The following is a 114,007-nucleotide window of genomic DNA, read 5'->3' as shown; positions in this document are numbered from 1 at the left end:
AGGTGCAGGGTCTTTCTGATCAAGGCAGGAAACCAAGATAGAGACAGGCAACACAGAAGAACTTAGGACCTCAGCTATAACCAATACAGCATTGCAGGAGTTGCACTTCTATCAGGAGTGGCTTAAATTCATTCGTCCCTTGAATACCCACTGATTAACTGCCCACTATGTAGCTTTTCCCTTGCAGGCATTACAATATGGAAGGGGGAGACGGATATAAAACAATCTCTCTCTCTCTCTCTCTCTCTGTCTCTCTCTCTCACACACACACACACACACACACACACACACACACAGAGTGGTCAGGAAAGATCCCTTTGAGGCTGCATTTGAGACCTAAAAGAAGAGAAGAGTTCAGCCGTGCAACCATCTGGGGAGACCTATCTCAGGCAGAAGGTTCATGGCATCAGAGGATCCCAAGGTAGAAAAGAGCTCAGAGAGCTGAAGGCAGTATGGCTGGAGCCCAATGCAGGAGAGGACAGGGTGAGGCTGGGAGGTAGGCAGGGCTGCACCATGCAGGATGGATGGGTCATAATTAGGAGTTTGGATTGAATTGTAAGGGCAATGGGAAATCAGTGGAGGGTGTTAGGCAGAGAAGATGTTGTGACTGGATCTATGTTTTAAAAGATCATTCTAGAGGAGAGATCCAAGATGGCCGACTAGCAGCAGCTCAGGATTGCAGCTCCCAGTGAAGGCGCAGGGAGTGAGTGGATGCCTGACTTCCAGACGAATTTTTGTTGCCTATGGACCAGGAGATTCCCAGTGGAGGAGCTCCAAGGGTTGCCAGCATGACTCTTTTGGCCGTAGCGGCTGTTTTGCTGGCCTCCTGGTGCGGCGGTTCTCAGTGCGGAGTACATGGGACTGGGTGCCCTTTTAGTTGGCATTTGGAGCTCTGGGAAGGCAGAGTTGCCCATTCAGCTGATTGAAAAGGTGACTGAAGCTGGGAGCCAGACCAGGAGATTCCCAGGCAGAAAAGCCCAGGAATCTCAGCACTGCTGTTTCAGCCAGTGCAGTCACCGCATGGGAAATTGCATAGATCCTGGCACCTTTTTGGTGGGTGACTGGGGAAAAGAAAAAAAGGGGGCTCCAAGGCGGGGAGCCAGGTGATAGGGCTCAGCTGGTCCCACCCCCACAAAAAAAAAAAAAAACAGCAATTGGAAACGCTGACGGTTGAGAGTTTCACAGCAAGCACAGCTGAGGCCGGGAAGGTCCAGCTCTGTGGGGGAAGGGCATCCACCAAAGGAAAACAAAGAAACAGAAATAACATCACCACCAACAAGCTGGATGTCCACTCAGAGACCCAATCTGAAAGTCAGCAATTACAAAGACAACAGGTGGAAAAATCCACAAAGATGGGAAGAAACCAGCACAAAAAGGCCAAAAACATCTGAAATCAGAATGCCTGTCCTCCTTCAGGGGATCGCAGCTCCTCATCACCAAGGGAACATGGCCTGATGGAGAATGAGTGTGATGAATTGTCAGAATCAGGCTTCAGATGGAGAATGAACATGATGAATTGTCAGAATCAGGCTTCAGATGGAGAATGAGCATGATGAATTGTCAGAATCAGGCTTCAGAAGGTGGATAATAAGAAACTTCTGTGAGCTAAAAGAACATGTTCTAACTCAATGCAAAGAAACTAAGAACCTTGTAAAAAGGTTTGACAAAATCCTAATGAGAATAGACAATTTAGAGAGGAATATAAGTGAATTAATGGAGCTGAAAAACACAATACGAGAACTTTGCAAAGTATGCACAAGTTTTTTTTTTGTTTTTTGGTTTTTTTTTTGGAGATGGAGTTTTGCTCTTGTTACCCAGGCTGGAGTGCAATAGCACGATCTCAGCTCACTGCAACCTCCTCCTCCTGGGTTCAGGCAATTCTCCTGCCTCAGCCTCCTGAGTAGCTGGGACTACAGGCATGTGCCACCATGCCCAGCTAATGTTTTGTATTTTTAGTAGAGACAGGGTTTCACCATGTTGACCAGGATGGTCTCGATCTCTTGACCTCGTGATCCACCTGCCTCGGCCTCCCAAAGTGCTGGGATTACAGGCTTGAGCCACCGCGCCCAGCCAGTATGCACAAATTTTAACAGTTGAATTGATCAAGCAGAAGAAAGGATATCAGAGGTCGAAGACCAACTCAATGAAATAAAATGAGAAGACAAGATTAGAGAAAAAAGGGTAAAAAGGAATGAGCAAAGTCTCCAAGAAATATGGGACTATGTGAAAAGACCTAATCTACATTTGATAGGTGTACCCGAATGTGACGAAGAGAATGAATCCAAGCTGGAAAATATTCTTCAGGATATTACTCAGGAAAACTTTCCCAACCTAGCAATGCAGGACAATATTCAACTCCAGGTAATACAGAGAACACCACAAAGATATTTCTCAAGAAGAGCAACCCCAAGGCACATAATCATCAGATTCACCATGGTTGAAATGAAGAAGAAAATGCTAAGGGCAGCCAGGGAGAAAGGTCAGGTTACCCACAAAGGGAAGCCTATCAGACTCATAGCAGATCTCTCAGCAGAAACCTTACAAGCCAGAAGAGAGTTGTGGCCAATATTCAACATCCTTAAAGAAAAGGACTTTCAACCCAGAATTTCATATCCAGCCAAACTAAGCTTCATAAGTGAGGGAAAAATAAAATCTTTTGTGGACAAGCAAGCACTCAGAGATTTCATCACCACCAGACCTGCTTTACAAGAGCTTCTGAAAGAAGCACTACACATAGAAAGGAACAACCAGTATCAGTCATTCCAAAAATATGCCAAAAGGTAAAGAGCATCAACACAATGAAGAATCTACATCAACTAATGGGCAAAACAGCCAGCTAGCATCAAATGGCAGTATTAAACTCACATATATTATTATTAATCCTAAATTTAAATCGACTAAATGCCCCAATCAAAAGACACAGAGAGGCAAATTGGATAAAAAACCAAAACCCATCGGTATGCTGTATCCAGACCCATCTCACATGCAAGGATACACAAAGACTCAAAACAAAGGGATGGAGAAAGATTAACCAACCAAATGGAGAGCAAAAAATAAATAAATAAAAAGCAGGAGTTGCAATTCTTGCCTCTGACAAAACAGACTTTAAAGCAACAAAGATCAAAAGAGGCAAAGAAGGACATTACATAATGGTAAAAGGATCAATGCAACAAGAAGAGTTAACGATCCTAAATATATACGCACCCAATACAGGAGCACCCAGATACATAAGGCAAGTTCTTAATGACTTATAAAGAGACTTAGACTCCCACACAACAATAGTGGGAGACTTCAACATCACATTGTCAATATCAGACAGATCAACGAGACAGAAAATTCACAAGAATATCCAGGACTTGAACTCAGACCTGGAACAAGTAAACTTAATAAACATTTATAGAACTCTCCACCCCAAATCCACAAAACATACATTCTTCTCAGTACCACATCACACCTACTCTAAAAGTGACTACATAATTGGAAGTAAATCACTCCTCAGTACTTGCACAGCATTTCCCAGGTTTAAATGAAATATTTTTTGGCTGCTTGTTGGTTATTTTCCTCCCTTATTCCTTCCTGTCTCCATGGCTAAGCACAATTATTGGCATAAAAGAGGTTTTCGATACCCATTTTTAGACTGCATTCTAGCCTGGGCAATAAAGCAGGACTCCTGTTCTCGCTCTTTCTTTCTCTTCCTCTTTCTCTCTTTTATTCTTTTTTTTTTTTTTTTTTATCTTTTTCCTTTTTTCCAAAAAAAAAAAAAAGATCATTCTAGAAATTGTTGCATGGTAGCCTTTCAGGTCTTCAGGCAGCTGGTCATTCTCCTGAGTCCTCTCTTGGTTGAATTCAACTTGGCCTTGAATCCTGGGGAAGGAAGGACAGGAGAAGCTGGGGGGAGGAGGGAGGAAGGGAGGAAGGAATAGACTTCACCCTCTTATCACTTTCTCGAAGCCCCACTTTGGGAAGACCAACTTCAGGGTGAAGTGCAAATGGGGAATCTTTCCTCCCCTTGCTTCCTGGTGATAAAATCATGAATATACTCCAGATACTGCCGCAAAGGTGCATCAAATCTGTACAGCCCTGCATGGGGGTGGGGCTGAGCCTGGTTCACCTGCACTGGTTGGGTATGGACAATTGCGTCTCTCTGCTCCTTCTTTCCCTACACCTCATCTGCAAAGAAGAAAACTAGACCATTCCATGGGTTCTGTAGAGTGGCTTTCACAACAGGAAGCCTCTGAGTGATCAACCAGGGGAAGGAAGCCTTCAAGGGCTGGGAGGAAAATGGCAGAAGACAGAGGTTAGGAAAAAGGAACAAAGAAGGCCCCTGAAAGGAAGACAAACAGGCAGGGCAGGGAAACGAGGAATAGGAGGACTGAGCAGCTCAGGAGGAAAAAGTAAAAACACGTTATGCATCTTCACTGGATTTATGCTCATCTTTGTAAAACGACATGGGCAAAGCATCACTCATCGCCCCTACACCAGGGCCAATGACAAGCCATTGAGGAAAGACCCTTCTCCGAGGACTAGGTCTGCAGGTAGAGAAGCATGCCAGGCAGTTTGAGGCAGAAGGAGAACAACAGTTGATCTGCAACAGCCCTGTGTGCTGGCTCCAAGATTTTCCTGTGGGATGAATACATATGGGGGCAGAGAGATTTATTTTAAACGGTTTCGGTCACACCTCTTTTGGCCTGCCTGGTGGGCGAGGGACGTAGGTTACTTGCTGGAAGGAGACTCTAATGGGGGAATGAGGAGAGCAGCACGAAGGGGCTAGAGGCCTCTTCTAGTCCCTTCCAACCTGGCAGCAGGCAGGGTCCTATCCTGACACCCGAGCCCTTGCAATGGGGCCCATTATGTCAACCAGAGCACAGGCCGGGGATAGAGGCAAGAGGCAGCAATTCGACTGTGGTGAGTAAATTTAAATGCTTTTATTAACAATCTTCTTACATTACAAGGATAATATGACAAAAGGAAAGTTTCTGCGTACATATTATGATAAACCAACATAGCTCTATTTGTATCCAGTGTTCTAGGTCCCGTCACACAGGTACTATAAAGCGTAGTCTGCAAAATAATAACATCAAGAGGTTTTTTTTTTTTTTTTTTAAGAAAGAAAGTATTAACATATTAATACGTATGTGATAATAGACTCCTAGGTATTTCCCCCAACCCCCACTTATTTTTCCTTTGTGATTGACATGAAAATGGTTCAGCAGCGTGGGGGTGGAGAGGAGAGAGACGGGGGCTGAAACAGACGGAATCAGACTGCTGGTTCTTCCAGAGAGACAAAAGTGAAGACTGAGGGATGCCCGAGGGCAGCCTGGACTTTGTCTTTTGGTGAGCAGTATTGTGACCGCTGTCCCCCTCTGAACAGAGGGCTCGGTCCCTTGGTGCCCCTGGCCTGCTCTCTCTCTGAGGTACAGTGCATTGTGGGATTGCTACCTGGGGATGCCCATCCCCTGGCCGTGGGTCTGGTCCACTGCAGTGGGAAGAAGGCTCGGCCCGACCTGGTCTCTCTTGAGCCAGGTACTGGAGGGTGTCCCGAGACCCAGTTGGCGGCTAGCTGTGGTTCAAGGAGATGGGCATTGGCAGAACAGACCCACCCTGGGCTGTGGGTGGAAGGGTGGGCCTGTTGGAGACTGAGGTACTTGTAGGATGGTGGGGAAGAGCAAGAGAGGGGCAGAGGAGGCTCAGGATGGGAGCAAGTGCCCCTGTGGACCCCAAAAGTGGAAGGCTGGTCTGGAGAGAAGGAGCATGCAGCTGCCCTCAAGCTCCATCATCTGGTGCCTGGGCAGGCCCTCTCTCCTATCTCCAGGAGGAAAAAACACAAGAGAGAGGAGACTGGAAGCAAATGGGCTTCTGGGTCCCGTCAGGGCTGCACAAGAACTCCGTCACGCTGCCAGCTTGCACCAGTGCCCGCCCCTCGCCCTGTGACACCCAGACATCCCTGCCCAGCCTGGGCTGGGAGCTGGTAATAAACCCAGGGAGGCGCCCTCCCCAGTGAAAGTGGATGGGCTTAGGGCATCCCGGCTCAGCCTCTGCCTCAAGTCACAGAATGCGAACAGTGTATGTGAACTAAACCTGCCTGTTACGGCGTGAGTGGGGTGGAGGCCACGGGGCCTCTGTGAGGAGGGGGTGAACAGCGTTGTCCTGAGTACAGCCAGCAAGCTGCTGTGCGGAGTGGGCTGGGCCAGAGCCCTGCTTCTGGACTGGAGTTGCCATTTGAATTTATGAGTGTGCAGATATGTCTCTCCCACCGTTTCCTGCTAGCTGATGGCCCCTACCCTGGCCAGAAAGCCTCTGGATGGTGGACAGCAGTGCCCGCGTCCTCACCCACTGACAGTGGCTGAGCAGGGCAGGTGAGGGAGGCCAGGATGGCTGCACTTCAGGGGCTTGGCCACTAAGGGCAGCAGAAGCATCTAAGAGGGCAGGGGCGGTATCTTTCCTGGACCAGCTCTTGATCCAGTTCGCACCTTTCCTATTGTTACCGACGCTGCTCGTCGTTACCTGGTGTGGGAGGGTATTGGAGGAGTTTGTGCAGTGGTCCCTCCACCAGGGATCAGAGACCATGTCCTACTGCCAAGCAGCAGTGACCGCCCAAGCGCAGGCTGTGGGGGTGGGGAGAGGTAGGGGGCACCTCAGCTGGAGCTCAGCGGGTATCTCCTTCCAACCTCAGACCAAGCCGGCAGAAAAGGAGAGAAAGTGCATGGAGCCAGCCGGGACCCAGCCTCTCTCCTCTCCAACACTCCAGGTAGGAGGCCCCCCTTGCCAGCCAATCCTGCCTGCTGGCCTTCCCCGGCTCCCTCTCCGAAGGTCCCTGCTCCCCACTCCCTTGGCACAACACAGCGCCAGGCTTCCCACTGCTCTCCCAGCTCTATAGACTCTATTTTTATATCTATTTAAAACATAGAAATGTATAAATATATAGGATATTATTTATAGATATATAGACGTGATTTACTCTTCTTACTCTGTGTGTATACGTACTGTATATGTCCATATATACAACATATATGCTGTAGCATCTGTATTCTACACTGCACATACCCCCGCTTCCATGCACTCTCTCCTAGGGAGACTGGATTGCATAGGTATTTCCAGGGCGATACCACTTGAGGGGATGGGGGGAGTGCCAAATGGAAGTGGAGGGGCGTACCATTTTCCTCCCAAAAGGGCACTTTTTCTCCCTCTGGCTAACATGCCAAGATCGCCTCAAAGGGTCCTTAAAAATATCACAGCACCATCCACTCAGCTCAAGCACCCTGACCAACAGACAGCAAGAGAAGGGCCCCTGCCAAGTGGGAGACAGGCTTCCCTCCAAGCCGGAGAAGGGCTGTGCCAGTCTCTTGGGTCCTCCTGAGGACTGAGGAAGAGGCCAGACTAGAACCCATGACACAGCACCACCTCCCCAGGCGACTGGTGTCTGGAATGGGTGTTCCAAACTCCATCTGAAAACCCCTTTCTTGTCTGAGGAGGCCTGGCCTGCCTGTTTCAGCTGTTCCAGCCTGGCCTGGCTACATCTGCCTCTTGAAGCAGGAAGGGGGCACGAGTCCAGTGCCTTCTGCCAAAGTTGGTCGTACGGGCCAAGAAAAAGCACGAATTCTACTTGGAAATCGACCCAGACTGAAAACCAAAAGCAGACCTTGGTCTAGCACTCCCGTTCCTAGAGTGGGTAGAAGGAAAAACGAGGGGGGATCCAGAAGAGGGAAGTTATATATCAACCCCTCAGGCCGCCTCCTGGGTCCCATCAGGCTCCAGGTGGGCACGTGCATGGCACCAGCTCCTCAGCGCAGGCTGCGCCAGGGCTCTGGGCCCACGGCAGGCTCTCAGCCATCCTCTCCAGCCTTCTGCATGCTTTCCTATTTTCTCCCTTTTGGCACCACCTCCAAACGAATGGAAAATATTTAAACATTACCTTAAGTAATTACGAGGTGCTTTTCCCAAATTAAAGGGTTGGCATAAGCAACTCAAAGGGAGGGGATTCAGCAAAACAACTCAACTTGGAAACACGTGGCAGGGGCTAAGGTCGGAGACCCCCCCAAGTGCCATGGATTCTGGGGTCCAGTGCTGAACATGGCCATCCAGGGATCCTGGAGCTTGAGCCTGCTCTCAGTCCCAAGTGAGGATGGGGAAATGAGGATGTGCCCCGCATCACAAGGATTCATAGGCCAGTCATTTAAAAAATTAAATACGGCTGCTGTTTCTGATGCCTGGACTCATATTCAACCAGGCAGGGGATTCTGACATGGCAAGAGTCACAGACATGGCTGGGCTGTCCTCACATTTCACAGATACTAGATGGCAATGGATCTTTTCGTTTTGTCCTCCATGAAGGAAAAGCAGACCATGTTACTCGTCAGAGCCCCAGCTCCCAGGCTCCGCCAGGTGTCTCCTTGGCACAATTGGCCACAAAACTGGGGCTAGAGGGTGATCTCACTTCCCACCATCTCCATGAGCCAAAGAAAGTCACTAATCAGCCAGCCCAGTTATGCCAAATCTCGGCCCCAGAGACACATTTCATTCTAAGCCTGTAGTCATCACTCCTAAGCCTTAAAGGGCTCTGTCTTGTTTGAAGCAACCACATAGGAGATGCACCAACTTCCTCTCCATAGTTCTGTATATCCATCAAGGGAAGACTAGGTTAGCCAAGCATAGGGGTCCCTGGGCTAGACCCTGAGTGTCCTATCAATCTAAGTCCTTCTCAAGCAAGCAGGAGAGTGAGCAATGTCTACGGCAGAAATCACGGGTAATCACATGCAGAGTTCACAGGACAGATGCACTGGGCCTCCCAGGGAGCATCCAAGCTGAGAAGAGACCCCATGTAAATTGCAGTGGTGTATCACCCAAATTATTCCCTGTCCCATGGCCATGTGGCCTACAGAGCGTCTGCCATAGCCCTGGCATGGCTAAATTCAGCAGAAGCCACACGCACCCAGAGTTTTAGGGGTGTCCTAACCTAACTTTAAGACCATCTGAGAGCTTAGCTTTTCCAAGGTCTGGTGGCCAGCGCAGGAGGTGACCCCTGCAGCCACGTGCTGCGCATAGCAGCTCATTCTGCTAGGCCAGAGGTGGGTCACCTGTTCCTAGCTTTCTCAGGAGCTACAGGGTAGGCACTGGCACTGCCCCATAAGCTTTTCCCCATCTAGCTGAAGATTTTAGCTGATTTTGACCATGATCTCTTGAGAGGAAAAAGTCCAGCCCTGACTGACTAGGTGCTCAGGCAGACACTGGTTCTCTCTTCCTGGTTTCAAATGAATAGGGGTCTTAGTCTGCTCCTCCCTACCCATTACCCAAGGTAAGGTGTAAGGCAACTATTGGCTGGAAGAAAGGATCTCAACCTACTGTTTCTGTCCTCACCAAGCCCTGTCTTGCCAGCCATCTCTGCCCTCAACCCTTCTTAGTCTCTGCAATGTTCAGTGATGACACAGCAGTTTGCGGGTGCGAGGGGAGAGGAAGTCCCGAGGCTGGGGCTGGGCCAGGTGGGACCTGGGGCTTTGCAACAGCTCCCACTTGACCACAGTTAGTTTTAGACCCTGATGAGAGGAGCGGATGGGGGGAGATAGCAGTTTAAAGTGGGAAGTGGAACGGGGCTGGAAATCTCAAAGCTTCAGAAAGGGGCTTTCAGCCTTTCCTTGCTAGTTCCTGCTAACTGTCTTCTTGCTCGGAGGAGGGTGGGGAAGTATGTGTGCAACTGGGGTGGGAGGGGGGTTGGATGTCACCAGGCAGGGGTGCATTGATTTGTTGAAGAAGGCAGCATATGAGGCCTGGCAGTGGGACAGTCGGAGGAACCCAGTTTTTTTTTGTTTTTTAACATGCTACATCACTGTTAAAAACAAACAAAAATGTTTCAAAAATAATATATAATAATATATATATATAATATATTTATATAATGAAAAGCTATTGACTAGCAGCAATGATTCTAAAGTTATCTTAGCACCAAGACCATGGGGGTAAAGGGGACGGGAGTGATAGGGGAACGAAGGGACTGGCAGGACCAGGAAGGGGCTATAACATGTTCAGTGTTGATGACGTTTCCACTATGGTTCTCAACGGTGGCATGAGGCCTCAGAGACAAGATCAACCAAGAAGGAAGGAAGCCACCGCAGTTTTATAATGTCTGAACCAAGCAGGCTGGAGACACTGGGGTCCTGCCTGCGGCCAGATCATACCAACCAAGACGTGAAGCTCGCAGCAGAACTGACCACATGTATATAATTCAGATCTTCCTCCCTTCCCCCAAAATGACCTGCATCCACATGATAAGATCTCTGCATACAAACTATGCATAAATCAGATGTAGAAACATGAACAGAAGTTTTTAACAGCTCACGCACATTTTTTAAAACTCCCTTGCGAGGTATACTGGTAGTTAAATGAATGAAAGAGCATCGATCAGACTCCTCTAGCTTAAACCACTACTTGCCCCAGGGAGTAGGCAAGTGGCTATTTCTAAAGCTTATATTGTATATTGTGATTGTGTGTGTGTGTGTGTGTGTGTGTGTGTGTGTGTGTGTGTGTAGGCTGATGCCTTGAGAGTCCTCTCTTCTTTTCTCCTTTTCTTTAGGACATCTCTACCCTGGTCAAAAAAGGAAGAGTTTATAGGCAGAGACACATTCCCCAGCTTCCTGTGACCATGGAGCATGTTATGAGCCTTGTTGCAAAAGGAGGACCACATCTCTAGAGACTCTCATTTGAGTTATGCAGAACTCAGGGCACAATTTGCATTGACACCTCCTGCCACTGAACTTTAGCAGGCATTTCTTATTAAAGGAAAAAAAAAATTATTAAAGGAAAAAAAATACCCTCAACACATGATATGATTATAAAGACAGAGTATAAATAATTCATGTAAATTGAATAGATACTTTTCATTTTACTTTTTTTTTTTTTTTTTTTTTTTTTAGCCAAAAATCACTCCCTTATAGGGGCCTGGACTTCTTGGCTCTTCAACACCCCAAAAGCCCTGGATCAGAATGGAATTGTATTGTTTATTCTCTACCTCGTAAAAACAGGAATGCTAAAAGCTCACCCCTTCTCCCTTTCCCAGGATTTCAAGCTCGGCGGTGAGGCAATCTTGCCTTCAGTATAATGGGTAATATCGTAGTTTCCAGGGGGCTGGAAGGAAGGGACCCACAACCCAGGGATGGACGAGGCAACAGGGGTGAGGTGTGGCGGTGTCACAGTTTGACCGACACTTTTGTTTGCAGGACAGTGAAGGAACCCTCATTAGGAAATGAATAATAAAAAAAAAAGATCTCAAGCTGAAGTTAGACAAGGAGGGAGAAAGGTCAAACCCCCCAATCCAGACACACAACTCACCCCGGCTTAAGTCTGAGACCTTTGACCAGAATGTCAATGAGGAGGCCAAGGACCTCCCCCCCATCATAAAATCAAATGAAAAAAGAAAAGGCGAGAACGTAAACCCAAACCCAAAGCCCCGCCACCCGCGAACGAAAACAGAAACAAAATGAGCTACCTAAAGGTGATGACAGAGACCTGTCATTTTAGCTTATGCTGTTGGTGGACAGTAAGTTGGGAACACAGGTGGCCCCAGCACGTGCTTCTGTGAGTGAAAATGAGTTGCCACGTATGTTGCAGCTGCCAAATTTTGTAGACAAGAGTCAGTTTCCAACATTTTTCCTTTCTGAAAGCTCCCAGTGGCTTCTGGTGGACGCGTCACCTTGGTTTCTAAAAATTTTCAGTGTGGGTTTATATATATATATATATATATATAATATAATATAATATATATTTATATAATATATCAAAGCTTATGAGTATAGATTAAAAAAATATTCAATAGCTTCGTGAACTCTGCAGTGCCAGCTCCTCAAAGGTCGGGGTAAAACTCCGCCCCGTGGTCCACGGTCTGTAGCGCTGGCTTCTGCTCCAGCGCGGACATCCGGCTGAGGACCTCTGTGGACAGTGTGTAACTGTTCCCCGACTTCTCCTCAAACCAGCTGTCCAGGGCTCGCTTGGCATCAAAATTGGCAATGGGCGGTCCGTTTACAGCGATTGTCAACAGGTCGCTAAGCTGCTCCAGGGTCAGGCGGGAGCGGTGGTTTTTGCGAACTCGCTGGAGGGCGTTGCGGCCTTTCTCACAGCAAGCGGTGGAGGTGGGGAGGACTTTAAGAACCTGGATGATCTTGTTCAAGAGTGGAAACCTCTGTTTGTACTTGCAAATGTGGCTGATCAGGTCTTTGAAGCCATTTTTGGTGTAGTAATCTGCCTTGAGTTCTCGCCATTCCATCAGCAGACTGCCCCGGGGGTCCAGCCCTTCCCTACAGACATCCCGGGAAAAGGTCGGGATGGCCTCCAGGTGATCAAATATCTGCACCATATCCTCCTTGCCATAGCTCATCAGCTCCTCGCTGCTCCTGGGCCAGGCAGCCAGGTCGAACACCTGGCAGGCCTTCACAAAGATCCGGCTGCGGGAGTCGAACCTCTGAGCCAGGATGACCTGGGTCTTCTGGCAGATCTTCTCCCTGATGGACTGGAACTTGGCTTCGGCCACCCTGAGGTTCTTCATGGCGATCCCATTGAAGCTCTCTCGGAAGTTCTCCTCAAACTCCTGCAGGTATTCTCCCGGGGAGTCAGCCAGCCGGCTGATCTCCTGGATGGCCTCCTCAATCTTGTCATCCACCTGGGACACCAGCAGGTACTCGCCCTGGAAGACGTAGGCCAGGCGTGAGAGCACAGCGATCACATCCAGCAGGAAGTAGATGAGCTTGATGGACTGGTAGTCCATGAGGAACTGCAGCAGGGCCAGGGCGATGGCCGAGGCATCTGCCCGCTGGGTCTGGCTGCTGACCTCCTTGAGATGAGCCACCACGTCCAGGTAGTCCTTGATGAGGGCGTTGAGGACGTTCTGCTCGCCAATGATCCACCGCACCGCCCGGATGTCCCCCAGGAACTCTGTCTCCTCGCAGAGGGTGGCCGCCGTGGACCGCAGCTCGCACATGAGGCGCGGCGAGTAGCGGTAGAAGCTCAGCAGCTGCTTCAGGTTGTTCTCCAGCTCTTCCAGGCATGGGAGCTCCTTCCCGCTGATGGCATCCAGGATCTCCAGGTGGGGCCGGTGCACCATGAAGGGCAGGCACAGCAGCCAGGGCAGGGTCTTGCGGATCGTCATGAACATGCTGGCCCGGAGGCTGGCTGTGATGTTGGCCCCGTCTACGCCCAAGCCCACGGTTGGCTTTTCATCCTGTAACCGGATGCCCAAGGCCGAGAAGGCCCGGTCAAGCGCCTGGAGATAGCTTTCTGTGCTAGAGAACCCCAGCTCCTGCAGGGACAGGAACTCTGTGGCCGGGGGCCCATCGCTGCTGGTGTACTGAACGTAGACAGCCACCGTGTCGGCCAGCAGGTCATCGCTCTGCCCATCCAGGATGATGCTGAGGCAAGGCGACTGGCGGATGCGCTCCACCAGGTCTTCCCGCAGGGCCCGGGCGATGTGATGGATGAGGATCTGGCAGTCGCCCTCGTTCATGTACTGGTCCACCACCTTGAGCTCACACTTCCTCAGCAGCTCCGCCAGGGGCCGGAAGTCCAGGTAAGGCCTGCCCTCCAGGGCCAGGTGGTAGGCGGTGTTGAAGAGCAGGGTCATGTTACGACACATCTCCTCCGTCTTCTCCGGGTGCATGCGGAGCTTGTACAGCTGCAGGCACTTCTTGTGCAGGTTGCTCTGGCTGTGCAGTTTGATGGTGTGAATCTTAAACTGCTTGGAGCCGATGATGAAGGCCGAGGTGCGTGAGGACTGCACCGTGTACTGGCGGCAGACGTGGCACCACATCTCATTGAGGGTTGGGGAGTACCGCAGGAACCAGAACTTCTTCAGCCATTCCTGCTTGAAGCGCCGAATTCGGCGCCCGGTGGCAGATGACATCTTGGAGGGCTCATCCGTTGCAGTTATCATATCGTTGGAGACAGATTCATCTGCTGAATCGACTTCCTGGTCATCGTCCTCCATGATGGCAGGGCCAGAGACCATGCTCTCTGAGGCTGAAAAACAAATGGGAAAGAAACATTTACACCTGGTGGGAAAAACAGGCCATCCAAAATTCACGGGCAACACTCCTGGAAGGTAGGTGCCGCACTGTGGGAAATGGAAGTTCGTGGAAGCCTATGACAGATTGAATGCCAGCCCAGAATTAGTTTATGAGCACTCCTGCTCGCCCATGTGACTTTTACTCTCTGTGAATTGTCCACGGTGGCCTTCTGGCCCCTCCACCAGGCTCCAGGCTGCCTACCCTTGCCCTCCTTGTGTGGGTGCTTGAGAGATCTAAATGCCCCTGTCAACTGGATAGCACAAGTTAGGACAGTGGATCCGATGGAGGGGGAAGAGTACATCACACATTCTAAAGTTACATATCAAGGACTTGGGATTCATTTGTCCTCCACTAATGTGAAGGAAGACAGGCTGGATATGGCCTCAAGTGATTTCAGGATCAAAGTGCAGTTTAGTTTAGATGCATGCTTTGAATACAAGAAACACCTCATTCTCAACTAAGGGATGTAGTTAAAAGAGGAAGCGCTGTGTAAACAGTCTCCCTCAGCTGCAGGTGTGAACTAGACCATCTCCCTAGTTGTCGATCAACTCTAGAGATCCAGGCAGCCAACAGACTAGGGCAAAGCCGTGCAGGTGAATGGCCTGGATCCCCTCACTCTCCATCCTTCTAGAACTCCAGGCAGGGGAACAGGGAGCACGTGTGGCAGAACAGAGATTCAGGAAGAGAAGAACAAGGCTGTGTTCCTGGACTAATTTTGGGAAGCCATGAGATCTTCTCCAGTGGGACACCCTGGACTGAGGAGAGAGAGAGAGAGACTGGGTTTAGAAGTTGGGCTTTGGGGCAAGACACCAGTAGGACCACCAGAGAAAGGCAACAGGTCAAGAACACAGCACACACCCCTTCTGCAGCGGAACTTCCTTTATTGACAAGGAGGATACAAGGGCTACACACGGAGCCCCTGGCAGAGCTGCCGATGAGCCTGCCACAGGCACTGAGGGCCTGGGCTCCCACCCACAGAGGTGGCCGCCTCCGCGTTACACTCCTCAGGTCTCCCGGAAGGTGGTTTCCACAGAGAGCTTTAGGCTACCCTCCACACAGCCCACTGAGTGCTCTGCCCTCCGACAATAATCTCATCCAAGACAACTTACCTGCAGGGTCTGAGAACTCTGGGAGCTCCAGTACCTGTGGTGGCAATACAGGGGGCTCAGGAAGTTTCCCAGACTTAAGCATGTCTAATTCTGCCTGGAGCTCCCGGACCTTCTTCTTTAGGCGAATACAGTTAGGGCAAAAAGAGGTGGTGGGAAGTTCATGAGGGTCAGATGCAAGGGAGGCCTCGGCGGGACTGTCGGCCTTGAATGATGAAGGCTCCTCTTCTTCATCTTCCAGTGGGCCTGGCTCTTTGGAGATCCCCTGGGGGACCTTCCAGTCCCCCTCCCCCTGGGTCCGGCCTACATTCTGCACACCATGGGTTATGGTCGTTGCACGCCGACTGTAGGCATCATCTTGGTACTTGGGGACTTTCCTGATGACCAGTGAGGTGCTCAGGGCCAACTGGTGGGCTTCCACCTTTGCAGATTCCAGTGAGGCCTCCAGAACATCCTTGAAAATCAGGTCAATTTTCTTCTTCTTGGCTTGGGGTTGTACGTCCCCCTCATCAAAGCCACGCTTGTAGGGACTTTTGCCCTGTCTCAGCACAGGGAGATGAATGGGACCCCTCAGGTCTTCTGGGTTATCCAGAGCCTGCTCAGACTTCTCCCTCTGCAACCTCTTCTCTCCTAGGAAGGAAAACCAGGGTGTAAGGAAGTGGGGAAAACCCCCAAATTGGAGAAACCAACAGAAAACAAAGCAGGCCTCCTGTCAGGTCGCCTGACACATCCCTCTAGCTCTGGGCTGTGGGGCAGGTGTTGCAAAGGGGAGAGGTGAATCACTTGGTGGACCACAAGAGTTAGACTCGCAGGACCTGAACAGTGAAAAGGCCTTTTACAATGACAGTTTCAAAGAAACCTCACTTCTACAAGCTCTATGGTTATAAGTTAAGAGAAATCTGTAGGGGAGAGTAATTGAATGGTCTTTGCTATGACCCTAGAAGACAACATCCCACCCAATCACACTGGGTGGTGGGAACATACCTCAGAGCCAAGTGAGTTATCAATTCCCCCAACCTTTGTAGCTTCCCCCGAGCCCTAGCAATGACAGGATGGCTGCTTCGACTTGGTAAAAGGTACACGTGAAACACCATAGGCCTCACTCCTTCCTCCTCCCTTGTTGCTCTGGAGACAGCCCACTTAAGGCAAAGTCCATCCTATGGCAACTGTCCTTTCTAATTCTCCCGGTAATCAGCGGACTAGGAACATGTGAGAAAGTAGGATCTGAACTTCTTTGGTTAGACTAAGGATGGAAGAAAGGGGCTGACGAGGAGCCCTCTGGCTGAGGGCTCCAACGTGGCTGCCTCCCGCAAGATAAAGGACACGGTAGCCGCAGGGACCCAAAGCAGTCTGGAAATACAGCTGCATCTCCTTACCTGGCAATTCAAAGGACGTTTCCTTGTCTATTTCTTTTCCATAATGTGAATTACCTCAATTCACTTTGAATTACTTTCAATTGTTTCAAAGACTTTGGTGAGCTCCTCAACCATAAATTTGTTTTAGCCTGATTCCTTGCTTTTAATTTTTATTTTTTGAGACAGAGACTCACTCTGTTGTCCAGGCTGGAGGGCAGTGGTGCTCGTGCAGCCTCCACCTTCCAGGCTCAAGTGATCCTCCCACCTCAGTCTCCCAAGTAGCTGGGACTACGGACGCATGCCATCACACTCTACTTTTTGTACTTTTTGTGAAGATAGGATTTCACCATGTTGCCCAGGCTGGTCTCAAACTCCTAGGCTCAAGCAATATGCCCACCTTGGCCTCCTGTAGTGCTGGAATTACAGGTGTGAGCCATGGTGCCCAGCAGCCTGATTCTTTAAAATTACCAATATAGTTTCATAAACTGCTACAGAAGTGCTGATGCGTCCTGGTGAGAGATGCTAAAAAGACAGAGGAACCTCTTCAGTCCTCAAAGGGTCCTGAAAGCAGCCTATGGAACTCAGAAATCTCAAAGGTTTCCTAGACCAGGAGCAGGAGCCTTGGGTGATGTGTCCCTGAGCGATGACTTGAACTAAGTTGTACTTAGGCTTCTGATGGCTCCATTTGCCAAAGGCTTCTTTTCTGTGTGAAGACCAAGGGTTCACCATAAGCAATCCAGAGGTTCCATGCCTGGTTTCCCATAGCTGGCACAGGTGCTGTGCCTGCCCCATGTTTGACTCCAGGTTTCCTTTAGGTTACAGAACAAAAGGAAGTTATCTATTCAGGATCCCCCTTTTCTGTCCTCACACGAATGCTTAAGGAACAGCTTCACCTCCAAGGCTTCTGGAACCCAGGCAGCTCCCCACAGCCTGCAATTCTGTATCAGCTGAGCTGCAGAAAGGGGAGGGATGGAGATAACTTGAATATGCAACCTGTTTGTCTTACAGATCAGATATGTCACTTGCCCATTGAGAATCTCCAAAAATTAGGGCCACCTTTTCCTTTTCCCAGGGGACAATCAGGCAGCAAACAGCTGAGGACGTCGAGAGGTCAAGGCTACAAATCACCAGAGATTCCTCAAATTTCTTAGGATGAGCAGGAGCTCTTTGTAGCCCTTAGGCTTCCAGAAAAATCTCTGGGCCAAAACAAACCTTTAAGCTTCATGAAATTGCTTCCAAAGCCTCCGTACAATATGGAAAACAAAAACAAAGAAAACCTCAAAGTAAATTAATGACTCAAAGTAGTTCAAATAACGTAAATTGTTTGAATGTGAGCTTTAGATGCAATCTCTTCTTAAATGGTAACCACAGAGGGATAGTTTACACTCTCTTCAGGAAGGCTTCTGGCAACAACCAATATCTCTACTTAATAAGAACTAATAATTCATGCTCTGGCCTCCATCAGGGTGCCAACAACCAACTACAAAGAAACCTCCTTCTATGTAAGACCGTGAGTGATTAGGCGTAGGGGATCTCCCTTCCAGAGCAGCACAGGCACACCAATCTGGGACACCACTAAAAGTACCCAGAGTCTGCTGAAGCTACAGGCTACAGAGGCACATATTAAAAAGCCACTGAGCTCCATGACTGTTCCCAAGGGCTTCAGTACCAAGACCACCCACAGCTTTGGAACTGCCCCACTGTGGCTTTCAATTTCCTTCCTATTTCCTACTGCTCAGCCTGACCAGGATAGACACTCTTCCCTCCTGTGTCTTCATATGTCTGGATGTATCTCCTTTCGAGTCTGTCTGACACGCCTCCTCTGAACCACTCCGGAAAGCTCACGCCCTTCTCTGAGCAGTCCCCTGTGGTCTCAGGGCTCATAGAGGATGATGCAGCTTCAGGCTCTGGAGAAGACCACTGAGGGAAGAAAAGGACATCGCAAATCCAGAAGAATGCAAGAAGGTTATGACCAAGGGACAAATCTGTGTTCTCAGATATGATTTCTCTGGGTTTTCTTTTCTTCTACTGTTTTGATTCTTTGGGAAACTTCATGGCTGTCTTCATTCATTTCTTCTTTTATCCATTCAACGAAGACTTATTGAGCCCCTACTATGTATCAGACACTTTTACATGAGGTATCTCCAGAGGTCACATGAAAACCACTGTGGCCTCATCATGGAAGCACACCTTGCCAAGCGGAACCATGTGCCCAACCCTGAGACCCAAAGAACACAAGAGATGAGTATGTTTACGGGGTCTCCTTTGACTGCCCATCATCTCCAGATACCTTTTACCAAGTCAGGCAGCAGCTGTGCACTCAGTATCCACAATTTGCTTTGTTCTGTTTTTCTTTTAAAGATAGCTTAATTTGAATAGGTCACTCCCACCCCCTTTTCGTCTTCTCCCCTCATATTCCAAGTGAAGATTTATTTCCAGTAAGTAGACTGATCAGGAACACAATATGGCGGGGCTTGGGAACAGCCTTGATTCCTGGCACCAGATACACTCTGGGTATTTGGATGTGTGGTTTTAGTGCAAAAAAAACAACAAACAAACAAAAAACGAAAAACAAAACCCTTGAAAGAAGAGCCTAACCTGGGCAGGCTGAGAATGGAATAAAAAGGTCAAGGATTAGGGGCTGGAAGTAGTTAAAACTGCTTCTGAATGGACACCCAACCTACCCAGCTTCCCATACTTATGTCACCTTCCCACCTCCTTCCAACCTGCTTCTTTTGATAGAGATTGTTCTTTCACCTCGTCTCATTAGGACTGCAGCAGAGACACCAGGAAGAAGTAAGGAGAGGGCTGGTTTTGTCTGGAACACCAGATAACACTGTAGGTCAGAACTTAGATCTTTAAGTCAGACTCATGTGGATTAGAAACCTACTTCTATCCTTCCTAGCCAGGTGACCCTGGGTGAATCACTGTATTCATTTGATATTCGATTAGCACATCTGTAAGATGGGTAAAAGAATCCATGTTGGATTGTGAGTATTAAAAGTTCATAGCTCAGGGCTTCCAACAATGGAGCCGGATATTGTCCTAAATGCCATATGTCCATGACTCCATCTAATTCTCAAGGCATACTGACAGGGTAGGGAGAGGTGCTATGATGATTACATGGGAACATGCAGAAAATCTGCTCACAGGTTATGGGAAATATATCAACACTAGATACTGTAGGTGATTGAAACAGTGAAAGGTCATCTCTTCTACTCTTCACTAACTTTTAACCACAGGGGTTCCCAGATACCCACAGGCCTCTGATGGTGGTGAGAGTGGGGTCTTTGAACTGTTGCTGGTATTTCACATATTAAGTAAATGTTACCTATTATTGTGATCATTATTGAGATCATGGCAGTTTGTAACAACTTTTCATCAACTGGAGTTGGGAAAATAGGGTACATTTTGATTAAACATACTTGCTTGGCTTTGGGGGCTTGTCTCTGTCATGGATACTGTGAAATGGGGGTGTTAAGAGTTTCTGAGACTATTTCTAGGGGAAGAGAACAAGCTGGGGTGGCCCCTGCCTGGCCCAGAGCTGCTGCTCAGACCTCGACCGTCTGTTCCCTGGAATCACTTTGAGTCTTCCCATTGCTGGCAACTGTATTTCCCATTGGTTTTCTTAGGAAGCCCCAGAAGAAGCTCTCAAGGCCTCCCCTGGGGCTCAGTGGTGGGCTTGGCTGGCATGGAGCATGGCACTCACCTCTGGCCAGGTTGCGGTGGATGGTTTCCTGGGACATGCTGTGCAGGCGCTTCATGTAGTCCTCACTGTACCAGACCCGCAGCCACTCCCCAGGCCGGATGTCCCTGCACGCCCGGAAGTAGATGCACTCGCTGTGCTGGAAAGCCAGCAGGTTCTGCTCCCTTTCCTCCCGGGATATGACCACGTACCTGGGGACGAGGGGAGACGGGTGAGAACGCACAGGTCACCTGTTGTTGAGTGCCTGCTGGTGCTGGCACAGTGCTGGGCAAGTGTGGAGGGTTAGAAGGCCACAGGCCTCTGGGCCTGTGTGAGCCCTGGCAGAGCAGCTGCCCTGTCCAGAGCAGCAGCACCAGCCAGACCCCATCCCTGTCCCAACGTCACTGTGTTGTGGGACCTCAAGCACATCTCCAAACCTCTAAGAATCTGTTTTCTGAGACTGGATATGACTCCTGTTCTGCCTGCCTCATAGCATATGGAAAATATATCAACACTAGATATTATAAGTGATTGAAAAACTGACAAGTCATCTCGTCTACTCTTCCATAACTTTTAACACGGGGGTTCCCGGATACCCACAGGCCTCTGATGGTTGTCAGGCTGGGGTCCTTCAACTGTTTCCAGTATTTCACAAAGCCTAGCTGAAATAGCCCATGTGACAAGGTATCCAAGAGATCCATTCATAAATGCTAAAGATGAAAATCTTTTTAAAAATGGGGGGTCCAGGGGAGGAAGGTAAATAAGAGACCACAAAAGGTTGACAACCACTGGTTAATCTTACTGAATAATTTTAAGATAAGGAGACTGAGAGGCTCAGAGAGGCCAAGTGACTTGCCCAAAGTCACACAGCTAATAAATGGGAGATGCAGCTTTGAGTCCTATGCACGTTTCCCACTGTAACTAAAGGCTCCTACTGTGGGCATATAAAGCAGCGGCTCGTCAATGCCCAGATAACCTTCAAAGTTCTGTCAAACCCTCAGAATCTATGACCCTCTTGCATTCTCACCAAAACGACATTTGCAACATCCAGTCCCCCACCCTACCCACCTCCAAAAGGTGGAATGATGCAACAGCTGCCGAGGAGTGAAGGTGCACAGATCAGAGGGCAAGAGGAAATTAGTTGGTGTTTCACAGTTCTGTGCTACACAAGCATCTAGGAAATCTGTAGTCAAAAATAACTTCTTTCTTTACGTTATGGTTTGTCTCAAAAAGCAGGGACAAAATCAAAGTCTGCCTGATTGGTGTAGCTCAGTGAATTACATCTGGATAAGTCCAAGGAAAACAAAAATTCACAGAAGAATTCCAATGGATAGCAAAACAACGAAGAGTATTCAGCATCACTAATGAAAGAAACGCAACATAGTATATCGTCTCATTGGCACAGATTTCTAAAAGATGATAATATCTTTATTGGTAAAGGTGGTAAGAAAGGTGTCCCCTGTACTGATGATGCAGAATGAACACTGCAGCCCTTTAGAAAACAATTTGGCAGTATGGCTCCAGAAACATCAGATAGATGAAGTATGCAAACCCGGCATGCCAATATGCTGACTTGCATCACTGTGTATGGTAGTGCAAAGGCAAAACAGTTGAATGTCTAATACTATAGAAATGATTTTGTAAATGACGTTACATTGATGCAATGGAATGCTATCATCTATAGAAAAAGAAAAAGCTTTTCAAAGAATCTTTCATGACATGGAAAAATGGTGTTGAAATAATATAGTGTGAGAACAACAGGACTGGAAGTGTTTAGACTGTGGTTCCAATAACGCTTTAAAAACAAGCCCTGATAAACGACTTGAAGGAAATACACCATGTTTTAACAGTGACAACCCCTTATAGATGGATCGTCTTTGTAATTTTGCATACTTTCAAAGTTTCCCTCAATAAGTAACTATTACTGTCACCCACGTCACCCTCAACACACCCACAAAGAAAATAAATATATGAATGCCAATTCCAGTATGAGGTGACAGTGGTGGCAGCTAGCAGCATGGAAAATCTACATTCTAGAGGTCCCAGGGATGGCACCAGCTGCCCCTCATCTATATCCTGCCCTTCTCATCTGAAGAGCCTGGGAGGAGGCTGCTGCCCTCCAAGGATGACCACTGGATCCAGGGAACAATCCGTTCTGGCAACAGGATGTTGCAAGACCTCAGAAGGAGTGAGACCAAGCAGGATGGGTGAGCAAATGCTAGCTTTGGTTGCTTCAGCCTTCTGAGAGGAGTGAGCCACAGGCTCCACCATGGAGGTGTGGCTTGCAAGATTTATAGTGCTTAGGTCTCCCAGAATTTGCATCTTGTCCGAGATCTATGTTCTCTATTAGCCCCAACACATAGGCATTCTTACCAGCATTGGACATAAGCATTGCTCTCCCCGAGTGGTGAAGACCACACAGTGATTTCACGTACCCAGTCGCGATGTTATTAGCAAAGGACTTAAGAGAAAGGAAAAGAAACCCTCCTGGCTGAGAAAGGTTACTTAATTAATAATTCCCAATCTCAGTTCTACAACTGTGAGTCAGCCTTTTCTCTGAATAGCTGAGATTTCTTCTGAATATGCAAAATATTTCCAGTCCCCAATTTAATGAGAGTCTAGGATCTGACATCCAAAAATAATCTACCTTGCGGTTAGCACGGAACAAAACAGAAGTCGTTCCAAACTTTCCTGCTCCCAGATACGAAATGAAAACCATTCATTCATCTTTTTTCTCACAAGAATCACTTGAATCACAGAGCATCATGATTGGAGAATACTGTCTTCTCCTTTTTTCTTCCAGTTTCTAAATAGCCACCAAGCTCTAAAAGCTAGAATTATTTCTCTGACATTCAACATCAAGAGAAAAATCTAGACGAGAAATACATTCCTACCTGGGATTTATTTATTTAAAGAGCAACTTCTAGGGTGTATCAAAAGGTTTAGAAAGACTCAAGTCAATTTCTCTTTCCAACTTCTGGTCTTTTTCTATCCGGCAGGAATCAATATTTGGAAAGCTAACCTCGAGGCATATAGATCACAGAGTATTTTCAAAGGCAGAGCAACACTTATTCAGATTTTCGTTGTATTTGGTTATTCTGAAACTTAGCATTTGAAATACGATATATATGGCAACTCCTGGTGAATCACAACCATTCCCCTGACAAAAGTGTATGTTATATCATTTTAGAGGTAAAGCTAAATGGAACCAGCTAGGTCCCCAGACCTGTTACCTCTAATTAGATCTTCCCTTTTTAAGTGTTTTGCCTTAACACCTGCTGGCTTGAGCCACTCCCCAAAACCCCTCTGTCTCCATTCACAACAACCCCTTTATGAAGGACTGTGCCTGTCCCATTCACTACATGGTTGCAGTAAGCAGAAGCCCTGCCCAAGGAGTGGAAGGCTGCCAGGAGGTACAAAATCTAGCCATTGTGGCTGAGCAGCTCTTTCCAAGGAGGTTTGAGGTGTTATCAGGTCACTGCCTCTTGAGAGAAGGCACAGACGATGTCTAGTGAGGCTGTCTTGCAAATGCTAGTGCTTACTGAGGCATTTCAACTCCAACCCACAGAATTTGGGACCTTTGGAGCCATCAAAGGGTAGGCCGAGGTGCTGCTGATAGCAGCAGAGAACTCTGGACCAAACGTATCATGATGATGATACTGGATTGTTTTTATTCCAACCTCCCCGCTGACCTTAGGGAACCACCTAGACAAATACTAAGACAACAATTCTCAGATCTCACCCACTGTATCTTATCAAGTGTGCCATATTTTCTAGCTGGGTCAGGACATGACTATTGGCTCCAACTCAGAAGAGAACATAACTCATGGGGCAGCCATTTTGTCAGAGGGGCTCGACTAGCCCGGGTGCAGACATTGACTGCTTGGTGGGTATCTTTTCAATAGAAAGGAAGCTGCCCCAGAGAGGGAAGCAGAACTAGGAAATGACAGACCGAGAAGAGGCTGGGCTCTGTGTTCTCACACGCATAGGTCTCCGGCCTAGAAAGGGGCTTGAGGTCATACATCCACCGCCCAGGTGGTCACCTGGTCATGGCTAGAGGCCTCCCTCTCCCCATTCATTTCTGTCACTCACCCACGTTTCCTCTTCCTGTTTTAAGGTGCTAGCCCCACCATCCCCACCGAAGCCAAGGAACAGAAACTGAAATCTTTTCCATCCCAAGTAGACAAGTCCTTACTGGCCCTTTTGCTCTGACTTCTGTTTGAGTTTTCCAGCTTCCAATTTGGCCCCTTCACTCCCCAAAAACAGAGAGAGTGGCCAGCCAGTCACTGCTTCATACATTGACCCTAGGGAACAAGGCCCCGGGAAAGGTTTCATGGCATCTTCGCATCTCTTGGAAATTGGGCAGTCCTCCGTTTCTCTGGCTATGCTTTTTTTTTTGGCCAGGAACTGCAGAGGATGGCCTGGATTTCAAGAGGCTAAAAGTAGGTTAGAACCTTCTAGAAAGGGGATCTGTGTTCAAGACTTGGGGATTTCCTGCCTGGGAGAAGCTCTCTGGGACTGGCAGTTAGCCAGGGCAATGCACAGGTGAGGAGGCTTCCTCTTGGCGGAAGAGGCAGCTTCGGTTACTTGGAGAAGCCTCAGATCTAGGTGGGCAGAGCCTTGACAGTGCCAGACAGACAGACACCTGGACTGGTGGGAAGGGTCATGCCTCCAGGTGGCCCCTGAAGTACACTGGGACATGGCCAGCCCCTGACCCTTCTGGAGCCTCCTAACAGAAACGGCGATTGTTTTTTTTTTTTTTTTCAGAACTTCTCACTTACTTTTAGGGAACAAAAGGCAAAATTGACTTAGCAACACCTCACTTTTGAAGTGCAGAGACAGAAAATATAACTGAGTGGTGTCGTGCCCAGATGCTCCGTCCTCTAAGCCCATGCGTGCCCTGCCTTTCCTCCGAGGGCCTGGCATGGTGCTGGTCATAGGGAATCTGGGAGCTTTACGGAATCAGGAAAATCAAGGGGCGCTCGAGCCCGTCTCACCAACATGCTTTTCCTTAATCATCTAACCCCTGCTTTGGGGGCCTTGGGGTTTTCACAGGAAACGAAGAAAGAGAATACACACCAAAGAAAGATCCTGGACACTGGGTGTGTTCAAAGAGTGAGATCGATTTCTTTTTATTGCCATCTTAACAAAAATACTTCGGAAGGCAATCTTTGATTCCAGCATAGGAGGGCCAGGCAATTCCAGGCAATAATTAAGCCATTGGCTGTTGGACAGGAGAGGGTTCAGTCTGAGGGGAGCAGGAACCCCCAAAGAACCACAGAATAGGGAGACAGAGCCAAAGGCACAGGGACATTACAGTCACCCTCCAGTCTCCCTACGTGGGACAAAGCTTGGCTTGGCTTTACAAGCAGCACTCCAGGAATGGCCTTGGAAGGCACTGGGTGCCACAATCCTCCCAGCTCCTACTACAGGATGGGAGCGTGGGGGCTTGGGGCGGGGGGAGGTGGAGGGGTTGGCTGGAGGACTTCTGCTGGGGTCAGCTTCAGGCCAGGGAAAAAAGAGGACACAGGGCTGAGCTGCACCCAGGTCAGAGCTAAGCTTGCATCTGCCACCTGCCACTTCCCTCTCTAATGCTAAGAACCCAGTTCTCTCCCCACACTCCAACATGAGACATGAAGCTAGAGGTGTGTGTAGCTAGTGCGTAGGCAGCCCGAGCAAGCAGAGGCAAGGCATGCTGGAACCTGGAGGGGGGCATGAGCCGTACGGGACTCCGGATTCTTCTAGAAGCCAGGGAAGAGACTGCCTTCCGGCTCCTAAGACCTGGCCCTGCCTCTCCCAGACACTGGCTATGAGCCATAGGGCCAGGGCAGGGTGGGAGAAACACCTGTTACATGCTGAGTGCCTCCCGCTTCCACCCAGGACAGCTGAGGCAGGAGCATAGATACAGCGGGCAGAGGCCCAGCAAGGGCAAGACCTCCTTTTTCCACTACTCTAGACCTGGCCTCTGACAGGGGAGCTGGAAAAACCCATATCCTGGCTTCCAGTCCTGGCCCCCTCACTAACTGCCCGTGTCATTTGTCTTATACAGATGATGACAATAATAATGATCATAATAATACCTGACTTGGCTGGCTCGAGCTGACTGTCCTGAGACCCCACTGAGCCCACCCCTCTGCAAGGGCGAGGAAAAGCATAAAGTGCTCTCTACGAAGGCAAGACAGTCTTTTCCTTCCTCCCGCATCATCCCGTTCTTCTCCCCACTCCACACAAGGCAAGCACAGCAGCTGAGCACGCGCACAAGGGCAAGCGGAGGGCCAAGGCAGGCACCACCTCTGGGCAGGGGAGGGCAGACCCCTCCCGGAAGGACTGGCTCGACCTGCCCATCAGGCCTTGCCCCTTTGAGAAGCAGCAGCAGCGGGGCCTGCGAGGTCACGTGTGGGAGGCCGATGCAGCAGCCCCGAGGTTGGAAAGCGGGATTCCATTCGGATGCTCCCCACTGCTGTGGCCCCCTTCCCTGCAAGGCTTGCTGCCACGGGACACAGACCAAGAGGAAAAACGATCTCTGGCCCAAGCAAGCATGAGGCAGGTGGCTTTTCTTGCATCTTCAGCGTCCACGGAAGATGAGGGTGCAGGGCTGAATACATGCTCTGTTAAAGCACAGGGCAGTGACCTGCGCTCGGTGAGGAGGTGACAGCGCCCCCAATGTCCTACAAGGGTCATCGATCCTGACCCCTGTTGCAAGGCCAGGCATACCTCCTCCATGGCTCTTCCTCCTAGTGCAGACTAGCTGGGTTAGAAATTGTGCTTTCTCTTCCGAGACCTGGTAGTCCGTGTGGGGGCTGGTGCTGGGGGAGCTGGTGGGGGCTCTGGCAGGGGGGCTTGGGCTTGAGTGGCCTGGGGAGTGGAGCCCATGGGGGCTGCCCCATCTGGCCCCCGCTGAGAGGCCTGAACCCCATCCCGGATCTCTGTCAGCGTCTGGCACATCTGACCCACGCGGCCGGTCAGCTCGGCCATGGCCTGGCCGATGACGTGCATGCTGTTGGCCATGTCCTGGTGCACGGTCACCAGCTCCTGGCAGAACTGCCGGAACACCTCGGTCTGCTGGGCATGGACATGGAGGAGCTGCCAGTCAAGGCCCGTGGTGGGTGGGCTGGGGTGCGGCCGAGGGGTCCTGCAGGCAGCCTGGGCCTGGGGCGAGGGACGGGGCAGGGCCTCTGGCTTGGGGCCCACCGTCTCAGACTGGTCTGAGGAGGAGGATGAACGGAGCAGGGCGGGCCTGGCCAGGTGGGCCTCTTCCTCTGGAGACTGCTGCAGGGGGACCCGAAGAGGCTGCCTTGAGGGCCCGGGTGCCTCCTCATCTTCATCATCTTGGGGGACAGAAACAAAGGACACATAGTTACAAAAGGGAGAAGGAGGGAGGCCCTGGCTTTGGCCCTGCCCCTGAAAAGTATCCCCCTGCCCTGCCACTCCGCAGTCTACTTTGGCCCCTGCCCTGTTCCCCAAATCCCTGAGATGCGTGGGCCCAGCACCCCTGGGGGGAAGTTCCTCTTCCTCTCATGGGAACAGCTCCATTCTAGCGGGGAAGAGCCCAGGCCAGGGGACTTGGAGACTGCAGCCCGGTGACTCCGTGCCAACCCAGTGGCTCCTGACCTCGGCAGTCACTTTCTGCAACTCGCTTTCTGCAATAACCAACGCCCTGTCTACACATCAAACCACTCGGCCACCTAGCTGGGTTGTTAAGAAGAGGCATAAACAATATGACAAACACGAAGGCACTCTGCAAAGCTGAAGGAACCGGCCAAAGGTACTAAGACACTCTCCGCCCACGGACCGCCAGCCTCTCTGAAGCCACGTCCGCATTGCTTGGGGCCATCTTGTGGCCTTGCTGGAAGCTGCACCCTTTTTTTCCATAAGTTACTGGAGTACAGGTGGTATTTGGTTATGAGTAAGTTCTTTAGCGGAGATTTGTGAGATTTTGGTGCACCCATCACCTGAGTAGTGTATGACACAAAGCAGTGTATGACACACCATATGACACAAAGGCATAAGAATGACACAACGCACTCTGGGGACGTGGGAGGGGGCAGGGGATAAAAGGCTATAAATCTGGAATCTGCACCTTTAAATCACCACCATGGATGCTGGCAGGCTGGAGAACCCCGGCAGGACAGTGCAGAGCATGAGAGCCACCTCTGCCACCAGCCCTGCTGCCCCCTTGTCCCCCAAGGCAGGCTTCCAGGTCAGTCACATTGTGCTCCCACCCAGGAGCACCTAACTGCACAGGGGCCATCGGACAGACTGCTCCCTGCAGCTGGACATATGGAGGGGCCCAGCCCCTGCACATGTGGGTTGGCTTTCTGGTGATCGAGGGTATGGTCTGATCCCCGTGGCAGGAATAAATAAGGTATGGGCTGACCCTACTGACAGGCAAGCCCTCCCTGCCTGTACCTGAGGGCTTGAGTCAGAACCACCCCGCAGGAAGGTGATGGGGAGGACAGGTGGGTTTATCCTTCAGTTTCCTCATGCCTCCCAGGGGTCCTGGGGCCTCACTTGGGCTAGCTTGTTAGGAGCCCTGTGTCTCTTGGCAGTGCTTGGTGGGACAGCAGCCATCCCCTGAGATCCCAGAGACCTGTCTGGTATGGCCAGTGTCGGAAGGAACGAGGCCTGGCGAGGTGATGCTGCTCCTTCCCTCCCCGGGCCTGTTCTGCCGAGCCCCTGGCAGCTGACCACTGCCGGGAAAGGGAGGACTGTGAGCCTGGCATGGGAGCGAGCAGGCCCTGCCCGATAGTATACTCAGACTCTCTGCCAGCCCAGGTTACCTTTGGTGGCCTCGTGACATTCAGTCTCAGGGAGATGGAGGGGTGAGTGGAGCAGGATACAGGGAACAGGCTTTACTGGATGCTGATCCCTGATTTTTTCTTAACACAGGGCGGAATCCTCTTAGGACTTAGGAAAACGCTGATTCACAGGAAGCTGGCAGACCCAAGTTCAAATCCTGCTTCTGAACTGAGCTCTGGGCCACCTTGGTTTTTAGAGCTTACTTTCTACATTGCAAGGAAGTTGAACTAAATGGTCTCCACGTTCGTTTCCAGTCCTGAACATCTGCCTCTGTGAGCCACCACCTGTCAGGAGCCCCAGCCAAACAGAAAGCGAGCAGATCCCACTGGCAGGGTGCCTGGGAAGGGAAGGCGCAAAGGAGTCTTTGCAAAGCACCTTCCTGCAAAGCACCTTCCTATGGCTGAGCCACAGCCGCTTCCCCGGGGCCTCTTCTGCCTGGCTCCCACCACTCACGAGCTGGTCAGGCAGATGGCCTCTAGTGGGGACTGCAGCTGGCGGGGAGCAGGGGAGATGTGCAGAAGTGGAAAGGAAGGGGTGCAGCCTCTGCAGAGCTCTTGAGTGCTCCCCCTTCTGCTGAGCCCCAAGGGACACCCGCCTCAGCCACTGGGGCCCTGGCTTCAAAGTGCATGTGAGACGCAGGAAGTAGAGAGGAAAGGCAGGGACAAGTACAGAGGGACGAGAGGGGTGAGGAACGGGTGGGTGGGGGAGCAGCTGGAGGATGGAGAGGGAGCTGAGAGGCAGCCGTAGGGCAGGCAGAGTGAGGCAGCACAGTGAGAAGGGGGAGCAGGCTATGCAGCTCAGGCAGGGGAATGCGGAGAATAATAGAGGAACAAAGCCATCAGGACCAGACACAGAAAGAAACTGATCTTTCCACGGCCGGGGCCCTCGCAGCTTGGCCACCTCGCTTCCAGCCCACCCCACCACACCCCGCACCCCCCGCCCCACCGCCTCCAGCCCCCTCCCCGGCACCGCTACACTTGGGCCTTCCTGGCTTCTCACTGTTCCTGGAACGTGCCAAGCGCCTTCCTGATGCGGGGCCTCGTACATGCTGTTCTCTGCCTGCGCGCCTCCCCTCCCCTTCTCCGCGCCCCACGCTGCTGCTGCCTGGCCTGGTTAACTCTTACGCTTCACAGCCCATCTGCTGGACTTCTTCAGGGAGCCTTCCCCAGCCTTCCTTAACTCTCAGACAGAACTGCCACGTAACTCACAGGGTCAAATGCAAAATGAAAACGTGGGGCCCCCGGCTCAATAACTATGAAGAATGTCCAGATGGCGACAGCAGAGCCTGAAACCCAGCTCGGCCCTTGTGATTGTGCAGGTCGCATGCTCATGAGGTCAGCCCTGCTCTCGGGACCTCCTGGACTCCTGTGTCCTTCATCCGTTCATTACCAGTTTACTTGTGCAGCTATTTAAAGTTGGTTTATTCCTAGGAGTCCAGGGTCTCCCCAAGAGCAGGGCCTGTGTAGGGTTTACACACAGCTGTCTTTCCAGCTCCCAGCACGGCTCTGGCACAGAGATGCTCAGTAAATATTCTAGAATGAATGCACAAAAAGGGATGGAGAGGAGACAGAACTGGGAGAAGGAGGGGAGGAGGGAAAGAGTGGGCTGGACAGGGAGGGACAGGAGAGAACCAGAAGGAGAGTCCACGGGAGACTGCGGAGAGTAGGCTGGGGAGCAGGCGGGCCGGCGGGGCGGAGGGGACTGGTGATACTCACAGCTGGTCGAAGGGCTGTCGGTGCCATCCAGTTCCACCCTGGGGAAGCCGCACCCTGCACGGGCCGTGAGTAGCGCTGACTCGATGGCCCTCTCATGGGCCGTGAGCACGATGGTGGGGGCCCGGCCCCCAGCCCCAGGGCCCGACAGGGTCTGCTGCATGAAGGCCAGCTTGTCCTTGGTCCTGCGTTTCATGTCATCCCATCTGTGCTTAATGTCCTTGACGGAGCGGGGCACCTGGCTGACGGAGGTGATTTTTCGGGCTATGCCTTCCCAAATCTTGTCCCTGTCAGCATGGGACAGCCGCATGGTCTCCCTCCCAAAGAGCACAGCTTCGTGGTGGGTCACCTCTGTGACAAGAATGTCCAGCTCCTCCTTGGAGAACTTGGGCTTCCTCTTACGCTCGGCCAGGTGTGCCACATTCCTTGGGTTGAATATCCCACAAAGCACATGGGGTAAATGACCGGCAACGCGGGTGGTCCTCCTCCTTCCTAATTGCCGGCCCCCAGCTGGAGAGCCAGGAGGCACCTGGGGCAACCTGGCCCCCACCACACCCTCCTCCTAGCGAGAGGTCCCTTCCACTACTCCTCGGAGGGGAGGGTGGAAAGAAGAGGCGGCGTTACATGGGAGGGAGCACTGGACTCAGAGTCGAAGGCCTCGGGTGCAGGGCCTGCTTTAGCTCTTACTAGCGGTGAGAGCTAGGGCAGTTCAAGGTCAATCTTTCCTGCCTCACTCTCCCTGTCCAGAATAATAACCACAGGCCTTTGGGGTTATCACTGAGGAGGGAAAAACACCGTGATGTAAGGGGCTTAAAATCGCTTAAAGGTAGCAATAAAGGATCTTATCAAAATTAGGATTAGACCATTGCCTCTATAAAGCCACGTGTACCTACAGCCCTATAGCTGAATGAATGGCTCAGAAGAAGAATACGTGAGCAGGGAGACGATTTACCCTGGGCTGCCATGGGGTGTAGAGCGGCTATGCCATGACTAGCGTGTGGCCACGGAAAGCTTATTCTGCCCAGTGGCTACCTTCCCCTTCTCCTTCCCCTTCCCGGTCAGTTCTCCAAGCCTCCACCTTTGCAAAGGCGCAGGAAAACAGGTTTGCCTCCCATGGGAGTGCTTGTTTTGTGGGGTAGGCTGCTGTGGCTTTTTGGTAGAATCTGAGGAGCCCACGACTGTCCAGAGGGAGACACGTTCCACTTTGGTGGACACAAGGGGGAGCTGGGATTCCCTCTCTACTGAGCAGCCACAGGCCCTGGGCAAGGGGCACAGCATGGCCCTTCCATCCCACGTGGTCCCTGTTCTGGCTTTGGAATTCGATTTCTCCACATCACATCGTGACTCTGTCACCATTTAACTAGTGATAAAAGGTTAAAAAAAGTTCACCCAAGAGAGGACATGAGGGTGTGGAGGAAAGCTCAGAGCCCAGTTCGTTCCTTGGACTCTTCTGAAACCGGGAGGGGAAGGCCAGTGGCACCAGTATCCTGTAGCCCCATCTTCCTACTCACGCACCCAAATTACCAGGGCCCGGAAGATGGGAATAAGGCTGGGGCCTCATTGCCCAGTCCAAGATGGTGGCAGGGACACGGATTAGACCTGGGACTACAGAATGAGTCTCCTTGAGCCAAGACATGGGACTCGTGTGAAGCCCGTCTCCTTCTCCATAAAACTAGGGTGATAATTCTAGTGTCACTGCCCAGGGCTATCAGGAGGAGTTTCTCACTCTTGCCACTCTTACAGTTGGGGCTAGATAATTCTTTGTGGGGAAGGAAGGGAGGTCATGTGTGATGCAGGATTTTATCAGTATCCTTGGCTTCTACCTGAAAACATTCAACCACCAAACATGTCTCCAGGCCTTGCCAAATGCCCCCAGGAGCACAAAATAGTGCCCGGTTGAGAACCATCACAGGCAGATCACCTAGCACAGCGCTGTCAGAAAGGCCAGCTCAACACGACAATGCCCACTCCCCTCCTGACCCACCGTTAATTTTGTTAAGAAACTAACTGAGTCCATTCAATCATCCCCAAGCCACGCCATGACAGTGCAAGGGAGAGCATGTGCAGATCAGAAAGAGCTACACCAATGGAAAGTGCGCATGAAGGGGAAGGAGGGGTCCCAGGATGTGCTTTCTCTCACTCCGACTGCAGGAGGGGCATCTCCATGGCAACAAACTGCATCCCCAAACCTAACCTGCTCTTCGAGCAGTCATAACACGAGAGCCCACCAGCTGTGACTACCCAGATGCCATCTTGAATCAGGACAGGCTGGGAGCAGAACAGAACAGATCCCGTGCTAGTGAGGTGGCAGTAGCGGAACCCCCCCCCCCCCGCCAAATCCCTGCTCACCAGTGCCCATCCAGGCCCAGGAAGCCAGGCTTCACCTGGTCCTTTGTGCACAAGCAGGAAGAACACTGGCCTAGGATTCCAGAGCCAGGAGTTCAAATCCTCATTCTGCCACCCTGACTGCATGCTCTTGAGCAAGACCTCACCCTTCCCTGGATCTCAGTTTGACCACCGTGGCTTGAAGATCCACACGCAGCAGTGGTTCTCAATGCTAGCGGCACATTAGAATCACTAGCTTTAAAAATACCAAGGCCGAGGGCCCACCCCCAGCCCAATTAAGTCACAATCTGCGGTGCCAGAGGATAGCTAAGTTAGTTCAGATGATAACTCCCCTTCTTTGAGGTTGTGGGAAGGCCTTGTCCCCAAGGAGAAAGATCAGAGGTGGGTGAAAGAGTGGAAAAGATTCAGCTCTATGGGCAAAGCTCCCGATGCCTTAAAAGCAACAGCACAGAAAGCCTGATTCCCCAGTGGACACACGCACACTCTCCCCTGCTTGCCTGGAGCCAGGCTGCAGCCACAGGGCAGGCAGCACAGTGGCGCAGGCCGAGAGTCCAAACTGTGTCCACCCTATAGCCTGTGTAGACACCGTACCCCAGTGTCCCCAGACACAATCCTGGCCCCTTGGAAGGCCCACGTCAACAGACCCCTCCTCTTTCACCTGGGTCCTGCAGCACACAGTGCCTCAGAGCAAAAACTACACTAGAAATTCATCTCTGTGGTGGGAGGTGAGAGCCTGGGAAGGGCCAGCGGGGGTTGGGGCAGGGATGTGGTGGGGCAGGGCTGCGTGATCCACTCCAGGACCCAGTATGCAGTCTGACTTGAACTAGGTGCTCAGTACGCAGGTGGTGAACTGTGAGTGCTCAGCTGACCTGGACCCCATGGCAGTAAGAAGAGAAGGCAGTTGGGGGTATCGAGCCACCTCCCTGGGGTGTGTCTGATCAGCTGTGTGCAAGGAGGCTGGGGGCAGTGGGTGCTGTTCTCCATACTGCAAGGCAGCGGGCCTGCTCGTCTCTGGCACCTCTGTTCTGCACCCATCAAACGGCAATGAGAACACCTGACCCAACACATAAGAGGGTGAACGCTTAAAGTGCTCTGGGAGCTGTGAACTGCTGCTCAGCCACTCGGCACTGTCTGATAGGAGTACAGGTGGCCAGTGAGCCACTGGGAAGGGCACAGGAGCCCTCATCACACACTCCCTGCCTCAAACCTGTTTCTCCTCATTTGCTCAGAAAGTCTCAGAGTTGAAGACAGCACCCCCGACTAAGGAAGTCCCCATCTGCCCTCTTTCCAAGCACGATCCCATCTCCAGCCCAAGACCTCATGGCCATGGAACTGTACAAATGCCAGCAGAGGGCCCCAGGTCCACGGTGTGGCTGTGCCCCGCACTCCAGACATCTGAGGCTTCCTTCCCTCCCACCCAGATCCAGATCCCCAGTCAGTGCTCCTAGGTCCCGGAAAGAGGCCATCAAGCAAGCAACCAGGCATGTCGAGTCTCCCACGCCATCCACAAACCCCACTCGGCAAAGCCCCTCGCACATGGCACAGACCATCAGCATCATGCTGGGCCCGTGGTTCTGGGCTCAACTCAGCCATCCCCAGGGGACCCTGGGCCAGTCTCCTGCCTCCTCTGGCTGGCATTTAAGGAACCTTCTGGTGCAAACTTCTGTCCCAAACACTGGAACAGGGTAAAGTTCACTCTTCAAAGTACTCAAACTTAGGCAGCAAGCACTGTCAAAAACTGAGCTGGAAACTTTGTCAGAAGCCCTCTCTTCCACGGAGGCTGTTTGAACTGCTGGGGCTGCACTGGGGTGTTTCTCACACCACTCCTGCAGGCGCCTGCTCTGAGAAGGTGTCATGGTCCTAGGTGGGGGACATTCTCCCCCTCCTCCCCTGGAATGCTGCCAGGAGCCTGGGCCCAGGTCCTCCAGACACACTGCCAAGTGAGCAGCCCGAGGGGTCCCTGCATCCCAACAGCCTGACCACAGGCCATCCTCTAGAGCCTCCTGATGGAGGCCTAGGGGAAAAGGTGGGTCCTTCAGAGCTAGACGCGTCCCAAACCCTGCGAACGGCAGTCTCTGGGCCTCCAGGGGCCTCTACTACTGGAGATCCCATAGGACCAACACACTCCCTTGGCTCCTTTCCAGAGGCCAGGCAAGACCCCCGGGACATTAGCAGAGTGGGGCTCACCTCATCCAGTTGGCTTTGGTCTCGTCTGAGCCATCTATGGACTTATAGCGGTTGTTCTTGTCCACAATCTGGAAGAAAGAGAGAGAGTCTAGGATGGCCATTCTAGAGGAGCTCTCATGTCCCTGGGTTCCTTCCCGACCAGGGCCCAGGGCCTGGCCCTGCCTGCTGCCATCCCCTTCCCCTGAAATGTCACCACTGCTACAGAACTGAAACGCAGGCTGGGTTCAGAATCCCTGCTACCTATCCTCCACCCATTCCCATTCTCCTAGAGACACTGGGGAGCCCCTCCTCCTAGATACACAAAGCCCTTCACACGTGTTTTGAATTCCTGGGAGATGGGGAGCAGACAGATGGGACCATCTCCCTCCTCTGTCTTGATGGAATACTCAGCAACATGGCTGACAAGGGGCATTTCCACTGGCCTCCAGTTGCAACTACAAAGACTAAATCAATCCTTCTCTCTTTACAGTTTCTGTGGGAGACGGAAGCCACTGCTGGATGACTGAGCATATGTGATTTGAGAGGGTTCCTCCTCTCCCCAACCTCTAAATGTTCAAGAGCCTCAGGGTTTGAAGCTGGGCTGCTTTCTCTTTTATTTCATCATCACTCTTTAATCAGAGTTCAGCTGGGTATGAAATTCTAGGCTAAGTTTTATTTTCTTTCAGCACTCTGAAGATTACTAAAAAGACTGCCACTGGCACAAAAGCAACAGCTGTCAGTCTCCTGTTGTTCTTTTGTGGGTAATCCTGTCTGTGGTAAAATTTTAAGACTTTTATTTTACTCTTGATTTTCTGCAGTTTTGCTATGTGGTTTTGAAGTGGAGATTTACTTTCCTGAAATTCTCATTATTTGATGAACACCTTCCAACTCCAAGACTCGTATTTTTTTCAATTCTGGAAAATTCTGTCATTAGCCTTTTGAGTAACAGCTTCTCAGTCATTTTCTCCCCTCTCTTTCAGTAAAATTGCTGTTAAACAGGTATGAGAGTAGCTCAATCTCTCCTCCATGTCTTTTAACTACTCTTCCATATTTTTCTCTTTCTGGGCACTCTCTGGAAAAATTTCTGAGAACTCTCTTCCAGTCCACTAATTTTCTCTTCAGCTGTGTCTATTCCAGGGTTTCTCCCATCTACTGAGGTGTTTCCATCTTTCTTTGCTCTTTTTTAATGAGTATCTTTATTTTGATGAATATTTTTCATTCCCAGAATTTTTAGTTTTTTGCAGGTCCATCCTCTTACTCACCCTGCCTCTTTTTGTTTCATAATGATATGTTCCTTCTTTTTCCAACAGCTTTACTGAGGCATAATTGACATATAATGTACAACTTGATAAGTTTTGACACATGAGCTAGAGCAGGGTTGGTTCCCTGAGGACTCAGTGAAGCAGAGACTGGGAGCATTCCTGGGAAATGGGAAACAGATGGATAGTCACCATGCCTAGACTCCTACCTAACCTGGTGCCATTCATAAGCCTCTATCACTCTCTTCAAAGCAGCAGAGACGTATTTTATCAATGTAAATCAGATCATGTCCCGCACCAGCTCAAGATGGCATGCTGCACTTACAATAAAACTCATATTTATGGCCACAGCCTTCACAGCCCACAGGCCTGCTCCCCAACTTACCCTGGGCCTCTCACGCCCTTTTCACCTTTCTGCAGCCTTGATACCCTGAGAGTGAGCCTTAACATTGGCCGGTTCCACTGCCTAGAGCCTCTTTTATCTACCCTTAAAAATAACAACAATCATGAAATATTTCAAACATTCAGAAATTATAAAGAAGAATGCAGCTGACAACCCTGTGCCCACCAGCTACAGCAACAAAAATTAACACGAGTTATATTTGTCTCAGGCCTCTCTCTCCTCTTGCTTCAAGAAAATACTGAGATGCAGTGGAAGACCCTCTCTGCCTCCAACTTCTCTTTTCCTTCCTCCCTCCAAGAGTAACCACCATCCTGGAGACGATGGGAAGCCTTCCCATTTTTATGACACAAGGACTTTTCAAAGAACAACACACAGGACTGTTTGCATGTGTGTAAAGTTTACAGAAATGGCACCCAAGTAAACATATCCTTTTCCAACTTTTTTCCCACTAAGCTTTGAGTATGTGGTCCCTTCTGAGCTTTTGCGTCTCAGATTATGTCAGCTCCACAGAAAAAGCCTTTCCTAACCTTGAACCTGAAGGAAGTTCTTCCTTGCTACACCTCAACTTCCATATCCCCAGCCTATCATGGCATCATCTCTGTTAGATCATCCTATAACCTCCCTTAGGAGGCCTAATTACAGTGAGCATTTTGTTGATATCTATTTGCCAATTTGGTAACTGACTGGTTCCCTGGCTAGACCGTAAGCTAATGAGCACAAAGCTGCTCTGATCACGATGGTGGCCCTGGTTCCTAACACATGGAAGGCATGGCACATGGTGGAATACTGGTTGGATGAATGACTGAATGAAGAGCCTTTTAGTTAAAAAGCAAGTTAAAGGGAAAAAGTTGGCTGAGTGCAAAGCTCATACCTGTAATCCCAGCACTGTGGGAGGCTGAGGTCAGAGAACTGCTTGAGCCAAGGAGTTTGAGACTAGCCTGAGCAACACAGCAAGACCCTGTCTCCACAAAGAACTGGCCAAGTGTGATGGTACATGCCTGTGGTCCCAAATGCTCAGGAGGCTGAGGCAGGAGGATTGCTTAAGCCCAAGAGTTTGAAGCTGCACTGACCCATGATTGTGCCACTGAACTCAAGCCTGGGTGACAGAGCAAGGTCGTATTTCTAAAAGAAAAGAAAAGAAAGAAGCAAAGAAGGAAGGAAGGAAGGAAAAAAGACAGGAAAGAAGATAGGAAGGAAGAAAGAAGAAAAAATTACAAAATATTAAGGTTTTAGTAAAAATGAAATAAGTGCTATGCCAGAGCCAGCTTATACTGAGAACCAACTGTTAAATTTTCAGGAATTTTGTGAGCCAGTTGTTACACACAGTCATTAAAAATTAAATAATATAAGCTTACAATTCAGTAAATGATACAATTTTAAAAGGCAATGAATATTCAAAACTTAACTACTTCTCAATTATTTTACTACATTTGACTGACTATTCTCTATGCTCTGGAGGGTACTGGCCTCTATTGTAGCTGCATAGTAGAAATAATACACAATAGTTGTGATTACACATTTCTTCCCAACTGCACATTCAGTGATTTCATGTTAGTAGCTTGAAATCAGCCACGGGGGAGGCATTTGCACCATGGAAATTGGCACTTATCCTCACCATCACCATCACCATCAGTTGTTAAGCATCAACCAGCCTACCACTACACATGTTTATATGAACATAGAATGTCTAGGAGGTACATTTCAGACTCTCAACTCTCGTTACCCCTAGAGGGGAGGAAAGAAGGAGGCAGGGATGCTTTTGCTTTATTTGTCCATGGGACTATACTGACTCTGTGTTTTAAAAATCTCAGAAAAATAAAAAGAGAAAACATGTAACTCGGGCTTCTCCTCCCATGGCAGTCTCCTCAGGTGATGCCCCTGTCTGCAGGGACCCTCCCCTGGAGTCTCAGAGCACCCTGGACTTTATCATAACACTACTTCCACAACATTATCATTTCTGATTGCTCTCCTCTCTTCTGGGGAAAAGAGAAGCATCTCTAGGTCCCACAGCCAGTAGTAGGAGCATATAGACGGTAGTAAGAGCCATGGAGCCAGAGGAGTTGGCTAGAATTTCAGCTGCACTACATACAAGCTGAGTGGCCTTGGGCAGATGACTTTGCAGACCATGCCTCAGTTTCCTCATCTATAAAATGGGATAAAAGCCAGCCTTGCAGCACTGCTGTCATAATGAAAGTGGAAGACACTCAGTGAGTGGTTACTGTTAGCACTGTGATCATAATTGAGATTATTAAGAGTTCAAATATTAGTTACTACCAATTTAGGGTGGTGGGAGCCCTGTGGGTCCACACCAAGTGGTGATAAGTCTTGGTAGTTTCATCTGGACAGAGAGGCCTGGGTGAGGGCTGGGAAGGACAGAGGAACTGCCTGCGACCTCTGTCTGTTGGGTTCAAGTCTAGAGTTTTTCTGAGGGGTGGTTTTTGGCTTATCTTTCCCAGCAATCAGGATTTTTTCAAATCAAGTACTTATTCATTCAATCATTAAACCAGCAAACATCATGGAGGGAGTGGACACAGTGGCAGGCTCTGGGGATAGAATGGTGACACAGGCAGAGAATATCTTTGCTCTTAGAAAGCTCACAGCCTAGCGGGACACAGAAGAGAGGCCACTGTGATATGGCATGGCCAGTGCCATGGTGGGGAATTATGTGGGATTATTGGATCTCTGAGCTGGAGCCCTGGACCTGGGAATCTGTTGAGGACCTTTCTTGGGGACATGGAGTATAAGCTGAAATCTTAGAGAAGAGACAGATGGTGCCCTGGGCAGAGGGTGCAGGGCAGGCAGGTTCTCACAGGGCCTGTGGATCACGTTACATGCCACTGATGAACCCAGGCCACCCTGAGTAGAGAGCAGGCTGTGGGCCTCCAGTTCCGGCACTGAGATGGGTCCAGGAATGGCAACAGGGCCCGATGCTCAGGAGCAGCCCCAAGAAGGCTGGTCTCCCAGTGTCTTCCCTTGCCTTATCCCTCAAGGTCAACTCCTTGGTCCCTCTGAACTTAGTACTTTGGACCAGCCAGAAGCTCTGAGCACTGTGATGCAAGGCCTTTGATAACCTGGAACCAGGTTGATAACCTGGCGAACCCACATGGTAAGAAGCTCCCTTAGCCTGGAAGGAGAAGAGGCCTGGGAAAGCAGAGTCATCATCATCAGATGTGGGAAGGACAACCATGTCGTGGGGACAGGATGGTTAGAACCTGCTTGCATCTAGGGGGACGCAGGCCTGAACTCAGCACAAAGAGTGATGGCCTAACATGAACAAGAGTCCTAAGACAGGATAAGAACGCTGTGAGGTGGTGAGCTTCTTGTTACTGGGAGTATTCAAGCAGGGGATGGTTGTTAGCAGGGAGGCTGAAAAGAGGACTTGCTCATTCGGTGGATATCTGTCCTAAATGACTTCAAAGTTCTGTCTAAAATGAAGATTGTGTGATTCTATGTAGAGGGATGCTCCGAAAAAAAAAACATCAAAGCATGGAGTTTGGCCCCCTGGGCCAAATATGGTCTAGGTGGATCTACATTGTATTTCAGACCATGGTAATTATTAATAAAGATAATAAAAATAAAACCTCATTAACAGCTACACTCATGGAGTACCTTCACTATGTCAAGTTCTTTGATACACTATTAATTCTCACAGCTATTATGATTATCCTCCCCTTACAGATTAGAAAACTGAGGCTGAGGGCTGTTGGCAACTTGCCTGAGGTGGCAAAGGAATTTTCACATGGGAAGCTGGAGCTTAAACTCGGGTCTCTAGCAGTACAGTCCATGCTTTAACCACTTTGTAGAGCAATGGACGTTAGCACCAGCATTTCCCTAATGACTCCATCAACCACCGTCAACCATTCCTGAAAGCCAGCATCAAACAGGACTTTTCTGGGGCACCCCTCTGAACTTCCAGCTTTGCCTCTGAGCAAATCTGCTATCTGCAGGTTGGCATTTTAATAGGGAGGAATGCTCTGCTTTGCAACAGAACATCTGTCTGCCCTAATTGAGGATTCAATGTTGGGCTCCTCTAAATGGTATCATGACCAGATGCTGTAGAGATGGATTTTCAAAAACCCGATTTGTTTGCAACTTTCCAGGAATTCACTGAATCCATAAAGCATTCTTAGTTTTTAATCCTGCATTTCTTCATAGAGCAAAGCAGTTACAAAAATGACTGGTGAAGCCATTTGCCATTGATGAAGCGCTTTGGCATACCTCAGATGCTCCTGTCTCAAGCCCCAGGAGGCAGATGCATCACCTCTTTTCTCTAGCTACTCCCCAGCCCAACCGGCTTAAGACCTGAGAGATAAAGAGATAACCTGAACTTGAACTCCAGCCTCTGCAATGGCCAGAGACATGGAGAGAAGAATACTGAAGCCAGATAAGAGCATCTGAGATTATCCAGATAATCTAACCTGGTTCCTAACCTGGTGTCTGGGAAAGAGGGCACCCCTTAAAATGTGTGCAGCCCTTTGTGAACATTGGCACATGAGTATAATTTCCAAGGTGATTCAAAAAAGCTCAAGAACCATGATGTAACTCATCTGCCCTAATTTAACTGATCAGGAAATGAGAACTTCCTCTTATTATTCCAAAACTTCATTCGATCAAATGTCTTTTCTGTTTAGACCACTTTATTGAGGTATGACTGGCATACAAAAAGCAGCACAATTTAACGTATCCAACTTGACGAGTTTGGAAATAAGAGTACCCCTGTCAAAGCGTTGCCACAAACGATGACATAAACATATCCATTATCTCCAAAAGACTCCTCCTGCTCTTATTATTATTGTGATAACATAAGATCTACCTTTTTGGCAAATTTTTAAGTATGCAATACAGTATTGTTAACTACCCGCTCTATGCTGTATGGTAGATCTCTGGGACTTACTTATCTTGCACAACTGAAACTTTATACCCTTGAACTAATACCTATTTCCCTCTTTCCCAGCCACTGGTAACCACTATTCTACTCTGTCTCTATGAAATTGACTATTTCAGGTTCCTCCTATAAGTGATATCAGGTAGCATTTGTCCTGTGTCTGGCTTATTTCACTTAGCATAACGTCCTCCGGATTTACCCATGTTGTTGCAAATGCCAGAATTTCCTTCTTCTTCATGCTTGAAAAGACTCTGGAGACCTGGTTAATGAGGCATGTTGACAAACAATCCCAAATGCTACATCCAAGTTTTACATACTTCAATTTCACCTCCCACCCTCAACCATTCCTGAAACCCGCCTGACGATAACTGTAGATACTAAAGCTGGCTGTGATCTGCTCATCACATGCTAAGTACCAGGCATGCAACTAGCCTTACTATTTACAACAACTCATAGAGGTGTGTTCCATTATACTATGCACCCACATTTTATGGATAAACCCACTGGACCTGCGAGGGAGCAGGTGAGCAGCCCAAAGACACATTTCCGGCAAGTGGTAGAGCCAGGATCGGAACCCGGGAACAGAGCCTATAACCAACGCAGACACCTCTTCCCTTCGCAGCCCCTCTTTGCTGCCTGGAAAAGGTGTCAGGACAATAGACCAGCCTCAGGACCAACCACCTGCTACCCTGATCACACACAGCTTTGCTCTCCTTGGTAAGGAGGCAGCCTCCTGGTGAAAGGCAGCAGCATTCTGAGTCCTAGTTTGGGCCCCTGGGGAAGAACTAGAGAAGCAGTTGTCAAGAAGATTGGTCTGAATCCCGTCTCTTCGTTATGCTCTGTATGAATGGTCTTAAGCAAAGGTGAGAGAGAGAGATCTAGGAGTGTCTGCTTATCTAGGGGACAGCAAAAATGTAAACTGGAATGAGCCAGAGAGAAATCAGATAGAAACACACTTTAATGATCATGCTGCAGATTGGAACAGTCTTCCAAATTAACCTGGTAGAAGAACGTAGTTAACAGGGTTGGTATAAAAAGCACCCCATGGCGTCGTTGAGTACATAACCCGTGCATCCATCATGGGTGGCTCTCCCCCAATAACTACTGAAATGAATGAGAGATAGAAAAAAAGCAGAGCAAAGCCCTAATGCTTCACAATAAGGTATCACTTCACATTCACTAGGATAGCTAGAATCAAAAAGTCAGGAAAAACAAGGGTCGACAAGAATGTGGAGAAATCAGAGCCCTCATATATGATTGGTGAGAAAACAAAATGGGTCTCCTGCTTTGGAAAACGGCCTGGCAGATCCTCAAATGCTGAAACCTTGAGTTACCATTCCATTCCCAGGTATTATGCCCAAGAGAAATGAAAACATGTGTCCGCATGGAAACTTGTGCACAAATGCTTTCAGCAGCATTACTCATAGTAGCCAAAAGGCAGAGACTGTCCATCAACGAATGAAGAGGTAAACAAGATATGGAACACTATTTGGCCATATGGCTGGGTGTGGTGGCTCATGCCTGTAATCCCAGCACTTTGGGAGGCTGAGGCAGGTGGAGCACTTGAGGCTAGGATTTCAAGACCAGTCTGGCCAACATGCAAAACTTTGTCTCTACTAAATGCAAAAAAAAAAAAAAAAAAAAAAAAAAAAAAAAAAGCTGGGCATAGTGGTACACACCTATAATCATAGCTAATTGGGCTACTTGGGAGGCTGAGGCAGGAGGATCATTTGAAGCTGGGAGGTGCCAGGACTATATATCACTTGAAGCCCAGAAGTGTCCAGGAGGCTGTAGTGAGCCAAGATAGAGCCACTGCATTCCAGCCTGGGTGACAGAGTGAGACGCTGTCTCAAAAAAAGAAAAGAAAAAAGAAAAAAAAAAGAGTGGGGGGGAATGGTACATGCTGCCACACAGATGAACCTTGAAAACACGAAGCTAAGTGAAAGAAGCTCATCACAAAGATCATGTACTATATGATCTCATTTATATGAAAGGCCAGAATGGAAAAATTTATAGGGTCAGAAAGTAGATTCGTGGTTGCCTAGGGATGGGTGGGGGTGAGGAGTTGACGATGTGGATTGTGGGCCGTGGAAGGGGAGAATGACAGCCAAAGGATACAGGATTTGATGACATTTGACTGTAGTGATGGTTGCACATATCTGAATACAGTCAAAACCACTGAATCATACATTTTAAATGGGTGAATTGTACAGTATATGAATTACATCTCAATAAAGCTGTTAAAAAATAAAAATCTGGGGCTGGGCGTGGTGGCTCACACCTGTAATCCCAGCACTTTGGGAGGCCGAGGCGGGTGGATCACAAGGTCAAGAGATCGAGACCATCCCGGTCAACACGGTGAAACCCCATCTCTACTAAAAATACAAAAAATTAGCTGGGCATGGTGGCGCGTGCTTGTAATCCCAGCTACTCAGGAGGCTGAGGCAGGAGAATTGCCTGAACCCAGGAGGCGGAGGTTGCGTTGAGCGGAGATCGCGTCATTGCACTCCAGCCTGGGTAACAAGAGCGAAATTCCGTCTCAAATAAATAAATAAATAAATAAATAAATAAATAAAAAGAATCTGCCAAATGTCAGTTAGCAATCAAATGAGAAGAGAGAAACAGCCTTATATCCTACAAATCCTATGCTTGAACAGTAATCCCTAAAGAAACAGGTTTCCATGCAAGTGGGAGGACCATCAATGGGATGGCAGGAGGGCATTCTAGATATTCACATCTGAGACTGGAGATGATGAACTGGAGATCTAGTTCAAAATCCTGGCCCCATAAATGAGCTGTATAATCTTAATAAGTAACGTGGCCTTTTAAGCCCAGTTTCTCAATCTTTAAAAAGAAGATAATACCTGGCCCATAGTACTGTTGTGAGATATACAAATCATTTAGTACTCAGTGAACAGCAGCTATTATTGTTGCCATTATTATTGTCCATCTTCTGAGGACACACTGGGGTTTGGAGTGCTGAATTAGGTTCATTCAGAGAGCATAGTTCAACAAGACTTCTCCTTGGAGAATTTTCAAACACTAGGAAACCCCAAATCCTCTGCAGCAAAGCCAGGAAGTTTACTAAGAATGAATGTCTCTCGAGCTGGGGTCTTTGGATATATTCTCGGGATCTGAGTGTTCTAAGAATTTTTAATTCAAAGTTTTCATTAAAAAAATCAATATGCAGGAATCCCCCATGAGATTTCTGCACCCACAAGAGTACAATATTTATGGCTGAAATGGCATCGTGTCAGATTGAATCCCTGGCCCCAGCTCTTCGGCCGTCCCTAGCACCTTTTGCCACGTGACTCTGAACTAGACTGTTTAATGGGCAGCCTGTACTTCTTTGCTCCTTGACCTTACGTTCAACCATGAAATTCATGTGGCCAATGAGATGTTAGCAAACATGATGCAAGTAAAGTCTCGAAAGCTAGAAAAGCTTCCCCAGAGAGCCCCTGCTCCTTCAGCTGGGGCCCAGAACAGACATGCTCCAAGTGTCTGGAGAAGACCTGGCTCCAGAGAGAGAAGCCGAGCTCCCCCAATGGCTGGAGGCCAGGCAGCCCAGCAAGCCCCGCTAAGTCAGCCAAACTGCAGCCAACCAAAAGACACTCAAGTAGAAATGAGGAACTGCAGGTGACCAGCAGATATGTGAGCAAGAGCAAATGACTGCTGTTCAACGTCAGGGCTCAGCAAACTCTGGCCTGCGGGCTAATTCCAGCCCACCACCCATTTCTGCATGGCCCACCAGGCTAAGAATGATTTTCAAATGGTTGAAAATAAATCAAGAGAAAAACAATATTTGAAAATGATATGAAATTCAAACTTCAGTACATATAAATAAACTTTCATTGAAACATGCCACACCTATGGCTGCTTTTGCACTATGAGGGCAGAATTGAGCCATTGAGACAGACACTGTATAGTCTGCAAAACCTAAAATATTTACTACCTGACCCTTTACAGAAAAAGCTTGCCGACCCCTGTTCTATGCCACTGGATTTTGAGGTAGCTTGTTTCACAGCAACAGTTGATCATATAATCCCAATTATTACTACTTGCTATGAGCCAATGGAAAACGAACCGATATAAACTTAATATGTAAATGTTGCACTCTGGCAAAGAAAAGGCCAAGATACATCATGGCAGTTGCAATAACAAAAGATAGTTGGGCGTGATGGCACACGCCTGTGATCCCAGCTAATCGGAAGGCTCACGTGGGAGGATGGCTTGAGCCCAGGAGTTTGAGGTTACAGTGAGCTGTGATCGTGCCATTGCACTCCAGCCTGGGCCACAGAGCAAGTTTCCGTTTCTAAATAACTAAATACATAGATAAATAAAAGATTTCCCAGTGTTTCAAATACAGACAAATAGTAGGAAAATAAAGATATCACACGGCACACAAAAGTACAGGCATTTCAAACTCCAAAGACTCTGCTTGTGTCTCAGTAGTTACTAACATATTCACCTTATAAAAAGCAATTTTGTTTTAGTGAAACATCATCAACCATCTCATTAAAATGAGTTTGTTAACATGTTTATACATTATGTTGAAGTTTTTGTAGTTCTGTTCATTTTATAAATGTAAGCTTGTTTTGGCTTTACAGTTATTTAAAAGTTGTAAGTACAAGACAGTTTGTGTTTAGCAAGCTTTATGTTTATACCTTTTTAAGTAACATTAAAATAAAATTAATAGAACATTGAGACTCCAGGAACATTAAAAGTCACCTGAACCCAACACTGTTTAGGTGTGAGAAACACAGCTACGGTAGAATGGACTGCAGAGCCAAGAAAGAGGAGGAGGTCAGGTCAGGAGCTGGTCTGGACTGCGAATATGACATAGGCTCAGAATAATTTTTCGTGTTCTACTTTTGCTCTGATACATTTACAGACTTGGCTCTAGCCAGAACCGGTTCACTAGCATATTACATTTTCCAGGGAAAATCTTTGGTTTGGTTTGTGATTCAATAACTAAACTACCAGCATTTATAAAATAGCTACACAAGCTAAGTGCATTTAATGCTCCTGACATTCAGAATCTTTGGATTGAGGTATTCATTTTTACGCCCAGAAAAGCTGATCTTGAATCAATAGTGTTTTATGATCCATTGGATCTGAGAACACAAGAAAAGTGACTTTTACTCTAGCCTCACCTTCCACTCGGTACCTTCGTTATGCCCTAATATTAATACCTGCCTGTTACGTGTGTGTCCCAGGGCCTTTGTAAATTCTGTGACCCCTGCTATGCTGTGTTTCCTCAGTTTATGACATGGTAGGATGTTTGCATCAACTCATCACTCCCTCAAAACCTAGTGTGGCTAATGAGAACACATGGATAAAGGGAGGAGAACATCACACACCTAGGCCTGTCGGGTGGCAGCGGGTGCGGGGAGGGAGAGTATTAGGACAAATGCCTAATGCATGCCAGGCTTAAAACCCAGATGACAGGTTGATAGGTGCAGCAAACCACCATGGCACATGTACACCTATGTAACAGACCTGCACCTTCTGTACATGTATCCCAGAACTCAAAGTGAAATCACATAATAACAAACCTAGTTCGGTTTAAAAGCAAGGACACCCCAGCAGCAATTGCACACCTATCATCCCAAGATCTTGGCTTCTAAACACCGTTTCCCACTAAAAGGAATCATAGCTACTACAAGAGACAGTGGGACTCTTTCTGTGCCAGAAAGTAAGGAGACAGTGCTGAAATAATGATGGGGATGTGCTGAAAGAACAAGGTGCCAGTTTGAAAGCGTTCCCACTGGCCAAATCTAGGGCAATTTGAACATCAGAATGAAGAATGACAGGCATGGACTCCAACACACTGAATAAAAAAAGAATCCATGTTCATACAAATAAGAAAAATAGCTTTAAATGACGATTGAGTTGGGGTGAAGGTTGAGCGCTTTTTTCAACAGAAGAATGTCAAGTAATAAATGTAGAGGAGACAAAATAGAAAAATCATTTAAATCATGGCTGATAATTGATACAGGCAAGTATCATCAATAGTTGTTAAAACCATTGAGTAAAAGACAAGACAAATGCCTTGTCTCTTGATGGCACTCTGTGAGAAAGACCCAACATTGCCTGTGCCAAAGAGCTGTAATCTGAATCCACCATGAAGAAGCAATCAGACAAATCTAAACTGTGGAACATTATGCAAACAACTGGCCTGAACTCTTCTAAAGTATCGATATCATGAAAGAGAAAAAACAATCCACGGGAGACTTTTCTAGAATAAAGGAAACTAATGAGATGTGATACCTGCATGAGTCCTGGCTGGCAGAAAAAACTATAAAGAATGTTACTAATGGCAATTGGGGAAATCTGAATATGAACTATAGCGGAGACAGTATTGTATCCATGTTAAATTTCCTGGGTATAGTCATTACATGGTGGTTAAATTGCTCAGGCATTGGCCAACTATGGCTGCAGGTCAAATCCAGACCCTACCACTTGTTTTTATACAGCCTGCAAGCTAAGAATGGTTTTGTGTTTTTAAATGACCAAAATATGTTTTTTTTAACATAATCTCATTTCTATGACTTTCAAATTTCACTTAAAACAATATGAAATTCAAATTTCAGTGTTCATATAGCGTTTTATTGAAACAGAAACATTCATTCATGTATCGTCTGTGACTGCTTTTGCAGGGCAATGGCAGAGTGGAGCAGTTATGACAGACAGTACAGTCCACAAAGCCTTTAAAATTTACCAAGTGGCCTTTAAAAACAAACGTTTGCCCACCCTGGTATAGGAGAACACCTTGCTGTTAGGAATTCGGCTGAAATGTTTAGAGGTAAAGTGTCATGATGTCTCTGTAACTATATCTCAAACAGTTCAGAAAAAAGAAAAGAATGTGTGTGTGTTTGTGTGCCTGTGCCTGTGTGTGTGTGTGTGTGTGTGTGTGTAGAGGGAGACATAAAGCAATGGTTATAAAGTGTTAGCAATAGGTGAATCTAGAGGCAGGTATGAGGGTATTCATTATACTTTTCTTACAACTTTTCAACGAGTTTCCAACTTTCAAAATAAAGAGTAGAAATTAACAAGCAGGCATGAAAAGTACGTGTTCAGGCCGGATGCAGTGGCTCAAGCCTGTAATCCCAGCATTTTGGGAGGCCAAGGTGGGTGGATCACGAGGTCAAGAGATCGAGACCATCCTGGTCAACATGGTGAAACCCCGTCTCTACTAAAAATAAAAAAAATTAGCTGGGCATGGTGGTGCGTGCCTGTAATCCCAGCTACTCAGGAGGCTGAGGCAGGAGAATTGCCTGAACCCAGGAGGCGGAGGTTGCGGTGAGCTGAGATCGCACCATCGCACTCCAGCCTGGGTTACAAGAGCGAAACTCCATCTCAAAAAAAAAAAAAAAAAAGAAAAGAAAAGAAAAGCACGTGTTCATGCATGCACACACACTGTACACCTACCCTGTCTCAAATGCCCCTTTTCTTCTTCTTGGACAAATCTGTTCCTCCTCACTTCTCTGAGCATCCCCTGACTTGGTATAACCCGCCTGTCCCTACCACATGTCACGGCACTGCAACTGTCTACTTATTTCATCTAGCCAAGCACTCACTCAGGGTCTCTCAGATGCTATTCTGGAGCCATGAGCTCTGGCACATCCAATTTCAAGTTTTAAAAGAAATCATCAATTTATGATGGAAGCTGAAATGGGAAATGCTGAAACACCATTTCACATCCGCTTCTCCCCAGAACGGTAGCAGCCTGGCAGGTGGGGAGGCTGCCTGGCATGGAGTAGACAATTCTATCACACAGTGTCCCCTTTATAAAGGCCCCTGGGAAATGTGTCCAGTATCAGCATCCAGAAGGGTGGACCTCCTCAGGAGCTCCCTGGCCCTTTTCACATTATGGACAGAATGTACCAGCCACTCTCCCAGTGGCTGCCAGATCTGGAGCCCGTATAGCTAAAAGAGCAGATAGAGGTCATTATAGTACGCATTTTTAGCTTCATTCCTGGCTCCATTTAGGGTCTCCACCCTTGTTTTTCTTTCTTCTTTCTCTCTCCCAGTTTTAATATGAGATTGTGGTATATTTTATGTATACTGCTAGGCTACCCTAAATCCCTTCCGGAACAAGCCAGGGTCTGAATGAAAAACTTATATAGAAACTCTGTGTCGGCTTCCTCTGTCTTCCAGCTCTTTACCAGACCATATGGCTGCACAGCACCCCCTAACGCCTTGTGGCAGCCCTATTGTTCCTGGCCTGCAGGGTCTGAGGGTAGCCTGGGTCATGTTGGCAATGAATTACAGCATTTATAATTTCCAACAGGATGAAAGAGCAGAGGATGGGGCATTTCTTTCCTAGACAGGCAGAAGTGAGTGTCTGACTCCTGCCCAGGCAGCCAGGCTACAAAGGAGAGTTGTGGGGTGGAAACGGTCATTTGGTCCATCTTGACCCAGGCCCAGGCTTTTCACTACTCTGCCCACAGTCAGGCCAGCTTTCCTCCAGGTTAGGCGAAGACAGAGAGGAAACTTGTGCCGGGCAGGAAGAGTGAGTAGAATGGAGTCAGCCAAGGCAAGGAGGTAAGAAGAGGCGTGCTAAGTAAGGGAGGCTAGAGGGCCAACAGGTGGAATGAGAGGGTGGGTTCTGGAGTCAGACTGCACAGGTTTGAACCCCAGCTCAGCAACTCACCAGCTGTTTAGCTTTGTGCAGAATGACTCATCCTCTCCAGGCCTCAGTTTTCTCAGCTGTGCAATGGATGGAATAATACCTATGTCACAGGAGTGTTGTTAGGATCAGATGAGATTATGCTATACAGTACTGAGCACAGACCCAGACACATAGTAAGTGCTCAATAAACATTAACAGCTATGTTCATGGTGATCACCACTATCAATTCTACAGAGCAGAGTGCACATACTGAGGGAGTGTGGAAGGAAACGTATTGTGCTGAGTGGGGGCAGAGCTTTTGCAGGCAGGCAGAAGGTCCAAAGAAGACAATAGCCAGGACGGGCTTTGGGACAGGACTGGACAAACGAGGGCAGTTTATTTAGAACGTGGGGCTTCCAGATCCTGGTCCAAAAATCAGCACTACTGTTCAACCCACCTTTCCCATCCTCTCCCACCATTCAGCCCACTCATCACCTGAGCAGGCAGAACTATTCCTCATGCCTGCTCTTACCCAGTGGATGCCCAAACACCCATGCCCAACGCCACACACTTATACTTTTCTTGAGCCACTTTAAGTTTCTGGTGACTCTAGGCCTTTAATGTCTCTCACCTCTTGGGTTCCCGAAGGTCAAAGCCTCATACGGTCTTGCAGCCTCCAGCCACTCCCTGTACTCATCTGCTGGCTGCAGCTAAGGCCCTGGGAAGAACCTCCAGGCCACCAGTCCCACCGCCTGAACTGGGGCTTCATTGGTGGAGCTAGTCTTGAACCAGGTTGCAAATTCCAGGGCCTTCTATTCCTCCTTTCCTCTCACCATCGACCTGTGCCAGGCAGCCAACCTGGGCAAGCTCATCTGCTTTAAAGATTCTCAACTTTCCCCAGCTGGGCTGTCCCAGGTGCAGACTCTAGGGGCTGCAGAAGGGGATCCTAATAGCCCTTCCCTGGGCACGGCCCTAGATTTTGTTCTCCTGTAATTTTCCAATAGGCTGTGAAGCCATAGGCTTCCTCTGTTGAATTTCTATCTATCCTTCAAAATCCGTCTCCAATCTGCCTGTTGAAACCAATACCCCTCTCCCTGCTGCTGCAGCCCTCTGCAGCACGGGATCACCAAGCAACATGCTGCCTCTGTAGTACTTGGTTGGGAATAAGCTTCCTCCCCTCCTATCCACCATGCGCCTCATAAATGAACCACAGCCTCCATAAGAACAGAGAGCAAACCTCATGCATTTCTGTTATCCCTAGAGCTCCCTGCTCAGGACCTAGTGCTCTGGAGTTGCTCTGTGTATGTGAGGTTGGGTTGAATGTGGACACACAACCAAAACTGGCCCAGGGTAGTTATTAAATGCTCCACCCCGCTAGCCATGTCTCCAACAAGGGAAGTCCTCACATGGTGGCATGGTGACACTATCTTTGAAGGAACCCAAGGTGTACTGTGGACCAGCTACGGGAGTCCTGTGCTTCCTCTTCTGAACAAGAGGGGCAGCAACCCCGACCCTATGGACTGTTTGGAGAAGTAGGAGATGACACAGGTGTCTGGTATGCATCTGGCATATAATAATTGCTCAGTGGGCAACCGGACTTTTAAAAGAAGCCATGCGCCCTTGCCAGTTCCCTTTCCTCACCTCCCGGTCAACCTTAATCCGCAGTAATCTGGCTTCCACCCGTGAGACTGCTCCTGCCAAGAGAGCCTGTCTTCTTCCTGTCTCCTCCGAGCCCTCCACGCCTTCTCAACTCCTCTCCCTCCAAGGATTCCTTAAACTCATATGCCAAAGGAAAGGCCTCTTCTTTCCTCCTCAAGCATTTTCTGTAGGCAGTGCCGTCCCTCCCCTGAGCTTCAGCTGCATGAATTTATAGACTTCATTTTCCAGTCATCCCGGCAGCTCCTCTCTACTGCAGAGCCACACAGACCAGAGAGCTCCAGACAGCTCCCCGAGCCTATTGGGCCCCTGGAACTCTATCCACCCCCCACGCAGAACTTACCTTTTCCGATCTCCTCAATTTCAGGCCACTTCACTCCCCCTCCCTGCCCATCTTAGTAGATGCCTCCCCCGCAAACACAAAATCCTCCTGTGTGAGTTTTCTGTTGCTCCTGTAATAAACTGCCAAAATCACAGCGGCTTAAAATGACACACATGTATTACCTGACAGTTCTAGAGTTCAGAAGTCCTAAAAGCAAGGTGTTGGCAGGACCGCATTCTTCAGGGAAGCTCTAGGAATGAATGTGTGTCTTTGCCTTCTCTGGCTTCCAGAAGCTGCCTGCATCCCTTCACTACCAGCTTCTTTCTCTATGTTGAAGTTTAGCACAGCAGCATCTTCCAATTTCTTTCTCTCTGACTCTGAGCCTCCCACCTCCCTCTTATTAAGACACCTGTGATTACACTGGGCCCACCCAGATAATTCAAGATCTTCGCTTCCATCTCTGGATCCTTAATCACATCTGCAAGAAATCCCTTCTGCCATGAAGATAATATTCATAAATTCTTGGGATTAGGACAGGGACATTTTTGGGGGGCTACTACGTGGCCTGCTATACCTAACTACCTCCATCTATTCTAATCCTCTAGGCTAATCCTGCAGGGACAGAAGAGAGGCTGGTCCACCTCCTTTTTCATTCAGTGTCTCCATGTGAACCTTGTGAGGTGACGTAAGAGGTTAGGGAGCATGTCTTATCTCTACTCTACACTCAAGCACTTCAGCAGAAGCCTCCCACTGGCTTTCTGAGGGTGCTAAAGTCTTTCTAATGAACAGACTCCGTTGACCCCCCCACACCCCCAAATCCCCCCAACCTCCCCACCACCACCCACTTCACTCTTATCCTTCCCTCCACTTCTGATCTTATCTGTAACCAAACTTCAAGGAAATGACTATGCCTGGTCACCTCCATGCTAATCAGGTTCCACCCCCGCCACTCTCCAGCAGGGTTTCTGCAGATAACTCTTTGTTATGAGGGACTATTCTGTGCCTTGTAAAATGTTTACAGTAATCCTGGTTTCTGCCTCCTAGATGCTGGCAGCTCATCCCTACGCTGAGCTGCGACAGTGGGCAATGTCTGGAGGCAGGAGGCTGGGCTGCAAAATCACCTCAGGAGGAGACCCACTGACTTCTACAATAGTTCTTGCTAAAGTCACCAACGGCTTCCCTAGTAGTAATGCCAAGGGACGCTTTTCAGTCCCTTCTCCTGGTTGGTTTCTCAGCAGCATTTGGCACTGACAGCCATTGTGGCCTTTGAGAACCTCTCTTCTTCCTTGACTTCCAGGTCACCCACTCTCCTGGTTCCCCTCCGACCTCTCTGGCTGCAAACCTTCTCTGTCTCCTTGGCAGGATCAAGCCCCTCTTCTAGACCATGAACTGCCGACGTCCCTCCAAGCTTGGGCACAGGCCTCTCCACCTCTCACTCAGCACATTCTTCCCAGGTTCTGCGCTCCACAGCCCCACCCCACTGACCACCCATGCACAGGTGACTCACTAAGCAGCTTCTCTGAGCCTCCTCCCCAAGCTTCGGACCCATATATCCAACTGCCTACTTGACATCACCACTTGGATATCCTGGTGTTACTACAAACTCAACAAGTCCAAAACTCAAATCATGATCTTTCCCTCAACCCAGTCCCCTCCCAGCCTCCTCCATTTCTCAGAGAAAGGCACCGTTAACCACCTGTTGGGAGACTGCCGATGTCCTTGAGACCTCCTGCTCCCTACCTTAGGCCAGTTAGTCTATTTCTAAGTCAGAGCTCTCCTCTCTGACACAGTTCACAAAGCAGTTCACCTGCCTCCATGTCTCTGCACCTGCCCTAGCCCAGTCTTCCACCATTGCTGACTTGGAGAACTCTCACACGCTCTACCTGGGAAACGTATGTCGGTATCCATCCCTGAACGGCGCCCCTGAGCCCAGTCGGTTCTCCAGACTGCTGCCAAAGTCACCTTTTCAAAACATAAATGTGACCGAGCCACTCCCCAGTTTCCCACTACATTGTTAAAATAAAAGAACAAAAGTCCTGATTTGGTCCACTGGGTCCTACGTAATCATGCCTCCATCTTCTCCTCCAGCCCCCGTGTGTGCTGCCCCCCAGGCACGCTGACCTTCATCCAGTGGCTCAGATGTGCCATGCTCTCCTGCCACAGGGCCTTTGCCCTCGATATTCCAGGCTTCTGGAGGCCCCTCTCCAATCTTCACCCGGTAGCCATTCACTTCCTTCAATCACAGCTCACCTAGCAGGAAGCCTTCTCGGAACTCTGCCCATCTCACCTCCCCTGCTTGTTCACCTTCTCCCAGCCTCACTCACTGTTTCCATCACCCTCAGAGTTTTAATTTGACATGGGTTTGTCTTAGTCTTTGATTAAGTCTATCTTCCCCACAGAGAACATCATGAGGGCAGGATTTATCTGACTGTCTTATCTGGCCCACCACTGTATGTCCAGGGCCAGCACAGTGCCTGGCACAAAGGAGATGCCTTTTTAGAGAATGCTTTTCTCTATTGCCCCATGCTCCCCTATCTCTGTCCAGTAGCTGAAGCTTGACTCCTTAAAGCTGCTTAGGTAACCCTTCCTCCTCATACCTCTGAAAGCCTCTCTTCCTCATCGTTACACCCCATGTATCAATAGTACTCTGTGTTACAAACTGATATCGCATATGTACCTGCTTGTTCAGTGGCTGTCTTTCCACCAGACCATCTGCTCCCTGAGGGCAGGAACCACGTCTGCCTTGTTGAAGGGTTTACCCCCGGCACCTAGCCCAGAGCCTGGTATTACTACTTTGGAAGTGGGAAGTCATGTTCTGCATCCCCACAGGCCAGCTCCGAGTCACCCACTCTGGAAGACCAGTTGATTCAACGCCGCCCAATGGTCCATAGGACACATACATGAGGATTCATGGGGAAATTGTCCTGAGTTCTGCCTGGTGATTTCCTGATCTGCTGACTGCTGCCAGGTGGGTCGTGGTCTCAGCATTGCCCTTGGACACCAAGCATTATAGCCACTCAGCCCGGGCCACAGACAGCCAGATCCATCAACCGCAGGTCCAGAAGCGAAGACAGAAAAGCTCTGGGACTAGGCTGGGCCAGTATGGCTCCCCCTGCCGGTTTCCTTCCCTGTTTCTTGGCAACCTCTGCTATGGAACAGCCCAAGGCACACTCACCAGCCAGGAGAAGAAGCCAGCCGATTTGTCCTGGGTGGAGATCTGCCCTTCGTAGGGGCCAAAGATGTGGCCCTTGGGGATGACCTCATTCACACATCGCACGTCACTCTCTCCACTGGCGTCCTTGACCACCTCCATGCCCTGTGGGATGGTGAGTGCCGCCCGGTCTGGGATGCCCACGGGCACCGGCGTGTCAGACACAAACACCGGGGGGCCATGGTTCGGGCATTCATCCACGAAGTACTCCTGGCAGGACTCGCAGACTGGAGGGATGGAAGGAGAAGGGAGGGTCTCAATTGTTGCAGGGCGGTAGGACCCCCGTGGGGGAGGTAGATGGGGTGACAAGAGGCCCACCAGTGGACAGCCAGCAGCAGGCCCCAGGGTTATCAGCAGCAATAACCTATACTCTCCCGGGGGGCACTAAGAACAGGCCTGCCTATGTCAAAGAAGCCATCAGCTCCCTTTGTGTCAAGTTTAAAAAATTAGAAGGAAGAGCACGGGTTTGGAGTCCAAGTGCAACTATATTACCTTGGGCTGCGGGACCTGAGGTGGGATACCTAACCCTCACCAAGACTCAGTGTCTTATCTGGAAAATGGGGCCAACAATGGCCACCTGGATGGCTAATGATGATGACTACCCAAGGCCTGGACCTGGGTCGGGTACATCGCAGGTGAGGACCTGTCATAGTAGCATTTCTGTGAACTCCCTAGACAGGAACGGGGCAATGGGGGTGAAGGGAGGAACAGCCCAGAGCCCCGAGCTCCACTTACACCAGAAGTCCACTTGCTGAAAGCTTTTGGGCATGATGAGGTCACGCTTCCCCTTCAGTTTCTTGGGCTCAACTTCCATGGCAGAGGAGTCTGGTCTCCTAGAGCTGGCCAGGACAGAGGCCCGCAAAGAAAGCAAAGAAGCCATCAGAGAGTGAGACCCCAGTGGGGACAAAAGCTGGGGACCTGGCCAGGAGGCCAAGAAGATGTGGGGTGGGCCGAGGAGTACCGGCCAGCCTGCTGTTCAGTCCAGGAGGTGGTGGAAACATCGAAAGACTGAGATGGGCACACACACCTCCCTAGGCCACTGCTTGGGTTTTTCTAGACCCTGCGCCCAGGAGTTGCCGGGAGCAGGGTTAGGGAAGGTGGGCAGGGAGTGAGAACATTTCCCAGGGTTCCCAACACACCCAGCCCAGGCACCCCCCACTCCCTCTTCTCCCTCTCCGGTTCCCACACAGGGGCCTCACCAGGGCTGGCCATACTCCTGGTCACGGAGTGGTGAGCAGACCTCTGTCTTCACCACCGTCACCATATCCCCCACAGCTGCCTTGGTCTGGGCCAAGCACTCCTTCATGTTCTCGGTCATTCTGTCCTGGGTCGCAGGAGGTGGGACCAGCACAGGAAGAAGATCAAAGAAACAGGGGAAGAGGGATGAGTAGCGGAGAGGGCAAGTGGGGGTCTCGCGGAGTCTAGTTACCCTCCCTGCCATCCCCAGAGGAAGCGCTTGAGAACACAGACAACAAAAACAGCTGTAGCCGGGCCAAGAGGAAATGCCATTTCTATCCCGGGCTGGTCCTGGGGACGACTGGAGCCACCAGCCCCATGGGTCAGGGGCCTAGGGCAGCTCAGGCCAGGAGGCCGTGCTGGGAAGTACAGCCTGGACCCCCAGACCAAAGGGCAAGGAGCAGGAGGATCCCACAAGAGCCTGGTCGCAAACCTGCAAAGGGGAGGAGGGGGGAACAATTCAAGCCCAACTGGGGCCAAGGGGTAGTGGGTGGACCGATTGGGCCCTCTATGCCTGGCGGGGCAGCCCCTCACCCTGGGAATCCTGGGAGCACAGCCAGGCCCCTCTGCCAGCTCAGAGCAGGTACAGGCAGGGCCTGGGGGCCCTGGCGCGGGCCAGCCAGGGCTCCAAGCCCCACCCCACTCTCTCTAGGGGACACTCCCCAGCCCGCCGCTTACCGCCCTCCACCACCACGCTGGGCTTCAGCCCCTCCCTCGGCACCCCGGGGTCCTCATGCCAAGCCCGGGGACACTCTTCGGGGCCAGGGTGGCACGCAGCTGGGGCTGGGACCTTGCTGGGCCCCGGGACTGGGCGAGCGGCGTGTGTGACTCACTACCCGGGGCCCCGCTGGCCACACCCCTGCTCCTCGGCTAATCAGCCCCCTGCTCCCCACCGGGGCCCCAAAGCCGGCAGCGGCGACTGGGAGGGGTGTGGGGAAACGTGACGGCCTGCCCCCTCCTCCGAGCCGGCGAGGCCGGGGGCGCGCTTAGGGGAAACGGAGGCCGCCAGGTCCGGGCCGCGCTGCGCCGCCCCCTGCCCAGTGGCCGCCCCGTCGCGGGACGGTGTGCGCTGTGGCCAGGGCGGCGCGGGCTGGCTCTCCCCCTCTTGCCAGCCTTCCCGGCGGGCAGCTCCCTGCCCGGCCCGGCCCAGCCCTGCCCAGCGCCCGCCCCCCGCCCGCCCGGGCCCGGCATTCCTTGCGGGGGCATGTGGCTTCTTGCCGGCCCCGGGGGCACGCAGTTGGCTGGCGGCCGGGAGGGGGGCGCGCGGGGAGCGGGAGGAAGCGGGCGCCCGGGCGGGGCGGCGGGACGGGGCGCCACTGGGGGCCGCTCCTGGCTGGCCAGTGGACGCATTCCAGGGCCTCCCATGGGGCCCGACGCGCACTGGGCCCAGGGGACGCCTGAGCTGGGTGGCAGCACCGGGCCCCGCGGCCCGGCGGGTGTCGCAGCGGGCGGCCCACGGCGTTCCCAGCCTCCGAGCTGCCTCGGAGGGGCCTGCGCCGCCACTGGTGCAGACATCGGACACCCGCTTGCTCAGCCGCGGCCGCACCTGCACTGCCCAGGGCAAGACCAGGGCGCCTGTCACTCTCCTGCCTCCTGGATGCCTTATGCCAGGGGCTCCCCGCTGGGTGCTCGGTGGACCTCACAGCCTGTGGGATGGCCCCTGTGAGGGCGCAGGACTTGGGGCCTGGACGATGTCAAGCGACTTGCCCAAGGTCATGCAGACCGTTCCCAATGGCTGCTCAGTAAATCGGAAACTGGATGAACCCCCGGATTCAAGTGTTTCAGGTTGGCTTCGCCAGGCAGTATCCTCAGCCCAGTCCTCTTTTGGAACAATCGCTGGGATCACCCTTAAGTGGGTTCAGGCCTCAGCTCACAAGTCCAGCAGTCAGGTGGGAGCAACGCCCTATGGATTTGTGAAGGATCCCTGAACACCGCCCCCCTGAGGAGCTCTCATTGGGATGGGCAGTACCCCCCACCATACCTCCTGGGGCAGAGCCTCAGTGGTTAGGTGCCTGGGCACTGGACAGGCACTTCCTAAGTTCAAATCCCACTGATGGGTGGTATGACCCTGGGCAGGTGTTATGGGCCCTGCTCCCCTTCATTTGTTGAAGCCCTCAGCCCCAGTGCATTTGTATTTGCAGATGGGGCTGTGAGGAGGTGATCAAGATTAACTAAGGCCATAAGGGTTAGGTGCCCTTATAAGGAGAGGAAGAGCCACCAGGGCCCTCTCCACCATGAGGACATATCAGGAAGGCAGCCATCCACAAGGCGGAGCACCACCACCAGAAACCAATAGACTGGCATTCTGATCTTGGACTCCCCAGGCGCTAAAACCGTGAAAAATAGATGGCTGTTGTTTAAGCGCCCCCGTCTACGGTATTTTGTCATGGCAGCCTAAGATGACTAATACAGCAGGTTATCTAACTTCTCTGTGTTCTCATTTCTTCATCTAGAAAATGTGTCTAATAATAGATTCTATCACAGACATAGCTGTATTCCATGGACACAGACGAGTGTGGAGGGGCCAGGCACAGTCTCTGCACATCCCACTAAAGAATGCTGATCAGGAAGATGAGTGCTAGTGACATCATTAAGGGGTGCCTTTGAATTCTCCCCATTGGCTTGGATTTATTTTTTTTTAAGTCAGTCATTTGGAAACTCTGACGCTTTATTGGAATGGACTACTGAGGACTGCTTTGCATGGGGCTCCCTTACTCTGGCCCCTCTGCCCTCCAAAAGCCCCACCTGTATGCCATTCTCCATCCGGCCACAGGGCCTGTGAATGTGCTGTATCCTCGCCTATAGAACACCTGGGAACTCCTACCCAGCCTTCAGACCTCACTGCCCTCCCCCCCCAACTGCCACCAAAAACACCCTCTCCTAGCCCCATGTCACACTCCATATTAGTGGTCACAGGCATAACCATCTTTTGTTAGCAGGATTACTTGATTAAGATCTGTTTCCCTTAATAGACTGTAAGCTCCCCGAGGGCAGCGGGCAGGCCACCATTGAACTGTCAGTACCTGTAACAGTGCCTGGCACCAGGGCCAAGACTAGGGATCAGGCACCAGGGCCAAGACAGATCAGGCACCAGGAGGATTTCACTCTCAGAGTCATACGCTTGCAGGCCTGGCGCCTGAGAGTGAGGACCTCTTTCAATTTTGCACCCTGAGAACCTTGCTTGGCTGACTTTCTGCCTTGTCCAGCACACAGCATTTTCTCAGTAAATATTCGCCAAATGTCCCCCTTTATATCTCACTGGCCCCTCTGATACGTCCCACTGGCCCCACTGGGAATCTCAACTCTGAAAGAGAGCTCGGCAGGAAAAACAGGGTGGGGGTTTGATTCCCTATGGACCTCTCTTCCAGTAATCTCCATGGGGCAGAGCAGGTGGTGAGAGATGCTGGCAGGGTGGGCACCGAAGGGTGTGGAGGCGCACTGGGGAGTAGGATGGAATTAGACTCATGAGACTCAGAGCCTGATGCTGACAATCAGTTGAGGAGGATGAGCTGTGTGGCCATGGCACGTCACTTACACTCTCCAGGGCCTTCGTGTCTTCTTTGGCAAAATGGAAATACTCAAACTTGCCAGGTGGAGGCGGTCCCCATTAGGAACAAATGAGAAGGGGTTTGGAGGGAGAATAGGTAAGAGAATAAAGGATGGAGGGTAAGAGAGGGAGAGAAGAGAGAAGAGGAAGAAGAAAAGAGAAGATGGAGAGGAGAAGGGAGATTTAAAGAGCAGGACCAAGGCATAAAAACGTTTTCCTAAGTCTTAAATTATTCCCAGCAAATCACCCCCTATGGGCAGAGCATTACTTTGTATCTCAAAGTAGAGACATCTATGGGCCATTTGCTTTTATGTCCTATTTCTCACATCCCACCTTCACCGCACAAAAGATTTGCAATGCTTTATAAAACAAACACGTACTAAACAAGACAGTTAAGGTAACAACCAGAGATAGTGTCAGAGGCCTCATGGAGAAAGCAGGGTGAGGATTATGCCAGGAATCTGTTGTAAGAAGGTTAGTGATTGAGTTCTTCATTCAATTCTGAGCCTCCTGGCAACCAAAGCGTAAAGGGAAACATATCTGACACCTATTCGTTGACTATATGCACAAATAATTTCTCTCTACCCTTGAAGCTGGTTGCCTGGAGAACCAGGATCAAGCCTCAAAGGACTTGTGCATTCCAACTCTCGGGTGATCCATAGACATCTCTACTTTGAAACAGACAGACTTTCTGTGCTTGTAATAAAGGCCATAGGGGCAGGAGGGAGAAGATGGGATGCGGCGAGACCAAATGAACTTCCACTTGGGAGGCAGAGAGGGAGAACATGGGCCCGTGTCCTTCACTGAGTCCATCTCAGCATTCATTCTAAAGCCTAGGCCAGGTAAAGCCCCTGTAGCCTTTTCTGAAGACTGCCCTGGTCCTACCTGCTCAGCAAAGGGTTTGGGGGAAGAGTGGTCGGCAGGCCTCATGGAGGATTCCAAGCTGCTGGCAATGCTCCCTCTCAGCTGGCTCCTCTGAGTCTGCACATGCAGAGATTAGGCTTGTTGCAAACCCAGCAGTGAACTGCAAACCCAAAAGGAGGGGGCAGAATGCAGCCCAGGAGCCTGCAGCTCTGTTTTCGCCGTTGGCAGGGTGCCAGGATCCTGGAATGCCCGGCAGCCAGTGTAGCCAGGGGACTGGTTTCCCTAGAGGCTGGCACCATGAGAATCTACAAGATTTACTCTGGTACCTACCACAGCATCCTCTGCTGTCCCCATTGATACCAAAAGGACATGAGGTTAGGCCCAAGCCGCGTGCTGACCTGGGCTGGGAATCCCAGGCCCTGGGTCGCAGTTCTTGCTGTGCTGACAATTTTCTTAGGTGACCCTAATAAAGTTCCTGCCCTGCCCTCAGTTTCTCTTTCCCATAAAATAAAACATCCAACTAATAGTCCTTAACAGTAAGCCATGTGGGAGGTAGGCAACGGCTTGGAATTATTACAGGGAGTTATTGAATTTATATTCTTAGCAAGCATACCTATAGAGAACATAAATGATATGCCTCAAACTTAGATGTATAAGACAGATTTGCAAATGAATACTTTTGTGATGAATACAAAAGATAAATGTATTTAAAAGTGTTCTTGAATTCACGGAAGCCTGATGTCACCATGTCTTTTGTTAATCAATTGACACCAGCACAGCCACTCACACAGTTTAACTTTGAGAAAATACATTAACCGCTCCTACCTTGTTTCCCCATCTGTCCAGTGCGACTGATACCAGAACCTATCTCGTACGGCTGTTTCGCATAGCCTAATGCCTGACCTATCATAAGCACTCTATAGACATTATTATCCTTCATTTCATCAATATTTAAAAGTATAGCAGATATCAGAGGTGCACGTGGTGGCGAAAATTTTTTGACGTTAGAAGAGGGCCTTTACAAACAGTGAATACCCCTAATAAACACTGTTTATAACTATATGCTCTAAAGATGCTTACCCCAACAGAAAAAGAAAATGGATAAGAAGAAAACACGAACAAGCAATCTGCAAAGACCAATACATGGCTAATATGCTTTAAGGAAAACCATGAAGACATTAATACTCAAATAAATATAAATCAAAACAAAGAAATATCATTTCTCCTCTATTAAATTGGCAAAGATGAAAAATCTTGACGTTATTCAGTTGGCAAGAGTGTGGGGGAAATGGGTACTCTGTAGCCCACTGGTTGGAGTGTAAATTTGTGTAACCTTTTTGGAGGTACCATTTGGCACATGTATCAAAAGCCTCAAAGTGAGTAAACCCTTTGTGGGAGCAAGCCCACATCCAGGAATGTATCCTAAGGATGCATTTAAATTGTGTGCAAAGATTTACCTACAAAGCTGTCCTCTGCAATGTTATTTTCAATAGCAAAAAATAGGAAAGAATTTAAACCTCCAAAACAGTAGAAATTGCTATGCTATATCACAATGAAATACAATAAAATATTAGGCAGCAATTCACAGTGCTGTCGAGGAATATTCATTGACACGAAAATACACGTTCAACGTATGATTAAAGGAAAATGATTTAAATATTTAAATTTTAAAATGATTTAAATATCATGTGAAAGACACCAACCTGAAAAGGCCATATACTGTATGATTCCAACTATATGACATTCTAGAAAACGCAAAGTCATGAAAGCTGTAAAAAGATCAGTGGTTGACAGGGATTGAGGGGAGAGAGAAATAGGTAGAATACAGAGGATTTTTAGGCAGTAAAACTACTCTGTATGATACTACAATGAAATATACAATGTCACTGTACATTTGTCAAAACCCATAGAAGGTACAACACCATGAGGGAACCCTAATGTAAACTATGGACTTGGGTTGATAATGACAAGTCAATGGAGGTTGCTCAATTGTAATAAACGTTCCACTTTGGTGTGAGATGTTGACAATGGAGGAGGCTGGATGTGTGGGGGGTATATAGGGGGGCTGTGGGGTGTATAGGGGAGCTCTAGTTTCTGCTCAATTTTGCTGTGAACCTAAAACTGCTCTAAAAATCAAGTATTTTCTTAATGAAAACTATGAAAAGATAGATAGAAAATAATCCCACTAAAATGTGTTTTCAATTTCCCACACTACACAAGTGTACAGAATAATTCCACTTAAAGTCTAGACATAACGATGCGGATCTATAACATGTGGCTGGAAGAATATATTTTAAGGTTATCACTAGTGGTTAGTTTAGGAGGAGGGTTGTGGACTTCTGTTTTCTTCTTTTTGCTTCTGTAAAAATAGTCACTTAAATATTCTTTAGCGGACCTCTTCAAAATCATTTAGTTTAGAAATTGCTGAAGAAGATAATTCCAAAGGTCCTTCTACCTTTACCCCCTTGTCATTAGATGCTGAGATCCTGCTAATTGATTAGGAGGAAAGAGAAATCCAGATTAGAGACTATCAGGCATGTAAGTGGCACTTGATGCATATTTGATGAATGAATGAATCCATGAAAGAATGAGTCAATCAGTAAGGACCCCCATATCTCTACCTTGAAGCATACCTGTTTTTTATTTTTGTTTATGATTCCCATTTTGAAAGATCTTGTCTACTAAAAGGACTGCATGCATTAGGTAATAATTAATTCATCTTCCTAGTTCTTCATATACACACAGGGTACGTGATAAGCAGGATTAACACACTGGCTAGCTGCCATCATCCTAAGCAAAAGCAGAGAAATCTGACATGTCCGTTCACTTGTCCTGCCTGATCATAGGATACTGTACAATATTCACTAAGCTTCATGTTAAAAAAAAAATAATTCAGTGGACGGAATACTATGCAGAAATGAGAACAGACAAACTACAACTACATGCTAAAATCTGGATAAGTGATAATGCCAAGAAAAGAAAGGAAACCCCCAAAGAGTACACACTCACACCGTATGATTCAAGCTAAATAAAGTTACCAAAAAACCAACCAAGCACGACTATGGTATTAGAGGTCGAGTTTGTGGTTATCCTTGGGAATAACTGGAAAAAGGCAGGAAAGGGAGTTCTAAAATGCTAGTCATGTTCTGTTTCTTCATCTGGGTGCTTGTCCCATGGTGGTAATAAGTTTGTGGAAATATACTCAATCATGCTTTTATAATATGCTCATTTTTCTGAATGTATGTATGTTAATAAACATAAAGAAAAAACATCTGCCGGGGCCCTAAGGGCAAGGAACTCCTGCATGGGGACCTCTAAACCTGTCCAGTCCCTGATTTTGCAGCTGCAGGAACTGGGGAACAGCCAGTGGAGGCTGCTGCTGGGGTCGTAGAAAATCAGGTTTCAAGCTTTTACCCACAGGGCAGTCTCCACTAAGCATCACGGGTATAGCTGGCCAGGGCCGGTAGAACACATTCTCCCAAGGTGATCCCTCCTGCAGAACTTTCTTTTTTTTTTTTAATAGGCAGAATTTTGCTCTTGTTGCCTAGGCTGGAGTGCAGTGGCTCTATCTCGGCTCACTGCAACCTCCACCTCCCAGGTTCAAGCAATTCTCCTGCCTCAGCCTCCCAAGTAGGTGGGATTATAGGTGTGCACCACCACACCCAGCTAATGTTTGCATTTTTAGTAGAGACGGGGTTTCATCATGTTGGCCAGGCTCGTCTTGAACTCCAGACTTCAGGTGATCCATACTCTTCGGCCTCCTAAAATGTTGGGATGACAGGCATGAGCCATCATGCCCAGCCAGAACTTTTTAAAGGTGGCCTCTTGCCTCCACCCTTGGTAAGCTCTGGAGAAGCAGTGTAAAGGTTCACGATCGTAGAGAAGGTGGTCAAGGGTGGTCCCAGGTTTTGTGTGTTCACTTCTCACAGTAGACACTCTGATGGCTTCCCTGGCATCTGTTACCTCATTACTCTCCACTGGAAGCTGGACTTTGTTCAGGTGCCATACCTCCTTTATAGGACCTACTGAGATTCAGAGATACCAAGGCTTTGCCCAGCACCAGGGTGGGCTCAGGTTCATCCAAGCCAATTACAACGATGCCACTTCCCTCCCAAATGACTGGATCAGGAATCTGGCCTTTAATCAGCACATGACATTTCCCTCCAAGGTCAGATACCTGACTTATTTTGGCCCAATCAAAGGTAAGGGAAGGGCCTTTATTTCATGACTTGAAGGGGAAAGCACTCAGTCATTTTTGCAAATGGGAGCTATGTCCTGCAGAGGACCCCAGCAGGAAGCATCTTCAGCGTGACACGAGTTCATCAGAGCAGAGAGACGGGGTGGTAGGGCAAGAAATGCACATTCATTCACCCACTGGTATCCACGGGGAATTGGTTCCAGAACACTCTCTGATACCAAAATCCAAGGATGCTCAAGTCCTGGATATAAAATAGCACAGTATGTGCACATAACCTTTGGACATCCTCCCATGTAGTTTAAATCATTTCTAGATTACTTATAATAATACCTAATAGAATCTAAATGCTATGTAAATCACTGCTATATGGCATTGTTTAGGGAATAATGACAAGGAGAAAGTCTGTTGAGCCATGGCTGGTTGAATCCCCGGATGCCCATGGATAGGAGGGGTTGACTGTATTTGGTCTTTGTCCCTGGCTCCTGGATACTAAACAACCCTTGGAATTTCCTGGGGTATAGGAGTATCTTTGGTGCTTCATAAATAGCCCCACTGGATTATACATGAGTTTATGCTAATGAAGTGACTGAGGATAGGACCCCCAGATAGCTTCAGGATGAGGCTGGGTCACCAGAAAGATCACGGGATTGGAGGGTTGGAACTTTCTGCCCCACCCACTGTCGAGGAGAGGAGGGGCTGTAGGTTAAGCTCTGTGAAGACTCTTGAAGGAGATTTAGAAAACTTCTGGATTAGTGAACACACAAGGTGCTGGGAGGGTGGAGGTCCAGAGAGAACGTGGAAGCTCCACGCCCCTTCCCCCACACCTTGCCCTGTACAGATGTGCCTTGCTCCTGAATTGTATCCTTTATGTAAACCAGTCACAGTAAGTAAAGCACTTTCCTGAGCTCTGTGAGTTATTCAAGTGAATTATCACACCTGAGGAGGGGGTTGTAGGAGCCCCGGATTTATGTTGGTCAGAGGTACAAGTCACCTGGGACTCAGGACTGGTGTCTGAATGAAGGGCAGTCTTGTGTGACTTAGCCCTTATCCTGGGGCTCTGGATAGTTAGTTGCAGGATTGCATTGCATTGCATTGAATTGTTGGACACCCAGTTGTGTTGGAGAATCCAGGAAGGAGCTGGTGCTGGGAACCGTCTCAGAGACAGAAAGTGTAACTGACATGATTGACGTGCTGAACCAACAGGTCCTGAAATCCGTGCCACCTCTGCATTTTCTCTTATGCTGCTTTATTACCCAGGCCTGTCTACACCAGGGTTTCTGTCACCTGCAGCCATGAGGCATCCTCACTGGGACACTGCTCTATCAAAGGGGCAGGCCCCATCTATCTCCAGGCCTGTTCCAGCTGGGCCCAGCACTCTGCCTGTGCCTCTGGTAAAGCATCTGTCTTGATGGTGCCTCAGCCTACAAATGGGCAAACAGGGTGAGGCCACAGCATTTCACCACCAGCCACCCCTCTCCCTTAGGCCCAAGGTCTAAACTGAAGTGACATCCTGGGCCTTCTCTCCAAAGCACTGCTGGTGGGAGTGTAAACTAGTAGCACCAGGGAGAGCACTTTGGCACTGGGGAACTTTCAAAAATGCACATAACCGGCCAGGCGTGGTGGTTCACAGAGGCCAAGGCAGGTGGATCACCTGAGGTCAGGAGCTAAAGACCAACCTGGCAAACATGGCGAAATCCCGTCTCTACTAAAAATTCAACAATTAGCTGGGCGCGGTGGTGGGTACCTGTAAGTCCAGCTACTCAGGAGGCTGAGGCATGAGAATTGCTTGAACCTGAGATGTGGAGGTTGCAGTGAGCCTAGATTGCTCCATTGTACTTGAGCCTGGATGACAAAGCATAAAAATCGGTCTAAAAAAAAAAAAATGACCATAACCTTCAATCCTACAACTTGTAGGAATTTCTTCAGGACATCTGTGTAAGAATATTCCTTGCAGCACTGTCTGGGATAGCAAAAGACTGGAACCAGCCGATGTACCCATCGAGCGGGGTGGGGCGGCTGGTTAAATACCACCACACAGCACGGCCGCACAACAGACAGTGAGCAGTTTCAAAGAAGGAAGCCATGGAACAAACCTAAACCCCTCCTCCATGGCAGCCACCCTACTCCAAGCCACTACTCCTTCTTCCTGGAATGGCTTCAGAGACAGCCTGACGCCTGTCCCTCCTTTCACTCTACCCCTGCTGTCCATTCAGTCAGGTTGTACCTGTTATGACACATGGCGGGCCAAGTGCCCCTGCCCTCCACTCAAACCCCCCACGGTGCCCCACCTCATGCAGTGCAAACGCCAAAGCTCTTCAGCGGGGTGCCAGTTTGACACGGTCTGTCTGTTCCCTGAGATTTCCTCCCTTCCCACTCCCCAGCCCCCATCACAGCGATAGGGGCTGCCTTGCCCTGCCTCCAACATGACGCTTAGCACTGGCTGTTCCCTCTGCCTACAGTGCTCTTCCCCTGTATTCCCACGTGGCTCACTCCCCTACTCCCTCTAGGTATTCACTCAATGTCACTTTCTCTGGTTTCCCTACATAAAACTGCAACCCCCTGACGCTTGCTACCTCTCCTTCCTTGCTGAATTTTTCTTTTTTTTTTGGAGACAGAGTCTTGCTCTGCTGCCCAGGCTAGAGTACAGTGGTGTGATCTCAGCTTACTGCAAACTCTGTCTCCCAGGTTCAAGTGATCCTCCTGCTTCAGCCTCCCTACTAGCTGGGATTACAGGCGCCTGCCACCACGCCAGGCTAAATTTTGCATTTTTAGTAGAGACAGGGCTTTGCAATATTGGCCAGGTTGGTCTCAAACTCCTGACCTCAGGTGATTCGCCTGCCTCGGCCTCCCAATCCCAGGTGCTTCATGCCTGGGATTACAGGCATGAGCCACAGCGCCTGGCCCCTTGCTGTATTTTTCTCCAGAGTGCATGTCACCATCAAACTTAGGTAGCACTTCTGTCTGCCTTGGCAACTAGAATATCTAACTCCAGGAAGGCAGAGATGTTCCTCTGTTTTGTTCACTGCTATATCCCCTTCAACTAGAACAGTGCCTGGTGCAAAGTAGAAACACAATAAACATTTGTTGAGTGGATTACTCATTTGGTGATGAAAACAAAACCAAAGTCAGAAAGAGAAGCAGCAGAAAATGGTGGTTAAGAGCATGGACTCTGGGGCTGGGCTGCCCCGATTCAACCTCCAGCTGCATCATTTACTACCTGTGTGACACTGGGGAAGTTCCTTAACTTCTCTGGGCCTGAGGCTATCAGAACTCATTTATGCCTAGTGTTCCATTATTGGAATGCTAAGCAACTGGGAGTTATTTACATCCTACTGCTCAAGGTCATCGCCAAGATCTGATTGCGAAAATTCAAAAAATTGCAGCCTCGGGCATAAATGGGTTAATAGCGCCTACTTGGTAAGGTTGTTATGAGAAATAAATGAGTTAATATTTGTAATTTGCTTAAGACAGTATCTGGCACAAAGCCAGTAAGCTATATGTGTGTTGTATAAAACAATCACACCCCAGTTGCATAAAGTGTTAAAGGACATACACATTTATATGTGCTCATATATTCTCAGAACAGCTCTAGGCTGTGACAGTTGGTACTCCTAGACTGACAGTTAGAGGAGGAGGAGAGGGACTTACTGAATTCTTATTTTTTTTTTTTAGACATTGTCTCGCACTGTCACCCAGGCTGGAGTGCAGTGGCGCAATCTTGGCTCACTGCAACCTCCACCTCCCGGGTTCAAGTGATTCTCCTGCCTCAGCCCACCAAGTAGCTGGGACTACAGGCACGCGCCACCATACCCGGCTAATTTTTGCATTTTTAGTAGAGATGGGGTTTTACCAAGTTGGCCAGGATGGTCTTGATCTCTTGACCTTGTGATCCTCCCACCTTGGCCTCCCAAAGTGCTGCAATTACAAGTGTAAACCACCACATCCACCCAGGACATGAATTTTATACCAGATGCATGCATTTCTGATTTTTAAAATATACTAGTGATGCCTAGGGGTTATTAATTGTTGAGGCTGAGTGATAGCTATGTGGTAATTTATTATACTTTTCTATCTACATTTTATTGCACAATAAAAAGTAAGAAATACTTATCAGTATTAACAGAATTAAAATACAAATCCCAGGTTGCCCTCTCCCACCCCCACCTCCAGCACATCGGTGATTGGGGTGAGGCAGGCAGAGGGGGCTCCTCCCAACCACCTGCTGTTCCTGTGGAAGAGGGCCCTGAATTCCTAACAATTCCCTGAGGGCAACCTGGCACCAACTCCAAGCACCAGGTCAGCCACAGCCAAATAAGAACTGGGGATGGGGGGATGTGGCCTGAGGAGGGCTAGGGTCAGGCTGCCGGGGGTGCAGTCTCTGGGTTGAAGCCACACTTTCAGATGGCAAAGTGGTGGCTGGGAAGGTCACAATTGAAAGAGGCCTGGATGTGTAGATTCCTCTAAGGAGAATCAGAGCTGTCCTGCATTGACCGCTTGCCAGATGCTAAAGACCCAGGGTGTCTTCTTCTAACGAGCTCCTTACCCTCAAGATGCAGTGAGGAAGCCAGAGAGTGTAAGTGATCTCCCCGCATGCCACACCTGTGGCTGTTAGCAGGCAGGGCTGGGATTCCAACCCGGGCAGAGCTGAAAGGATGCCCCGAGATGACCTGACCCAAGCCCGTCCTTTTCAGACAAGGAAAGTGAGACCAAGAGGAGAAGAAACCTCGAGGCCGCCAGAGGAGGCAGAGCGAGACAGGAACCCACCGCCAGCCACTCGGCTGGGCAGCCCCTACCCTTCTGGACACTGCGCAAGGCCCTCATACCTACACTCCTCCCAATTCATGGAGTTGGAGCCTCTATTAGGGGGATGTAGGACCCTGAGGAAACACCATGAGGTTATTTTTCGGGGTTTTTGGTTACAAGGAAAGGGGTCTCCCTGTCTGGACCATAAGACCCAGAGGAGAAGGCTTGTAGATGGAGGGGCCACAGGGGCATAAAGAGTCCAGGGGTCCTGACAATGGCCCACAGTCCCTGCCCCCATCAACCTTTACTTCTTCCCCACCCCCTTCTCCTCCCTCCCTCGATGTTCCATCCTGCCCTGCCGTTCTCACTGGTGGTGTATTCACCCAGTCTTGCCCAGAAGCTCCGAATTACAGGCACCTCAGTAGTCATCGAAATTCTTGCTTCTCAAGGTATGGTCTGCGGACCAGCAGCCTCGGCATCTCCTGAAATTTGTTTGAAATGCAGAATCCTGAGTTCCACACCACAGTCCTCCTGAATCAGCCAGTCTAAGGCGATTTGCCCAGGTGATTTGTGCGCACATCAAAGTTGGAAATGCACTAGTCTAAATTACAAGATGCTTGAAACCACAGTATACATCATCCCCAAGCATGCATGAATACCTCCAGCAACAGGGAACTCACTATCAGCAGCCAGCTCACCATTTGATTGGACAAATACCATGTGTGAGTCAGGGAGAGGGGTGGTGGGGGGGAGGTATGGTGTGATATGAGAGAGGCAGTTGTCCTTGGGTCCTGAGCATCCCTAAACATCCTTGCTGAGTATATCCACCTGGATGGCCTCACCATCCTCTGACTCTGAGTCATTTCTGCTGCTAGTGATATAGGTAATTGTCGGTCAAGGAGATAGTGAGAATACTGTGCAACTGCTCCCTTCCTGGAGAAGGGAAACTGACTTGTTTATGGCTTGCTACAAAAGCTGCTGGGCTCTCAGCCCTGAGTTCCGGTGCAACACAGCCCACTGTGTGAATAGTTACCATCTGGGCCCCGCTATGGGACTTGGGAGTAGGGTGATTGGTGATACCTAGCCCATGATCCTGCTGTTTACTGTGCTGTGAGTAATAAACTGTCTTGCTGATCCATTGACTCTTGGCCACTTTTAGCACCTGCACTATGAAACTAGGGTTCTTCTGTGACTGTGTATGTGTGCACGTGTGTCATTAGTGGTCATTACTAAGAATTAAGTACCTTCTCATGTATTCATGAAAAGGCTTACATAGCTAAGCTCCAGTAAGACCTTGACTTAAAAGAATTCAAAGGGAACCTGACCTTTCCTGAGTACCTACTTTGTGCCAGGCTTTGTGCAAGTGCGTTCCATTTTTGTATAATCTCACTGAATCCTCTCTATAACCTTGCAGGGTGAATTATATCCCCTTCCTACGTTTGATGAAATGGAAGCTGAGTACAGCTCAGTCTAAAAAGAGTAACAAACAATATGAATGAACTGGGCGGAAGCAATAAGGAAGTAAATAAAGAATAAGATAATTTCAGAGACTAATACTTGTGAATTCAAGGTGATGTGATCACTAGTGATTATAATTACTGTAGGTCAGGCTTGAAAAAACAAACGGGCATACCTGGGCTTCTCTGACTGATCTGATAAGCTGGACACGGAGGAGGCACTGTGGAGCCGTGACACTTACCAGAAGGCAGGTGCAGCTCAGTAGGCAGAAGTCCTCCGGGAAGGAGGGGGAAGGGGAGTGGATGTGGCTGATGCCCAGCTCCGTGCCGGGTGTGTTACATACTCTGTGAAGCATATCTGTTCACTCACTCTCCGTTCACATCCTACTAAGTGTGAGGCACTGTCCTAGGTGCTAGGAACCATGGGTGAACAAGGTCGTCACCCTCGTGGGGCTTGCAATCCAGTTAGAATGATTATGTATTTGCCTGCCGGCATCCAGGCCCCCTGGTGTCCCTGGGGAGCCCCCATCTCCAAATGCTCCACTCCAGGGATAGAGTGCCACTGAGGACTGACCAATCAGTGCTCATATCTGCAATCCAGCCACAGTGATTGGTGCGGGAGGGGATACAGCATCTAGCCAATTTGTGAGTGACGATTCTGGGGCTTTGGGGGACCCTGCTGGGAAGAGAAGGGCCCTTTCGTTGCCGGGATTGCTGAAAGGATTGAAGTGTGAATCTGCTGTGTGTAGGGGCACAACCAGCCACTGTGCCACCTCGTACAGCAGCCTGACCACGAATGGAGCCATACCTAAGAAAGCAGGGCAGGATGGACAGACCAAGTCCTGATGACAGTGTGAGCCCCTGGATCCAGCTGTACCTGAAGCTCTCAAGATCTTCCTAGAGCTTGTGCTGAGCCCATGAATTCCATTTTTAGACTACTCCTGTTTGACTTTTTAGTCAGTTTGCATTTAGTCCTGTCAATAATCTAGTAAGCACATTTTTTCTTTGTTTTCCAGATAGGAACGCAGGCTCAGAGAGGTTAAGTGGCTTGAACAAGGCTGCACAGCAGCTGTCTGGAGTCTGGACAATGCAAAGCCCACACGTTTCCACTACTCCCAGATGGCAGTGCAGCACAGGGGTGACAGACTGCAATGGGAGGGGTCTTCCATAGCAGGGGGGAAGGGCCCTCAGGGCTCATTAACTGGAATGAAAGCCTGCTCCCTCCTAGACAGGCCTGCAGAGAGGCAATGGAAGAAAGGAAACACAGCCTGCAAACTGGTGACTGTTCTTTTTTTCCATTTTTATTTTTGCCAACTTTGAAGAAACAGAAGATTCCATGTAAAAACGTGGATGTTCATCTTTTCTGGGAAATCCGAAGGCCTGGCAACACCACGCGGGCAGTCCCACATGGCAGCGATTCACTGGAGCTGGGTGTTGGCCCTGCTCAGATAGGCAAGGGCAAGGCACTCACTCTCCAGGTCTCCAGTCGGCCTGTGTCATTCATGTGTGCCCCCGGCCTGGGCTGGGCATCTGAGCGTGCGGCCTGCGTGGCAGAGACCACAGAGCTGTGCAGACACCATTCCCTGAGAACCCAGCCTCAGAGGAGATGAGGGTGCTGGGCTGGGGACTCACCAGCCTCCCAGCCCCTCCCATTCTGGCTGCTCCCAAATCCCCAGCACCCAGACGGTTCCTGGCACCGGCGGGGCTCAATGCCTATTTGGCGAATGGATGAAGACAATGGGAGAGTGTCAGTTGGGGATTTCCAGGAGTACCCTATCAGCAGCCCTGCACACCCACTTCCAAGGAGCATGGGAGAGGCGAGGCGGGCAGAAGCAAGGGCAGCCCTAGTCCACTGGCAAGAGGCAGCTTGGTGTAGAAGCTGGGAACACGGGCCCTGGAGCAGAACTCCCTGGATGAGCATCCCGGCCCTACGACTTACTAACTCTGCGATCTAGAGAAGTTATTTCACCTTCTGTGCCCTCAGTTACCTCCTCACCACAGCCCGCCCCATAAAATGGGGAGAAGAGTGACATCAGGTTGTTATGAGCAAAGTTATAAACAGCCGGTAAATTACTATTACTCCAACCTCATCCACTGAGGCATAGACCTTGGATAAATACTGTTCCCTGAGTCTCAGTTTACCCATCTGCACAATGAGGCCGTTGGGATTAATTTTCCTTTAGGACCTGATGGCTCTGGCATTCTGTGACTATGAAAACTGAGGGTCATGCGAACTCTAGAAGCTGGGCACCCAACAAGCATCCAAGCAGGTCTCAGGGGTCTATGCCAAGTCATTCACACCATGGAGGTCAAAACTGACCCAAAGGACCATCATGCTGAAAGCACTGATTCAAAATCCCTTTAGATTTAGCCCAAGTTCCAGCCTCAGGATCTGCTGTGGCTCATTTACCCTAAGTCATTATGACCCAAAGGCACAGGGACACGGCTGGAAGGAGCCAGCCCTGGGGCCTGTCCTGGGGAGGGCCCTCCCAAGAGCCTGCAAGAGGGGCTCACCACGGCCCTCATGGTGGCTGGCGCCCTGGCAGCCAGCTGGCAGAGCTGGTTCCATTTCTCTCGCACGCCCCCGGATGGGAAATGATTCATGAAAACCAAGAAGGTAAAATTAGCCCAAAGGCTGCCGAGTAATTTATGCAGCCAACAGCCCCAGGAGGGAGGGAAGGCCTGCACTGCCAGCTCAGGCTGGCCTCCCAGGGCTGGCAGAGCGCGGCCTGGCCATCTGGATCCTCTGTCTCCAGGGTCTTCTATTTCTGGACTCAGCTTCCTGGGCTGTTGGCAAAGCTTCTGGCGCTTTCCCTGACCTTACTCTGGCCCGCCCACCAGACCTAAAGGACGCTGGGTACACGCCACCGGGGACCCGCGGGGTGCTGGGAAGTCACACACGTCCACTTGTTCTATCCTCACCTCAATCTCAGGAGGAAAGTTTCAGCTCCCCCATCTTTCAGGTGCAGAAACTGAGTAAGGCGCAGAGGGGTTAAGTGGGTAGCCAAGGGTAAGTGGCAAAGCCAGGATTCAAACCTGGATCTCATGAGCTCCGCGAGCTGTGCCTTCCCCACATGCTGGCTGCTGGCTGCCAAACCTCAGGTTCTCCACGGGGCGAGGAGAGTGGATCTTGGTGAGCCCCGCCACACCCTGTCATGTGCTTTCACATTCTCAGGACCATCCAGTACCAGAACCCGACTCTCAACTCCAAGCCCAGTTGTCCCAACTGACAAGGACCTCAATATCCCGTATCTTAAATAGGGGCTGAGGAAGCATTGGTCTGCACCCGCTTCTTTTGGGAGGGACAGAACATCAGGTATCAGCGAGCTCCATGATCTCTTTACAAGAGGATGCACCAACACCCAGAGAGGGAAATGGACTTACTCAAAGCCACACAGCAAGCATCTGGTTGAGCCTAGGCTAGAACTGAGTCCTCCTGCAGAGATCCTGCTATCAGAGCTATTTACAAAGACTGCAAATCTGAGTGGAGGTGGGGAAATCCCAGGTACCACCCCTCGACCCTCAGGTGCCTGCTCCCGCTTTAGGGACACACAGGGACCACATGAGCAACAGAAGAGGGCTCCTCAGAAGGCAGTAGGTAAGGCACACTGGAATCCTGCTCCACCACTGTGGGTCCCTGGCCAAGACCTTGACTAAAGATGGGCTCTTTATCCAAATGAAATGACATCAAAATGAAAAATGTGTGCATTTGAATCACCCAATAGGCTGGGAGTGGTCCTACTGGGTGAATGCTGGCCCAGTGCCTGTCTTCAGACCCTCTGGCTCCCCTGGTTTTGCCCAGAGGAAGACCAAGGCCAGCCACAGGTGACACACACAGCTACCATGCAGAGGGAATTTGCCTCTGTCCCTGGGGCACACAGCTGAGCTCCAATGCGGACAGCTGGGAGCACCACCGTCCACTCCTTAAAACAAATCCCTTTCCCTGTCTGAGCCTCAGTTTACCCATCTGCACAATGAGGCCATTGGGATTAATTTTCCTTTAGGACCTGCGGGCTCTGGTGTTCTGTGACAATGAAAACTCAGGGTCATGTAAACTCCAGAAGCTGGGCCTCCAAGAAGCATCCAAGCAGGTCTCGGGTCGCTACCAAGTTGTTCCCACCATCGAGGTCAAAACAGACCCAAAGGACCAGTTCAGTGCATCCCGATTCAGGCACCGTCTTCCCAGAGTGACTGCAACTACCAGGGCCCAAGCCCTGAGCTCAACACTCCCAGAGATCACCATGCTGGACCCTCCCCGTCAGGGCTGAAGGAAAGGTGAGAAAACCGGCATGCAGGAAGCCTGAGTCGCTTGCCCAAAGCTTTGCACTCGTTCAGAGATTATTTACTCGACACATTTACCAAGCACCTGCCATGTGTCAGGATGATGCCAGGAGTGAGAAAGGCGCACTGCCACCTTAGTGGCCCTCTGGCCATCAAAGGCTTGAGAGCTTAGTGGCTCCCACACACTCTCTGAAGCCACACTGCCAATGATTCAAATCTCAGCTTCCCCCAGTGTGATCCTGGGAAGCCACTTAGCTTCCCTGAGCCTCAGGTTCCTCGCTGTATCTACCTCGTGATGCTACCTTGATGATTAAGTGAAATGTCACAGATAGTGCCTGCCACATCAGTGCTCAGTAAATCTGAACAGCTCTTGCTGAGCCAGAACCCAAGCCTGTGTTCCTCCGACACCATGCTCTTAAAGCTAAGCCAGGTCAGTTTCGTTGTGACCTGGCAGCAGGATCAGCAAGGCCTACATCTAGAATCAGAAGGTGGGTTTGAGGTTTCCTTTGCATCACCAGCTCAGACAAGCCGCTTGGCCTTTCTGAGCCTCACTTTCTCCAGCCTAAAAATGGGTCCAATGATGGGTGCTCAGTTGCCTCCTTGGGAGAAGCACTGGAGCCCCCGGGGCTGCTGCAACCCCTGCCCATACCATGGGGTAGGTGTAGAGAGTGAGTCCTCTCCCCAAAAAGGTAGACAGGCCTCCACTGTAGCAGCCACTCTCTGCTGCTGGCCCCCTCTGGCTACCCTGAGGGTACAGGGCTGGTGCTGGGGAAGGGCAGGGCCTGGGGCAAGCCACGGTGCCTCTTACCTCCTAGGAAATAATCCCAAACCTCTGTGCTCACTGAACACACATGCCACTGCCCAGAGGGCAGGAGGCCAAGCAGGACTGTGTGGCCGGGCACCTTTGCCAAGGCTGTCACATTAAGTGGCCTCGTGAAAAAGAACTGGACAGGGAGCCAGATGGCCTGGCTACCATTCCCAGCCCTGCCGGCGGTGACCGGTGTGGCTTTGGGAGTCGCATAACCTCCAGAACCCTCAGTTTATGCATCTGTGAAATGACCCTGGCCAGGCTGCCCGTTTCTTACAGGGTGGCTGTAAGGAGCTGTTTAGGCAGCAGTGTAAGTGTGGTTTGGAGGCTGGGGGGGGGGCGGGTGTAAGGAAAAGAGCAAACAGGCCGTGCTTTCCAGCACTAAATAAATCGTCAGCTGCAGCGATTAGCCCCCTGGACTGCAAGGCAAACCCTCGCCCAGACCAGCCAGTGTGGCCCGGACCGTCCCGGGACTCTCAGGGGAAAGGCCGGTCCCAAGCTGCTTTCGTCTCCTGCCCACCCTGCAGGCCAAGGGAGATCAAATCCGCAGCCACAACGAACCTCATTGACAGCTGGTAAAGCTGCCCGAAGGATGGGGTTATGTTACCAGGCTCCTGGCCACCTGTGCCGAGCAAGAGGTCATGGTGACCTTCTTCCCTCCCCGTAGGCTCTGGTCCAGACCCTTCAGGGCCAAGGCGATGACATCCGATCACCCGCTGCATTCCCAGGCAGCAGCCTCCTCCAGGACTTCAGTGGACAGCGGGATGCAGCCATCACTAAGGCTGGAGCCGCCCTCTGGGAGCACAGGCCTCCTGCCCATGGAGGTGGGATCCAGGGCTCATGCAGAGAAGACACCCCAGGAAAGTAACAATAGTGGGCATGTACTGTGTGTCTGCATGGCACATGGTAAACATCTCACGTGTGTTAGCTCACTCGGTCCTCAGCCGTGCCGGTGTGCAGGTGCTGCTGTCATCTCTATAGGACAGAGGACAGAATTAAGGCACAGAGAGGTTGTGTGGCCTCCCAGAGTACCCAGCTGGCTAGGGACTGAGCTGGGATTTGAACTGAGGTATTATGACTCCAGAGCTCACTTCCTACAACAGCTGCCCAAGAGAGGGGTCGTCCAAAGCCATGCCTTTTGAGTGAGGGCAGAAAACCCTGCATGTGAAGGAGAGAAGGCTCCAGGGGCCACAACCACTGTTTTCGACTCTCTGAGGGCTAGCAGGGGCCAGGAGAGCTGACTTTCTCTCTGGCTCTAAAAAGGAGAACCAGCAATAGTGAAGGATTCACAGGGAGACATTTGATTCTGTGCAGTCAGTCTCAACAGATAGATTTTAAACGTTGTACGATAAACTTCAAAAAATGCAGAAGGTTCCCCAGACCCAGCAGGAGCTGCTCTAGATATGCGCTAGAATAAAAGGCACCAGAATAAAATCAGAATTAACCCAAATGTCAGCCGTGGGGGGATGGTTAAACGATGATCCTTTCTAAAACCTACTGTGTGGCTAGATTTCCTAGATACAATGTTAAGTGAGAAAAGCAATTTGCAGAATAATCTGTACTACATGAAACCATTTGTTTAAACACATACACACACACCCACACACACTGCAGTGATACGTATTCCTATAAATTATGTGTGTCAACATATAGAAAAAGATCTAGAAGGATATATGCCAGAGCAATGACAATGACGGCGAACCCTGCAGAGGAACCTGGAATGTTCTGGTCATCAAGGAAGACTTTAGCTTATTTGTTATTATTTAATTTTTTTCAACATAAAAATATATTTGTATTTTCCTTATGCAATTAGCATGTAGCAAAACAAAAATTAAAAGATCTAGTGAGCTGCCTTGGGAACCAGTGGGCTACCGGTCCCTGGAGGCATCCCAGCAGCTCTGTTGGGGTGCAGAGAATTAAAGGAAATTGAAATGCCACAAGGTATCTAAAGGGGTAGACACCCCTTCTGAACCTCAGGAGCCCCAGCAGGGAAGTCAGAGCAAAAGCCTGTGCTCTCTCTACTCGCATCAAGAGTTGCTGTAAGGAAGCATAGAGCGTTAGACCCCACAAAAGGGAGCGGCAGGGAGCTGCGGCTCTTCAATGCGACACAAAAAGAAACGGGCTGGGCAGTCAGAGGCGCACAGGCCAGCTCTTCAAGTCCACCTTCCTCTGGCCATCTGCCTCCACCTTCCCTTCCCCCTTTGGGGAAGGGTGGAACAGAAAGATGGCCCATTCTGTTCCAGCAGCCCCCAGCCCTGGCCAATGTGACCACCTTCAGGGGTGCTTCAGGGATAAGGGCTGCGTGTGTCCCTAAGAGGACCTGGCACTAGGGGCAAGAGTTCAGGAAGGAAGGAGGAGGAGACAGCGGTGACAAATGCTCGCAGAGCTGACTGCCGCTGACCAGGACCAGTACTAAGCCCAGGCAATGGCCCAGGCAGCAAAATAAGCCTTGACCCCAAACACAGACTGAACCTGTGAGGCCTGGCCGGACCCTGACCCTAGGCAGGAACTGGGCCCTGACAATATAGCAAGCAGAGGCCAATGAGGCCATTACCTCCAAGACAGCTATGGGGTCACGAGAAGAGTCAGGACACAAGGGTCTGAGCCCCTGATTTCCCACAAGACCCTGACAAAGTCACTGAACCCTGTGGGGCCTCAACTCCTTCATCCGCAAACTGGGCAAACAGTAGTTACTCCCAAGCTTGCTGCAAAGATGGAATAAGACCTGGCCCACGTAGCCTCTTTGTGAACCACAGGGACTCGCACACAATGTGAGGCCCACCCACGCCTCAGACGCTGGGCACTGAGAAAAGGAGGTGGCAACAACTGAGCTCCAGAAGCAGTCGGACTGCTGCCAGGCCAGGAGCCCAGGGCGGCCAGCAAGGAGCCCACCGCCGGGCCCAGGAAGAAACCAGAGTGAGTCTGAGAGGGCAGAGGAGACTTTCGTGGCCACTGTCCTGGGCCTGGGGCCAGGGTGCTCAGGGAGGGCAGGGGAGCCACCGGCAGGTGCCAGGGAGGAGTCCGGTTTCTGACTGAAGCCTGGGGAGCAGACCCCGGAGCTGGACCTGAGCCCTTGCCTTACAGGTAGCCCAGGGAACTGGGACAGGGCAGGCCCTGGAACTAGGAGGGGGGCTTGAGGAGAGGGAAGGCGGAGCGCAGGCCCCAGGAGAAGCCGAGACAGGCTGCGATGAGCAAAGGTGCCGAACTGTGCCCCTGGGCCCGGACTTGGACGGCCTTGGAGGATTTGATTTGGGGGGGTGGGTCTCGCTGAGAAGCGGCAGGAGCCATACAGAACGGGCTCAGGGTGTCTGTCCTCAGAGAAGCGGGGCCACCGAGAAGCAAGGAGGTCGCCGCAGGCCTGCACGGTGGAAGAGTCAGCTTTGGGGAAGGGTGGAGCAGAGACGAAGCCCAAGGTGGGCTCAGCTGTCCCAGGGCCGGCTCCCCAGCTGCCATCAGGGAGGCCCTCAGTCTACGGCAAGTACTGAGTGCAGGATGGGACCAACCAAGGGCAATAGAGCAGACAGGGCGAGCAGTCTAGCCCTGGGCCTCCACACGTGACCAGGGCCACTGTCAAAACTAAGGTACCTCCACAACTCCTGCCTTCCTGGCCCTGAAGCCAGAGCCTGGACAGAGAAGAATGCCTGCCCAGCCCCATTCTGCAGGACCCCAGGCAGCTGGACTCCCTGCTGGACAGCAGCCAGACAGCCCGGCCTGCTGCTGGGGCCCAGCCTGTCTGGGAGCTGCAGGGAGGGAGGCAGAGGCTGGGCCACCCTGAACTGGGGCCCCAGAGGAGGGTGGAGGTGGGGCAGGCAGAAGAGGCGCTTCCAACAGCTCCCTCCCGGGCAGGCCCCTACTCTCTGCGGGCTTGTGGCCACATGCAGGCCCAGGCACACCTTGTCTGTTCCCAGCATCCCCAGGACAGGGCAGGTCAGCTGCTCTAGCGACAGGAGGCTGCGACAGAACTGAAGCCCAGCGACTCCCTGACACTGCACCGTCTGCTGCTTTGAGCTGGGCTAGGCTGGAACTTGAAACTTCCCTCGCTGCCTCAATGAGATGTTTGTTTGCTCCTCAGGCCACAGACACAGGTTTCAGTCCTGGCCTGTCAGAGGATCCATGCAGGAAGCCACTTCAGGCTGCTCCCCACTGGTCACCTCCTACACAGACCCCATGCCATCAGAGAGCAGGTGCCCAGGGCCTGGGCAATGGCCCAAACTTCAGCCCTCCCTTCTCCTGCTAGCTCTCCCTGAACACAGCTCTGGACTGTACCCCAGACTGCACCCAGCACCCATGTGACAGCCAGTCCACGTTCCTGCAGCTGTGGTAGGACAGGCAGTGAGGACAAGAGATTTCTGCCATGGCCAGCCTGTGACACCAGGTGTGAGCCCAGCCACCAGGCCAGCCTGGAAAGGCCATGCTGCTCACACCAGAGGGCTGCCTGCCCATCAGCCAGGACCGACTCATAGGTCAAAGAGAGGCCTGTGCATCAGCAATCTCTTCCATCAGACACCACCAAGGAACAGCCTTCCGGGAGGGGAATGGCAGAAAGGAGGCACACACCCCAACGGCCTCTTTGGTCCTCTAAGGCAGAGGTCCCTAATCCCTGGGCCACAGATGGGTACCAGTCCATGACCTGCTAGGGACCGGGCTCACAGCAGGAGGTGAGTGGCAGGTGGGCTAGTGAGCATTACCGCCTGAGGTCTGCCTCTGCCAGATCAGAGGCAGCATTAGATTCTCACAGAAGCGCAAACCCTGCTGTGAACTGCGCATGCGAGGGATCTAGGAGCGCGCTCCTGATGAGAATCGAACTACTGCCTGATGATCTCAAGTGGAACAGTTTCATCCCAAACCATCCTCCCCGATCCCATCCATGGAAAAATTGTCTTCTAGAAAATGGTCCCTGGTGCCAGAAAGTTTGGAGACCACTGCTGTAAGCCACCTACTCAGCCACGGCCACCACCCCAAGTCCACTGCCACCTTTTCTACAGTGCAAAGCTAACTGACTACTTCTCTCGCCTGCTTACAGACCACCTAGAGCTCCCCAGTGCCTCCAGGGCAAGGTCTCAATTCCTTCACTCAGCATTCAAGGCCCTCAGGGTCTGGCCCACACCTGCCTCTCCCCAGCCATTTCCACTGCTTCTCTAAACACCCAAGACCGCTTGCCATTCCCGAACCACAGGATCCTCCTGTTGCCTGCCTTCGCACATACCGTTCCACGAGCCTAAAATGCCCTTCCCTCTCCCTGCGCCTGGCAAACCCCTGCTCCTCCTTAAGGTCCAGCGCATCGCCACCTCCTGCAGGAAACCTAACCCGATCCTCCCTCTCGACCTCCCAGGATGAAATGACTTGCTCTCCTCGGCCCCGGATCCATGAGCAAGCCTGGTGCTTCCCACCTTCAATCACAGGACCCAAGCAAGAGCTGCTCAAGAAATCTGGGGTAAAGTGACTTCTCTATTTTTTAAGTTTTCCAATCTGATGCCAACAGATGTTTTTGTAAAATAAAATTTAAAAGGATGTGGCAATGCCAAGTTGCCAAACAAGTTTCTCAAGGCTTACTCTCAAAGTCTGCACGCCTCTCACCGCAGACCCGACCTACACAGCTCAGGATCGGCAGAGGTCTGGGGACCACGGACTCCATGGACTGGCAGAGCCACTGTGCTCCCGGCGTTCCAGAAGGAACATGGTGCAGGGCCTATTAAGAGTCAGGTGTGTATGTCTGGACCCCAGAGAACAAGGGGTCACTCCATGAACATCTGCTGTCCCAGACACTGGATGGGAAAGTCTGAAAATGCTGTAACATGGGTGGTCCTTGTGACAGGCCTCCCATTCCTCAAACGGTCACATAAAGGCGCAGAGAGGGTGAGCTGCCCGAGCCACAGTGGCCCACGTGTTCTACTTTCTCTACACTGCCCAGCATCCCAGGGGCAGGAACATAGAATCTGCAAGTTAGCTGTCCAAACGCCTGCCCCGCATGGATGACTGATGGTATCTCCCACCGCAGTCCCAGCAAGCCAGTCCCGTGCTGTGATAAAGAGCTCAGACTCTGGAATCAGACAGACCTAGGTTCACATCCTGGCTTAGCCTTTCGTACCTGTGTGCCCTTAGGTGAGTCACCTCACTTCTCAGGGCCTCCACATGACCTCTGTAAACCACACCTAATAACGCTGGCATCACGGGACAGCTGTGAGGGTTGAAGGGAACATGCCCATCTACACTCATTCGGGCTTGGCTGTCACTGATGTTTATAAAAGGCTCAGGGTCTGGCAGCTGGAAACTCTGCCCTGGATCCTCCTTTTCTGCTTGCCCTTCCCAGGAGACCCAATATCTTCTCTTTGGGGTCAAGAGAGACTGCTGGTTTCCCTGGCTGCTAAGTTTGCTGATTTTCTTTGAGGACTTCACCTCCCTGCCCTCCACCTCCCTCAGGCCAAGGGGCTTCTGTCCTTCCTCCCCCTCCACCCCTACTTGGGGCACCACTGTGCCCCCTCTCCAAATGCCAGCTCCCTCTGGCTGGTCTTGCTTTCTCTTGGAACAAGACTGCCCTAAAGAGGGGCACCCCTGCCCCCTGGGAAAAGGCCACTCTGTTTGGGTTGCGGCAGTAAAGGGCTGTGAGGTCAGGAACGAGCCCCAGCCAACCACCTCCCAGCAGCCCCCAGAGCCCACTCTCTCTGTACCTTAGGCCATGATGGTGCTGAGTCCGCCCCGGCTGGGTCCCAGTCAGCTGCTCCCACGAGAAGCTCACTTCCTGCTGGGGCCGAGGGTCTGGTGAGCTGCTCCCCATGCCCCTTGGCGGTCCTGGAGCCTCCCAAGCCAGGCGTCTCCATTCCCTGGCATCGGGCAGCCGGATCCTTTGCTGGCCCTCACCCCTTTCCCTTGGGGAAAGTGAGAGATAGTGGGAGAAGCCACTCTGGGAAAGCTGACATTGTGGGGGCGGTTCCATATTTACTTGCTCAGTGACGTCCATACCAGCCCAGCTCAGTGCCCTAGTCAAAGTGATCCTCCTGCCTACTGGTCCCACTCTCGCCCCCAACTCTGCCACAAGCCTGGGGGAAGGCGTCCACTGGCCACCACCCTCCTTTCGACCCAAAGCTCCTTCCAGTCACAGTCCCTGATATTCATGCAGTCATGGACAACCTCTGTTGCAGGGGGCAGAGGCTGTGACAACTCTCTGGGGTCCCCATTCTGCTCTGATTCCAGGAGAATAACTGGGGTGCAGAGGAAGGGGTGCTAGATTTGCGGTCAGAATTTTAGCTTGGTTACTCCCTAAACTGTATGAGCCCCAAATCACTTCCCCCTTCTGAACCTCAGTTTTACGAGCTGTACAATATGGGGTTTAAGGGCCAACCTGCCTGGGCTAGTGATTGGGGATCGGGAGAAGGTGCAGTTGAGAGGAAGAGAGTCCTGGTTGCTCTTATGGATCAGTTCGGGTAGGGGAGAGAGGACAGGAAGGGAATGCTCCAGAAGGCACTGATGGCTCCAGAGGCCTGGGGTGCCTCACTTTGCAAGCAGGGAACCCCGCTACCATTAGCACCAACCCCTGGTCTGAGGCTGCTGCTTGGGAGCAGGATGGCCAGCAGCTATCTGCCCCCTCGCTACTCTGCTCCCCTACCCAGTATCATTTCAGTGGAGGCTCTTGGTCTGTTTGAATGTGCCTGCAACTTCTAACCTGTGAGGTTCCTGGGATGGGAGAAAGTCTGAAACCAAGACTCTATAAATCAGATCCTGTTTTTATTAATGTATTATTGTTTTTTGAGACAGGCTCTCACTCTGTCTCCCAGGCTGGAGTATAGCGGTGTGATCTCAACACACCACAGCCTCAATCCCCTAGGCTCTGGTGCTCCTCCCACCTCGGCCTCCCAAGTTGCTGGGACTGCAGGTACGTATCACCAGGCCCGGCTAATTCTGTTTATTTTTTTGTAAATACAGGGTCTCACTATGTTGCCCAGGCTGGTCTCAAACCCCTGGACTCAAGCGATCCTTCCATCTCAGCCTCCCAAAGTGCTGGGATTACAGGCATGCGCCACTGTGCCCAGCACAAATCCTATTTTTAAATCGCCCAAGAAACCTTCTGGGAATTGTTATGTACTATAAGTAGGCAATCCCAAAATCTTCCTTTATCAATGTGGCCTTCTTAAGGAGACTGGAACAATGAGACGATGGCTGTGTGGCCTTGAGTTGATCATGTAACCTCTCTGAGCCCCAAGCTTCCTCATCCATCAGGGGATGCGGGAGTAATCTCGCCGGACCTTTGTCAGTGTTTTGTTCAGCTGGTTACCAACCCAGAGATAACAGCACCTTAAACTCGGTCCTGCAAACACACAGAGGAAAAGTCTTCCACAGAATGCACGGCAGGTCTGATATTACTGAGTCCATTTACAGAAAGGAAACTGAGGCCCAGATAGGTTAAATATCTTGCCTTAAACACAAGACACTGGGGCAGCATGAGTATCTGAGGCTATGGCTAGATCACCTTTAAGTACAGACACGCTCACTGTCTCATATCCGGGCACTGCCATCCCATCCCCAGCAAGGGGCACAAGAGGACCCCCATGCCTTCCCCACATCCATTGGCTTCACACCGAGGAGATGGCCTGACACTGGCCCTATGCCATTCACTGGAGCTCTTTCTCCGGAGCTGTCCATGCAGCCCTCAGAGGCTGATAGTGGCATCACCCCCATTCTGCAGATAAGAAAATGGGTAGCTCCAAAAGAAGCAGCCTCCTGCTCAGCTCTCACCACTACCTGGTGCCAGAAGCAAGACTGAACGTGGGGCCCACACCTTCTCCAGGGCACAACGTGGACCCCGCCAGCCAGCTCCCTGGCTCCTTCTCAGTTCCCTTTCCCCGCCAAGGGACCAGCTCGAGGTACTTTGCTGGATTTTTATCTGCAGGTCCCCTCGCTACTCAGAAGCAGAAGTCAGGCACACTCAAGGAAACATCTGGTCCCCAGAACTGAGCCCCAAGCCATCCGCTCTGCCCTTCACTATAGAGGGCCAACTTCCCCTACTTCTCCCTGGGACTCGTCACTCACAGCTCTCACCTTCATCCTCTCCTGCCTCAATTACTAAGAAAGCCTCCTATTTGGCCTCCCTGCCTCCAGCCTCATGCCCAAGCCACTCCTGCTGTGTTTCGGAACGTAGATCTGATCACCACGTCAGCTTCCTCCTCGTAAAACCCTCTGAGGCTCCCTGTGGCCCAAGAGACAGAGTGTAAATTCCTCCTCAGCACAGCAGTCAGGACCTGTTACAGCCTAGTAAGGGCCAAGTATCTGGGTTAGGCCGGAGGGCTCAGGAATCCAGTGTCCTGAGTTTGAATTTCATTACCAACTGTGAAACCTTGGGCAAGTGACATGACCTCTCTGAGCCTCAGTTTCCTAAACTGTAGAATGGGGAAATAACAATACCACGATCAGGGCACCGCTGTGAAGATTTCAAAAGACAAAGCAGGTAAAGCACTTTGCACATAGTAGGTGCTCAATTCATCCACTCATTCTACAAGAATTTGAAGCTCTAGTTACTATATGGCATATACTGCTCACACAGCAGTGAACAAAACCAACGACAATCCCAGCTCTCTGGAAACTTGCATTATAATGATGGGAGGCAGATGGAAAACAAAATTAAAAAGTCAAACATGGAGCACGGGATAAGTGCTAGTCACTAAAGAGAGAAAAGAGCAGCAAGCAGAGAGAGGGTGTTGGGGTGGGTTGCAATTTTAAACGAGAAAGTGCCCACGGCCGGGCCCGGTGGTTCGCATTTGTAATCCCAGCACTTTGGGAGACCAAGGCAGGTGGATCACTTGAGGCCAAGAGTTCAAGACCAGCCTGGCCAACATGGTGAGACCCCATCTCTACTAAAACTACAAAAATTAGCCGAGGGTGGTGGTATGTGTCTGTAGTCCCAGCTAGTCAGGAGGCTGAGGCAGGGGAATCGCTTGAACCCAGGAGGCGGAAGTTGCAGTGAGCCGAGATCGTATCATTGCACTCCAGCCTGAGCAACTGAGTAAGACCCTGTCTAAAAAAAAAAAGTGCCCATGAGAAGACAATGTTTAAGCAGAAGTCCTGGGAGAGGGGAGGAGGGCGCCCACCATGGAGATAACAGGCAAGAGTAATGTAGGGAGAGGATGCGACCGACACTAGTGTTAGTCAAACTGTGATTACTGTTACTCTCTTTCCAGCTTCATCCGCTTCCGTCTCCTCCCCTTAAACTTACTCTTGACCTGAATGAACTCCTCAAGCCTCCCCGTCCCTTTCACACACCCATGCTTCTGGACAAGCTATGCCTCAGGCCTGAAGCCTCTCCCCTCCTGTGCTCTCCAAATCCTACTCACTCTTCAAAGCCTAGCCTAAAGGCCTCCTCCTCAGGGAAGCTTTCCCTGACTTAGAGTGAGTGATGTCTCCTTTGCATTCTTCTGCTGTAAGCTGCAGCAGCCTAGTTCTCTGCCCAACTCCCAGGCTGATCTGTGAGCTCTGGAAGGGCAAGGACTCACTTGCACATGGCACCGCCCAGGCCCAGCACAGTGTCTGGCACAGTGATGGCATGCCTGCCCTCACCACCCGGTCAATGAAAAGAGGACCGAATCATACCCAGACTGTGGTCCAGGCCTCCCCAGCAGAGCCACCACAGTCCAGGGACACCACCAGCAAGGTGGCTGCATTGCATGAACACTGGCCTTTTCAACACAGATACAAATCTGCAATAGGAAACAGGCTTTAAAAAAAAAAAAAAAAAAAAAAAAAAGCACAATTTTCTTTTCTCTTTCTGCACAGCTTGTTTTTCCAGCACAGCTCCAGGGTCAGCTGTCGGGAAGCCCCTCCCAGGCCCCACTCGGAGAGCATGGGGCTCTGTGGCCTCCAAGGACTCACAGCCTCCAGCAGGAGGTAGAGATGCACCAGACAGTTTTACATCAGCCCGGGCACCAGGGCCACTAGCCACCTCTGAGCCAAGAATCCCATGCTCAAACTCCAATGTTAGGTAGGTGTTACTCCACTGGAGGCCTGCTCTCCCCTGAGAGCTTTATAACCCCACATGGTGCTTCCAAAGGGGCTTCTCCCCAGTGGGCTTGGGGTTCTCTGCCCTCACTCCAAGAGGGCATACTAAGGAGGTGGCCTCAGACTGCTAAGGTTCTAATCCTGGCCACGCCATCAACCCTGGGTCCCTTACCTCATCTTTTGGAGACTCGGTCTCTCAATCTGTGAAACAGAAGTACTGTTTAGCGTGTGGAGCTGTTTTCAGCACAGGGTATGTGACATGCTTAGACCCACACCTGGCACACAATAAGCCTTCTAAAAACATTAGCTGCCATCATCATCAACATCATCATTATCATCATCTTTTTCTTCTTCCTCTTCATCTTCCCCAGATCGCCGGCTCTGCAGCCCCTTCACTGAATCATATACTGTCTACATCAGCAGGGACCTCAGGGAATGTTCTCTCATCCTCCCACTTTCCTGGAATATCCTCTGCTACATTCCTGGCACACAGTCTTCCCGGCCATAAACACCTGTAAGGATTGGAACGTATCAGCTGTACGCTACGAGCCAGTCATTTTGCCAGCTACGCCTAACACCTCCATCCAGCTGAACCCACCAGCCCATTGCTCAGGGAAGCGGCGTTCACTCATCCTGTCCCCAGTCCCCAGCACACACAGAGCTCTCTATCCACGCTCAAGGATTCAGCGGAAGGTGTTTGGTGAGCAACTCTCAAGTGCAAACCCAACAGCACACTCAAGCCAACCCTGGCAGAGCTTAGAGTCTGATGGAAGAGCAAGGCTACAACCAGATCATTACACCACTACGTGGAAAATTGCTACAGGCGTGAGGGCTCCAAAGGAGAGGTAGGTGGGCCAGGAGAGCTATAAAGAAGGGCGCTCAGCCTAATCAGGGAGGGCTTCCCTGAAGAGGGGATGTGAAGATGGAAGAGGAAGGATGAGGAGGCCTCATCAGGAGGGGGGTGGAATGCAAGGTCAGGGCAGAAGGAACAGCATGAGGAAGTGCCATGTTAGGCAGAACATGACAAATAGGAGGCACAAAAGGTGGTGTCCCCACAGAGACTGGAGGGCAGCTGGATTTCTGTCATTCTCCTAGCAGCTGTGGGAGTCCCTGAAGGTCTTTCAGGCAGGGGGTTATAAGCTCAGTTATGCATGTCGAAAAGATCACCCTGGCTGCTTTCCAAGTCAGGGTCCTCTCTCTGTGTATTAACTGCACATGTACTACTTGTCTCTCTGCCTAAAATGCCTCTCTAGTCCCTGTATCAGTCAGCACAGGCTAAGTTATGCTGCAGTAACAAACAGCCCCAACAGCTCACTGTTTGTTTAAAACAACAAAGGTTTCGTTATCACTCTTGTTGCGTGTCCATCATGGGTCACCAAGGGCTTCAAGCATGGAGTGACTCAGGGACTCAGGCTGGCAGCGGCCACTCCCATCCCACGTTACTGCCAGTTGGCACGTCACAGGGAAAGTGCACTGTGGAAGGTCTAACCAGCAATTAAATGCTGTAGCCCAGAAGTGACATGTATCGCTGTCATTTATAACTCACCAGCCAGTCACAGGGTCCCCCACCCAAGCGCAGGTAGAGCTCTAGTCAACCTACTGTGGACCTGGAAGAACTGGAAATAGTAAGAGGAAAGCATTAAGGACCCAGACACTCCCATCCCACTGTGCCCTTCGCTAACCTTAATTCGTTCATTAGATGACAACAGCTTCAGAATTTGAGGAGGAAAGTCCAGCCTGTGTAGGAGAGATCAGTATGGTGTCCAGAGAGATCTAGGAGAGGGTAAAGGATGAGGTCAAGGGCAGGGGCCAGATCACTCAGAAGCTTTTAGATCACTGCACTAATTTGGTTCTTTTTCCTTAACACACTGGAAAGACTTCTAGGTGTTTGAAGCAGGAAATGGGATCCCTGACATGATCCGATTTGGAACAGATCACTCTGACTGCCATGAAGGGGGGGGTTGCAGGTGTACATCAGCAGGCTCCTGTTGTCCTGGGGAGAGACAGCGATGTCGTGACTACGATGCTGGGGAACAGGGAATGGAGAGAAGTGGATGGGTTCATTCGAGAGGACAAAGTTATCTGGGCCTGGAGATGGAGCAGATTGGGATGAGAGAGACAGGCAGAGACACCAACGCTTCTGCCTTAAAGAGTAGTGGGACAGCGTGCTCCTGCCCGAGATCAGAGCCCTAGAAGAGGTTTAGAGAGGAAGATTACAGACAGCTCTGGTCCCTGTGTGTTTGTCATGCTTATAAATAGCCAAGAGACCAGGCCAAGGAGGCAGCTGAAGCCACAGGTAGGACTCCTGACTCCTGGTTCAGTGCTCTTTACTCCATACTTGACAATAACCTGGAACCAGGGAAACTCCTTGTAAGTCCAGGAGAGGGCAGATCCAAATAAGAGAATCGTACTTGACACCAAGGAGAACGAATCGATGGAACACATCAACCCAGGAAGTCCAGACGACAGAATTGTAACTCAGGTCAAATGAGACTGTAAGTGCAGAGGTGATGGCTATTGTGACCCATCTAGGACTCCAGGGACAAGTGAGGGGAGTCCCTCACCTCAGGAAATGAGACCCTGCCACCAGCTGTTCCTTGGGGGCCCTGTCAGTTTGAGACTGGATGGACCACACTGGGGTCTGTGGGGAAATTCCGATAGTTCTAGGACAGTACATTCTGCAGGGATTCTGGGGCGGGGCTGCCAGGCCCTAGAACAGGCATTTCATCTTTGCTATCTCATTTAATTTCACAACTGCCTTGCCAGACAGGTTGTGTTGGGCTTACGTTAGGGATGGAGACACAATTCTCAGAGAGGCCAAAGACAACCAAAGTCACACAGCGACTATGCCGGGGAGGTAGAATTCAGAGAGAAACTCTTTCCATTAGACTGAATACAGCAAGAGGCTAGGGCTCTACTCCCAGAAGGGCAGGTTTTCAGACATGCCAAACAGAACTCTGCTTGCCCACCTTTCCGATAATCTGCTCCCCAACCATGACCCCGCACTCCACACAATGACCCTAGGAAAGCCCCAACCTTCCTTCCTCTCAAGAGGAAACATGGGCAAAGACCAGCTTGGGTGCTACCGGCAGCAGGCTCCACGGAAATTTCTTCTCTCCCCAAACCCCCAAAGTTTATAGGGTTTCCAGGTACCAAGAGCAATCTCTCATTATTGCATCCTGGCTCATGCACAAAGAGCTGGGTGTGTTTCCCTGCAGCCACTCCAAATTACATAGCACGGCCTTTCTCCACACGAAGCAAGCGTCTAGGAAAGAGGAGAGGTTTCAGATTTTTCTCTCCTAAATCCCAGCCCAGCCCGGGCGGGCGGTCTAAGCCCCCATCTCTCAGCTGGGCTCTGGACACACACCAGAACTTTACACCAGCATCGCCCAAGACGCTGGTGATCTCTTGGCAGCGCCTCGCCTAGGGCACGCCGGCCTTGACCGGAGAGAGGTCACTGGCCGCTAAGTTTCTGCAGTTTCTGCAGAGGCGAGTACCTTGGGGACTGCGAGTGGGGGGTGGAGGCTGCGCTCCGGAGAGGGTTCCCGAAGAGTCTACACCGCAACTAACACTTAAAACGCATTCCAGAAACGCCCTCCGGCTCGGCCGCGCTTCGCGATGGAGAAGGCTTCCCGGCATCCCGAAGGACGCCTCCCAGCTCCGTCCCCGAGCCCCCCGCAGCAGCCCCGGGCGCGGGGCCGAGGGCGGCCGCGAGAACTAGGCCGGCGGCCGCGGCGAGCCCTCCGGCGCCCGCGCCCCGCCCCGCCCGTGTCACCGCGGTCTCATTCCGAACGCCCGGCCCGGGCCGCCGCTCCCATTGGTCGGCGGCCACGTCCGTCAGCGGGCGCGCCGCTCGCGGAGAGAAAAGGCTACAATGTAACAAGGCGAGGAGCGAGCGAGCGGGGAGGAAGGAGGCGGAGGGCGGCCCCCGGCTCCCGCGGCGGCGGCAGCTACCTGCCGAGGGCTCGCCCACCTCGGGGCCCCGGCGGGCCGCCCCCCGGCCCCGCGCCCGCGCCGCCCGGACCCCCGCCCCGCGCCCGCGCCGAGCCCCCCGGCCGCCCGCGCCCCCCGCCGCCGCTCCCGGCCCCCGCACCGGCGGCCCCCGCGCTCGCTGGCGAACTGCCGAGCGCTCTCCGAAGCCATTTTCAATGGCCACATTGGCTACCGGGGCTGACTCACCTTCCCGGGAACGCTGCGGCAGCCGCGGGGCCCGGGCGGCGCGGGCGGCCCGGCGGGCGGCTCGGCGGAGGCGGCGCGGCCCCGGCTGGCGGCCCCCGCGGCGGGAGCGGCCGCGCTGCGGACGCGCTGGTCCCCGGCGAGGCAAAGTTTCAGCGCCAGCCTCGGCGCGGCGGCGGCGGCGGCGGCGACTCGCTGCTGCTCTCCTCCCCTGCTTTGACCACCATCTTATTAGTACAGGAAATGACATGGAAAACGGAAGAAAGCGGCGTTTGGGGCAGACGCGGACCCCCCAATTCAGGGGCCGGAGCCGGGACTCACCAGCCGCGTCCCGACCCGGCCCCGGAGAAAACTCCCGGGGCCCCTTCGGCCCGCGCCCTGCCCGGAGGGGGAAACCCGGCTCCCCAAACCCAAAGGGAGAGGGAGCGTTTTATAATCCAGCCCGCGGAGAAATCGAGAAAAAAATAGATGAGAAAAAGAAAAGGTTAAGAGAACTTTGGAACTGGGAACTGGGATACTTTTTGGGGTCGGAAGTAAAAGTTCTCAGATTTTTTTTTAAAAAGTCACTGCGAGGGGGGCTCCCCGGCTCTCCCGGTCCCTTAGCAGTCCATTTGGAACCAAATAGTCGGGGGGAGTCGAGGCGTTTGGATTTTTAACCCTTTCAGGGCTCCGCAGTCGGCCCCCTCCCGGTCCCATTTAACCCTTTGAGTGCTCAGCAGTTTGGAGAGAAAAGTCGAAGTTGCAAAACGTAGGCGTCCCGCCAAGGCTAAGGGTGAGGGGCTTGGGGTTCGTTAAAAATATTAACTCTTTGCCTGGGGCTGCGGTTTGGAAGTCGCGAACCGCACATGTTCTTCAAATCGGAATACGTTACAGAGGGAGACACGTTCTGAGAACTGGAGGGGACGGACCCTGGCCGGCTTGGAAAAGATGTCCAAGCTGCGTTCACTTGCTCGACACCTCAGTTTCTTCATCTGTGAAATGGGATTCGACATCACAGAGAAGGGGTGATGAGGGAAAGACGGGGTCGGGGGTGGGATTGTCAGACTGCTTAAGAGCTTTACATGCTTTCCAGGGCTCCAGGAAGACGGACAGGTTGTGATGGGGCTGGAAGCCTTGGAGCAGGGCAAGGGACACTGCGGGGCGGCGTAACCGGGACAACCATTCCCCAATCAACCCGTTTCTCGTGGCGTCCTGTACAAGTCCTGTGGCCCAATGGCGGTGTCTCTTTCCTACCAAGGGAGGATGCGCTGGGTAGGCTCTAAAACTGGGGCAGAAACCCCAGTTGGTGGTTCCCAGTAAGGCGCCTGGGCGAGGCGCTGTCCAGTGAGAGGCTGTCGCTCCCCTACACGACCACGAAACCCTGCAAGAGTTGCTCAGACGCCCCACCACCACCCCGCCCCGCCAACGAGGGTGCTACCCCAGGGAAGCCTCCTCCCAAGGCAGGTAGAGTTCCCTGTCAGCCCCGCTGCTGGCGATCCTCAGATGGGCATCCATGCTCAGACCTCGGGCCTGCTCATGGCTTTTGGAATCTGGATGCGGAGCTGGAGGCGGTGGGGATGATGAGGGAGAGAACACTAGGTACCACATCATCTGTTTCCCTTGACTCTGGCATCACAAACACAGCTTCTTGGAATCTCATGCCTGTTATTGGTTGTGTGATCTTAAGCAAGCGGTTTCACCTCTCTGAGCCTTTATTTCCTGCATCTGCGGAGTGGTGCACAGTAATACCCACGTTCCTGACTCTGCATAAGGAGCCACCAGAGTGTATTTCAAGGGCCCGGCACCCAGCTGCTCACAGTAGATGCTCAAGAGACAATAACCACCCTAACATTATACGAGGTTCAGTGCAACTGTACCATTCCTGAGTATCTCTTGCTTGATGCCAGGCAGAGTATTGAGTACTGGGGGTCCGAGGGGGGTTCCACGATTAGAATGACAAGATCCTTCGAGGAGGTTTTGGTCTGCCCAGGAAATGAAGGCACTCGCAGATAACTTGGATTAATTCAGAACTGAATGCACCTCCAGCTGCACTGAGCATCATTTTGGATGCCAAGTGCCGGGCTGGGAGAAGGGGCACTGAGGAAGGAGCCATTTATTGTTCCTTCTGAGGAGAAAGTTCACCAAGGGAATGATGTCAGAGGCAAGCCCGGAATTTCCACCAGTGGTAGGATGGCATTGCCAGGAAGGCAAACAGTTGGCGCAAAGACCGCGAGGCGTCAACGTGAGGTGTTGGACATGTGTCCTGCAGTGACTGGGGTAGAAGGTGAGGCAGAGATACTAGAGATGAGGGCAGAAAGAGAAGTGGATGAAGAAGGGGTGTGGTCCCTGCCTCCAGAGAGCAAGATCTTTGAGAGAATGATCTGACAAGTTGGAAGTGAGGTAAGGAGGGTATTTCTTTGGTGCTGGTTTTCTATTTAAATCTCCCCATGCATTTGGCCCAGTCTGGCTTCCTTTGCCAGGAACCACGGGTCCTCAGCTGCATCTGCAGGGTGTGACAGGGTCCTTGGGCATGACAGGCTGGGGAGTCAGCGCTTCATGTGTCACACTGGGACTTGCGTAGGGTCTGTGGGGAGCAGAGACATGCAGTATGATCCAGAGACCCAGGTCTGAATCCCAGCCTGCCGCCTGAAGCATGTGACTTGTCTTCTCGGGGGCCAATGTTTTCCTACATGGCATGAGGAGTTGAGACCAGGGGTTCTATATTTTGCCCTCAAGAAGCTGCCCCTGTAGCTACACAGTCAAGGCCAAGGTGCAGGAAGGAATCAGGAACAAGGCTGGGGGAATTGCTGGAGCCATCTCAGAAGGGAAGCCCCAGGCAGTCGGAGAGTTGACACACATGCTCTGGGTCGATGTGGGCAGACTGGGATCACCACAGGCAAGCAGTCTAGACAAAGCACATCTTGTGAGGCTGGGCCTCAGTTTCCCTCTGTGGGCTGAATTGAGCCTGAAACTCAGAAGTAGGGGTGAGATGAGAGCGCCACTGGCATTTCCTGAGAACTTAGGGGAAAAAGAGGATTGAAGTGAATAGGGCATATGGCACATACCTTCCGGGGTGTTACCATCTAGCCTCTCAATAATCCCAGATGGATGTCATCATCACCGTTTTTCTCAGGCAGAGAAACCATGTTCAGAGAGGTTAAGAGACTTGCCCACTGTCACACAGCTAGTTTGAGGTAGGGTGAGATTCAAACCTAGGTCTGCCTGACTCCATTGCTCAGTGTCATCTGCTCTTGGTCATTTCTGCTTCACTGTCCTTTTCCTTAATGCAGCTTTTCAGCCTGAGTGGTGAGATATTTTCTTAATTTCTCCCTTGAGTGTAACTCACAAAAAGGAGCTGACCAGAACGTTGTGATTCAAGGCCAGGTACATTATGACCTCTTAATGCAAAAAAATGTACTAACAGTCCCAGTCACCTCCAGGTCCCTGTGAAGGCTACTGAGGTGCTCTAAATGAATAGAGTTCACTTAGTTAGAAGGAAAAGTCCACCTGAGGCCTTCTCTCCATCCCCTGCTACTAATAATGACACCAAGCAAAACATACTTCCGGTTAGCTCCGAGGCAAATGCCCCCTGGATCCTAGAAGGAACAGTCGCTGGAGATTCACTGCCACATTCGTTGTAAAACAAGGACATTGTTCACTGCATTAATGACCTTTCCTAAAACCGCAAGTGAAAATTTTCAATCAGGATTTAGTGCCTGGAAAAAACTGAAACTGAAACACACTGCATCTTCCCCCAAGGAACTGGCAAGCATCCTCCTTGCTAATAAGAAGAGCTCCATAACTGATCAGCCTTCCCTTCTTGCACAGGCTGCCAGGAAGCTCAGAGCCAAATTCCACCTTCACAGCTTTGGCAGTTGCATCCTTCTTATTACTGCTTTACCACTTCTAATCCTACTGGCTCAGCTTTGTTTTCTCTGCCTTTTGTTAAAGATGTTGCCCTTTTTAATGGTAAAAGATAAATGCTTTAAAGAAATCCACATTTGGAAGCGCTGCTGAAGGGACCTGGATTCCACAGGCCTTATGTTAAGCCAGGCACAGTCCTGTTCTGGTCTTGTCCACTCACCCAACAGCTGAGGGATCTCTCTCTCTTGGAAAGAAGGAGGGGCTGGCTTAAGACCAAGGAATTGCTCATCCAGCTGCTGACAGTGACTAAGATCAAAATGCCTTGGATCAGATCATCGTTGCCATTTTTCACTCTACTGAGAAGCAGCTTGCCTTGCTCTGCCAGCTCCCTGGGAGGCCCAAACTACCATCCCCTACCTGTGCTCCAGAAAATTCCCCCATTAGTGCCTCCTGTTGAGGCATGATAAGGTGAGGAGGCATGGGGATAGTGGTGTGAGAGTGAGGGAACAGTCCTAGATCATGAGGACAGGGAAGGCATCCCTGAGGAGGTGTCATTTCAGTGGGGGCCTTGCTAGATACAAAGGAGCCAACCCCACCAAGGGGGGTGTAGCAGAACTCCTGGGCAGGGAACACAGCCTGTGCAAAGGCCCTGAGCAGGATGGAATTGGCTTGTTCTAAGAAGCAGCAGAAGGCTAGTGTGCCCAGAGAGCAGTGTGGCAAGAAAGACGAGAAGCAGGTGTGGGGGCAAGTAGGTGGGATCTGTACCAGGCTTTTCCAGTTTGGATTTCTTTGACGTGCAGTGGAAGCCACTGGTAATTTTACAGCTACGGAGACCCAGAGCTTGATTTATGTTTTCATGAGATCACCTTGGTTGCCATATGGGCAATAAACATTTACTGAATGCCAGTGAGTTTGCAGGCATGCTCATAAACCATCTCATTGAATTGTCCCTGAATTCTAGATGAGGTTGAAGCAAACATATCTCTTTTTTCTGGCTTCCCAGCATCTGACTCCCCTTCCAGTGGCTGGGGAACATCCCACCTTCTGATCCTGGGGAAGAAACAGAGGCTTCCCTTTCCCCAGCCTCCCTGCAGATAAGGCACTGGTCCATGACCCAGGCTCAGTCAATCAGATGCGTCTTCCTGACTTTGAATTGGGAGCTAGAGATAATAGAAGCGTGGACCATGGACAGTCCTTTCTGGCAAGGGTAGGGTGCAGTGCAGTCAATTCTCAGAGGCAGTGGTGTCAATGGCTGGATCCAACAGACCTGAGGGCTAGGGCTGGTGGTGCAGGCTTTGGCACCTGTTGGTCAAGTTGGGGAGCAATGTCCTCATCACATCAGGTCTCTGGCATGATCTTGGCTGTGGCTCTGGCTGCGTGTACTCCTTGCCTGTTTCTCTAGCCTTCCAGAGGATCATGAACTACCTAAAATCCTTCCACTGTGTTCTTTTTCAATTTACAAGTTGTCTATTGCTGCATAACCAATAGCCTGAAACTTAGCAGCTGAAGACAGAAAACGTTTATTATCACACAGTTTCTGACAGGTCAGGAAAGCCACAACCCTTTATAAATTAATCTCAGAAGTGGCATGCCATCACTACTGCCATATTCTGTGGTCACACCGGCCAACCCTGGTACAGCGTGGGAGGAGACCACACGAGGTTGCAGCCACCAGGAGGAGGGATCCTTGGTGGCCACCTTGGAGGCTGGTGACCAAAATCAGCCACAGCAATTTCTATTGCTTACAACATTAAAACCAAGACATTCTGGAACTTGTAGAAGATTACACCATTATTCACCAAAATTTCTTAATAGTGTGTCTAGCCAGGGCAACAGACAAAGGAAACTCCCAGATATCAGATGAGAGCCAGAGGTAGAGCTTACCTCGTAGACAGGACTTTGGCAGACTGGTGAAATCAGAGAAGTTGAAATCATTGATCAGAATACAAGATGTGGAGTACGCTTTCCACATTTGAGACTCCGGACAACTCTCTGCATTTTGGAAGAACTCAGTAGGGTTGAGTGTTGGAATTGATGGTTTCTACAGCACTCTTTGTTTCCTCACCTGTAAATAGGGCTGAGAATGTTGGATTCAATCATTATTCAAGAGATGAAGTATGAAGTCTTGTAGAAGGATGCTAGAGAAAGGGATAGGGACTGGGGCATTAAAGAGGCTGTTTTTCTGTCCCAGGAGACTCCAGAATGACTCCTGAGTGCCACATACTCCTAAACCTCGGAGACCCTCATGCAGATGGGGGAGCAGCTTTAGGACTGCTGGGTGGAGCCACAGTGAGACAGATTTAAGCTCCAGGAAGAAAATAACTGCCAAAACAATGGAGCCTCCCAATAAAAAGTGGGGGCTGCTATTGCAAGTAGTGAGCTTCATGTTACTGGAGGTATATAGGCCAAGGCTGGGGGCCCTTCTGAAGATAATTTATGCCCAGGTAGATATGATATTTAATGACCTCCAAAGTCCCACGATAGGGGAATATATTCCTGATTTCAGAAATGGTGCAGCCACATAGCTGGTGGTGAGCACTGTCGTGAAAGAATAGAGCTCTGGGCCAGGAGCCAAGAGATATGGGTTTCAGTCCTCCCGACCCCTCGTTATTTGACTCCTCGGGGACTACAGTCAGATCTTCTATCTGCTCAGAGCCTCAGTGGTTTTTCTCTCAATTTGTAAAATGAGGGACGAGTTTCCACATGTCAACCCTTGTCAGAGAACATTTCCCTCATCCTGGAGAAGATGAAAACCATAAAGCAATGCAGCATTATTTTTATAAAGCTAAAGCTATTCAATTTAAAGGACGATCTTCAATTTGAGATTATGCCTTTCTGGCTGGGTGCAGTGGCTCACACCTGTAATCCCAGGCCGAGGTGGGCAGATCACCTGAGGTCAGGAGTTCAAGACCAGCCTGGCCAACATGGCGAAAACCCACCTCTATTAAAAATATAAAAATTAGCTAGGTATGGTGGTGGGCACCTGTAATCCCAGCTACTCGGGAGGCTGAGGCAGGAGAATTGCTTGAACCTGGGAGGTGGAGTTTTCAGTGAGCTGAGATGGTGCCATTGCACTCCAGCCTGGACAGCAGAGCAAGACTCTGTCTCAAAAGAAAAAAAAAAAAAAAGAAAAGAAAAAGAAAAAGAAAGATTATGTATTTCCTACCATTTCTGCTGTTCAAATATCCCTTTTCTTTTATGCAGGGGTAATAATAGCATGTGTTGAAGACAGAGTGGTGTTGTTTTTCCGAGGGACCTTACTTGGCAAAATAAAAAGTTGACAAATATATAGTAGTTCCTCCAATTATGAAATTAAGAAATGTAGGAATCATGGGGCTTAGTGATTCCAAATAACCTTCAACATTGTTTCTCTCTCTTTCCATCAAGTCATCCATCTATTTCTAAAACATTGATTGGCACATCAGACACGAGAGCCACTGAGATGAATGAGACACCTATAGTCCCTTCCTATGTGAAAGTCAGAGTATCCCAAGGAAGACCAACATCTAGGCACATAAACGAATGGATATTTCAGTTAGTTTACATTTTTGATCATAAAAATGTGGCAGTACACATCCTTAGATGTATCTTTTGTTTGCTTCTCTGATTATTCCCTTAAGATAAGTTCCCAAAGTGAAATTTCAGGGTCAAAGGGTACGCCCTACTTTACATCCTAAACCTTTTTTTTTTTTTTTTTTTTTTTGAGACAGAGTCTTGCCCTGTCACCCAGGCAGGAGTGCAATGGCACCATCTCAGCTCATTACAACCTCCACCTCCCAGGTTCAAACGATTCTCCTGCCTCAGCCTCTCGAGAAGCTGGGATTACAGGTGCCTGCTACCAGGCCCAGCTAATTTTTGTACTTTTTACTAGAGATGGGGTTTCACCATGTTGGCCAGGCTGGTCTCAAACTTCTGACCTCGTGATCCATCCAGGTTACCCTGCCCCATCCTAAAGCATTTTGCCCAATTGTCCTGCAAAGGGATTGTGCCTTTGTCAGTTCTTAATGATTTTGAATGAGCCTGCTTGTTTCCCTGACATCCTTATGCTGAACACCATCAATCTGCTTAATCTTCAGTGGTTTGCTATGCAACTGATGTATTTCATTGTTGCTTTGAATTATATGACACCACCCGCAAGATGAGCTTATTTTAATATCTTTACTGGTCTTTCATGCTTCTTTTGTACTTGATTGTGCCCTTTGTCCATTTAAAATAGGGACCCTTGTTTTTCTTATTGATTTAGAAATGGTAGTTTACATATTAAGGATAACAAAAAGCTTTGTTTGAAATACGTAACCCAGTTTTCTCAATGCAGCAATATTTGTAACTTTATTTATGATGTCTTTTGCTGTATGGAAATTTAGATGTTTTCTGTTTTTCCTTTATGGTTTTGTGAACAGGGTTAGAAAGGCCTTCCTCTTCAGTAAATTGTAACATATTCTCTTAGATTTTCTTCTTATTTGCTCTTTTTGTTTGTTTGAATATCTGATACACCTGGAATTTACTTTGGTGCGGAGTGTCGCATAGGAATGGGACTCTGCATTTTCCTTAGTTGAGAGTTGTCCCAATACCGGTTATAGAATAATCCATCTATTCCTCATTGTTTTGTAGTGCCATCTGTATCGTGCATTACATTTATTTTTGAGACAGAGTCTCACCCTGTCACCCAGACTGGAGTTCAGTGGCATGATCATGGCTCCCTGCAGCCTCAACTTCTCAGGCTCAAGAGATCCTTCTACTCAGTCTCCCAGGTAGCTGGGACTACAGGCACATTCCACCTTGCTGGTCTAATTTTTAAAATTTTTTTGTAGAGATGGGGTCTATGTTTCCCAGGCTGGTCTTGCACTCCTGAGTGTCTGTAAGCAATCCTCCCACCTCCGTTGCCCAAAGTGATAGGATTATAGGCGGGAGCCACCACACCCAGCCTGCTTCCTTTATTATTATTATTTTTTATTTTTGTTTTTTGAGACGGAATCTTGCTCCATCACCAGGCTAGAATGCAGTGGCGCAATCTTGGCTCACTGCAATCTCTGCCTCCCAGGTTCAAGCGATTCTCCTGCCTCAGCCTCCCCACACCCAGCTAATTTTTGTATTTTTAGTAGAGACGGGATTTCACCATGTTGATCAGGCTAGTCTCGAATTCCTGACCTCATGATCCGGCCGCCTCAGCCTCCTAAGGTGCTGGGATTATAGGCATCAGCCACCATTCCCAGCTGCTTCCTTTATTTTTAATGAATGCAATGTTTTCTCTGCTCTAAGAATATCTTCTTTTCCTCCTGTTCTTTGTATTACCTGCTTCTTCAAGCTTTTTCCCCATTCATTGGGCTCTTTTTCAGGCAGTGGATTTCTTCAAACGTCTGGTGATCTTTGGCTGCCTTTTCATTCTTGAGGGCAACTTGCTCAACGGGCTTGGTGCACCCACGCGGATGGGATTCACAGACTGATCGCTTTACTGGAGGATGAAGCTGCGTCTTCCCTGTGTGGTGTAGATCTTCCCTTCTTTTACAAAGAATGACCCTCCACTTTCCCCCCAGTGGGTGTGCATGTGGGCAGAGGGAGGACGTGAGGGTTGAGCATCATAAATCTAGGCCCGGTCTGACTTCAAGGTTAGGCTGGATCATCAGGGGTCTCTAATTTTGGGCCTGAGTGGGGAAGGAGCTGGAGGGCTCAAACTACTTCTTAAAACTGCTCCTTACCCATCTGCTCTTGTGCTCTCTCTCTCCCATTCTCTCTCTCTCTCTCTCTCTCTCTCTCTCTCTCTCTCTCTCTCTCTCTGTCTCTCTCTCTCCAGGGTCTTATTGTGTCATCCAGGCTGGATCGGAGGCAATTGCACATCTCGGTTCATTATAACCTTGTCTGAGTTCAAGCAATCCTCCCACCTCAGCCTCCCGAGTAGCCAGGGCTACAGACGCCTGCCACCATGCCCGGCTAATTTTAATTTATTTTTTGTAGAGACGAGGTCTCGCCATGTTGCCCAGGCTAGGCCGGAACTCCTTGGCTGAGGCGATTCTCCCGCCTTGGCCTCCCAAAGTGTTGGGATTGCAGGTGTGAACCACCACACCCCGTCTCCCATCTCTTTCTTTCTTTCTTTTTGGAGACAGAGTCTCTGTCACCCAGGCTGGAGTGCAGTGGTGCAATCTCGGCTCACTGCAACCTTCGCCTCCTGGGTTCAAACGATTTTCCTGCCTCAGCCTCCGTAGTAGCTGGGATTACAGGCGTCTGCCACCACGCCCGCCTAATTTTTTGTCTTTTTAGTAGAGATGGGGTTTCCCAGGCTGGTTTCGAACTCCTGACCTCGAGTGATCCACCTGCCTCTGCCTCCCAAAGTGCTGAGGTTACAGGTGTGAGCCACTGTGCCCGGCCCTCATCGATTTTTGATTCCGCACTTCCCCACCCTCCTCAGTCCCTGGTGAAACCGACTTAGAAGTCTCTCTATGACCACCGCTCTAGGAAAGGATTCTATGGTGGTCCACAGGGGCAGAAAGGCAGCCACCTTGGGTGGGGTTGGAATGGGCAATCTGGGGGTCTCAGTGCTTCTTGAATAAGGTTTGAAAAAAGATTCTTCTATTTTCAGCCACAGCCCTCACCTCAGCCTTCTGAGGGACCTGGCTCCTTCTGTTGCTAAGCCTTTCCTGTGATTCCTGGTGGGCAAATTAGCTTTCTCCATTCCAGAGCCCCCATTGGGCACTCAGATTTGATTCCATCTTCTCTGCTAAGGCGACCCTTCCTCCAGCTGCCCGTCCTCCGATAATATTTTAGATGCCTCCCCGTTTGATCCAAGGTGGGTTTTGTGGTGTTTTTTGTTCTGCTTGTTCCAGGATGGGTTTTCAAGAGGAGAAAGGGGTAGACGCCTTTTCACTTCACCTTGGCTCACTAGGGCCCCCTTAATTTTAAAATGGGAATTCTGTCCTGTTACCTCCTGGTTGTCCTTTCAGATACAATTTAAAATAAAAATGGAAACATTTTCTCTTCCTCTTCCCCTTCAGACTCCACTGGCACTTGTAAAACGTAGATATTATTTCTAAAACAATGTTAGGTTTATGGAAAAATGGCAAAGCTATTACAGAGAGTTCCCACATTCCCTGTACCCAGTCGCTAACACCTTCCATTAGCACGGTGCGTTGGCTGCAACTAACGAAGCAAGATCTACATTAAGTAAAGTTCGTAGTTCATTCAGATTTGCTTAGCTTTCACTTAAAGTACATCTTCTGTTCCAGAATCTCATCCACATTGCGTTTAGTCATCCCGTTTGCTTAGGCCCCTCTTGACTGAGACAGTTTCTCATGCTTCCCTTGTTTTGATAGCTCATTTTCGAGGTGTCCTGGGCAGGCCTTTTGTGGAAGGGTTCTCTATTGTAGTTCATCTGATGTTTTTCTCATTATTAGACTCGGGTTATGGGTTTTGGAGAGGAAGCCATTGGGATTTTGATGGGAATGCCATTAAATTTATAGGTTAATTCGAGGAGAATTGACATTCCCGAAATGTTGAGTTCTCCTTCAGGGGCCTGGTGCATTTTTCCACCGTATTTAAGTCTTCTTTTATGATCTTCAGCAAAGTTTTATAGTTAACTTCTTATAAACCTAACATATTTCTGTTTATTTCTAGGTATGTGATAGTTTTTGCTGCTATTGTGAGTAGGATCTTTTTCAATACATTTATTTTCTAAATTGTCCTTGCTGTTGGAAAGCTAGGATTTGGAACGCTATTGGTTTTTATAAATGTATATTCTGACCAGGTCTCTTACTAAATTCACATAATGTTTCCATTAGTTTTGAGTTGATTCTCTGAAACTTTTTTGATAGACAAGAGTATCTCATGTAAATAATTATTTTGTGTCTTCTTTTAAAAAATATTTATGATTTTTTTTTTTGAGACAGAGTCTTGCTCTGTTGCCCAGGCTGCAGTACAGTGGCACAATCTCAGCTCACTGCCACTTCCACCTCCCAGGTTCAAGTGATTCTTCTGCCTCAGCCTCCCAAGTAACTGGGATTACACGCAGGTGCCACCATGCCTGGCTAATTTTTTTGTATTTTTAGTAGAGGCAGGGTTTCACCATGTTGGCCAGGCTGGTCTCAAACTCCTGACCTTGTGATCCCTCACCTTGGCCTCCCAAAATGCTGGGATTGCAGGTGTGAGCCACTATGCCCAGCCCTATTTATGAATCTCAGTTAATTTTCTTATATCAGTGCCTTAGCTAGAAATTCCAAAACAGGAATGGAGACAGTAAAGCACTGTTGTTTGCAAAGGCAGGTTTTCTCCTTTTTTCATGATGTTTGCTTCAGGTTTCTGATAATCTCATTACGTTTTAGAAATGTCCTTTCATTCCTGCTTTAGCGCGCGCGAGAGAGAGAGAGAGAGAGAGAGAGAGAGAGTAATTAAAATTGGATTTTTCTTTTTAGAGATGGGCATCTCACTATGTTGCCCAGGCTGGACTCAAGCTACTCTCCTTGCTCAGCCTCCCTAATAGCTGGGACTACAAGTGTATGCCACTGTGCCTGGCTAAAATGGAATTTTCATTAATGCCCTTGTTGGAATCTATCAGTATCAACACCTATTTTTCCACATTAACTTCTAGATGTAATGGTTATTGCTCTGTAATAATTTGCAAACATGAAAAACTTTATAGGCTTTGATAATTATTAAGTCATCTTTGAATTCCTAGAATAAAATGTCAAGTTATTCCTTAATATACTGCTTCATCAAGTTGCTATTATACATTTTTTAAAAAATTAAAAACGATGTGTGGCTAATTGTAATGTTTAAATACTATTCTTTTTTTTTTTTTTTTTTTTTTTTTGAGGCAGGGTCTTACTCTGTCGCTCAGGCTGGAGTGCAGTGGTGCAATCTCAGCTCACTGCACCCCCAACTTCCCAGGCTCAAGCAACTCTCCCACCTCAGCCTCCCAAGTAGCTCAGACTATAGGCATGTGCATGAAATCTGGCTAATTGTTCTATTTTTTGTAGAGATAGGGTTTTTCCATGTTTCCCAGGCTGGTCTTGATCTCCTGAGTCAAGCGATCCACCCACCTCAGCCTCCCAAAGTGCTGGAATTACAGGCATGTGTCTCCACACCTGTCTGCTATTATAAATTTTTGTGTGAGTGGCCATTTTTAGTTTTGAACTCAAGTTTATTCTAGTCTCCATAACTTTTTGTTTTCAAATGCTGCTGCCTTTTTTTTTGTGAAAAAGCAGCTGCCTGAGATTATGTTGTCAGTGCAGTATACTTAATGATTCTCAAGGAACCTGACGGTAAGACTAAAGTTTTCTTCTATTTCTTCTGCATTAACTCTACTTCAGCATGGGCTCTTTGGTCTGATTGTTCAGTTCAGGCCACTGATTCTCCTCACATGTCCAGAGGATTTTCACTGTCTCTTCCCATTTTTAAGCAAAAGACTCAACTAATCTCCACTGGTAGCTGATGTGAGGTTTCCCAGCAATTGTGTAGGTGGCTCATTGATTTCCCATGTGTGCCTTGCCCTCTGGGGGTGGACAGAGATGTAGGTAGTCTTAGGTGAGCTTCATCCAGGGGCAGAGGGCAAAGGCTAGCAGAGAGATTTCCTCTCAGGGTACCTGTGCCAGGAAGAAGATTGGCATTTGGGGATTCATCCCAAATAGTGCTGATGGTTGTGGCAGTGCTCAGGTGGCAAAATCCATTCGGTTTAGCCTGCTCTCTGCATCAAATGAGACCCGTGAACTGGAGTGTTTGGGGAAGTAAGCTGCTCTGTTTGAAGTATCCAAAATGGCCATTCTTGAGTTACTCCCCACTAACTGTATGTCTAGCCTCCACTGTGTGCTTTTTTGGGGATCTGTGTCTAGTTAATACTATCATTAGTGCTGCAGATGCCAGTAGAAGAAGGAAAGGAGTTACCAAGGGAGAGGATTTCACTGCTGTGCTGAGCTCCATTGGCCAGTGCCAGAAACTCAACGAACACTGGTTTGAGAAAAAAGAATAACATATTGGCTCCCATAGCAAAAAAATCCAGGGCGGGCTTCAGGCATGGCTGGATCCAGGTGTTAAAACGATATCATCAGAAATATGTCTTTATCCATCTTCCCACCCATGAAGAAAAAGTTATGGCCAGAAAGTTATGAGAATTGGGGAAAGCAAGATATCCTGGGAACCAAGAGAGCAGAACATTCAGAAAGAGAAAGTGAACAATAAGGTTAAATGCTGCAACAGGGAAGTCCAGTAAGATAAGAACTTAAGGATTTCCTCAGATTCTGTGACAGGAGGTCACTGGTGTCCTTAGCAAGAAAAATTGTAGTGGTATACCTCGTGGAGTGGTATAGCAGATTGAAATGAATTGAGGAGAAAAAGGGAGGTAAGGAATTAGAAAAAGAAAGTGTAGATTATCTTTTTAACGAATTAGAAAAAGAAAGTGTAGATTATCTTTTTAAGCTATTTGGATGAAAAGTGGTAGAAAGAGAATGCAGAGTTAAACATTTTTATTGTTTAAAAGGAGGGGAGAAAATTGGATATGTTTCCAGCCTGTGTGGATGGAGCTGGCAAAGAAGGCAAGGTTAACAGCAGAGAGGTCGCACTGGAAAGCAGGCTGTTGCTCCTGTCTCCCCAGCAAGATGGCTGAGCCATCAGTATTTCCCTGGCTTTTGCTCAATCTTTGCTGCCCCTGGGCTGGCTTTAGGAATTGGAGAAGTATACTCATCAGAAGATTTCTAACGCACCAATTACTGTCTTTGGGTGCTTCTCCCTAGGTGGCTGGGTGACCTTGAGTAAGCTGCTCTCATTCTGGGTTTCCTGTAATAGGTTGACTTCAGTGTCCTTAGAGGTCTCTTCCATCCAGCATCACTTTGAAGTCAAATTTTGAGTAGCCCAGGGGCAGATTGTGAAAGGATGGAGGAATAGAATGGAAATAGAAGTAGAAAGGAAATGACTGTGGCTTCATAAGCGTGACTCTACCTTTTAGAAACGTGGCTTTTCAGTTTGCAAAGTGCTAGGGAGGTACTTAATGATTCTCAAGTGCCCTTTTATTTTGAAATTATTGTTTTAAAAATAACATTTAAGACTTTTTTATTATAACATGATACATATTCAATGAAGAAAACCAAGAGCAAAACACTAAAATAACAATAGTTTTACCACCCAGAGGTGAGGTTTATGACCAAGCTCAGAGCTTGGTTTATGCCTTTTGGTTTGTATTTGATGGTACGGATGCTATAGGTTGCCTTTTCAGTGCCAGTCTGTCTTCACTCCTGCTGACTTCTTCTTGATTGGCAAAGCCCTGGTTTTATAGAAGTGTTCAAGTTCCTTGTCACCATGGGCTCAGGAAAAGTGACCCCTCGCATGGCACAGCTCCAGGGAATCCAATCATGATTGGTTTAAGATAATGACGGTGGTCCCATTTCCCTCTTCTGTGACTAATTTCGGCATTGGGCATGTGATACAGTTCTGGCCAGTGAGATGCACGAGAATGACTTTGGGGAAATGTTTCCCTCATTCTTAGAGATGCACAGAAGATGATGGTCTTCTCTCTGCTGCTCAACTTGGCTCTACAAGGTGGAGATTCAGGGAGCCGCTGCAGCCATCCAGCAAGCAAGGAAGAAATAGGCTGAAAGCAAAAACCAACACCAAGGAAATAATCTAGGTCCTGGATAACATTTTTGAGCAACTTCATTAGCCAACCCTGAAATTGCCCTATCTTTGGACTCCTGTGATTTGAGATAATCATCTGCCCTTATTTTAGTAAGCTATTTCATTATTTGCAGCTAAAAGCGTTCTAACTGTTGCAAATAGGATCGTATTGCTTGTATTATTTTGAGCATGCTCTTTCATTTTATAATATACTATGAAAAGCTTCACAAGTCAATAACTTTTCCCTGTAATAGGATTTCTAGTGGCTGCACTGTATTCAACATATTGTGAGACATCTATGTGTTGCCAGTTTTTGCCATTATAAGTAATGGCATGAGAAGACCCTGCACAAATCTTTGCATGTTTGTTTGGTTCTAGGAGTAATTTTCTAGAAATAAATTCTGGGTAAATGGTTATATATGCCATATATATATATATATATATATATATATATATACACCATGAAGTATACATACTTCACGATATATTGTGAAGTAAATAGTATATATATATATATATATATATATATATATTTATTTATTTATTTATTTTGAGCATGCTCAAAATAATATAAGCAATATGACCCTATTGCAACAGTTGGAATGCTTTTAGCTGTAAATAGAATTTGGTGTACATTTAACTTAATACAAAATTTCCAAACAGTTTGCCAAAGTAATTGCATCAATTTACACTCTCACAAACAATACATGAGAGAGTTCCAGGTGTGCCATGTTCTTGCCAACACTTAATATTCACAGTCTTTTTATTTTTACTCATTATAGAGAGTTTGTAGTATGTTCATTGTGGTTTCAATAGGCTTTTTCCTTATGAGTGATAATGTTGAACACCTTCTCATGTGTTGATTGGCCATTTGAATATCCTTTCTTATGAAGTTCTTAAGTTTTTTTGCCCAAAGTTTAATTGTGTTTTTTAAATTGATTTTTCAGATATATGTATTACCTATATCTTATCCCAGTATATGTCTTGCCTTTTTACTATCCTGATGTCTTTTAATGAACAGAAGTTCTTAATTTTAATGAAGCCTATTTTATGGGTAGTGGCTTTGGTGTTCTAACAACTTTTTGCCTATGCCAACATCATAAAGATATTCTTCTGTATTTTTTTCTGGAACCTTTATTGTTTTGTCAAATTAATTTTGTATATGTTGTGAGGTAGGGATTGAGGTTCATTTTTTTTCCCTTATATGAATATCCAGTTGATCTAAGAACATTAGGCCATTTATTTAAAAGGCATTATCTACCCACTGGATTTCAGTGACATCACTGTCAAAAATCAATTGACCATGTATGGGTCTGTTGTTGGACTCTATCCTACTTCATTCTTCTGTTTATCTGTCTTTGCACCAAATCTACATAGTCTTCTTAACTACTGTAGATTTACAAAAGTATATCTGATGGTATGAGTTCTCTGACTTTATTCTTCTTCAACATCATTTGGTTATTCTGGATTTTTCTGCATTTTTATGTATATATTTTACAATCCACTTTTCAATTTACTTCCAGTATTTTGATTGAGATGGCACAAAATCTATAGATCAGTTTGGAGAGAGATTGATATTTGGAGAGAAAAAATACTGAGTCTTCCAATCTATAAACATGAAGTGTTTATGTAAATCCATGTACTTAGGTCTTATTTAATTTCTCTAAACACTGTTTTATAGGGTGGATATCTTGCAATTTTTTATTGTATGTATTCTTATTTGATTTTAAAAATTCAGTTGTAAATGGTGGTTTTTAAAATTCTATTTCCAATTTGTCTTACTAGTATATAAAAACACAATGATTTTTGAAAGTCACCTTGTTTAAACAACCTTTCCAAATTTACTTATTAATTTTAATAGTTTGTGTATAGATCCTTTTGAATTTTTTGCATACATTACTATGCATGTGAGCAAATAATAGTTTTATTCTTTCCTTTTAAGTCTCATACCTTTCAATTTGCTTTCTTGCCATATTGCACTGGCAAGGATCTTGGGTATGATGGTGAATAGAAGTAGTGATAGTAGCCTTGTCTTGTTCCTAACCTCGGAGGAAAAGTATTCACTAGTTTACATTAAAATATGTTAACTAAGTGTTTTTATAGATATCCTTCATTAGATTAGAAAAGTCCTTTCTACTCCTGTTTTCTGGTAGTTTATTATGAAAAAGTGTTGAATTTGTCAAATGATGTTTCGGTATCTATCAAGATGATTATATTCTTTTTCTCCTTTATTCTAATAATGTGGTGAAGTATATCAAAATAATGTTAAAGTAACTGCATTCTTAGAATAAATACCATGTGGTCATGATATACAATTTTCATATGTTACTAAATTTGATTTGCTAATATTTTAGTTAAGATTTTCATATTTATACATATGAGTGATATTGGCCTGTATTGTTTTTTTTCCTTTCTTCTAAAACATAATAACAAAATGTCAGATTTTGTTACCAAGTTTATGTTAGTCTTGTAAAGCAAGTTTGGTGTTTTGTCTTTCTCTTTTTTTCTGAAATCATTTATAAAAGATTAGCACTGTTTCTGCCTTAAATATTTGTGGAAATTTTTCAGTGAAACCATCTGGCCCTGGAAGCTTCTTTGCAGGAAAATTTTAAATTGCAGATTCAGTTTTTAAATGAATATCAGACTACAGTTGTTTTTTTTTTTTTTTTTTTTTTTTTACTTTTTCTTATACTGTAAGTTGTGCTTTCAAAGAATTTGTTCATTTAATCTAACTTGCCAAATGTATTGGCAAAAAGTTGTTATTAATACCATGATATCTTTTAAATGTTTCTAGAACTTGTACTGATGACCCCCTTTATTAGCTGATACTCTCTGTCTCTCTCTCGGTAGGGGTTTGTACATTTTATTCACTTATTTAAAGATTTAACTTTTGTCTTTGCTGCTGATTTTCTCCACTGTGTATCTTATTTTCCTATTTGATTTCTGTTTTCAGTTTTACTATTTCATTCCTTCTACTTTCTTTAGGTTTAATTTGCTGTTGTTTATGTAACTTCCTGAGATGGAAGCTTAGAATCATTAATTTCCTATATGTCTTTTTCTCTAAGAATTGCATTTAAGTCTATAAATGTTTCTGTAACCACTGCCTTTAGATGCAGCTCATAATTTTCATTATCCCACTCAAAATATTTGCTATTGTGATGTCTCCTTTGGCCTATGGACGATTTAGCAGTGCTGCTTAATTTTCAAGCATTTAGAGATTTTCTGTTTTCCTTTTTGTATAGATTTCTAATTAGCTCCACTCCAGTTAGAGAGCACATTCTGTATAATTTCAGCTCTTTGAAATTTGTGTTAATTGCTTTATGACCCATTGTGTAGTCTATTGTAGTAATGTTCCACAAGCATTTCAAAATAATATTTACTCTGCAGTTATTCAATGTAATGTTGTATATACATTAACTAGATAAAATTGCTTAATCATGTTGTTTAAATATTCAATATTTCACTGGTTATTTTTTGTTGTTGTTTGCTTGCTTGTTTTAGCATTTACTGAGAAAGGTGTGTTAAATCCATAACTTTGATTTTGAATTTGCCCATTTGTTTATAAAATATTGTTACTTTTATTTTGCATATTTGAAGCTTTGAAATGAGGAGCATACTAATTTGGGGAAGTTACTTCTTCCTTTTTGCAATTAATGATACTTCTTGCCTTTAAATCTACTTTATCAGATGGTGATATAACCACACTAGCTTTTTGTTAATGGTTTCCAGCAATATCTTTTCATTCTTTTCTTGTCAACTGTGTCCTCATATATCATGTGTATCTCTTATAAACAACTACTGGTAGGATCTTGTATTTTTAGTTCAATCTGACAATTATTTCATATTGTACATTTATCCATTTACAATTAATGTAATTGCTAATATAGTTGGGTTTGATACTACTATCGTGTGATTTGATTTTTATTTGAACCCTCTATTCTTTGTTTTTTAATACCTCATTTTCTCTCTTTCTTGACTTATCAACTGTTTTTGTCAATTCTGTTAGCTTCATGGTTTTATATATATATATTTTCCTGTGGATCTAAACTGCATCCCTGAATTATTACAGTCTACCTTAAGGTTGCACTCTTACTTCTTCTTGAACAATGCAAGAACCTTCAATGCAAGAATCTTACAACAGTTTAACTCAACTTTATCCACTTTTGCTCTTTGCACTATTATTGTCATATATTGGTGCTCATACATAATATTATAAGCTCAAGCTATATTGTCATTGTTACTAGTTTAAGTCATCAATATTGTTTTATGTTTACCTGCATATCTTTCGTCTTGGGTATGATTTACTCCTTCTTGTGGTCTGTTCTCTCTGGGATCATTTTCTTTCATTCTGAAGGACAGACTCTCTTTTGATTTCTTGTGATACTGGCCTGCTGGTGATGATTCTTTTTTTTTTTAATAAAAATATATTTATTTCATCTTTAATTTTAAAGGACATTTTAGTGGGTATAGAATTCTAAGTTGGCAATGTTCTTATTCTAGCTTCCATAGATTCTGGTGAAGATGAGTGGTCAGTCTTTCTGTTACTTCTTTTAAGGTAATGGTTTCTTTTTCCTCTGGTTGCTTTTACTGTTCTCTTTATCTTTGTCTTTCAGCAGTTTATTATGAGCCTGCATGTGGTTTTACACTACAGCTAGTGCTCGACTTATGACCATGATTGGTTCCAACAGACCAGTAGTAACACGATTTGGTCGTAAGTTGAGTAGGCTATATGTACAGTACTGTGAAATGATGTTATAAAAATCTTTAAGTCATATTTTATCATAATTTTCTTTCATTATTGTTATATATCATAATTTTCTTTGTTCATTTTATGCCATTTGTATCATCTCTACACCATTTTGTTTCTTATTTTTACATTCGTCAAGTTTAAGTAAAACACTGAATTACCAGTACAACTGGTTTAATATTTGCAAAACATACAAAATTACAAAATACAGGTGCATACAAAAATACAAAATACAGATGTAAAAAATACCATAGGAAACATTTTCCCAATTGCAAAACATATCAAAATATATAAACATGTACGAAACATTTTATTGGCCGCTGGTGCTTAGCTGCAGATCATTGATGTCATCATCTGAGGCAGCAGTTGGGGTTACCGGAGTTGGTTTTTTCATAAACATGGTGAGCTTTGTCTGAATTGTATGTTTCCTTTTTTCTTCATAAATTTCACGATACAGATGAAACACATCGTGCGCCATCCGTTCAATCCTTGCAAATTGTTCTATGTTTGTGTTCATTGCTTCGAAATGTATAAGAAGTTTATTCAGTAAAGATAAACCATCTGATAATCCCTTAGTGGTGAACTTTCTTTCTGGCTCCTCCTCTTCTTTCTCTGCTTCTCTTCCTTCTTCTTCCACCACTCTTTCTTCTTCCAGTTCGATTAGCTCTTGATTTGTAAGTTCATCAACATTGGAAATCTGTTCTGCTAGATATCCCTCATCTGTAATTAATTCATCCAGACTATCAACAAACTTACTTGCTCCTTCCTCATCCGCACTCGCTGCTTCTTCAGTCACTTGAACACTAAGCATTTGGAATCTTTTCTTGAATCTCTGGAACTAGCCAGTGCTTGCTACAAATTCTTGACTGTAATCTTCTCCAGCAAGCTCCTTCAGAGTCTGAAACAGACCTCTCGCCTTCATCTGCACAGTAAAAAGACTTAATGGTGTCCATTTTTGAATTTGATCTTCCATCCAAATATATAGCAATTTCTCCATTTCGTGGATGGGCCCGCTTCGTTGCTTTGTTATAACTGTTGATCATATGGGTGCAGAACCTTTCACAGCTTCACAAATTCTTTCTTTATCTTTCAAAATCGTCGACACAGTCAAGTGTGATAACTTCGTATCACGTGCGATCACATTCACTTTCTTTCCTCCTTCGTACTGCTTAATTACCTTCATTTTCGTGTCAAGATCAATGGCCTTTTTTTCCTTCTTGGCAGGATGAGGCATAGGTAAAGACAATTTCCTCTTGGTAGACATCTTGGGAGGGATTTGATGAAAACTATCCAAGACACAAAACACAAATTGCTGTACCGAGTCTGGGACAACAGTTGAAATGGTGCACGCAGAGATGGTAGTGCTGCCGGAAGCTGGTTCACACTGTCGTATGCCCAGCTGGGCAATGTTTGCGCTGCCAGACGCGGAGCAGTCGTGGCTAGCAATTGTGGTCATTAAAATCGAATGATCGTAAGTTGCACAGGTCGTAAGTCGATCAATACCTGTATATCTATCCTGCTTGGGTTTTGCCTTGCTTTATAAACTGAATCTGAGGTATATGGAAAATTCTCAGGCATTATTTATTCAAATGCTGGTTATGCCTCATTCCTCTCTCCTTTCTTTCTGATACCCCACATACATGTATGTTAGAACTTTAGTTAGTGCCTCCCGTGCCTTTATGCTCTGTTCTGTTCCCCCTCCGTCCCCAGCTTTATTTCTGTGTGCTTCAGTGTGGATAATTTCTATTGAGTTCCAGTTAATTATCCGGTAATACAGTGTGTTTAGTCTCCTATTAAATATATTCAACAAATTCTTAAAATTTTGATTTATTTTCAATTCAAGAATGGCCATTGGATATTTTTTTAAACCATCTTGTGCATCTTTTCCTGTATTTATTTTCACATATTGTTCATGGATGGTTTTATGTCCTTGCTGCTAACTCCAGTACCTGGGTCAGCAGTGGCTCTGCTATT

The 114,007-nt window shown here is 48.9% G+C and overlaps 2 protein-coding genes across 11 annotated transcripts; both read right to left on the bottom strand.

The window, feature by feature from the left end:
- Positions 1-4,903: 4,903 nt before the first annotated feature.
- On the bottom strand, positions 4,904-92,243 carry PRDM11 (PR/SET domain 11). Of its 10 annotated transcripts, none has more exons than XM_039471097.2 (8): positions 91,858-92,243; positions 56,761-56,885; positions 56,297-56,400; positions 55,526-55,788; positions 35,233-35,300; positions 20,213-20,400; positions 15,152-15,778; positions 4,904-13,995 (listed from the first exon to the last, which is right to left on the bottom strand). In XM_039471097.2, the coding sequence occupies exons 2-8, from the start codon at positions 56,877-56,879 to the stop codon at positions 11,831-11,833; spliced, it is 3,534 nt and encodes a 1,177-aa protein (XP_039327031.1). In that variant the 5' UTR covers positions 56,880-56,885; positions 91,858-92,243; the 3' UTR covers positions 4,904-11,830. The 10 variants fall into 10 exon arrangements, with proteins under 10 accessions (XP_039327031.1, XP_074257449.1, XP_010332021.1 ...); XM_074401348.1 differs by lacking the exon at positions 91,858-92,243 and adding an exon at positions 91,176-91,419; XM_010333719.3 differs by lacking the exon at positions 91,858-92,243 and adding an exon at positions 83,364-91,154.
- Positions 25,292-26,911, bottom strand: LOC101041036 (uncharacterized). The gene is given in 3 exon segments (XM_010333715.3): positions 25,292-26,651; positions 26,653-26,703; positions 26,705-26,911. Coding segments are annotated over 3 exon segments (702 nt in total). The 3' UTR covers positions 25,292-26,207.
- Positions 92,244-114,007: the final 21,764 nt, after the last annotated feature.

This window comes from Saimiri boliviensis, chromosome 6 (genome assembly GCF_048565385.1).
Source record: "Saimiri boliviensis isolate mSaiBol1 chromosome 6, mSaiBol1.pri, whole genome shotgun sequence".
Classification (NCBI taxonomy): Eukaryota; Metazoa; Chordata; class Mammalia; order Primates; family Cebidae; genus Saimiri; species Saimiri boliviensis.
Note: the sequence above shows the minus strand (reverse complement) of the source record. Positions and strands in the feature narration are given on the sequence as shown.

Coding starts and splice junctions, on each gene's coding strand:
- PRDM11 (XM_010333719.3), bottom strand. CDS start 83,513: ATGGAGACGCCTGGCTTGGGAGGCTCCAGGACCGCCAAGGGGCATGGG. Junction 56,401..56,760: donor CAGGAGTATGGCCAGCCCTG/GTGAGGCCCCTG, acceptor TGTCCTGGCCAG/CTCTAGGAGACCAGACTCCT. Junction 20,401..35,232: donor ACCAAAGCCAACTGGATGAG/GTGAGCCCCACT, acceptor CCTCGTCCCCAG/GTACGTGGTCATATCCCGGG.